Raw genomic sequence first — 144179 nt, 5'->3', positions numbered from 1 at the left:
GGGGTGTTATGATTTTTGGTCATTCAGGACATTTTTAATCCTTTCACCACTGTGGAAGTTGGGTTTGGTTCAAAAATTTCTGGTTGAATTTACTCTGGTGGTAGAGCATTGCACTGTTCTTTCTGGAGGATGAGACTGAGAATATCCTGAAGAGCTGGTTTAGTTATGGCAAATTTCTTCAACATGTGTATGTCATTAAAGTATTTGACTTCTCCATCACAAATGAAACTCAATTGAGCTGGATAAAGTATCCCAGACTGGAAGTTGTTTTGTTTTAGGAGATTGAAGGTTGATGACTAGCATCTTCTGCCTTGAAATGTTTCAGCTGAGAGATCTGAACTCATTCTGAGGTGATTCTTTTCTTACATCTGGCTGCTTGCAGAATTTTCTCCTTCATCTTAACTTTGACAAAGTTAATCACAGTGTGTCTAGGAATGCTTTATTTGGATTGAGTCTTGCTGGAGTTCTGATACTGTCTACTCTCTGAAGTTCTGTATCTCTTGTAATGCTTGGGAAATTCTCCTCCAAGATATCTTGGAGTAGAGCATCTGTACCTTTAGGACAATTCTCTTCTCCTTTGGGAATTCCTATGAGATGAATGTTTTATCTTTGGATCGGATTGATCCCACAACTCTCTCGGGGAATGATTGGTTTTTGCTCTCCATTTGTCTGCCTTTTTGAGTGTTTGGGAATGTTCAAAAGCTTTTTCTTCAGTTTCAGAGATCCTTACTTCTCCTTGGTCAACTCTATTACTGAGGGATTCTACTGTATTGCAGAGCTCCTCAACTACGTTTTTCATTTCCTTGAGCGCTACTATCTCCTTTGTCATTATGTCCATATCTTTGGTGACTTTGTCTTTGAATTTATTAATTTCTTGAGACAGACTTTAGAATTCAATTTCTATCTTTTTTTCCATTCTTTTTATCTTATTTGACATCCATATTTTCAATTCGATTTCTGACATTGCTTCCATTTGTCTTTGCATGGCAACTTTAGTTGTATCTCCTTTGTCATTTCTGGGGGTGGGGGTAGATCTATTCTGGTTATTCATGCTGACAAAGTTTTTCTGTTGGGTCCACACCATGTTTACTTTCCACCATTTGGTTATTAGAACTTGTAGGGTGGTATTGAATTGGGGTTCTCAGGTAGTAGAGATAGCCCCTTACCAAAGTGCTAGGCTTTCTACTTGTGGCTTATCTCCTACAACCTTATAAAGGCTCCTTTCAGAGTTTTGGCTGGAGACTTTGAGGACATACTTTGTGAGAAAGCACAAGTTAACTCTGTTTTGATATCAGCCCACATCTACCCTATCCTAAGAAGCCATGGTATTAGGTTTAAATCTTGGCTGTGAAGAGATACAAACAGCTGTGTTGCCCAGCCCCCATGCTTCAGTTCTTTTCCACTACAGAATTTGAAGGTTAACCTCAGAATGTCTCTGAGTGGACTGCCCCAAACACAAGTTCCAATTAAATTGCCTCAGGCAGTGCAAACCCTGCTCAACAAAGAGGGATTCAAGGATTTCCAACAGCACAATTGGAGCCAGGGATCCATGCCCCCACCTGTCAGACTCTGTCCACACTCTTGTCCACTTCTCTGCTCACAGGCCCGGTTGGCACCATTGGCTATCTCCCCACCCATGGGTCTCAGTCAATATCCAGCAAGCCTCTGCTTGCCACACCAGTTGGAATCAGGGGACCATGCCCTCACCTGCTATGGTGGGAAAATTTTTATTGTTTCTTTGTTCTCAGTGCTTGACATTGGTCTGTTCTGGAGATCTATTTCTTCCCAGCTAAGTCTAGGGAGAGAGTGTGATTCAAAATATTGATCCATTTCCTTCACATTGTCAAATTTCTGGACATGGACTCATGTAATATTCAGAGATAATCTCTTGTATCTCTGTGGCATGTGTTGTTATTTCCCCTTTATCATTTCTGTTTGAGATTATTAAAGATTTTACTTTTCTATTTCTGCTTAGTCTGGCCAATGGTTTATTTATTTAATTTATATTCTGAAAAAGCCAACTCTTCATTTCATTAATTTTCTCAATGATTCTTTTGTTTTAAAATTAATTAATCCCTGATTTAATTTTGGATATTTCTTTTCTTCAGGTGGGTTTAGGATTCAATAGTTCTTCTTTTTCCAATTCCAGAAGATGGTTTGTGAGTTTCTTGATGCTCTCTCTTCTGTTTTTTGGATGTAGGCTTCTAAAGTGATACATTTTCCTCTCAGAACTTCTTTTGCCATATCCCAGAGGTTTTGGTAGCTTGTGTCTTCATTGTTGTTATGTTCAAGGAAGTTAATGATTTCCTCTTTTATTTCTTCCTGTACCCAACTCTAATTTAATATAAGGTTGTTTAATTTACATTCATTGGTGTGGGATTGAATGTTTTTCTTGGGGATGAGTTCTACCCTTAATGCCTTATTGCTAAAGAAGATACAAAGTAAAATTTCAATTATTTTTATTCTCTTAAAGTTTGTTTTGTGTCCTGGGATATAATCAATTTTGGAGAATGTACCATGGGCTGATGAAAAAAACTTATGTTCTTTAGCTTTAGGATGGAGTGTTCCATATACATCTATCAAGCACAATTGTTCTAGAGTTACAATTAAGTCCCCTGTATCCTTGTTCAGTTTCTTTTTAGAGGATGTGTTCAGTTCTATAAAAGGAGTGTTAAAGTCCCCTGCTATTATGGTGTTATGGAATATCATATTGCTCACACTAATTACCATCTGTTTCAGGAATCTGGGAGAATTTAAGTTGGATGCACAAATATTTGGAATTGAAATGTTCTTGGGTTGTATTTTTTTCTTGACCAATATGAAACGTCCATCTTTGTCTTTTTTTTTTAATTTAGTTGCTTTAAATCCAGATGTATCTGAAAATATGATTGCAGCCCCTCTTTTCTTCTGAATTCCATTTGCCTGAAAAATTGCCTTCCATCCCTTAACTCTGAGTTTTAATTTTCCTCAAAGCTAAGTGTGTTACTCCAGACTGCAAATGGATGGCTTGTGTTTAATTTTAATCCAATCAGCCAAACTATGCCTTTTCAGTAGGATATAGAAGCCATTAACATTTACTCAGATAATTGATAATTGTGGTGGAGGGTTATTCATCTTATTTTGTGGAAGTCCATTGCTTAGTTTTATCTTTTGCAGCATTGTGAAAGCTAGGTTTTGTCCCTTATTTTCTGAGTGCTTACTTTGCTAGTGGTCCATTGTGATGGTCAGTGAGTAGAATAGGTCAAAGTATTTCCCATAGAGCTGGTCTTGTTGTGGCAAATTTCCTCAATGTTTGCATACCACTAAAGGATTTGATTTCTCCATCAAATTTAATGCTTAGCTTAGCCGGATATCAGATTCTGGGCTGGAAATTTTGTTTAAGTAGATTAAAGGTAGATGACAATTGTCTTCTGGCTTGAAACGTTTCATTATAGAATTCTGCAGTCAACCTGATGGATTTGCCCATGTTGGTCAATTGGCGCTTATCCTTACAGATTGTGGAATTTTTTCTTCTGTCTTGACTTTGGACAGGTTCATTATAATGTGTCCTTGAGAAGCTGACCTGGGGACTGATATCTCTCTGAAAATAGTGTGCCAGAGTCTTTAGTGATATTTGGGAAATTTTCATTCATAATATTCTTAATATTCTCTAGTAGGCTTCAATTCCTGTGGGGTGTTCTTCTTTCCCTTCTGGGATACCAATAACTCACATGTTTGAATGCTTCATGTATTCCCATAATTCTGTGAATGTTCTGCTTTTTCTCTCTTTATTCTGCCTCTTTGACTATCTGAGTAATCTCAAGAGCTTTGTCCTTTACCTTTGAGATTCTTTCTTCTTCATGGTCTAATCTTTTATTGATACTTTCTACTACATCTTTAAGTTCCCTGATTGCTTCAATTTCTTCAGGTCTGCTGTATCCTTTCTATATTCTTCATATTGTTCATCTCTTATTTAATTCTTGTTTTGGATTTCCTTTTCGTTATTATTCACTTTATTAGCAATTGCCTTCATTGTTTTTATCATCTGTATTTTAAATCCCCCTTCTGTCATTTCTAACATTTATTTATAGGTGGATCCTCTGGAGTAGCTATTTCATGGTCCCTTGGGGACAGAGATGCTCTGGTCTGGTTTTTCATGTTGCCAGGATTTTTCTGCTCTTTCTTCCTTATGAGTGTTTTCTCCTTTTTTCTGTTTACTTACCCTAATTTTCCTTTCATTTCCCCTTGCTCTTTAAGTTACTATGCCTCTGACCTAATGTGTTGATGAGTCCTTTTGGTACAGGACTAAAAGAATGAGCAGATTGAAGAACAAGAAGGGAAAAAAAAAGATTAAAAAAAAGGAAAGAGGGTAAGTAAAAGAGAAGATTGACTATGAGAAGAAAGGCACAGAAAGAAGGAAACTGGAGCAATGAAGGTGTTCATAAGGGTATTTGGACACACTACTTAACACCCTCAACCTCTGAGGGTGCTGGATTGGGTGGTTTCCTTGCAGTATGCAGTTCTTTGCCAGCCTGAGCAGACACACTACCATACATCCACCAAATAGAGAGGAAGAGCAAAAATACTATAAATCAAACCAAAATAAACAAACAGAAAACCTTATAGTATAAAATTTAGGGAAAAAAATCAAATAACAGGGGCAGAAACACTAGCAAAAGTGAAGTGCTTGTTATTAAGGAGGGCAAGGATGAAAAATGATATTTACACTTAGAAAAATGAAGAAAATAAAAGAAACAAGAAGAAAAAGATAAAAAATCTAGGAGGGGAACTGAAATAAAAAGAAAAGGAAAACAAAAATAAAAACAGAAAGCAAGAGATAATACATTTACATCTTGTTTAATATTGCCTGTGCAATAGGTAATCTTCTGGGGTATGAGATACTAATCACAATGCTGATATTACTGTATAAAATGAATATTGGAGGCTTCTGATGTCTTCTTTGCCATCAAACCCCACTGGTTTGAGAGCCTTAATCTCTCCTCAGTTCACTTTTGGCTAAGCAGAGGCTTTCCAAGGCAAGCATGTGTCCCTGGGATTTCTCCAGAAATGGCTGCCCGCTTATCAGGTGCACCAAAACTGGCCTCAGTGTAAGCCCCTGAAGGTTGAGGCTGCACCAAACACTGAAAGCTCTGCTTTTCCAAGGCATCTCAGTCTTGGCTTCTGGGCACTCGAGTTGAAAGTCACTAGATTACTCACCCAAAGTCTCCCAGAACAGGCCTTGCTCTGGGACCCTCAGGGCCAAGACTGTAGGGAAGGTTTCCCACGATGGATGCACAGGGCCCACAACCAAACAATGAAAGCTCTCTTCTGGTGTAGTGCTCACTCCCAAACTCTGAACATCACTCAAATTCACTTACATACTTGTCCACGGTTTCTGTTTTTAATTCAACCAAGTGCCCAAGTCCAATAAAATAAAATAAGTTGCAGGGAAGGCCTTCCCTGTCTGCAATCTCACTGTTCCTATAGGTACAGCCACAGCAGTCACCAGGTCCTCAGACCGAATGCAACGACTCACCACTTCTCCACTGCTTTTGTCCTTCTCCTGAGGTCTAGAAGCTCTTGCTAGCACCACATGTCCCCACAGGGATGTTTCTGGGCAGAGCCCACAAGCCAGAGGGTCCTAGCGTCTTCTCTACCCCATCTCACTGCACCTGGCTGCAAAGACGCTGTTACACTGAGGCCATTTTTCTCTGCCCCCCTACCATGAATTCTTTTTTTTTTTTTTATTGTTGGGGATTCATTGAGGGTACAATAAGCCAGGTTACACTGATTGCAATTGTTAGGTAAAGTCCCCCTTGCAATCATGTCTTGCCCCCATAAAGTGTGACACACACCAAGGCCCCATCCGCCCCTCTGTCCCTCTTTCTGCTTTTTCTCCCCTCCCCCCATAACCCTAATTGTCATTAATTGTCCTCATATCAAAATTGAGTACATAGGATTCATGCTTCTCCATTCTTGTGATGCTTTACTAAGAATAATATCTTCCACTTCCATCCAGGTTAATATGAAGGATGTAAAGACTCCATTTTTTTTAATAGCTGAATAGTATTCCATGGTATACATATACCACAGCTTGTTAGTCCATTAATGGGTTGGTGGGCATTTAGGCTGTTTCCATATTTTGGCGATTGTAAATTGAGCTGCAATAAACAGTCTAGTACAAGTGTCCTAATGACAAAATTTTTTTTTATTCTTCTGGGTAGATGCCCAGTAATGGGATTGCAGGATCAAATGGGAGGTCTAGCTTGAGTGCTTTGAGGTTTCTCCATACTTCCTTCCAGAAAGGTTGTATAGTTTGCAGTCCCACCAGAAGAGTAAAAGTGCCCCCTTCTCTTCACATCCACGCCAGCATCTGTAGTTTTGAGATTTATGTGATGTGGGCAATTCTCACAGGGGTTAGATGATATCTCAGGGTTGTTTTGCTTTGCATTTCTCTAATATATAGAGATCATGAACATTTTTTCATGTGTTTGTTAGCCATTCATCTGTCTTCTTTAGAGAAGGTTGTATTCATGTCTATTGCCCACTGATATATGGGATTGTTGGCTTTTTTCATGTGGATTAATTTGAGTTCTCTATAGATCCTAGTTATCAAGCTTTTGTCTGATTGAAAATATGCAAATATCCTTTCCCATTGTGTAGGTTGTCTCTTTGCTTTGGTTATTGTCTCCTTAGCTGTACAGAAGCTTTTCAGTTTAATGAAGTCCCATTTGTTTATTTTTGTTGTTGTTGCAATTGCCAGAAAGTCTTCTTCATGAAGTCTTTCCCCAGGCCAATATCTTGCAGTGTTTTTCCTATGCTTTCTTGGAGTATTTTTATTGTTTCATACCTTAAATTTAAGTCCTTTATCCATCTTGAATCAATCTTTGTGAGTGGGGAAAGGTGTGGGTTCAGTTTCAGTCTTTTACATGTACACATCCAGTTCTCCCAACACCATTTATTGAATAGGGAGTCTTTCCCCCAAGGTATGTTCTTGTTTGGTTGATCGAAGATTAGGTGGTTGTAAGATGTTAGTTTCGTTTCTTGGTTTTCAATTCGATTCCAAGTGTCTATGTCTCTGTTTTTGTGCCAGTACCATGCTGTCTTGACCACTATGGCTTTGTAGTACAGACTAAAATCTGGTATGCTCATGCCCCCAGCTTTATGTTTATTACTAAGAACTGCCTTAGCTATACAGGGTTTTTTCCAGTTCCATACAAAATGCAGAATCATTTTCTCCAAATCTTGAAAGTACAATGTTGGTATTTTGATAGGAATGGCATTGAAGAGTTAGATTGATTTGGGAAGTATAAACATTTTAACAATGTTGATTCTTCCCATCCATGAGCATGGTATGTTCTTCCATTTGTTGATATCCTCTGCTATTTCCTTTCTGAGGATTTCATAATTTTCTTCATAGGGGTCCTTCACCTCCTTTGTTACGTATATTCCTAGGTATTTCATTTTCTTTGAAACTGTGGTGAAGGGAGTTGTGTCCTTAATTAGCTTCTCATCTTGACTGTTATTGGCGTATACAAAGGCTACTGACTTGTGGACATTGATTTTAAATCCTGAAACATTACTGTATTTTTTGATGACTTCTAGGAGTCTTGTGGTTGAGTCTTAGGGGTTCTCTAAGTATAAGATCATGTTGTCAGCAAAGAGGGAGAGTTTGACCTCCTCTGCTCCCATTTGGATTCCCTTTATTTCCTTGTCTTGCATAATTGTATTGGCTAGAATTTCCAGCACTATGTTGAATACTAAAGGTGACAGAGGACAACCTTGTCTGGTTCCAGTTCTAAGAGGAAAAGTTTTCAGTTTCATTCCATTCACTAAAATATTAGCTGTGGGTTTGTCATAGATAGCTTCTATCAGTTTTAGAAATGTGCCACCTACGCCTATGCTCTTCAGTGTTCTAATTAGAAAAGGATGGTAAATTTTATCAAATGCTTTTTTTGCATCTATTGAGAGGATCATATGATCTTTATATTTGCCTCTCTTAATATGGTGGATATCGTTTATGAACTTGTGTATGTTAAACCAGCCTTGCATTCCTGGGATGAAGCCTACTTGATCATGAAGAATGTATTTTTTGATGATAAACTGTAATCCATTGGCTAGGATTTTGTTGAGAATTTTTGCATCTATATTCATGAGTGAGATTGGTCTGAAATTCTCCTTTTTGTTTGGGTCTTTTCCTGGTTTTGGTATTAGGGTGATGTTTGCTTCTTAGAATGAGTTGGGGAAAATTCCTTCTTCCTCAATTTTTTGGAATAATTTCTGCAGTACAGGAATAAGCTCTTCCTTGAAGGTTTGATAGAATTCTGGAGTGAAGCCATGTGGACCAGGACATTTTTTGGTTGGAAGATTTTTCATTGTTTCTTTGATGTCAGTGCTTGAAATTGGTCTGTTCATGAGCTCTATTTCTTCCTGGCTAAGTCTAGGGAGAGGGTGTGATTCCATATTTGATCCATTTCCTTCACATTGTCAAATTTCTGGGCATAGAGTTTCTGGTAGTATTCAGAGATGATCTCTTGTATCTCTGTGGGATCAGTTGTTATTTCCCCTTTATCATTTCTGATTGAGGTTACTAGAGATTTTACTTTCCTATTTCTCGTTAGTCTGGCCAATGGTTTATCTATTTTATTTATTTTTTCAAAAAGCAACTCCTTGTTTCATTAATTTTCTGAACGATTCTTTTGTTTTCAATTTCATTGATCTCTGATTTGATTTTGGATATTTCTTTTCTTCTACTGAGTTTAGGCTTAGATTGTTCTTCTTTTTCCAATTCTATTAAGATGGCTTGTGAGACTGTTCATGCACTCTCTTTCTGTTTTTCCAATGTAGGCATCTAAAGCGATGAATTTTCCTCTCAAAACTGCTTTTGCTGTATCCCACAGGTTTTGGTAGTTTGTGTCTTCATTGTTGTTATGCTCAAGGAAGTTAATGATTTCCTGTTTGATTTCTTCCTGCACCCATCTGTTATTCAAAAGAAGATTGTTTAATTTCCATGCCTTTGAGTGGGGTTGAGCATTTTTGTTAGCGTTGAGTTCCACCTTTAGTGCCTTATGGTCTGAAAAGACACAAGGTAAAATTTCAGTTCTTTTGATTCTGTTGATATTTGTTTTGTGTCCCAGGATATGATCAATTTTGGAGAATGTTCCATGGGGTGATGAGAAGAATGTATATTCTTTATCTTTGGGATGGAGTGTTCTATATGCGTCTATCAAGCACAGTTGTTCTAGGTTCTCGTTTAAATCTCTTATATCTTTGTTTAATTTGTGTTTAGAGGATCTGTCCAGCTCTGTAAGAGGAGTGTTAAAGTCCCCTGTTATTATGGTATTATCAGATATCATATTGCTCAGGCTGAGTAAGGTCTGTTTCAAGAATCTGGGAGCATTTAAATTGGGTGCATAAATATTTAGAATTGATGCATCTACTTTTTGTGTTTTTCCCTTAACCAATATAAAGTGACCATCTTTGTCTTTTTGGACTTTAGTTGCTTTAAATCCACATGTATCTGAAAATAAGATTGCAACTCCTCTTTTCTTCTGAATTCCATTTGCCTGAAAAATTGTCTTCCAACCCCTGACTCGGAGCTTTAATTTGTCTTTTGAAGCCAGGTGTGTTTCTTGCAGACAGCAAATGGATGGCTTGTGTTTTTTAATCCAGTCAGCCAATCTATGTCTCTTCAGTTGGAATTCAAGCCATTAACCTTTGTTGAGATAATTGATAAGTGTAGTAGTATTCCATTTGTCTTATTTTGTGAGAGTCCATTGCTTAGTTTTATCTTTTGCATCAGTGTGGAGGTTAGGATCTGTCCTTTAATTTCTGAGTTCTTACTTTGCTGCTGATCCATTGTGGTGGTCAGTGTGCAGAACAGGTTGAAGTATTTCCTTTAGAGCTGGTCTTGTTATGGGGAATTTCCTCAATGTTTGTATATCCGTAAATGATTTGATTTCTCGATCAGTTTTTAAGTTTAGCTTAGCAGGTTACAGAATTCTGGGATGGAAATTGTTCTGTTTAAGTAGATTAAAGGTAGATGACCATTGTTTTCTTGCTTGGAAAGTTTCATTAGAGAAGTCTACAGTCACTCTGATGGATTTGCCCCTGTAGGTCAACTGGCGCTTACTCCTGGCAGCTTGCAGAATCTTTTCTTTTGTCTTGACTTTGGACAGGTTCATCACAATGTGTCTTGGAGAAGCTCGGTTGGAGTTGAGGTGACCTGGGTTCCAATATCCCTCTGAAAGCAGTGTGTCAGAATCTTTGGTGATATTTGGGAAATTTTCTTTTATAATATTCCCTAGTATGCCTTCCATTCCTCTGGGGCATTCTTCTTCCCCTTCTGGGATTCCTATAACTCGTATGTTGGAACGCTTCATAAAATCCCATCATTCTGACAGTGAACATTCTGCTTTCTCTCTCTTCTTTTCTGCCTCTTTTACTATGTGACTTATCTCAAGAACTTTGTTTTCTACCTCTGAAATTCTTTCTTCTGCATTGTCTAACCTGTTGCTGATACTTTCCATTGCATCTTAAAGTTCCCTAATTGATTGTTTCAGTTCCTTCAGCTCTGCTATATCCTTTTTCTATTCTTCATAGCGTTCATCTCTTATTTGATTTGTTTTTGGATTTCCTTTTGGTTATTTTCCACTATATTAACAGTTTCCTTCATTGTTTCCATCATTTCTTTCATTGTTTTCATCATGTGTATTCTAAGTTCCCTTTCTGTCATTCCTAACATTTCTTTATAGGTGGAATCCTCTGCAGTAGCTACCTCATGGTCCCTTGGCGGGGTTGTTCTGGACTGGTTCTTTATGTTGCCTGTAGTTTTCTGCTAATTCTTCCTCATGAGTGATTTCTTTTATCTGTTTCCTTGCCCTAATTTTCCTTTCACTTCCTCTCGCTCTTTAAGTTCTCCTGCCTGTGGACTAAGGGTTCAGTGAGTCCTTTTGGTAGAGGAGCAGAAGGGCGAGATGGTTGAAGAGCAATAAAGGGATGAAAGAAAGGATGACTGAGTTAAAAGAAAAAAAAATAGAGAAAGGAGTGGTGGGTAAAAGGAATATTGACAAAAATAATAGAGGCACAGAAAGAGGGAGACAGAGCAATATAGGTGTACAGTAGGGTACTTTGACACAACCTTAAAAAAAAACACCTTCTAGGGGTGCCCAGTTGGGTGGTACCCTTGAGGTCAGCAGCTGTTTGCTAACCTGATCAGACACAGTACCCCACCTCCACCAAGTAGAGAGGAAAGACAAAAATGCTATAAATCAAACCAAAACAAGCAAACAGAAAACTTTACAGGATAAAATTGGGTGAAAAACCAAATAATAGTGGTAGAAACACTAGCAAAAATGAAGTTCTAGTTATTCAAAAAGGCAGCAATGGGAAATTATAATTAAACTAGAAAAATTGAGAAAGAAAAAAGATCTGTATGGAAAAGGTTATAATTAAAAAATAAAACAACATCAAAATAAACAAACAAACAAAAAAAACAACCAAAGTGAAAAAAAAAAAAGGCACAACCAAAAACAAAGCATTATGTATATGTTGTTGAATATTGTCTGGGCAACACGTGGTCTTCTGGGGTAGAAGATGTTATTCACTGTTCTGATATGACTGGAGGCTGCTGATTTCTCAAACCCCAGCAGGTAGACACCCTAAATCTCTCTTTAGCCCACTTAAAAGGCACTTTGAACTTGTAAACTTGCTGAGCAGAAGCTTTCCCAGGAAAGTGCTTGTCGCTGGGATCACTGCTGAAGTGGCTATCCACTTACCCAGTGTGCCAAAACCAGTCTCACTCTGCCTCTGCGGGTAGGTCTGCAAGGAGGCTCAGACCCCACCCTTAGGCTACTCAGTCACTAGGTTACCAGCCCCCACCCAGATTCTAGCTCTGGGACCCTGAGGGCGGAGCTTGCTGAGGCAGATCACTCACAATGGCTCCCTGTGGCCCACAGCCAAACACTATTAGCTCCGTCTGGCTCAGCAACTCAGACTGGGGCCCTAGACAATGGCCAAATTTCTCCACACTCCCTCTCAGGCTCTCCCCAAGGCAGTTCAACTGAGTGCCAAGTCCAAAGACACCAAAACAGTTCACAGGTAAGGCCTTTCCGGTTTGCAGTCTCGCTGCTACTGAACTTACAGTTGCAGGTGGGTTTAGACCGATTGAACACACGTGACCACTTGCCATTTTTCCACTGTTTTAGTCCTCCTTTTGGGGTCTAGAAGTCTCTCACTGACTCCCTGTATCCTCACAGGGGTGATGATAGGCAGATCCCACCAGCGAGAAGTGCCTGGAGTCCTATATCCTCAGACTCACAGTGCTCAGACGCAAGGAAGCTGTTACTCGGCCGCCATCTTGCTCTCTCTCTCCCCACCATGAATTCTTAGAGGTAAAAGTTGACCTTCCATTTGATCCCACAATCTCATTACTAGGTATCTACCCAGAAGAACAAAAATAATTTTACCACAAAGACATTTGCACTAGGATGTTTATTGCAGCCCAATTCATGAGCAAAGGATAACAGGTTGGTTAGGGATTTGGAAGGATCAGCATTGATAAATCAATGACAAATATGTCATGTGGTGATGCATTTGGATGGATCTCTTGGAACTGCCTAAGAATGGGAAGACATTCATTGCCTATACAAATGCCAAACAGAGGGCATATATAGCAGAAAAAGTCTTTCAATAATCAGGTAGATAATATTATCTGTTCTGCTGGTTAATCAACCTCTTTCTACAGTCATCCTGTTGCTTATACAATGAGCTAATGTACACATTGTACTTGATGGCAAAGACAGAGGCTAAGACTGGGATAAGAATACATTATTTCCATTGCCAGAGCTGCTACCACTACTTCTGAATACTCAACTTGCTAATAGCAGAGGCCAGTATCATGACCTTAATATGGTATTGTTATTAATAGGTTAACAGACTATCTGGTGGTATATTGATTATACTGGATCCCCTCCACTTATGAAGGAGACAACACCTTTTCCCTAATGGGATAGACGAATATTTTGGATATGGATTTCCTTTCTTTGCCTGGAGAGATTGTGTCAGAACAATTGTTCTTGCATTTATATTAATAGAATGCCTTTATCCTTTGCCAGAGCACAATACAGTCTCACACAATATTTTCTTTAATCAGGGAATATATATTACAGTAATGGGCTCACATACAGAAGATTCACTGGCATTATGTGTCTAATGTGGCTTACTGAAGATTCATTTGTCATGCCAAATAGGAGAAAACAATCTTCAAGTTTAGAATGTTGTCCTAAAGGATGCAATATGTGGCTTAAACCAGTGGCCAATAATTGGTGTAATTTATCCCATAGCCAGGAACTGGGGGATGAGAAAGGGAGTAGTCCTTCTTACTATTACAGCTTATAAATTGCTTAATCAATTTTGGCTCCATTTACACATGATGGTTTTTGAAAGTTTAGAAATTGTAGTGTACAAAAGAGAAATACTTTCACCAGTAAATGAGGTCATGAGTCTGATGGGTGGGAAGTTGAGACTTCCCCTATGGCCTTCTTCCCCCCACCAAGTTCTTCATGTCACTAAACCAATAAACAAAGAAGAGCGTCACTATATTGGACTGGGTGATTAATTCTAATTTTAAGAAAAAACTGGGTTGTTGCTACTCAATGGGCCAAAAAGGAATGTCTGGAATCCAGATGCTTCACTGGAATATCTCTTCTATTCCCTTGACCAATTGTCTTTATGAACTTAACACTGCAACACCCCAATAGGCAGAACCAGAAGGACTCAACCCACCAGGAATGAAGGTTTGTTATTCTCAATCAGTTAAAAATTCCATCTATCCAAGTGCTCACATAGGGTAAGGGAAATATAGAATGAAAAGGAAAGGTAGCTGTGGTTACCCATATAGCCTCATGAAGTTACAGATGAGGAAAATATATCACTATTTTTTTGCATTCATCTACCTTCCCCACAACTATCTCTATTTCAATGAATAATGTCAGTGGTGGCTAATATTTTAGGATATCTTATGATCGTCGCCCTGAAATGATATAACTTGTGTGATTTCATGCAACTTCTTAGATGAAAACCTCAAATTTTCACTCAGTTAAAAGATATAAGTGAATGAGGAAGTTTAAAAAAGGTGGGGAGTGCTGGGTGTTATCATTTGTTTGCCATTCCAGCTTTACTCTCTACCCTTCTTTAAAGTGCTCTATGCCCCAGGAGGATGACCTATATAGACTACAGTTCCTGATGAGATCTGGTGACTTATGACTTCCAATTTAGTTCAGCTAAAACAAGGGGAACAAGGAAAGATTATAAGAAAGGAGTGACGTAAACTCAGAGTATTTATTCATGAAATGTCACCACAGGTTGACTATGATCATCATAATCTCAAAGTGGCCTTCTATACCTTTGTAGTTCTAGTATCTTTTAGTCCAGAAGTAGTAACAGCTCCGTTTTACCAGTCCTGTGTTGCTACACTATCCATGAGGTTCTTCTATACTCTCACAACCCCCTGGTAAATAGCATTTTTGTAATTAAACCATTTTCAAATTATCTTGAGAATTACATCTGTTATATGACTGGGTCTCCGATTGAAACAATTCTCATGGCAGTGATTAGGTACAGTATATTATCCCAGGCTGGGTGGATATGTGCCAGATATCTATGGGAAGTTTTCTAAAGGGTTACTCTATACATGTTAAAATATGGATATATTGGAGACAATCAAATATTGTCCTAATTGATTTCAGTTGACTTGTAATTTGATAGTTGATCTACAAAGTATTTGAAAGGACCATTGGACTTAAAAACTCATTTATATGACATTTTTGTTTAGATCCAGAAATATACGTATGGATAGCAGGAACAATGACTGCTTAATGGCTATAGTATGTCTTTTTTAAGGTTTTAAATTTGGGGGTTGATATATTTACTTATTTTTATCTTGTTTTATGTACTAGAACATTATTGAGACTGTTGTTTGAGTCATACAAGGTCATAAGTTTTATCTAATGATTTCCTTCTGGTTCATTTATGATAGATGAAATAGCTTCTACTTTAAGGAGATTAAAATGCAGTATTGCTGGGGGATGATATAATAATAATGATGATTATAATGATGAAAAATATATATAATGGTGACAACAGTAGGAGGAAGAAGCAGAATTAACATTTATTAAGCATTTACCTATGTCCTGAGAACTGTGTTAAATACTTGTAATGTTATTTCTTTCTTATACTCTTAATAATCCTAAAAAGTGATACTGTTATTTTTTTTTTCCGATTTTGTGTATGAGGAATCACACAGAGTAGAAATAACTTATTTAGGGTCAGATATTAACTAATGGCAGAATGAAAATTTCAACTGAGTACTTAGTTGATAATCAGTGCGAGAATCCATAAGTATGAAAAATACATATATAAACAAAATCAAGGTAAGTGCCATGAAAAGAGTCAAGAAATAGTGGTAGAGATATTTGATGAAAGAATACACTGTTTGCAGCTCAGGAAGAAATGAGAAAGTTCAGCTCTAAAATACATAAGCATTTTTGAATGTTTGGCTACAATATTCATGAGGCATGAAGTAAGTACAAACCTAGATTAAATATTTCTTTTTGGTAAAATAAATATGATCAAATAGAAATGTCAAAAAGAAATGTCACAATGTTAAATGTATACTTTCTCCTCAAAATGAACTTTGATTCTCAAGAGTTATCACAATGTAAAAAATAAGGACCCCAAATTTTATTCACTCTATCTTCAATCTAAATCTTCATTGCATACTTGGGATATTTCAAATTCTTTCTGTGCTCTCAATTAAATTTCTAATATAGACTGCATTGATTATTCCCATCTTTCATATTTGTGTTGAATTTCCTACTGCTACCCTTTCCTATAGTCAAAGCTAATTGAATGTTATGGCTAAAGCTAGTCTTCTTATTGAATTATGTATTTATTTTATTTTTTTATTAAATCATAGCTGTGTACAATAATGCAATTATGAGGTACAATGTGCTGGTTCTATATACAGTCTGAAATATTTTCACCGAACTGGTTAACATAGCCTGCATGGTATTTTCTTAATTATTGTGTTCAAACCCTTATACTCTACACTTAGTAAACTTCACCTGCACCCTTCCAAGAGGCACCCTAGGTGTGGACCCACCAATCACCCTCCCTTCACCCTACTTCCCCCTCTCTTCCCCTACCTTGCCCCCTTCCCCATATTCTTGTACTGAGATTGGGTTATAGCCTTCGTATGAAAGCTATAAATTAGTTTCATATTAGGGCTGAGTACATTGGGTACTTTTTCTTCTATTCTTGGGATACCTTGCTAAGAAGATTATTTTCCAGCTCCATCCATGTAATCATGAAAGATGTATAGTCTCCATCTTTCTTTAAGTCTGCATAATATTCCATGGTGTACAAATACCACAATTTATTAATCCATTTATGAGTCGATGGGCACTTGAGTTTTTCCATGACTTAGCAATTATGAATTGGGCTGCAATAAACATTCTGGTACAAATATTTTTGTTATAATGTAATTTTTGGTTTTCTGGATATATACCTAGTAGAGGAATTATAGGATCGAATGGCGGATCTATTTTTAGATCTCTAAGTTGTCTCCAAACATCTTTCCAAAGGACCGTATTTGTTTGCATTCCCACCAGCAGTGTAGAAGTGTTCCCTTTTCTGCACATCCAAGCCAACATCTTTGGTTTGGGGATTTTGTGATGTGGGCTAATCTTACCAGAGTTAGAGATATCTAAAAGTAGTTTTGATTTGCCTTTCTCTGATGGTTAAGGATGATGAGCATTTTTTCATGTGTCTGTAGGCCGTGTGCCTGTCTCCTTCAGAGAGGTTTCTCTTCAAGTCCCTTGCCCAGCTCGATATGGGATCACTTGTTCTTTTCTTGCTAATACATTTGAGTTCTTTGTGGATTCTGGTTATTAAACCTTTGTCGGAGACATATCCAGCAAATATCTTCTCCCATTCTGAGGGCTGTCTGCTTGCTCCACTTACTGTGTTTTTGGCTGTGCAGAAGCTTTTTGGTTTCATCAGGTCCCAGTAGTGTATTTTTGATGCAGCTATGATTGTCCGGGGGTCCTCCCTATAAAATATTCACCCAGGCAGATTCCTTTAAGAATTTTCCCTGCGCTTTTTTCTAGTATTTGTATAGTTTCATGTATTAAGTTTAAATCTTTAATCCATTGAAAGTCTATCTTAGTTAAAGGTGAAGGGTGTGGGTCCAGTTTCAGTCTTCTACAGGTCGCCAGTCAGTTCAACCAGCACCATTTGTTAAATAGAGAATCTTTTCCCCATTGAATGTTTTTAATTGGCTTGCCAAATACCAAATAATGGTAAGTAGCTGGGTTCATTTCTTGGTTCTCTATTCTGTTCCATATATCTACCTTTCTGTTTTTGTGCCAGTACCATGCTGTTTTGATCATTATTGATTTATAGTATAGTCTGAGGTCTGGTAGCATTATTCAACCTGCTTTGTTTTTATTTCTGAGTAATGTCTTGGCTATTTGAGGTTTTTTTTTGATTCCTTATAAAACAAAGTATTATTTTCCCTAGATATTTAAAGTATGACAGTGGAGCTTTAATAGGGATTGCATTAAAATTATATATTGCTTTTGGTAGTATGGACATTTTAACAATGTTGATTTTTCCCAGCCATGAGCATGGTGTGTTTTTCCATTTGTTAATATCTTCAACTATTTCTTTTTTTTTCTTTTTTTTTTTTTTTATTGTTGGGGATTCATTGAGGGTACAATAAGCCACGTTACACTGATTGCAATTGTTAGGTAAAGTCCCTCCTGCAATCATGTCTTGCCCCCATAAAGTGTATTCTTTTCTTAGAGTGTCATAATTCTCTTTATAGAGATCTTTCACGTTCTTTGTCCGATAAACACCCAAATATTTCATCTTTTTTGGCGCTACTGTAAATGGAATAGTGACCTTGATTGTTTTTCCAGCTTGGTTATTGTTGGTATATATAAAGGCTACAGATGTATGGGTGTTGATTGTGTATCCTGAGAAATCGCTGTATTCCTTGATCACTTCTAAGAGTTTTGTAATAGAATCCCTGGTGTTTTCCAGATATACAATCATATAATCTGTGAAGAGTGAAAGTTTGATCTCTTCTGAACCTACATGTACACCCTTGATCACCTTTTCTTCTCTAATTGTGATGGCTAAAACTTCCATTACAATGTTAAAAAGCAATGGAGAAAATGGGCAACCTTGCCTGGGTTCCTGATCTGAGTGGAAATGGTTTCGATTTAACTCCATTCAATACGATATTGGCTGTAGGTTTGTTGTAGATGGTCTCTATTAGTTTAAGAAATGTCCCTTCTATACCCATTTTCTTAAGTGTTCTGATCATGAAGGATGCTGGATATTATCAAAAGCTTTTTCTGCATCAATTAAGAGAATCATATGGTCTTTGTTTTTTACTTTGTTTATGTGCTGAATTATATTTATAGAGTTGTATATATTGAACCAGCCTTGAGACCCTGGGATAATACCCACTTGGTCATGGTGTATAATTTGTTTGATGTGTTGCTGGATTCTGTTTGCTAGGATCTTGTTGAAAATTTTTGCATCAATATTCATTAGTGATATTGGTCTATAATTTTCTTTTCTTGTTGTATCTTTTCCTGGTTTGGTGATCAAGGTAATGGTTGCTTCATAGAATGTGTTGGGTAGTATTCCTTCTTTTTCTGTATTTTGGAAAAGCTTGAGTAATATAGGTACCAGTTCCTCTTTAAAAGTTTGATAGAATTCTGATGTGAAGACATCTTGTCCTGGGCTCTTCTTTTTAGGGAGATTTTGTATAGTTGATGCTATTTCAGAACTTGATATAGGCCAGTTCAACACTTCCACCTCCTTCTGGCTAAGTCTTAGGAGGTGGTGTGCTTCCAAGTATTCGTTGATTTCCTTCAAATTTTTGTATTTCTGAGAATATAGTTTCTTGTAGTATTTATTAAGGATTTTTTTTTAATTTCTGAGGAGTCTGTTGTTATTTCGTCTTTACCATTTTTTTTTTTAATTGTTGGGGATTCATTGAGGGTACAATAAGCCAGGTTACACTGATTGCATTTGTTAGGTAAAGAACCCTCTTGCAATCATGTCTTGCCCCAGACCATTTCTGATTGATGAAATTAGAGATTTTACTTTTCTTTTCCTGGTTAGGTCAGCCAAAGGTTTGTCTATTTTATTGACCTTTTCAAAAAAACAACTTTTTGATTTATTGATCTGTTGTATAATTCTTTTGTTTTCAATTTCTTTTAATTCTGCTCTAATTTTGGTTATTTATTTTCTTCTGCTGAGTTTGGGATTAGAATGTTCTTTTTTTTCCAATTGTTTGAGATGTCCCATTAAGTTGTTAACTTCCTCTCTTTCTGTTCTCTTGAGGAAGGCTTGCAGTGCTATAAATTTCCCTTTGTAGGACTGCCTTTGTGGTATCTCAGAGGTTCTGATAATTCGTGTCTTCATTGTGGTTTTGTTCCAAAAATTTGTTTATTTCTTTCTAATCTTGTCTATGACCCAGCTATCATTCAGCATGAAGTTATTCAGTTTCCAGGATCTTGTATGAGTACACAGGTTCTTGTTGTTATTGAGTTCCACTTTTATTCCATGATGGTTCCGGAAGATGCACAGAATAATTTCTATTCTTTTAAATTTGCTGAGGTTAGATTTGTGACCTAAGATGTAATCGATTTTGGAGTATGTTCCATGAGCTGATGAGAAGAACGTGTATTCAGTTTTGTTAAGATAAAATTTTCTGTAAATATCTGTTAAATCCAATTGTTGGATGGATACGTTAAATCTAAAACTTCTTTGCTTAGCTTCTTCTTGGAGCATCTATCCAGCACCGCTACAGGGGTATTAAAATCTCTGACTACTATGGAGCTGGAGGAAATCAAGTTGCTCAGTTCCGTTAGAGTTTCTCTTATAAATTGAGGTGCATTTTGGTTGGGTGCATAAATATTAATGATAGAAATCTCATCATATTGAGTCTTGCCCTTAACAAATATGTAGTGACCCTCCTTATATTTCCTCACTTTTGTTGGTTTAAAGCCTATCGTATCTGCAAATAAAATTGGAACACCTGATTTTTTATGTTTTCCATTTGTCTGCAATATAGATGACCATCCCTTCACCCTGAGTCTATATTTATCTTTTAAAGTAAGATGAGATTCTTGTATGCAGCAGATATCTGGCTTGAGTTTTTGTATCCAATCAGCCAGCCTGTGACTCTTTAGAGGACAATTTAATCCATTCACATTAATTGAGAATATTGAAAGGTATAATTTTAGGTATTGAGTTTTTCGAAAGACCAGTGGACATTTTTAATCCTTCCTCCACCGTGTAATTTGGAATTTGATCAAAAGTTTCAGAGTAAGTTCACTTTTGTGGTGGAGGGTTGTGCTGGCCATTATGGAGGATAGGTCTGAGGATATCCTGGAGAGCTGGTTTAGTTATGGCAAATTTCTTCAAATTGTGAATGTCATTAAAGTATTTAATTTCTCCATCATACATGAAACTTATTTTAGCTGGGTACAGAATTCTGGGTTGAAAGTTATTTTGTTTTAGGAGATTAAAAGTTGATGACCACCCTTTTCTGGCTGGAAAGTTTTCAGCAGAGAGATCTGCAGTCACTCTAATATTCTTCCCCTTGTAGGTTATAGTTTTTTTTTTAGTTTGGCTTCTTTCAGGATTTTCTCCTTCATATTAACTTTAGTGAAGTTAATTATGATGTGCCTGGGGGATGTCTTATTCGGGTTGTGTCATGCTGGGGTTATGAAATATCTGCTATCTGGATTTCAGTATCTCTTGGCATGTCTGGAAAGTTCTCTTTCATAATCTCATGAAGAAGGGCCTCTGTGCCTTGTGAAGCTACTTCATCACCTTCAAGTATCCCTACAAGGTAAATATTGGTTTTCTTTGAATTATCCCAGAGCTCTCTGATAGAATGATCTGTTTTTGCTCTCCATTTCTCTTCATCTTTGAACATTTGGGATCATTCAAAAGCTGACTTCGATGTTGGAAATCCTTTCTTCTGCCGGTTCCATTTTTTTACTGAGGGATTCTACTGTATTTTTCATATCATGTAAGGCTACAACTTCTTTTCTTCATGTGTCTAAATCTTTGGTGATTTTGTCTTTGAATTCATTGAATTATTGAGACATCTTCTGAATTAATCCTACAATTTCTACCTCCATTTTTACTTCTATTCTGTTGATCTTGTTTGCAATCCAAATTCTAAATTCGATTTCAGACATCTCAGCTATCTGTTTGTGAATGGGATCCTCTGGATTGGCTGGTTTGTCATTCCTTGGGGGAGTTGAACTGTTCTGTTCATTCATGTTGCCAGAGTTTTCCCACTGCTTCTGCCCCATGATTGTTTTTCTGTGTTTAGCTACATGAGCAGGTAAGGTGAGATTGGACTGGAAACTTCTACTGTTGTGGTTGACCAGCCTTCCACTTAGGAACTTGGACTGGTGGCTTCAGCTTTTCCTTTACAATTTTGCAAAGGACCTGTACAGTACTACAGTCTGTGACTCTACAGGCCTGCTTGGTGTAGTGGCAGTAGGTGGTTTGGTCTTGTATTCAGCTGATCTCTGTCTAATCCTAGTGAATCAGTAACTCTGAGTTGTAGTCTCAGCTTTGGTGAAATACAAGCAACTAGGACATCCCTTCCCCCACTGGTAATATCTGGAAGAGGGCAATCAAGCCTTCCCACTACAGTAAAACCTTGGTCCTACCTTTTAGGGTCCTTGGGTAATTTGTCCAGTTCAAGTGTTCCAGACCAATTGTCCCAGACAGCCCCCACTCTCTAGCTGGAGAGTTCAAGAGGACTGCAGCAAGTAGATGCTAGGAGTCTATTGGCAGCTCAAGTGTTATTTGAGTGCCTCTGGTGCTCTGAGAGTTCAGAAAGGCCTGTCCAGTAGGAGGTTCTGATGCCTCTTACCCCACCTTGGTCGTCCTTCACCACCAAACTCTGGTCACCCAGTCTCTGGTAGTCCCACCAGCAGTCTCCGTTAACCCTGTCTCTGTGGCCCTGTTCTATCCAATAAGCAAATGTGCCAGGGCTATGTGCCTGCCAGAGTCAAAGTGAGGTCGTTGCCTCCTCCTCGTGGTTACCACAGTCTGCCACCATTCAGCAGGGGAAGCTGAAGTCTGCCTGCCTCAGGTGCTCAATGGCAGCTGAAGAAAGTTCCACCTGAGTTCAGTCCAAACTTGAAAATAGTTTCTTTGGAGTCGAAGCTTGCCTCATCAGGGAAGACAAGCAATTATAGCAATTATCTCTCATCTGTCCGCTTGGTTCCCCTCTTTCAGCTTTGTTGGGTTCTTTCTGGCAGTTATCTCTCACTCTGGACTGGAGCTTCTGTTGAGAGCTGGCTCCAATCAGCTGTCATCCCCCATCCCCCTTGTCCCGGCCAGTCGCCATTATGGGAGTTTCTATAAAAGTTTGTTTCCTAATTGTTGCCCAACTTCAGCTGCTCTGTTCCAGATGGCACTCCTATCCAACCTCCAAACTCGGTGTAGGAGTCCACGCTTCCCAAATATTTCCACTCTACTCCCACTTTTTCCCACCAACTGGCAACTGCAGTCAGCTGTGGGGGAGGGGCTGCCTGCCGCCAGCTCCTGCTATTGCAGTGTGTGACCTTTTCCTCAGCTTCCATGGCTCAGAGTCTCACTTTTGAGTCCAGCACCTGCCAGTTCGCTGCACAGCCTGAACTGTCAGTCCACACCAATATTCTCTGCCAGGAATGGTCCGGTCTATTTAATCACTCCTGTTGTTCTGGGAAAAGGTGTCAGCCATTTCAAACAACTCAAAATGTCTGTTTCCCAGCGGGATCTCCTCCCCTCAATTTTCCATCAGGCTGCCTAACCCCCTGTGGCTCCGAGCGACACCCCTTTGTGGTCGCCAAACTCCGCTCAGGAATCCACACTTCACTGAAATTTTCATCAATTAGTTTTCGCCAGGAACCACAAACTGCTGTTCTCTGTGACGGAGGGGCCGGCTGCCAGCCAGCGGAAATCTCTACAGCAGTGTCTGTGGTTTTGAATTACACCTCAAATACAGCAATCCACCAATTCGCTGTGTGTCTTCAGATGTCTATCCACACCAATAATCCACACAGGGTAAAGACCCAGAGCCCCTTCCCTCTCACCTGATGACTTGGGAGAGATAGGCTACACATCCGTCCCTTCCGCTATCATGCTCCGCCTCCTCAAGCTAGTCTTCTTATTAATTATAAAATAACCACTAAGATTTTTAGTTCTTTTCCCATAGGAACAAATTATTTTGTTTTTAATCTGGAGTCTAATTATTAAATGTTCACCTAAATCAGTTTAATCTATTGTCCTCTACCTATTTTTGTAGTATTTTACTTACATAAGTTTTATATTTAATCTAAAAAATAACCTTCTATTCCTTTATCAAGTTCTCATGAGTGCTTTTTAAATTTATTTCTCAGACCCTATACTGGAACATGGTTTTTAAGAATTGCTTCTAAGACAGCACTGACAATAAGGATGGAGTATTATGGCAGACCATTCTCTTCCTCAGTTATTACCATAAAAATTAATATAAATATAATGAATACTTCCTTTGCTATGGCATAAATTATCACTCCTAGGTCAATGGAAGAAGTTTGCTATTTTATGTATATAATAAACAGATATTCTAGAGGTCTGTATTATCGGTCTGATTAGGTTAGGTGATTCTGTAGTAATAAAGAGTACCCAAATCACAGTGGATTAACACATAACAGTTTATTTCTTACTTTCAAAAAGTTTACTGCAAGTCCATCAGCACTCCAGGGCAGGTCTTTTCTAAAACAATAACTTGGAGTTCTAGGGTTCCATCTTTCAGGTATGTCATCTGAAATACATTTCATTCAAGCCAGCCACTGAATCAGGTTAAATAGAGCTAGAGGGTAATGCAGGACTTTTTACTGCTCCAGTATGGAAACAAGCATCAGTTCTGTTTACAATGCCTCTGTTAGAAGTAATCAAAAATAATTACAAGGGGATGGAAAGTGAATGGGAGCGTACAGATACATGATGAGCTGTAAATGTCTCTGCATTTTTTTGACACAGAGCCTCACTTTGTCACCCTTGGTAGAGTGCTGTGGCATCAAAACTCACAGTAGCTCACAAATCCTTGGGCTCAAGTAATTCTCTTGCCTCTCCAGTGGCCTGGACTACAGGTGCCTGCCACAATGCCAGGCTAATTTTAGAGACGAGAACTGGAAGGCTCAGGCTGGTCTTGAACTCCTGAGGTCAAGCAATCCACCTGCCTTGGACTCCCAGAGTGCTAGGATTATAGGCATGAGCCACAGAGCCTGGCCTGTTTTTCCCATATTCTATAAATAACACAAGCTTTTAAAAACATTTTAATGAATAATAATCTTGAAAAGCTCGGTATGAATACAAAATATCACAAAAATGTAATAACTTTTATCAGCATATACATATAGATATACATTTAGGAAAAAGCTAGTTATGAAGCTCCAAGGTATCTAACATGGCACTACTATAATGTTTCAAGAACCTTTCCAAGAGATTCTGGAATTTCCACTACAAAAAATTGGTGAGCTGATAGATTATCTACCAGATGTTTTCTATCTTTATAATTTTACTTGTGACCCAAGGGAACTGAGACAAAATCACTGATTTAAGAATAATAGCTATTGAGCCTCTCATTATGCCAAAATACTTTGTACATATAACATTACCAACAATATAGCTGTGGTAATAGGTGTTTTGATACATAAATTTAAAATTGATGTTACTCTGATATATACAAATGTAAAGTAAAAATAATATTTTGACTCCTTTTACCATTAATGGCAAAAATGAATCAGCAACAGATACAAAATCTTAGTAAAATATGGACACAAAAGATCAAAGATGACATTATAACCTAAGGTTAACTCCTATGTTAATTCAATATTAATGTTTGAAACAACAAACTTTTAAACATCATACTTACTAAGATTTTGGCAGTAATTTTCTACCAAAATAAGAAGACACATAGCATACTAGAGGTCTGGCACTCAACTCACTTACAGTAAACCAGCTTCAATGTGAAGGCATTAAATAATTTTTTAAAAACCTTCATTTCACATGCTAAGTATTTTGGCAAGTGTGCAATTAAACACTGTAATGAAATTAATATAGCAAGATTAAGAAACAACAAACTTGAAACTTGTATCTTAAGCATAAATCATATTTTAAAAATTGGTTATACAGAATATTGCTGGGTAATTAAAATGTAATAGTATAAAACATGCAAAAAAAAATCCAAGAATCTTTCTTAATCAAAAAATATCAGGGTCTTTTTAAAATGATTGCCTTCCAAATGGTATCAAAGTTAATTCAAATTATGTAATATTCAAATGTGAAATAGTATTCAGCATGGTATAGTGACTAGTGCTTAATTACAGGTAAATTTCATAGTTATGGGGACTTACTTATTCTGTAAACTTCTATCTTTTTTGTTCACTTGAAGAAGCACACAACATCCTAGAATTTCACTAAGTAAGAAAATAATGGCTGCTGCACTAGAAAAATTAGTATATGTAAGGATCAAAGGCACACTATTCAGCTAGCCAAATTGATTAACAAACTCTTTTCCCTCCCACCCCACAAGTCCCTTTCCCCATGTAAACAAAAATTCATTAAGGAAAAATGTAAAATAAGCTAAAATTAAGGATCATCTACAAAAGTAAGGATTTTGAAACATCAATTTTAAGTCCTTGCTTCAAAAATGAGAGCTACAGTCATCTGGAAATGTTTGATTAAACATGTATCAAAATTAGATACATTTAACCATAGAAACATTTTTTGGTCAAAATTATTCATTATCTAAAACATTTTACTTTAACTCCAAACATTTTCACTACTAGTATAACAACAGTTTTAGCTCCCAAAGGAATTAACCACAGACAAACAAACAAATAAATTCATGTATTTAAGCTGTAGGCAACAATTATGACACTTTCTGGCACAGTGGCATTTGACTGGCAACTCAAAGTCCAGGTATAATTCTACTAACACAGGGGAATACGTGCATTTGGTAAATATGCCCTAACTTTCACAGTTGAAGTTTCCATTCCACTTTGTTTTTTTAAAGTATAGAAATCTTGCTTTCTTTTCTTGATGTTATCCTGACTTATGACTAGAAGCAGACTTCTTTTTCTTCTTCTTACTATGTCTCTTGTTTTGTTTCTTCTTCTTCTTCTTCACTTTATCCATTGCTTTTCCTTGCTCGTCATGCCTTCTCTTCTTTTTTATTTGCACTTCCTCTTCATAATCTGACTCTGACGAGGACTCACATGATAAAGGTTTATCTTCAGGATACATTTTCTTTCTTTTTTTGCTGAGGGTTTTAGTATACTTTTCTTTCTCTGTTTCATCATTTGACTTCCTTTTCTTTTTTACAGATTCCTTGCTCTCTGATTCTGACTCATATGTAGAGCTTTGTGATGATTTGTGTGAGCGGTTCTTTTTCTTTCTTTTTTTCCCTTGCTTCTTTTCCTTATCCTCAGAATCTGAAGAACTGCTTGAAGAATCAGAACTTGATGAAGAAGATGATAATCGACAAGATTTCTTCTTTTTCTTTTTCTTTCTTTCTCTTTTTCTGGATGAGCTCTCATTTCCACTTAACAATTTTTCTCTGCTTTTTTCAAGTTCTTTCTTCCAATTCTCATTCATTTTTTCTTCAAATTCAGCTAATGCCTTGGAGCCTTTCTTTTTATTTTCTAACTGTTTCTTCACTTCTTCCCAAGTAGGCCTTGGTCGGTTCAGATAATCTTGGATTGTTGGACCTGCAGATTGAGGTGGGCCTCTCCATCTAGCCATTGCTATAGGATTCATATAGGCCACCCGGTTATCCCGCTTCCCCATGGTGCCTAATGATTCTCAGGGCAGAATCCTAGTTGCCAAGGAGAAGAAAGATACTCTCTTTGTTTCTTCACCAGCTGGTATACCAAGCAGCCTCCATTCTGTGAGAGAAGAAGATGGAGTGATTAAAAAACACCTTTAACATAAGAAAAAATAAACACATAAGTTTAGGTAAAAATCTGTTGCAGGTAGATCTTCTTCAACTTAAGAAATCCAACAGCCTAAATGCCCACCAACCCAGGAATGGATTAACAATCCGTGGTATATGTATAGCATGGAATACTATTCAGCCATTAAAAAAATGGAGACTTTACATCCTTCATATTAACCTGGATGGAAGTGGAAGACATTATTCTTAGTAAAGCATCACAAGAATGGAGAAGCATGAATCTTAATGTACTCAATTTTGATATGAGGACAATTAATGACAATTAAGGTCATGTGGGGGTGGGGGAAGGGGAGAGCAGAGAGAGAAAAAAGGAGGGAGAGGTGGGGAAAGGAAGAGCAGAGATAGGGAAGGAGGGAGTTGGGTGGGGCCTTGGTGTGTGCCACACCTTTTGGGGGCAAGACACATTGCAAGAGGGACTTTACCTAAGAAACGCTATCAGTGTAATAACCTGGCTTATTGTACCCTCAATGAATCCCCAACAATAAAAAAACAAAAACAAAGAAAGTACAGCACAATCCACTCCAATTCTTTTGATAGAAACGTGATAATCACACCTTAAAAATCCTTCTATGTCAACAATCATATCAAATCCATTACTAAATCCTGATGTTTGAACTTCCACAACAGGCCTCATATATGTAAATTCACTTCCTTCCAAATATAGTCATCAATTTAGTCCAGGTCATTATCATCTCTCACTTGGGACTATTAATCTTTAATCACTATTAAGTGTTTATTATCTATCAGGAACTTCTTAGGTTTACAATGAAGTATGTCATTAAATCACCAGACTAAACCTATGTACTTGATTCTATTATTATCCTTATTTCATGGCTAGAGAAATTGAGGTTTAGAAAATATGAGTATAACTCGCATAAGGTAACATGACTAATAAATTAAAGATCCAGAATTTAAATCAAGGCAGCCTAATTCCAAACCTTACACACATAACACTATATTCCCTTCTTATATCAACCTTTTAATTGGTAGCTTCATTCCCACCCTTATTCCCTTCTCTTCTAGTCCCATACTGTAATCAGAGAGAACTTAAAATACTCTAGTTGCTTTATATTTTAATCACAGTAAAATCCAAGCTCATTTAAAAATCCTATATGCTCTTCCCTATTTCTCTCTCTCACTTTCATCTACAGTGTCACTCATCCATTTTCTCAATTCTTTCCTTCAGATTTCTATTTGTTTCTGTAATATTCTAAACTCAATGCTTAGTCAGCATGGACAATTTCAACTCATCTTTCAGGTCTCAGCTTATATGTCAATTGCTCATAAAAGCAAATATTAAACTATATAAAACTGTCAATTTTACAGGACACACACAGTTCAAGTATCATTAAATGTTATGGCTCAGGTAGGTTGCCTCTCTGTCTACTCCTCATCCTCATTTTTTGTATCCTAGTACCTTGTTTCTTTTATGCATAGCACTTACTAAATTGGTAATTATTTATTTGATTGTTTGGTTGTATTTAATGGAAAATGTAAAACCAAGAAATGTAGAGGTCCTATTTGGTCTGTCTTGTTCACCATGGTCTTCCAAGTACCTAACATAGCATCTGACCACTACTAAACACTCAATAAATATATTCTCAGTAAAAAATAAACAAGTAATTACTTGGATGGATGAATGGGTTACTCCAGGAAAGAGAAACATTTAGGGGAAGCCTCCTAGAGTTGGTAATGTCTGTACAAGATTTTAAGAAATGTATAGGTGTCCACCTAGGAAATGGTGAAATAGAAGGGCATTCCAGGCAGAGGAAACAAAATGTGAAAAACACAGGGATGTGAAAGACACAAGGATTTAGTGTTGATGGAGCCTAAAGACCAATAAAGCAAGGGCTAGGAGACAGGATGCATAGATAGGAAGAAGCTTGATTATAGAGGCCTTCTTAGGTCATTTTAAAATCTTGAAATTTTCCCTATAGTTAAGAAGGAGTAAAAAAGTCTTTTAAATAGAATATAAAGAGAACCAGACTTATTATAGATTTTTCTTCCAGTCTCCATCGTCACTTTGACCCTTTAAATCAACCTAACATATCTATCCCATAATAAACTCAATGGTACAAACAGTTCAGTGACTCTTGCTGATAGTTTTCTTGCATTTGATTTGCTGTTCTTGATTTTATTCTCCTTCCCTTTTAGTTCTCTCCAGCTACTCTTACACTTGTCATTTTCTTCTTATTATTACCCTATAAACCTGTCAAACATCATCGTGCTCCTGACTTGGCCTTCAGAAGTTCTTAAGGAGTTTAGTTCATATTTAACTTGCAGATTATTTCTGCTACTTGACACCTAAAATAGCATATTCTATTGTAATTTCAGTTTCTTAATATTTAGTCCTGACCTCAGCTTGTATGAAAAACAAGGCTAGTTCACAAGGGCTTTGTATGCTATGTGAAAGAGGCTGGAATTTATCCCCTAGGACTTACAGTTAAGTTACTAGGGAGATACTATTGTAAGAAGAAAAGTGAGTATTTAAGAGATAAATATTTACAAAGGGAAAGATGAATTGGGTCAGGTTAAGACTGAAATTAATGTGACAACGTAAGTATTCATGCAGACAAGAAACAAAAGAATTTGAACTAAAGAGTGATACTATGAATGAAAAGAAAAGGACACATAAGAGATATGTTGAGATGCTACTGAAATTAGTGACCAATTAGATATAAAAGGTGAGAGATAGAAAGGAATCTAGGGCAAGGCTCTGGCTTGAGGCACCACATAAAAGGCAGTACCAATGACTAGGTAATACAGGAAATGACATCAATTTTGAGAGAAGGTTTTAGGTTTTGTTTGGACTTGTAAAATTTAAATGTTTGAAAGATAAATAAATAAATATGCACATAGGAAATGGGATGAATGGGTGTTGTAAGGTGATCTGAATTACAGGATGGCAGTCACTGAATGATGGTTGAAATCAGGAGAGAAAATTACATTATTACAAAAGAAGATTTCAAATGAATAAAAGTTTGAACACTGGATATAAATGAAAACCAACATGCAAGAGGTTGGACGATTAAAAAAAGCATGTAAAGAATACTTTAGGAAATTAGCCAGTTTGTTAAGAGCTAGACTGGTATCAAAAAGAAAAAAAAAAGAGAGAGAGAGAGAGACATGAAAGGAAACATAGGGAGAAAAAAGTTTCATGGGGAGGGTGATAATCCTCCTGACTCTATAATATTTATATTTTCTACAATAAGTAGGAGCTAGACTGGTATCAGAAAACAAAGTAGGACTCACAGAAACATGGGGAAAATAAAGTTCCAAAGTGATGGCAATAATCCTCAGTACTGTATAATTCTCTGTAATGTTTACTTTTTTACTTACCTTTACCTTTGATAAATTCATTTAAAAAAGAAAACATGTCATGGACAACAATATTAAATGCAACAGATTAGTCAAGTATAATAAGATCAGAAAATATCCAGTATCCTTAGCTATTAAGAAGTATAGCACTGCTAATGCAATTTCAATGAGTGAGTGCAGAAGCCAGATAACAGTGTGTTAAAGACTAAATGGAAGTAAGAAAGTAAAGACATGGAGGATACAGATTCAGTTGAGAAGGAAAGTAAAGAGATAAGAAAAAAATTACAATAAGGAATACAGTGTTAAATAAAATTATTTTTTGTGTTTTTTTTACTATGGAAGAATCTTGAGAATATACATGGGGTATCTAGAAGGATAAAGCACAAAGAAAAAAGTTTTTGTTTTATTTTTTGCAGTTTTTGGCTGGGGCTGGGTTTGAACCCACCACCTCCAGCATATGGGGCCAGTGCCCTACTCCTTTGAGCCACAGGCGCTGCCCAAGAGAAAAGTTTTTTTAAGATAAGTAAAAGAGGGAGCACCTGATGTGGCAAGACCAAAGAAGCAGCAGAAAGCAATCGAATTAAACTGAGAGCCTCTACCTCCAAGAGCAGAGGTAATGAATAAAGGGTATGGATATAGGGTTTTTTATTTTCTTTCAAAGGTGGTAGAAGGTGAAAGGGAGAAAGTTGAAGTATTTATCACATAATAGCCTTTGTTTACACACAATGGTAGGTGCCAGGGTCATGATCTAGTTTAAGACAGCAGAGGAGTTTTGTGATCTCTAGTTAAAACTTGGAATAAGAACAGAGGAGACAAGTTCTATGGGAAGCCTTTGGAACTGAAGAATCTGTGTGTTACTTTCCTAGAAAAAAAAAAAAAAACTCAGAAAAGAGAAAACTAACACTAACAAAGTCTCCTGCTCAGACATTATTTGTTTTAAAAGTATTGTGGTTTATTTTCTGTTTCTATTATAGAAAAAAGAGAAACTCGATACTCTGTATCCACTTATTTGTATGAAATTAAAATCTTGTATAAATGTGACAACCATGTTGATAATCAGATGTTATAATAATATTTGTTCATCGATTCTTACAACAATTCCCTTTTGATTATGTATTGTATGTCAGACACTGTATTATATGCCATGGAGATTAGGGTAATAGTAATAAAGTTTAGTAATCATTCCACAAATAACAAACACATTAGTATAGACTCATGATTGGAAAGATGAAGAAAAAGTATGGGATTATTTAAAAGGTATAACGATGGGGCTAATTAAGAAGGTACAGTCAAGCCTGACAAGCTAACATAACCTGAGACATGATGAATAAAACAGAGCTAGCTAACCACATGAAGGGGTTAAACAGGATGGTAGTAATAAAAGAGCCAAATTTGAATGAATTTTCCAAGCATAAGGAATATCATATGCTAAGGACTTGGGGTAAGAAAGAAAATCTGAATACAATGCAAAATATTCACAATATGCTTTTATAAACTCATCATAATCTTAATTTCTCCTTCTTGAAAGTGATTAATTAGGAGGGGGAGAGACAAGATGGCAGACTGAAGCCAGCTTTCAACAGAGGCTCCCGTCCAGAAGGAGAGTTAAGGGACAGGAATTTAGTAAGTATCCTGGTAGATTTGAGCCGCACCAAGAGAGAAGGTTGAAGAACGCACATCAACACCACTGAGGCAAGCTGTTATCACAAGGACGCAAACAAAAGGTACAAAATCCACGACCAAGAGGACGGGAGTCCCCCTCCCCCATGAGACCGGCTCAAGAGCCCCACAATTAAACAAACGGGCAGAAATTAAAGGCCCTCCCACTACACTCCACGGGAGAGACCTTCTAAAAACTGGACCTACCTCCCGTAATAGGGTGCCATGGCGTACTCCTGCCAGGCATAAAACTGTATAAAACTTTAAAAATCCTTTGCCAACAACCCTGAATCCCCAACACTCCCCTCCCGCTCACTGAGGTCTGGAGGCCTGTCCCCCAGGAGTTCGGATTCTTGGGTGATTTTTCAAGGGGAGTGGACAGTCCCCAAGCTGCAACTGGTCAGCGCTGACTCTGAGGCACGCGAGTGTGGAGAGAGCACCAGGCTGAGGGGGAGTCACGACTTGGCGGCACTTCCCTGCGGTGCAGTGCAGCAGCCCTCCCCGTGCATCAATACGGCCAGGCATAAAACTGAATGAAGCTCTAGCTTCCCCGCTGAGCTCTCAGCACTCCCTCCCACTCTCACTTGGGGTCTGGGGGCCTGTCCCTCAGGAGTTCGGATCCTTGGGTGATTTCTCAAGGGAAGTGCACAGTGCCCGAGCCGTGACTGGCCAGCACTGACTCTGAGACACGCAAGTGAGGAGAGGGCACTCGAGTAGAGGGCATTCGGCTGAGGGAGAGTCACGCCTTGGCGGCACTTCCCTGCAGTGCGGTGCAGCAGCCCTCCCTGGGCAACAATACGGCCAGGCATAAAACTGAATGAAACTCTAGCTCCCCCTCACTCTCACTCGGGAGTCTGGGGGCCTGCCCCCCAGGAGTCTGGATTCTTGGGAGATCTCTCGAGGGGTGTGGACAGAGCATAAACTGCGGACACTCAGCGCTGACTCTGGGGCACGAGACAGAGGAGAAAAGGGTCGTCTGGGTGCCCATACCAGAGCGGCACTTCCTGGAGGCAAATCAACAGCCGTTTTTTTTTTTAACAGCAAAATGGCTCACTTCTGGATATTCTGAAGCCACACACACTGTCTCCCTGGGCAACCAGTGGAGGCCACCAGTGAGCAAAGGATTTGCCTGACACTGCTCACACAGCCGGGAAGCTTCCAGGGCAGGGCCGACACAGAGAGGTAATCGGACACAAACCTCCAGCAGCAAAGACATTTGAACTCAGAACAGCCCGTCTTCTGTAGGCGATTTTAGCAGAAACAGAGACGAACCCCACAAAGTTTTCTGCTCTGTTCTGTTCACAAACCTCCAGAAGCAAAGACATTTGAACTCAGAACAGCCCGTCTTCTGTAGGCGATTTTAGCAGAAACAGAGACGAACCCCACAAAGTTTTCTGCTCTGTTCTGTTCTGTTAGCAACATCAATCAGGGACGGGGCTAAGCCTGAGTGAACACCTCCCTCCCACCACCTGCATCAAGCACTCAAAGATGTCAGGGCCCATCTCCTCCTGCTAGATAGCGGCAGAAGGCAGGGGCCTGGCAGACTTCCTTGCAGACTTCCTTGCAATTCAGGCAGGTGCAAACCCCTGGAGTATCTGTTCACTACAGGCAACTGGGTTAGCCATCTGAAGAGATACCAGTGACTGGGTCCGATGGAGGGGCAAAGTGGGGAAGGAGACATCAACCTTCCCAGACTGATCTATTTGCTAGGTGGCACGTCCTGACTCCACGCAGCACTGGAGTAAGCCATATTAGAGGAATAACCAGACCCCTGTGATCCAGTTCCCAGAGATCCAGTTCCCCACCCGAGAAAGGTGCCGATTGAGACAATCGATTTGGACCTTTTGAACTGAACTAATAGACTGAGGACTTTTCAGGCGATGCCCTGGGTATGCGGTTGTAGGAAGGTTTGCTTTTCCTTTTCCAAATGGTGCCAGTGATGGGCGGGCAGGGTGACTTAATTGCAGGTTTTTCCACATAGCTGAGACTTCAAGCCAGAGTAAACATTACAATAGGATTGAACAGAAACCAGCTGAAAACAAGACAGAACCACTTAGCCCCACCACACAAGAAAGGGCCCTAGTTTCTCAGGCCACAACAGTGTACAGGCCCTGGATAAAGCCCCCGGGGAAAAATCAAAGGGAGTAAAATAACCATGGGGCGGAATCAGCGGAAAAACTCTGGTAACATGAATAACCAGAATAGATCAACCCCCCCCCAAGAAAAGATACGGCAGATGTGATTGAAGATCCCATTCATAAACAACTGTCTGAGATGTCAGAAATCGAATTCAGAATTAGGATTGCAGACAAGATTAATAAAATGGAATTAGGAATTCGTGGAGAAATTCAAAAGTTGTCTCAAGAATTTAACGCATTTAAAGACAAAACCACCAAAGACTTAGACACACTGAAGCAAGAATTTATAGCCCTCAAAGATACGACAAATACAGTAGAATCCCTCAGCAACAGAATGGAGCAAGCAGAAGAAAGGATTTCTGACTTTGAAGATAAAGTCTTCGAACGCTCCCAATCTCTCAAAGAGGAAGAGAAATGGAGAGCAAAAACGGACCACTCACTCAGAGAACTCTCAGATATTTCGAAGAAAAGCAATATACGAATAACTGGGATTTCTGAGAATGATGAAGTGGCCTCGAAGGGCACAGAGGCCCTTCTGCATGAAATTATGAAAGAAAATTTTCCAGACATGCCTAGAGAATCTGAAATTCAGATAGCAGACAGCTTCACAACCCCAGCACGATTCAACCCCAATAAGTCACCCCCCAGGCATATCATAATTAGCTTCACTAAACTTAACAAGAAAGAGAAGATTCTCAAAGCAGCCCAGCAAAAGAAAAATATTACGTACAAAGGAAAGAATATTAGAATAACTGCAGATCGCTCTGCTGAAACTTTTAAAGCCAGAAGAGGGTGGTTATCGACTTTTAATCTCTTAAAGCAAAATAACTTTCAACCCAGGATCTTGTATCCAGCTAAACTGAGTTTCATTTATGATGGAGAAATTAAATACTTCAATGACATTCATATGTTGAAAAAATTTGCATAAGTAAACCAGCTCTTCAGGATATTCTCAGACCTATCCTCCACAATGACCAACCCAATCCTATACCACAAAAGTAAACTCACTCAGAAACTTCGGATCAAACTCCAACTTCCACAGTGGTGAAAGGATTAAAAATGTCCACTGGACCTTTGAAAAACTCCATACCCAAAATTCCACCAGACTTATCAATACTCTCCATTAATGTGAATGGCTTAAACTGTCCTCTAAAGAGGCATAGGTTAGCTGACTGGATACAAAAACTCAATCCAGATATTTGTTGCATAAAAGAGTCACATCTTAACTTAAAAGACAAATACAGACTCAGGGTGAAAGGATGGTCATCCATATTTCGGGCAAATGGTAATCAGAAAAAAGCAGGTGTTGCAAATTTATTTGCAGATACAGTAGGCTTTAAACCATCAAAAGTAAGGAAGGACAAGAATGGTCACTTCATATTTGCTAAGGGTAATACTCAATATGATGAGATCTCAATTATTAATATCTATGCACCCAAGCAGAATGCACCTCAATTTATAAGGGAAACTCTAACAGACATGAGTAACTTTTGATTTCCTCCAGCTCCTTAATCGTCAGAGATTTCAACACTCCTTTGGCAGTATTGGATCGATCCTCAGCAAGAAGCTGAGCAAATAAATCTTAGATTTAAACCTAACCATCCAATATTTAGATTTAGCAGACATCTACAGAACATTTCATCCCAAGAAAACTGAATACGCATACTTCTCATCAACCCATGGAACTTACTCCAAAATTGACCACATTTTAGGTCACAAGTCTAACCTCAGTAAATTTAAAGGAATAGAAATTATTCCTTGCATCTTCTCGGACCACCATGGAATAAAACTTGAATTGAGTAACAACAGGAGTCTGCATACTCATACAAAAACATGGAAGTTAAATAACCTTATGCTGAATGATAGCTGGGTCAGAGATGAGATTAAGAAAGAAATCACCAATTTTTTGGAACAAAACGACAATGAAGACACAAATTATCAGAACCTCTGGGACACCGCAAAGGCAGTTCTAAGAGGGACACTTATAGCACTGCAAGCCTTCCTCAAGAGAATGGAGAGGAAGTTAACAACTTAATGGGACATCTCAAGCAACTGGAAAAGGAAGAACACTCCAACCCCAAAGCCAGTAGAAGAAAAGAAATAACCAAAATTAGAGCAGAATTAAATGAAATTGAAAACAAAAGAATAATACAACAGATCAATAAATCAAAAAGCTGGTTTTTTGAAAAGGTCAACAAAATAGATAAACCTCTGGCCAACCAAATCACAAAAAAAAAGAGTAAAATCTCTAATATCATCAATCAGAAACAACAAAGACAAAATAACAACAGACTCATCAGAAATCAAAAAAATCCTTAATGAATATTACAAGAAACTTTATTCTCAGAAATATGAAAATCTGAAGGAAACTGACCGATACTGGGAAGCACGTCACCTTCCAAGACTTAGCCAGAATCAAGTGGAAATGTTGAACAGACCCTTATCAAGTTCTGAAATAGCATCAATTATACAAAACCTCCCTAAAAAGCAAAGCCCAGGACCAGATGGTTTTACGTCAGAATTCTACCAAACCTTTAAAGAGGAATTAGTACCTATATTACTCAACCTGTTCCAAAAGGTAGAAAAAGAAGGAAGACTACCCAACACGTTCTATGAAGCAAACATCACCCAAACCAGGAAAAGACCCAACAAGAAAAGAAAATTATAGACCAATATCACTAATGAATATACATCCAAAAATATTCAACAAGATCCTAACAAACAGAATCCAGCAACACATCAAACAAATTATACATCATGACCAAGTGGGTTTTATCCCAGGGTCTCAAGCCTGGTTCAATATATGTAAATCTATAAATGTAATTCAGCACATAAACAAATTAAAAAACAAACACCATATGATTCTCTCAATTGATGCAGAAAAAGCTTTTTATAATATCCAACATCCTTCATGATCAGAACACTCAAGAAAATTGGTCTAGAAGGGACATTTTTTAAACTGATAGAGGCCATCTACAGCAAACCCACAGCCAATATCATATTGAATGGAGTTAAATTGGAATCATTTCCACTCAGATCAGGAACCAGACAAAGCTGCCCATTGTCTCCATTGCTTTTCAACATTGTAATGGAAGTTTTAGCCACTGCAATTAGGGAAGAAAAGGCTATCAAGGGTATCCATATAGGGTCAGAAGAGATCAAACTTTCGCTCTTTGCAGATGATATGATTGTGTATCTGGAAAACACTAGGGACTGTACTACAGAACTCCTAGAAGTGATGAAGGAATACAGCAGCATCTCAGGTTACAAAATCAACATCCATATATCGGTAGCCTTTATATACACCAACAACAGTCAAGTTGAAAAAGCAGTCAAGGACTCTATCCCATTCACAGTAGTGCCAAAGAAAATGAAATATTTGGGAATTTACCTAACAAAAGACGTGAAAGATCTCTATAAAGAGAACCATGAAACTCTAAGAAAAGAAATAGCTGAAAATGTTAACAAATGGAAAAATGTACCATGCTCATGGCTGGGAAGAATCAATATTATCAAAATGTCCATACTACCCAAAGCAATATATAATTTCAACGCACTCCCTATTAAAACTCCACTGTCTTATTTTAAAGATTTTGAAAAAACAATGTTCGTTTTATATGGAATCAGAAAAAACCTCGAATAGCCAAGACATTACTCAGAAATAAAAACAAAACAGGAGGAATCACACTACCAGACCTCAGACTTTACTACAAATCGATAGTGATCAAAACAGCATGGTACTGGCACAAAAACAGAGAAGTAGATATCTGGAGCAGAATAGAGAACCAAGAGATGAATCCAGCTACTTACCGCTATCTGATCTTTGACAAGCCAATTAAAAACATTCAGTGGGGAAAAGATTCCCTATTTAACAAATGGTGCTGGGTGAACTAGCTGGCAACCTGCAGAAGACTGAAATTGGACCCACACCTTTCACCATTAACTAAGATAGACTCTCATTGGATTAAAGATTTAAACTTAAGACATGAAACTATAAAAGTACCAGAGGAGAGTGCAGGGAAAACCCTTGAAGAAATTGGTCTGGGCGAGTATTTTATGAGGAGCACCCCCCGGGCAATTGAAGCAGCTTCAAGAATACACTACTGGGACTTGATCAAACTAAAAAGCTTCTGCACAGCCAAGAACACAGTACGTAAAGCAAACAAACATTCCTCAGAATGGGAGAAGATATTTGCAGGGTATATCTCTGACAAAAGTTTAATAACCAGAATCCACAGAGAACTCAAACGCATCAGCAAGAAAAAAAACAAGGGATCCCATCGCAGGCTGGGCAAGGGATTTGAAGAGAAACTTCTCTGAAGAAGACAGGCGCACGGCCTTCAGACATATGAAAAAATGCTCATCATCTTTAATCATCAGAGAAATGCAAATCAAAACTACTTTGAGATATCTAACTCCAGTGAGACTAGCCTATATCACAAAATCTCAAGACCAGAGATGTTGGCGTGGATGTGGAGAAAAGGGAACACTTCTGCACTGCTGGTGGGAATGCAAATTAATACATTCCTTTTGGAAAGAGATATGGAGAACACTCAGAGATCTAAAAATAGATCTGCCATTCAATCCTGTAATCCCTCTTCTGGGCATATACCCAGAAGACCAAAAATCACAACATAACAAAGATATTTGTACCAGAATGTTTATTGCAGCCCAATTCATAATTGCTAAGTCATGGAAAAAGCCCAAGTGCCCATCGATCCACGAATGGATTAATAAATTGTGGTATATGTACACCATGGAATATTATGCAGCCTTAAAGAAAGATGGAGACTTTACCTCTTTCATGTTTACATGGATGGAGCTGGAACATCTTCTTCTTAGTAAAGTATCTCAAGAATGGAAGAAAAAATACACAATGTACTCAGCCCTACTATGAAACTAATTTGGGGCCCTCACATGAAAGCTATAACCCAGTTACAACCTAACAAAGGGGGAAGTAGGAAAGGAAGGGGAGGGAGGGGGTGGTGGGTAGAGGGAGGGGGATCGGTGGGATCATACCTGTGGTGCATCTTACAGGGGTATTTGCGAAACTTGGTAAATGTAGAATGTAAATGTTTTGGCACAGTAACTGAGATAATGCCAGGAAGGCTATGTTAACCATTGTGATGAAAATGGTCAAATGGTCTATGAAGCGAATGTATTATGCCCCATGATCATATCAATGTATACAGTTATGATTTAATAAAAAAATAAAGTCATTAATTACACCATTTGTTCTTGAATGTGCTCAATTAAAAGTCATTATGAACTCATTTAATTGAAAAATATAGTTTGCTGTTTCACAGTGTAATTTATTTTTTATGTCAGAATATTACTAGCATATACAAGTTTTGGTTACATAATTTGTTTTTGTACATTTTAAGTCAAAGTTATAAGTGTGCTCTTTACCCGGAATGCATACATTATGTGAATTATATCTCAACTTAGCCAACTTCTCCTCCCTCCTCCCACCTACTTGATTCTCATTGAGATATACTTCCATATGTACACATTAGTGTTCATGGACTACTTCAAATTTAGTTTGAGTACACGTGGTGTTTTTCCATTCCTGTGATATTTATTTAGAAGAATGCTCTCTGTTTCCACCCAGGTTGTTACAAAAGATACTAAATCACCATTTCTTTTATGGCTGCTTATTAGTCCATGGTATACATACAAGATCTGACAATTAAATTCATGAGTCCATCCTAGAAAAAGTGCTACATCCCTCATTGCTGAGTCTCACTATGGTCACCAAATGGCCAGTGGGAGTACTTTCAAGGCAACCATGGTGATATTCAGCAATGAAGTATGTACCACTTTTTCTAGAATGAGTCCATGATGTCAAAATTGTATGATGATAGATCTGATGACCATTACAGAAAAAGAGTTCCAAAATTGTTTTGAAGGCAGGGCTAGGTGCTGGCATTGGTACATATGTTCCCAAGGGGAGTATTTTGAAGGTAACTATGATGCTATTTAGTAATAAGGTATGGAACATTTTTTCTAGGATGAGTTTGTGAACTTAATTATCTAACCTCATATACTCCATTCCATTTTATTAATCCACTCATGTATTGATCGGCATTTGGATTGTTTCCACATTTTTGTTATTGTGAATTGTGTTGTTATAAACATTCAAGTATAAGTGCCTTTTGATCCAGCAATCCTACTACTAAGTATTTGCCCAAAGGATAAGGAGGACATTTTATCATAAGTGTGCAAATTACACTTGTACAGTGAATTTCTATCATAAATATCACCAAAACTAATTATTTAAGAGACATTCTCTTATTTAACAGATCATTTCATTGAGATGTATAATTGTAGATAATTCTCACAGTGTAGAGTGCGAGCTATGAGGTGGCAGGGCCTCTGAAGCTTGGGAGAATGTCCAGGGGATGAACTCCCCTCTACTGATCCTCCTCAACAGATAACAACATATTTTCTCTAAGCTTCAACTTTTAACCCAGCAGAAGAAAAAGCATGTTTTCCTTAAAACTTTTGCTTTTGACTTTACAGCTGAACTTCAAAACAGTCACGTACTTTTTCCAGCTAATCTTGTAGATGTAGTATTGCCCATATTTTAGAAGTCACACAGTAATAATAGATTGTGTTCACGTGGGAATTTGCACCTGTTTCTCTTCTCATAATTAAGTTAAAAATGTGTCTTACTTCCTTGAAAAACAACTTTGTACCGACTCCTTAAAAATAAAGTTGTTTGGGCACTCAGGTACTGGTGATAGAGAATAATATCCCCGACCTCTCAATCTCATCTTTGCCTCTCAATTCCATCTCTGTCTTTCATGTCTTTTTTTTGTCTTTCATGTTTTATTTCGCCATTTCCCACTGATCCCACTCTGGTTCATTTACTTTTTTCACGCGTTCACGATACACACACATGCTCTTGAGTAGAAAATATTTTTAAAAATAGTTGGCAATTCCTCTGAGGCTGAATCTGAAACATATAACTCTGACATAAATGTCTAGGCATTTAGATGAGGTCCTTATTAAAAAAAAAAAAGCAAAACAAAAACTTTAAGGCTCTGTGTTCCTACTAGTTCATGAAAGGTTAAGTACCATGCTACTGAAAGAAACGTTTCCTGAAAAGCTACTGAAAGCATTTAAGATAGCGATGGTTCTATTAAATTATAAAATGATAATAAATGCACACATATACCAATGATATCTTTAATTATCATAATATGTCTTGCCATTTCACAACAGATGATAATATACAGAACGACCGTAGTGCAACCTAATTTCGTATTAATTTTATATTCCCAGTAAGAGATAGGGTTTATTTCTCTAATTTTAATGGTATTATACAATTTTCTAGAAAAACTTAGCTCTATCAAGGTTATATAATATGAAAAAAAAGCATGAACATGTCCTATTCTAGCACATGTTATTCTAGTTGTAAACCTGAGTCTTATGAAGGAGAAATGAAAACTTTCCTGTTGAACCATTCATTCTTTTCATGTGAATTCCCTCCAGCACAGTTGTGTCATGATGCATTCATCATTCCAGGGAAACTGTATAGAATTTAAAATACTGATTCTTTTTTTTCTTTCCTCTGCAGAATCATCAAATGATAAAAAAAAGAACACTCTTTACCATCTTAAGGATGATACCAGCAAGCTTACAGCAGCAATAAAATATTGTAGGAGCAAATGATAGAGACAGAAGAAGCTCCAAATATAAATTTTAGTGAATTTTTCTGTTTTAAATAAATAAGCACTTCACCCTCTTATTTATCTTAATATAGTAATACATTTTGGGTTTTACATTCAGAAAAACAAATCATCACTATTGTTTAGCTTTTATGCTAAAGAAGTAAAATGTATTTTTTTAAAACAAACTTTGGATTAAAAATAGTTTTAGATTTACAGAAAAGTTGCATACAGACAATTCCGGTATCCCCTGCATCCAGTTTCTCTTATGATTAATTCTGTACACTGATATGAAACATCTGCCACAACTAATGAAACAATATTGAAACCAAACTATTACTAACTAAAGTGCATTTTTTTTCAAAGTTTGTTAGCTTTTACCTAATGTCCTTTTTCTGTCCTGAAACTCCATTTAGGATACATTTAGTCATCGTGTTTCCTAGGTTCCTCTAGTCTGCTGCAGTTCATGATAATTTGTTTTTGATGACCGTGACAGTTTATAGATTAATTATCTGGAATTTATTGTATATAATTTTCTTCAATTTGGGTTTGGCTGATAATCTAGCTAGACTTAGACTATAAGTTTTGGAGAGAAAGAACATAGAGGTAAAATACTACTTACGAAACTTATCACTAAGATTGTTAACTTTGATCACCTGAGGTTGTGTTTATCAGTTTTCTTCACTCTAAGATTACTCTCCCCACCTTTGCATATTATCCTCTTTGGAAGGAAGTCACTATGTACAGCTGTCCACACTTAAGGAATGGGGAGTTATGCTCCAGTTATGCTCCAGTGCCTATATAGATTATTTGGAATTCATTTGTACAAGAGCTTTGTCTATTTACAGTAATTGATTTATTAAATCATTTATTTATATCAGCATGGATTTGTGAGTAGTAATTTTATACTTATGTGATACTCCAATACTATTTTATACTATTGCTTAAATTGTGCCAACTTTGATCATTGGAAGCTCTTTTAATTAGTTCCTGTGTCCCTCTGGCATAACTCCATCATTTTCTTTAATTACTTCTTTACTTTCTGCATTTTATAAGATGCTCCAAGGTCATTTTGCATATTTCCTAAACTAGCCCTAGAATCAGTCATTTCTACAAAGAGCCACAGTTCCTTTTACTGTAGAATGATAACAGAAAACAAGACCTGTATACTGGTCTGTGCTGACTGATATTAGGATATTGTTGTTTCTAACCTCTCAGGAGACGGAGCTAGGAAGTTCACTAAATGCTTTTAATTCATTCAACCACATATTAAGTTTGAACTAAGTATTTGAAACTTGTACTACAGGTATGAATTATTTAGAGACAGCATGAAGAACACTGTGTTTACCAAAATGTGACATGACTGATTCATTATCAGCAAAGTGCATGCTATGGCTATTTCTCAAGTAGTTGAAACAGATCTCTCCTGAATATATTTCTGAAGTTAAAAGGCTGAATACAGTCTAAAGGAAAGAACAAAAGCCCTCATAAGTACTAAATTCATAAGCTTTTTCTCTTTAAAATTTTGTCCTAGGCAAGAAGGCATGAACAAAGTAACAGTAGTGTCTATAGTGCCTGTGTCAATTCTTTAGGAATTCCTCTGTAGAAATCCATGCATGAAATGCAAATAAACACTTGCCAGCAAGGTTCTTATTTTGTCAGTGTATTTGAGATGCTTTGGATACTCACTACTAAATGTCTTGAATCTTCCTTGACAATATATTTTGCCCTAGAATGGTGTGTTTAGACGTGGTGAGAAATGACTTTACATGATATAACCAAATATCACAGAGCCCTGAAAAATGCTAGTCTCTGCACTTGAGGAATCATCTTACATGAACCAAAGCTAATTAAATATTAGCTTCTTTCCATTTGTGCATGATATGACAACTCTTATAAAAATACACCCCAAAGCAATATTATTTGCTCCATACCATCTCCTGGTTGTCCCAGTTTTTATCTAACTAATGTCTCAAAACCTAAATTTTGTAGAAATCCTTGGCAAGAGACCTCAAATCACTAAGTTTAAGTTAGTATTTTGTTCAGCCTGAACATCTAAAATCAATTTCATTCACATTTGACCAGTATGCAAATGGAATATATTTCAAGCTTTCAGACTATGATAAAACTGGACCTTCTTTATAATTTCACGTACATTGTAGTATTAAATGAGAGAGAGAGAGATTTTATAGTACAGGACCATGATATGCCCTTTGAGGCAATGCACTGTGCGTACAAATATATTTGTAGTCTAAAATCCATCAACATTTCTCTAGGATCTAGTTGTCTAGATACACTTGTCGTCTCTCCCAACAACTTATAAAAGACTTTAAGCATAGGAATAAAAATACCAGGGGAGCCCGTTATTTTCCCAGAGAACACAGTTCAAAACAAATCTATTTACGCATGTCTTAAAAAGGGCTTCACTTCATTTTACATATGCTATGTATCAATCCCTCTATTAGTAACTTCTGCAACCTTCTACACCACATGAATTTTTAAATTTCTTTCTGAAAATATAGAAGAGAAAATTTGATGTGAATATATTGGTTATGAAATAGCTAAATGTATCACCATTATTTATGGAAGCTGGGTACACTTCAAGAATTACATATGTTCTTACATTATAAATGACTACATAGGCACATTTCCTTAAAATTCAAAGGCCAGAACATATAAATTCATTTTTTTAATTTCAAAATACTAAGTGGATACAAATGTTTTAGTTTACATGGATTGCTTTTGTGATGTTTAAGACCCAGATATACGTGGGTCTCCCATCACCCAAATAGTACCCAGTATACTCACTAGGTAGATTCTTGTCTCTCTCGTTCTTCCCCTTAGTTGAGTGCCACTAATTGGAGATCATTCTTTAAGGTAAGTGTCTCAAGAATAAAAAAATAAACGCCACATACAGTCTTACTTTTTTTATAGTAACTTACAGATGGCCACTGAAAATAATAGCTGGGAATGCTCATAAACATCACAAACTGTGAAAATTTGTATTAACATTACTTAATTATGCTGGAAACAAAAGGGACTACATTTCCATGACTGGCCTTATTTGAAAAAATGTGTGGAGATATTGCTCAATATTCATCCTCGGGGGTGGGGGGGAGGGCGTGTAGAATAAATAGATCCCAATTCTAGGAATGGAAGAGTTGGCTGAATGAGGGAGAGAAAGCATTTTAAGAAAATTCACTAGGCAGGCAATATTAACTTGAAAACACAGAAACTGATCATTAGAGTTGAAGGCTCAGCTCTCCTATTTGTTTCCTGAGTGTTCTAGGGCAAATCATATAACCTAACTGTGTCTCAGTTCTAATATATGTAAATGGAGTGGATATATGACCATTTTATTTTACAACCCTCATCCCCTGCCTCCAAATGGAAATGAAATACTCTTTGGGGATTGTTTGCAAACTGAAAAAGTCAATATAAATGTAAAGAGTTGTTATTCCTTTGACTACTATCATTAATCATACAATAATGATTACAGCTATTCAACACTTAACATGAACAGGTACTGCTCTGAGCCATTTGCATGGATTCTCTCAATTAATTCTCAACAACTCTATTAAGTTGGTACTATTATTTTTTCCTCTTTGACAAAGAAGCAAACCCAAACTCAGAGAGATTAATTTCTGAGATCTCACAGTTAGTAGATGTTAAAGTCAAAATTGGAATTGTAGCAGCCTGATTTAAAGTATATACTTTTAAACAATGTCATAATAGGAAAGTTGGCTGTCAATTCTATAGTTGAGGACTATGATGAAAACACAAAAGTTATTTGTATCTGTACACCTCATGTTCAGAGAAGGCCCAAAGCCAAATACTTCCCATGAAACCTGAAGGGGTGGAAGAGTCTAATGTTAATAAAATTTAAATTGGTTGATAAGAAAATAACATTTAAGCTATTATCTTCAACTCCTTTCTTTACTTAACCTAATTATCAGAGTTGTTCAAATGAGCTAAAGTTTTTTTTTTTTGGTTCCTTCTTCACACCTACCAGTATGGGAATGCCAAAGAAACAGTGGTATCCTATAATCAGCAAAAATAAAATGGAAACACCCCAAATCAGCCTAGGTAATCTATAGTCTACTAATAATTTCTTTCTCTTATATTACAGATTGTTTACTAGCTACTCATATTCCTTTCGATGGTGATATATGTTTCTGCCATTTTATATTTGTAGATTATCATTTATAATTTTCTTTCCCCTCATTAGACCTCTGCTCCCTAAAAAATATACTCTAAAGGGTAATCCCTGGCATTGACCATACTACCCCAGTGTGTCCATGACTTTCACAGATATTCTAAGTTACAGAATTTGCTAACTTGAAATTTAACACCATGCCATATAGATATAGCTTATCAATTATTTTTACTGATTTATCATATCACTGCCAGTAGCATTTGTCATGTTGTAATAAGTAAAATAAAAAGATTCCACACTGGGAAATCATCTGTTTTCACCTAAACTCCTCCGAACATTTTCATCCTTTAATTGACATTTAATTAATTTGCTCATATAATTACCCGAATCAGGAATCTGAAGATCCCAGTGCATTTACTTGATTTACTTCAAACTGAGTAACTCCAGCAAACTTTTTCTTCCTCCACTGAAGAGGTTAATTCTAGCCTCAAATTTCTCAACATTTCTGAATTTCATTAGCACACAGATTACCTATGTAATTCCTTAAATCTTCTGATAAACAGCCCTATCAAAATCTTGTAATCTATTTGCTGTAACCAGTTCCAAAATGTTTGAGCATGAAATTCTTTACTGCAGAAATAAATTGGTTGTCCTAAGTGCTAGAGAAATATTTAATGTTTATGACATGCTAACATAAAAGAACTTGCTTTTTATCAATCTGAATTACTGGCTTAGAAAATAAATCATAGTTTTATAACTATTTCAACTATTACAAACTTTAAAATGGAAAAACATCTTAAACTGAAGTTGAATCTGTATGGCAAAAATATACATGCATAATCTGAATTTAGATGAGTCACTTATTCATTCAACAAATATTTATTGAGATCCAACTACGAGTCAGATGCTGGCATTAGACAATGACAGATAAAGTTCCATGGCTTTCCGGGGCTTACAGTTTAAAAAATGAAAATAATTAGCAAATTGGGATTTTATTCCAAATATGTAAGAATGAATCAGACCAGAACATCAATAGTAAATATTGGGCATGGAGGTGGGGAGTGGAAAGAGAAAAAAATTAAATGACATAAAGAGGAAATAGGCAGAAAAATCCAGGATGTGGTAGAGTTCCTAAAACAAACAGATAGTTTCAATTATATTAAAACATACTGTTTTAGGTAAAAAATATTTAAAGAGACATAATTAAATACCATATATGAACCTTGATTTAATCCTGGTACAGTATAAAACATGGATATGAGGTTTCCTCTGAGAGTCATGGAATGTTCTAAAATTAGGTTTTAATGATGACTATACAAATTTTGTAAATTTTTAGTAGACCATCAAACTGTACATTTAAAATTAATAATTTTTCATGATGTGAAAATTATACCCCAATAAAGCTGTTAAAAAAATTGCAGGGAGGCACCTAAAATATCAAATGTTGATTAGATATTAGATAATAGGGAAATGTTTTTAAGAAGTTTAAACATGATAGCATTGAGATTATGAAGAATGCACTTATTTTTAAGCAATGCATGCTAAAATATTTGCATATGAAGCATCATGAAGTCTGCAACTTACCTTCAGATTATGCAGCAAAACCAAGAAGCAAACACAACAAAATGATTGTGAGGATATTAAGTATCCACTATAATGTTCTTTCAAGTTTTCCAAGTGCTGAAAATTTTCATAATAAATAATTGGAAAATGCACTATTTTTAAGGTAAAAAGAGTTATTGGAGGATATCTGGTATCATCTGTTGTTCTTGGCCATCTTAAAAAATTGGAACTGCTTTCTATATGATTTGATCAATTATAGAGAAGTATCTCAATTGCCAAAAACTGAATAAATTTTAGTATTCTGTAAAATAATTAATTATGAAGCTACGAGTAAATGTAGCCTAATGCCATGTTTGCAGTAATACTAATAGTGGTAATGTAATTCACCTTTCTATTCTGTTTCCTATCTGTTCCACCTTTTATCTTTCAATTTTGGTAGGTAGGTTCACTTTTGCTGTGTCCAACACGCAAAGTCAAGGATCCTTAATGCCATTGCCATAAAAACCAAAGACCTTAACTGAGTCTTTGGGTTCCAACCTAAATAATTTGTTCTTTGATTACCTCTTCTACCTTGCCTTCTGCCACACTCAACCTTTCCCGTCTGTGTACTTCAAACTCAATGACCTCTTTTCTTTCAATGTCCCTGATATGTCATATTCCCTCTGCCCAGGGCCTTTGTATAAACCATATTCCCTCCCTAAGTGTGACATGAATGCCATTTATTTAGAGAAGTCTTTCTTGATATCCTTGAAAAAGTTAGGTCTGATAATTATACTCTGATAGGACCGTGTACTTTTTACTTTAGTATGCCTTACAATTACAATATTCTAATTATTTGTATAATCTGTTAATACAATTTCCCTACACTAGATTATGGTTTCTATAAAGAAAGGATTCATGTGTATTATCTATTGAGAGGTCATCACTAAAGCTCTCAAAAAAAAAAAAAAAAAAACAGCAGGGTGGTGCCTGTGGCTCAAGGAGTAGGGCGCTGACCCCATATGCCGTGGGTAGTCGGTTCAAGCCCAGCACCGGCCAAAAACCTCAAAAAAAAAAAAAAAAACAGCAAACCAACTTGCTATTATTTTTTTCATTTAAAAATGAACAGAAACCTTCTCTCTTAATCCCATTTTCACATCATCTACTGCTCCACTTCTCTGCTTCCTTTTTTAGCAAAAGTTCTGCAAAGAGCTGTTAATACAGAGTTTCCAGCTCCTCTCATTCCAGTTTCTCTTGAATTCACACCAATGGGACTTTCACCTCAACCACTCAATGGTAATTTTTCTTGTCTTGGTCATTAATGATCACCATGTCACTAAATTTAATAACGATAAATGAGAATTTTTCATTTTAATCTCTTCAGTAAGCATTGACACAGTGGATCACTTCCTACTCCTTGGAACACTTACCACAACTGGCTTCCAGGATAACACACACTCTTTCCCTCTCTCCTTTCCAACTGTTTCTTTTCAGTTTCTTTTTCAAGTGTTTCCACTTTGACTATAGATAAATGAGATGATGCTTGTTAAAGTTTTTGCACTAACTTGGAAGTAATTTTTAGGTTACAGAACTAACACTTAAAGTAACAAAACATGTAACCAAATTTGAGGAGATATGCTGACCAGAACAAAAGGTTCTTTTATTCAGGCAAACTAATCTCCCTTCTCAGAAGTTTATGATTAGTACTTTCTCACCATTATAGTTGTGTATTCAATTGTAAGTAATTATCTACTATGAATAAATACAGATTGCTGCCTGCTCTCTTTTTCTACCAATAATTGTTTACCTAATAATGTATTCCTTCCTAATTGCCTATTGAAACCTCTCCTCCCTCGACCTAATCACTATTCTAAAATTTTATCTTTTTTTAAAAAAAAGTGTCTCCCATCACCTATACTTCTATTTTGTATTTCAATAGTGCTTTAAACTTAACAAAGCAAAGTAATGAAAAAAAATATTTGGGTGATTTGTAATATCAATTACAAATGATTTTCCCACCCTAAACAATCCAAGAAGTACTCATTTTCTATTTTCCTTAGTGTTTCTACACTTTGATAGTCAGCATAGATTGATCAATTACAGAACCTTCTCATAGAAATAACAGCTATTCTAAAACAGGATGCAAAGTATGATCCCAGGACCAAGGGGGTCTCTGAAATTCTTTCAGGGAAAGAAGGGGCTCCAAAAGGTTCTCCTTTTTGTAACTACATTATTGTTGCGAGGCCTTATTTTCTTCATATACTTCAACCAAAACATCCTATCACAGAAAACTGCTTATAGAAGCAAATATTATAATTAACTCAGGCATTAAATAGTTTGAAAAATGTATCTTTCGTCACTAAATATTTTTAATTGGGAAAAAAGTTTTTCTAATAAAATATTTTCTTGTAATGGGTTTATTCTTGGCACATTCATATCAGTTAAATACTTTAAACTTTTCTCTGTTTTAGTTTTAATACCATAAATGCCAATAAGTATTATACATCAGGTATCATTTACCACATGCTTTTTAAGATTGTTAGTAATTTGTAATAGTGTGTAGGAATCCTGAGACCAAAAAGTTTGAGAACAATCTCTCTGAAGAGAAAAAAAAAAAAAAAAAGTTTCTCAAATAATGTCGACCATCAGGATCATCTGGGGTACTTGTTAGCATTATAGATTTTTGACTCCACAGAAGACCTACTACATTATAATGTTGTAGGGACTGGTCACGAACATAGGTCTCCTGGTGATTCATCTGTACACTACAGTTAGAAAAATCAAAAGGAGAGGTATAAAAAGTTGAGAGTCTGATGGATTAAAACCTCAGTTCTGCCACTTTATAACTGTAACCCTAGCCTATATGATCCTTAAACAACTGCCCACTTCCCCTCCTGCTATCTCCTGAGTCCTCTTTTAACTGCATATCCTCAATTAAATAATTGCTCATTTCTGGAGGACACTGAAGTTTTTACAGCAGGGATGTTTCAGGAATAACTATCTGGGTCTTGGAGACAAGCATGTAAACGTTGTACTTCCAAAGGAAACACACTGCTTTTACTTAGATTGTCGTATTTGAGGTGGCTACAGGGAAATGATGGCAATTCTAGGGGGATAGTGGGATAGTATCGCCCAAGCTTCTCTTCGGCATTGCCACTTACCTATTTGTATCTGCTACTGAACAATGAAGGAAAGGATTGTATTTTCTGTTCTTTACGTTGAAGCACACGGCGCCTTCAATCCGGCAACTATTTTGTCTTCCCCTAGACTGGCCCCCAATCCGTTATCCTTATAAAACTGCCGTTCCTTCCTCAACTCCGCTATTGTTTGAATACGTAGTTCTGACCAATCAGAGGCCTGGAACTGGTTATGACGTTATCAATTTAGCCAGTTAACAGAAACTTAACAGAAACGCAGGAAATGGGCGGCGCCTGTGGCTCAAAGGAGTAGTAGGGGGCCGGCCCCATATGCCGGAGGTGGTGGTTCAAACCCAGCCCTGGCCAAAAACTGAAGAAACACATGAAATGTTGTCCAGTATTGCACTAACTCGTCAAAAATCACAGGATTATTTAAAGATAGCAAAATTATCTGTATAACAGTGTTTCTCAAAGTTATAGTTCCCTAACCCTCAGGTTCAGAATCATATATCCCTGCACTCTAACTGAGACCAAGTGTATTATAATCTATTAGAGTTAAGAGCTAGGAATTTTTTATTTTTTTTTATTTTTTAGAGCTAGGAATTTTTTAAACGTCCTAAGATTATTGTAGAAATTAAAGTCTGAAAACCATTGCCATAGGAAATAGTTAATCAAAAACAATAAGAGAATAGAAAAAATATACATATTTTCTATCATCACCTAGTTACTTCTTTTATTGATGGCAAATGAATGGATGATGTCACCTACATGCCCTTCTATAAAGACTTAATATTCACTTTTTTTCCATGTAGACACTATCTATTAGTTTTTTAATGTGCCAGCAGTTTCAGGATTAGTGAGGGTAATTCACACTAGCTAAAGTCACAAGATAGCCAAAAATGCCTATATATATTTAGTTTATATATATTAGTTTATAATGGGAAATATTATAAACACATGACTGTTGAATTTGATAACCAGCATATTCAGTGTATATTACAGAATACACATACAAAACCAAGGTATAATCAACAGATTTCATTGCCGAACCTGAAATCATTAAAAAGAAATTCAGAAGTAGTTAATGATTACTGCTTCAAGGTTTAATTGACATGCTGACCCATCTTCACCATTGAGAATATTTCAATCTGCTAACCAGGGCACTCTCTTTCTTAGGAGTGCTGGAAAACTACAACTAGTTTGTGATTTTCCCTAATGTAATAATTTTTTTCTGATAATTCAGTTTCCAGTTAAATGATTAGATTTTACTTTTTCAATTTGTAATCATGCATGCCTCCCTGAGATACAACCAACATTCTTGGTGTTTCAAAATAAAATCACCTACTCGCAAACTATCTCTTGGATTAATTTTTCAAGGTGTTTACCTTACTGGTGATTTTAATTTTTCCTAAATTCACTTTGAATTTCTGCCCTCTGTGTATTGATTTTACAAGACACTTGAGATTTTTAAAAGATAAGCAGTAAACTTTCTTTGGAGGGGTATAGATTCTCACTCTGTTGCCAAGGCCATGGTCCCTTTGTGTCAGCCTCCTTGGTTCAAGCCATCCTCCCGCCTCAGCCTCACAAATAGCTGTGACTACAGGCACCCACCACATAACCCAGCTATTTTTTCTATTTTTAGTAGAGATGGGTTCTGGATCTTGTTCAGGCTGGTCTCAAAGGCTGGTCCTGAGCCTAAGTGATCCTCTTGCCTTGGCCTCCCAGAGTGCTAAGATTACAGGTGAGAGCTGCTATGCCTGGGCAGCAATAAACTTTGAAGTGTTCATAAGAATGGTCACAATACTGCCTACCTTTATATCCTAATGGTAGTATTATGGCATAAGTTTTGCACTATTTGCACTATAAGTGTTACATTAATTTAAGGATATTTTCAAAATGTTTTATCTATTTAAAAGATAATTCCAAATGAAATTATTATAAACGACAAGCATGCCTTACCTTTTCTCCCCAAAGATGTTTAAACTTATGGGATTTTCTTTTTCTTTTTTTTTTTTTCATTTTAACTCCAGCTTCTCTTGATCTTACTCTCACCTTCTAGACACTCTTTAGCCAACCCCATATTATTCTTCTCAGTAGTCACTAACTCTTTTTCTTTTAAAAATAGCCCATGGTTATAAAAGGTCAAAAATATAGGTGTTTTTATTGTACTGGATACCAATTAACACTTGGATTTTAATTACGATTGCATTCCAAATCCACTTATCTAGGCAATTCTTTGCTCAGTATTTCTTCAGTCCTTTTATATTTTGGAACTACTTCAAAAGAGCAACCTGAGGAAGCGAGGATTAAACTTGATGTTACTTATGTTACTTCAAAGTTATAAAACTTTATTATGATACTTCTATAAGAAGTATGAGTTGTAAAAGTAATAACATGCATAGATGTACACTGAATTAAGAAGGGCTGTATACTTTTAAAAAAGGGTTCTAATCAATCTTGTAATAAAATGGACAAAAAGATGTAAACAGAAGATTTTCAAAAGAAGATAGGCAATAAGTGGGAATGCTGAACAGGCCTATAACAAGTTCTAAAATAGCATCAACTATACAAAATCTCCCTAAAAAGAAAAGCCTGGGACCAGATGCCTTCATATCAGCATTCTACCAAACTTTAAACAGGAACTAGTACCTACATTACTCAACCTTTTCCAAAATACAGATAAAGAAGGAATACTAACCAACACATTCTATGAAGCAAACATCACTTTGATCCCCAAACCAGGAAAAGACCCAACAAGAAAAGAAAATTATAGACCAATATCACTAAAGAATATTGATGCAAAAATATTCAACAAGGTCCTAGCAAACAGAATCCAGCAACACATCAAAAACATTATACACTACAACCAAGTGGGTTTTATCCCAGGGGCTCAAGGCTGGTTCAATATAAGTAAATCTGTAAATATAATTCATCACATAAACAAATTAAAAAACAATGACCATATGATTCTCTCAATTGATGCAGAAAAAGCTTTTGACAATATATAGTGTTCTTTCATGATCAGAAGACTTAGGTATAGAAGGGACATTTCCTAAACTGATAGAGGCCACCTACAGCAAACCCACAGCCAATATCTTATTGAATGGAGTTAAATCGAAACCATTTTCAGGCAAGGTTGCCCATTGTCTCCACTGATTTTAAAATTAAATGGAAGTCTTAGCTATTGCAGTTAGGGAAGAAAAGGTGATCAAGGGTATCCTATAGGGTCAGAAGAGATCAAATTTTCACTCTTTACAGATGATATGATTGTATATCTGGAAAACACCAGAGATTCTAATACAAAATTCTTAGAAGTGATCAAGGAATACAGCAGTGTCTCAGGTTACAAAATCAACACTCATAAATCTGTAGCCTTTATATATACCAACAATAGCCAAGCTGAAAAAACAGTCAAAGACTCTATTCCATTCACAGTAGTGCCAAGTAAGTTGAACTATTTGGGAGTGTATCTAACAAAGGATGTTAAAGATCTCTATAAAGAGAACTATGACACTCTAAGAAAAGAAATAGTTGAAGATGTTAACAAATGGAAAAACACACCATGCTCATGGCTGGGAAGAATCAACACTGTTAAAATGTCCATACTCCCAAAAGTAATATATAATTTTAATGCAATCCCTATTAAAGCTCCACTGTCATACTTTAAATATCTAGGGAAATAATACTTTGTTTTATAAGGAATCAGAAAAAACCTCAAGTAGCCAAGACATTACTCAGAAATAAAAACAAAGCAAGAGGAATAATGCTACCAGACCTCAGACTATACTATAAGTCAATAGTGATCAAAACAGCATGGTACTGGCACAAAAACAGAGAGGTAGATGTCTGGAAAAGAATAGAGAACCAAGAGATGAACCCAGCTACTTGCCATAATTTGATCTTTGACAAGCCAATTAAAAACATTCAGTGGGGAGAAGATTCCCTATTTAACAAATGGTGCTGGATGAACTGGATGGTGACCTGTAGAAGACTGAAACTGGACCCACATCTTTCACCATTAATAAGATAGACTTTCACTGGATTAAAGATTTAAACTTAAGACATGAAACTATAAAAATACCAGAAGAACGTGCAAGGCAAACACTTGAAGAAATCGGCCTCGGTGAATACTTTATGAGGAGTACCCCCAGACAATTGAAGCAACACCAAAAATATTTTCCTGGGACCTGATCAAACTAAAAAGCTTCTGCACAGCCAAGAACACAGTAAGTAAAGCAAGTAGACAGCCCTTAGAATTGGACAAGATATTTGCAGGTTATGTCTTCAACAAAGGTTTAATAACCAGAATCCATAGAGAACTCAAACATGTTAGCAAGAAAAGAAGTGATCCCATCTCAGGGTGGGCCAAGGACTTGAAGAGAAACTTCTCTGAAGAAGACAGGTGCATGGCCTACAGACATATGAAAAAATGCTCATCACCTTTAATCATCAGAGAAATGCAAATCAAAAGTACTTTGAGATATCATTTAACTCCAGTAAGATTAGCCCACAACACAAAATCCCCAAACCAGAGATGTTGGCGTGGATGTGGAGAAAAGGGAATATTTCTACACTGCTGGTGGGAATGCTAACTAATACGTTCCTTTTGGAACAATGTTTGCAGAACACTTAGGGACCTAAAAATAGACCTGCCATTCAATCCTACAATTCCTCTACTAGGTATATACCCAGAAGACCAAAAATCACATTATAACAAAGATATTTGTACCAGAATGTTTATTGCAGTCCAATTCATAATTGCTAAGTCATGGAAGAAGCCCGAGCGCCCAATGACACATGAATGGATTAATAAATTGTGGCATATGTACACTATGGAATATTATGCAGCCTTAAAAAAGATGGGGACTTTACCTCTTTCATGTTTACATGGATGGAGCAGGAACATATTCTTCTTAGCAAAGTATCTCAAGAATGCAATAAAAAGTATCCAATGTACTCAGCCCTACGATGAAACCAATTTATAGCTTTTATATGAAAGCTATAACCCAATTATAGCCCAAGAAGACGGGGGAAGGGCAGAGGGAAGGGGGGAGGATGGGTGGATGGAGGGTAATTGGTGGGACCACACCTACAGTGCATCTTACAAGGGTACATGTGAAATTTACTAATTGTAGAATATAAATGTCTTAACACAATAACAAAGAAAATGCCGTGAAGGCTATGTTAACCAGTTTGAGGAAAATATTTCAAATTGTATATAAAACCAGAACATTGTACCCAGTGATTGCATTAACGTACACAGCTATGATTTAATAAAAAAAGAAAAAGAAGATAGACAAATGGCCAAAAATCATATGAAGAAATGTTCAAAATCATACTCTGGATTCTCCTCAAATCATTTAAATATTTCGCCTTTTACTAAAAATTTCTGCGGAGAGGAACAATTCTTAGTCTTTGACCAATTTTTTGAGGCCTTGCATTTGCAGGGCTAAGGAGGAAAAAAAAAAATAAATGTCGAAAATCATTAATCATCAAGAAAACGCAAATTAAAAGCACAACGAGATATCACCTTACCCCTGTCAGAATGGCCATTATGTGAGGTTAAAAAAAAAAATACATACTTGGTATAGATGCAGAGGGAAAGTAAAGCTTATACACAGTAGGTGGGACTGCATATTAGTACAACCTCTACTATAAACAGTATGGAAATTCCTTAAAGAAATAAATGTAGAGTTATCATTCAAACCAGCAATCCCGCTACTGAGTATCTACGCAAAGGAAAAGAAGTCATTGTATCAAAAAGACACCTGCACTTGGATGTTTATTGCAGCACAATTCACAATGGCAAAGATCATCCTAAGTGACTACCAATTCATGAGTGGATTAAGAAAATATAGTTTACATATACTACTGAGTACTATTCAGCCATAAAAAGGAATGAAATAATGTCATTTACAGCAACTTGGATGAAACTGAAGACCATTATCCTAAGTGAAGTATCTCAAGAATGGAAAAATAAACACCATGTCCACTGACTAAAAAGAGGGAGCTAATTAATGGGCACACAAAAGGTACATGGATATGTAAAAGTCATAGGAAATAAGAAAGGGGGAAAGAGGAGGAAGGTAGTGGTAAAAGGTACAATGAACACTATTTAGGTGATGGGCATATTAAAAGTCTCACCTTAATAAATATAAAAGTTTTAAATGTAACAAAAACATTGTACCCCATCAACATTTTGAAATTAAAAGGCAGTGTTTTTTGTTTTTTTTTTTTTTTTCATTGCTGGGGATTCATTTAGGGTACACAGAAGCAGGTTACATTAATTGTTTTTGTTAGATAAGACCATCTTATATTTGTGTCTCTCCCTCAAAAGTTGTACCACATCCCTTGATCTCCCACCCCCTCCTTCCTTCTCTTTCTCATCTCTTCCCATCCCCAACCCCCACTGTGTACTAAGACCTTAATTGACCTGATATCAGAACTGAGTACATACCCCGTTTTCCCGAAAATAAGACATCCTCCGAAAATAAGACCTACTTACAGGAAAGATAAGACGTCCCCTGAAAATAAGACCTAGCGCATCTTTGGGAGCACACCTTAAAATAAGATACTGTCTTATTTTCAGGGAACAGGGTAGAATTCTTATTTATCCATTCTTGTGATGCTTTACTAAATAATACTGCATCTCATATATACTGGTTATCTAACCCTATGCTAGTCTTTTAGCCTCTATTAATACAGTCTTCAAATTGATAAAATGAGAAAAGTTGCCTCTATTTTATATGTTTTTGTGAAAACCAATATGGTACTATATGTGAATACACTTAACAAAGATAAATGTGCCATACTGATGTAATCTCACATTTTTGCAATTGTTACTGTTAAGAATTATCACAATGTCATGGAGATATAAAGGAAGAACCATATGACTCTATTTAACAAAAAATTGAAAGCAAATTTTGAAATTAAAGAATATCTCAGTAATATTTCTCTCTCGCTTTCTCTCTCTCATAGATAAGCTTTTAGGAGAGTCTTGTAAATAATATAAACTGCTATGCAAGTGCTATGCACTGAGTAGCCCTGGATTGAATGTATATTATTCTTAACTCTTTTCTCTGTCCCATCCATCTTCCACACTGCCAACTCTACTTACCTACCATTTTTAATTTTTTATTTTTTTTTTGAGACAGAGTTTCACTCTTGTTTCCCAGGCTACAGTAATTTCATGTCAAAGCTCACAGCAACCTCAACTTCTGGACTCAAGAGATACTCTTGCCTCTGCCTCCCAAGTAGCTGGGACTATAGCGCACCAGGCTAGCTTTTTTATTTTTAGTAGAGATGGGGTCTCATTCTTGCTCAGGCTGGTCTTCAAATCTTTAGTTCAAGCAATCCTCCTACTTCGGCCCCACAGAATGCTAGGATTACAGGTGTGAGCCACCACACTCAGTATCTAGTTACCATTTTTTTTTTTTAAAGCACTGATTCGATCAGTCCCTGATGTTGATTTAATTAAATTAAAATTCATTAGTTTGGCAGAAAAAGCCTGGTCTCAACCTACTTCTCCAAACACATCTTCCCCAACTCTTTTTCCTTTATTTTCTTTTATTTGTTTATCTATAACCTTGAGCTCTATGCTACAGCCACAGAAAATAAATTACTATTCCTAAAATATTGAAATCTTAACTGTTTAACTTTTTTTTTATTAAATCATAACTGTATACATTGATATGATCCTGGGGCATCATACACTCGCTTCATAAACCATTTGACACATTTTTATCACAGTGGTTAACATAGCCTTTCTGGCGTTATCTCAGTTACTGTGCCAAAACATTTACATTCTACGTTTACCAAGTTTCGCAAATACCCCTGTAAGATGCACCACAGGTGTGATCCCACCGATCCCCCTCCCTCTACCCACCCCCCCATTTCCCACTTCCCCCTATTGTTAAGTTGTAGCTGGGTTATAGCTTTCATGTGAGAGTCCCAAATTAGTTTCATAGTAGGGCTGTGTACATTGGGTACTTTTTCTTCCATTCTTGGGATACTTTACTAAGAAGAATATTTTCCAGCTCCATCCATGTAAACATGAAAGAGGTAAAGTCTCCATCTTTCTTTAAGGCTGCATAGTATTCCATGGTATACATATACCACAATTTATTAATCCATTCGTGGATCGATGGGCACTTGGGCTTTTTCCATGACTTAGCTATTATGAATTGGGCTGCAATAAACATTCTGGTACAAATATCTTTGTTATGTTGTGATTTTTGGTCTTCTGGGTATATGCCCAGCAGAGGAATTACAGGATTGAATGGCAGATCTATTTTTAGATCTCTGAGTGTTCTCCATATATCTTTCCAAAAGGAATGTATTAATTTGCATTCCCACCAGCAGTGCAGAAGTGTTCCCTTTTCTCCGCATCCACGCCAACATCTCTGGTCTTGAGATTTTGTGATATAGGCTAGTCTCATTGGAGTTAGATGATATCTCAAAGTAGTTTTGATTTGCATTTCTCTGATGATTAAAGATGATGAGCATTTTTTCATATGTCTGAAGGCCTTGTGCCTGACTTCAGAATGGGAGAAGATATTTGCAGGGTATATCTCTGACAAAGGTTTAATAACCAGAATCCACAGAGAACTCAAACGCATCAGCAAGAAAAAAACAAGGGATCCCATCGCAGGCTGGGCAAGGGATTTGAAGAGAAACTTCTCTGAAGAAAACTGTTTAACTTTTAACAAACATGTTGTACAAGTTAGAAAGTGTTCCTTTAATCTCTAACCTTCCAGATATGCCTAAAAAGAAATAATTTCTTTCTACCCTATATTTCCATGGCATGTTGTTCATTCATTCGTTCTTCCAATATTTACTGACTATCTATTATGTTCCCAGCACTGTGCTAAGATATACTAGTGACATATTAGTTAATAATACAATTATGGTCTCTAATCTCATAGATTTTATGGATGCTCATATTAAATAAATAAACTAAAAATAACTACATAATTAAGATGGTGATAGTGTCATAAAGAAAATGTATAAGGTTCAATAACAGCACATAACCAGCACCTAATCTATGGGACCCTTAGGGCATCAATAACGATTTACTCATCTATTATTTTCCATGGCATCAAACACAAGAGTAGTAATAAATATAGCTGTTGTTTATTCATATTTAATTATATAGTCAATTTCAGCAACTATTTCATCACAACTCTAAGCATATAATCAGTTCAAAAAGAAACCAAAAGTATATAATCAATTCAAAGCAAAAACCAAAAACCTATTCAATAAACTGTTTTGCCTTTATAAAACAAGTGGTAATGCAACATGTTTTTTGACTGAATTGGCACTGTTGATACTTATTATGTCACTGAGCTTTTGGAGTTAAAATTCTCATAAAAATACACAGCTGAATAAAATTTCAGCTATGGGGGAGAAAATCAGGAAATCCTTTCTACAAAAAGCACTACAGGTCGAATATCACTAATCTGAAAATCAGAAATCCTAAATACTCCAAAATGTGAAACTTTTTGAATGACACTCATAGGAAATGCTCATTAGAGCATTTTGGATTTCATATATTTGGATTAGGGATACTGAACCAGTAAGTATAATGCAAATATTTCATAATCTGGAAACATTGGAAATCCAAAACATTTCTAGTCTCAAGTAATTCAGATAAGGGGTATTCAAACTGTACAAACCTACAAAAAAAAAAAAAATAACAAAAGCAACCATCTCAGAACTCTGGAAATTGACCAGAAAATACATTTGTCTGAGAAACAATTATCCTTAGGAATTTGCTGACCCTGGGATAAGCTCCTGTACACAGCACACCCATCTCACTTGGATCTGAGGTTCTGTCAGGATTTACCTGAAAACTGCAAAATACTGCTGACTGAAATTAAAAAAAATATCTAAATAAATGAAGAGACATTTCATGTTCTTGAGTTGGAAAATTCAATATTGTCAAGACGCCAATTCTCCCAAAATTGATCAAAAGATTGATTGTTGTTCCCACCTCCAGCTTAACAAACACTCTTGCTTTTGAGGTTCATCCACTTTGTAGCATGGATCAATAATTTATTCATTTTAAGTGATGAATAGCATTCCATTACATGTCTAAATTACATTTATTCATGCATTTACTAGGTGATGGACATTTGGATGGTTTTCACATTTGCTACTATTGGTAATGCCACTATGAATATTTATGTACATATCTTTGTGTGTACATACATTTTTATTTATCGTGAATATATTCCAGGAGAAATAAAAGCTTTAAAAACTATGCTCAGTGAAAGAAGCACAATGGGCTACATATTGTATGATCCCATTTATATGAAAAGAACAGAAGAGGTAAATATGAAAACCAAGAATATATGCTTAAGCCTGGATGTGGAAAAAAGGATTAACTGCTGAGAGGACCCAGAAAACGTTTTTAGGTGAAAAAATTCTTAAACTTAATTATAGTGACAGTGGTACAACACTGTAATTTTACTAAAATCATTGAATTATACAGTAGTAATAAATGAATTTTATGGTGTATAATTGTATTTCATAAAGCTGTTTTTTTTTGGGGGGGGGATTTTTTGTTCGTTTTTTCTTAGAGACAAGGTGATATTCATGTTATTCTGTTGCCCAGACTGGAGTTCAGAGTGGTGTCACCATAGGTTACTGTAGCCTTGAACTCCTTGGCTCAAGTGAAGCTCCTATCTCAGCCTTCTGAATAGATGGGACTACAAGAATGTGCCACTGTGCCTGGCTAATGTTTCTTATTTTTTGTACAGAAAGGGATTGCTGAGGCTGGTCTCTAACTCCTGGCCTCAAGCAATCCTCACCCCTCAACCTCCCATAATGTGGGGATCACAGGAGTAAACTACCATATGTGGCTCTACTTTGAGATATGTTAATGCATATTTATAAATTTTATCTAAAAATAATATTATATACGTAATATTTTGTAACCTACTTGCATGACCAAATACTATGATTATTTTTCTAAGTCAATAAATATTTATCATTTCTTATATAGACAATTAGTATTACTTTATGTACATGGACTTTATTTTATTTAATAAAAGTATTGCTTTTATCATAGTATTTTTTTTTTTTTATCATTGGGGATTCATTGAGGGTACAATAAGCCAGGTTACACTGATTGCAATTGTTAGGTAAGTCCCTCTTGCAATCATGTCTTGCCCCAAGAAAGTGTGACACACACCAAGGCCCCACCCCCTCCCTCCATCCCTCTTTCTGCTTCCCCCCCATAACCTTAATTGTCATTAATTGTCCTCATATCAAAATTGAGTACATAGGATTCATGCTTCTCCATTCTTGTGATGCTTTTTTTTAAAAGCTTAAAAGACCATTACTATTCCCTATGATAATGAATCTAAATTTATAACATTCTCTTTGGAAGTCTTTCCCAACCCTTATGTTCCCCAATATCATCTCAATATTTTGCAACTTAAACTCTTTATTTCCAAATACAGATTTGAAGTAAAAATCTGCCTGTACTTCATATATATCAAGTTAAGTCCTGCATTTTACATCTTTGTATGTGACTAGCACTGATAATATATATATATATTTTTTCTTTTTTTTGCTTTAGCCAAAATAATTTATTTATTTTTTTATTAAATGATAAAGAGGTAGATCATGTATACATTAATGCATTTATAGGGTACAATGTGCTGATTTCATATACAATTTGCAATTGTATTATCTAATTGCTTATGATAGTTATCTCATATTATGGAATTGCTTATGATACTTTTTGCTTATTTATATAATTGCTCCAGGGGTGCTTCATGCTTTTATTTTTGTTTTTCTCTCCTAAATTAGATTGTGAGCTACTCCTACAGCAACTTTCAAGTTTGTTTGATTTTTCTGTACCCTCAAAGCAGCTGCTAGAGTACGGAGTATACAGTAGGTGATCCTTAAATTAGTGTTGATTTAAAATAATGATGTACATTCTTGCATTCACTTACCGAAAGTTTATGAGCACCTACTATGCACTTAACACTGGGTTAAGTGCTGTTAAGAAAAGAAAGAAAGAAATGAGGCATGATCTTTCAAGGACTTTATGATGTACCTGAGAGCAGTAAAGCATACGAATTGTGAGACAACAATACAAGACTACCATCAAAAGTTACCCAAAAGTAATCCATGATTAAGAGAAAATGTGGAAACAAAATTAGTTATCTGGGAATCAGAAAAAGGAGAGCTAACCTGAACTTTAGAAGAGGTAAGCTGAATATCAAAAGTGACATATGTGGAGAGAAGGAAACCCTTATACACTGCTGGTGGGAATGTAAATTAGTATATGAATTTTGGAAAAGCAGTATTGAGTTTCCTCAAAATATTAAAAATAAAACTACTGTATGATACAGTAACTCCATTCCAGGGTATATATATGCAAAAGAAATCATTATCTCAAAGAGATATTTTTACTCTTGTCTTCATTCCAGCATTATTCACAATAGCCAAGATATGGAATCAACCAGAGTGTACATCAATAGACGAAAGGATAAAGAGGAAAAAAGGATAAAGAGGGTGAAAAGATAATGATGCACATTCTTGCATACATTTACTGAAAGTTTATGAGCACCTATTATGCACATAACACTGGGCTCATCGTTAAAAAAATAGAGCAACATGAATGAACCTGGAGGTCTTATGTCAAACAAAATAAGCTAGAGATAGATAGATACCACATGAACTCACTCATTTGTAGAATTTCAAAAGTTGTTTTCATAGCAGTAGAGAATAGTATTTACAAGAGATGCTAATTTCACAGTAGCATGTAAACAGTAGAGAATAGCAATTACAAGAGATGGGGAGGGTAGGAGGAAGGAGAAGGATGAGAAAAGACTGGTCACGGGTACAAAGTTACAGTTAAATAGGAGATTAAGTTCTGGTGTTCTACTGCATAGAAGTATGACTAGAGTTAAGAACAAGGTGTTGTATATTTTAAAATATCTAGAAGACAGGATATTGAATATTCTCATCACGAATAAATGGTAAATGTTTAAGGTGATGGATATCCTAATTACTCTGGTTTGATCATTACACGGTGTATACACATACCAAAACATCACATCATAGTCCACAATTATGTATAAGTATTATGTGGTAATCATATTCTTTTAAATAATATGAGAGAGGGTGAGAGCATTTTAGGCAGGTGAAATAGACTGAATGAGAAGAGCAAACATGAGAATTCAGGATATATACAGAGGATTGGAGAGAAGGTTGATTCTGAAAACATAGGCTGAGGCCAGAAAGTTGATGGTAATGAATGCCTGATAAAGGAGTCTAGGCTTGTTAAATTAGCCATTTACTGAATACCTATTATGTGGCTGGTGGTTCACATGCATAGTGTGCATCTGTTGTGTTTTGGACATTGGGAATCTATTTCCTCTGTCTCATGGAATTCTATTTTCTCTAGAAAACAATCCAGAAGGACAACTACCAGAGACCTTGTCATCCTGTAGCCAAGCAGTATGCAATTAAATTGAAAATAACTGAACTTCAAGTTTATCACAGCCTGAACATCATGTTTAGACTATTCTGGCTATATTTCCTGTTTCTTTTGTGCAAGAGTTACTTCAGTTTTTGCCTGTTTCCAGGCCTGACTCACTAGCCTCCCATAGATTCTATGAGACCTTGATGGTTTTTCAATGAATTAAATTTTATGTAAGTTAGCCAGAGTTTATTTCTCTGGCTTGAAACTAAAAAGCCCTAATTGATATAAGTATGTATCATTTTAAACATTTCACTCATAAGAAGAATGTGGACTACTGAGATAAATTAAATTTCCAAGTTCACAGTTAGCAAGTGGCAAATTGTGTGAATGTTTGACTCTGAAATATAAGTTCTACAAAATTATTCACTAGAGGCAGGGCTGTGTGTGAAGCCAAGATTTAAATTTTAGATCAAACCTTGAAAGCTGGTGTTCTTTTCCTTAGACTATGCTGCCTTTTGATGTGAAGTCACTACAAATTTTGAGAAGGGTATGACATGAAGAAAGTGACATATTAGGAAGGCTAATTTCATAGTGAAATTAAGCTAAATTATGTGAATATCATTTGCAGAAAAAGTACAATTTGCCTAGTGATTTTATAATCAACCAACACATTTTTTTCCTTGAATGTTTTCGAAATCACCACAATACCACGTGGAAGAAAAGTATATCACAAACTTTAGAATTGGCTCAAGTTATTCCTGCAAGAATATAAATAAAAATCAACATTTGAGAAGAATAATTGGCCCACTTATCATCTTCATTTTCCAGGCAAATGTAAGCTAGAAGGGAAGCAAGTGAGCTTGAGGGGAGATAATGAAGATGAGGTAAATAATCCAGATGAGAAATGACAAGAGTTATAATAGTGAAATTACAGAAAATAAGAGAATGAAGAAGCAAACAGTTAGTTACTAGAATACTCTTATCAGTTTTCATGGCTATCTCTCTGAAATGTACATCCCATTATTTTTTTTCACTATGTTATAATAGCTTCAATCCAGTGACTTCAAATGCCAGTCCAGTAAGCATAAATCTTACTGAATTAAGCAGAATCTCTTAGTAAGCATATTATAAACTTATAAGGAAGCACACATCATTTGCAGCTAAATTATGTGCATATCATTTGCAGAAAAAGTACAATTTGCCTAGTGATTTTATGATCAAGCAACATTTTTTTTCTTGAAATTTTTTCAAATCACCACAATACCACATGGAATAAAAGTATATCACAAAATTTATAACTGGCTCAAGTTATTTCTGCAAGCATAAAAATAAAAATCAACATTTGAGAAGAATGATGGGCCCACTTATCATATTCATTTTCTAGGTAACAAAAGCCTATAAAGTAAGAATCATTTTGTACATTAAAAATAGCTGTATAACGTAATGGGGAAAAACATATTAGCTTCAAAATAAGAAGAAAGGAAACACTTCAAATAAAACAAATTTTACAGTACTTAAACTATGATGATACTGGAGAGAAGGATGGAAGTGATTCCTCTGATAACCTTGTATTCATTACAACAAAATACTATGTTTTGGAAAGAATAATTGTATACAGGCTTAAAATACCAATAAGTATAGACCATAAACTTGCTGAGAGATAGTGCAATTTGCATGGCTTCTGTGTGTGATGATACCTCAGAAGAGCTTTATGAGTGCTCCTCAAATGTAAGATAGTATGTACCATGCAGAAGTGGTCATTGATTTCAGCTCTCTAAATAAATAACAACGCAAACTTTGTTCCATGTTATTCACCGTTGTCTTAAATTTTGGATCTTTTAAATATAAAAATGATACATTCCCATTATTTTGAAAAGTTCTAAAAATGGTTCAAGAGGAGGTCCATGATGGCAAAGTAGATGTCTCTTGATGACACACCAGCTGCACTTGATTGGGGCAAGTGGACTCCATCTACCCTTGACTGGATTGTACCATCAAGAAATATCATCTTTACCTCTTTCATGTTTACATGGATGGAGCTGGAACATATTCTTCTTAGTAAAGTATCTCAAGAATGGAAGAGAAGGTACCCAATGTACTCAGCCCTACTATGAGACTAATTTAGGGTTTTCACATGAAAGCTATAACCCAGTTACAACCTAAGAATAGGGGGAAGGGGGACAGGGAGGGGAGGGAGGGGGGAGGTGGGTAGAGGGAAGGGGATTGGTGGGATTACACCAGCGGTGCATCTTTCAAGGGTATATGTGAAACTTGGTAAACAGTCTGTGAAGCTAGTGAATGATGCCCCATGATCACATCAATGTACACAGCTATGATTTAATAATAATAAAAAAAAGAAATATCATTCCAGGGGCACAGTGAGACAATGGAGGGACTCCAGAAGTCAAGGAGGAGTTCAAAAAGAGTGGAAGACCAGCACAGTGGGCACCTGGGCCACTCTAATACCCAAGCATAGAGACGTGGAAAATTAAGGAGAAGGAGGAAAAAAGAGGAGAACTTAGGGGAAGGAAGTGAACAAGAAGAAAATACACATGAGGAGGAACAAAACAATTCTGGCAACATGAAAAACCAGAAAAGATTACCACCCAAGGGATCATGAGGTAGATACCACAGAGGATCCCACATATAAAGAAATTATGGAAATGATAGAAAGGGAATTTAGATTATGGATGGCAAAAACAATCAAGAGAATTGAAGGGAAAGTGGAAAACAAACAAAGGAAATTAAAAAAAAAATTGACCCAAGAAATGATGAAATTAGAAAGAATCTATCAGAACTTAAGGAATTGAAGAAGTCCATCAGGGAACTTAAAGATGGAGTATAAACTATCAATAATAGATTATACCATGGATAAGAAAGAATCTCAGAGCTAGAGAATAAAACTCTTGAGCTAACTCAGGCTTTAAAGAGGCAGAAAAGAAGATAGTAAAAGGTGAGGCTTCTGACTGTGGCTTTTCCCCTACAGTCTTGTAAAGGTCCTTTTCAAAGCTGCAGCCAGAGACACTGAGGACCTGCTTGGTTAAATAGCACACTCTAGCTCTGTCTTGATGTCAGCCTGCCTCTACCCAATCCTAATGAGTTCTGGTATTAGGCTGGAATCTCAGCGGGGGAAAGATACAAACACCTGTGGTGCTTTGCCCCCCGCCAGTGACACGAATACTTTAAAGAACTGGAAAAAAATAGTATTTCATTTTATATAGAATCAGAATAAAACCAGAATAGACACTTTACTAAGAAGAGTAAGTTCCAGCTCCATCCAGGTAAAAATAAACAATGTGAAGTATCCCTACACAACTATAGTCAAGAAAGAAGAAGGGAAGAGGAGGTGGGGAGGGGAGAGGGGAGACTGAGAGGAGGGAGGGTATTTGGTGGGACCTCACCTAATGTGCACAATGCAATAGCACATTTCAAAACTATTAAGAGAATAAATGTCTTACCACAACAAATAAGTAAGTGAGGTGATGGTTATGTTAACCAGTTTGATGTAATCTTTCCACATTGTATATCAAATAAGCACATTGTACTCCATAAATGCATATGCAGTTATGATTTTAATTAAAAATTAATATTAAAAAGTAAAAAAAAAAGAGTAAAAGTTTAAGAAGCTCTTAGACAATTATGGGACTTCACTAAGCATTAAAACATACAAATTATTGGTATATTAAGAAGGGAAGAAGAATGACCCAAAGGAGTGGAAACCTTACTGGAGGATATCATAACTGAAAATTTCCCAAGCACTACCATTGTTAAAATGTATATGCTAACAAAAGCAGATTTAATGCAATCCCCAACACAATACCAAATCAGACTTTCAAGAACTCAAAAAAAAAAGGAAAGAAAGAAAGAAATAGCTGATAATTTTGTATGAAACCAGAAAAAAAAAAAAAAACATAAATCCAAGGCAATTATTAGTAATAAAAACAAAGCTGGAGGCATTATAATTCTGGTTATATTTCAAGTCCAAAGTGATCAAAACAGTATGGTATTGGCACAAAAATAGAGACATACACTGGTATTGGCACAAAAATAGAGACATAGTCTGGTATTGGCACAAAAATAGAGACATACACAAATGAAACAGAATGGAAAACCTGGGGATCAATCCAGACTCTATTACCATCTGATCTTCAATAAACCAAACCAAATCATGCACTGGGGGAAAGTGCCTATTGAATAAATAGTGCTGGGAGTACTGGATAACCACATGTAAAAGACTGAAACTGCTCTCACACCTTCCACCACTTACAAAAATTGACTCACAATGGATAAAAGTTTAAAATCTAAGACATGAAATGATAAAAATCCTATAAGCAAGCATAGGAAAAACTTGTAATAATATCTGTCTGGGGAAAGATTCTATGAAGTAGACTCCATGGGCAATTATAACAATAACAAAAATAAATAAATGGGATTTAATTAAGCTAAAAAGCTTCTACACAGCTAAGGACACAACAGTTAAAGCAAACAGACAACCTTCAGAATAAGAAAAATATTTCTATGTAATGAATCTGACAAAGGGCTGGTAAATAGTATCTATAGAGAACCCTAATTGATCAACAAAAAAGAGCAAACAATCCCATCTATCACTGGACGTGAACAGAACATTCTCTGAACACCACAGAAGAATGGCTGACAAACATGAAAAATGCTCCTTTCTCCTAATCATTGGAGAAATGCAAGTCAAAACCACTCTGAGCTATCACCTACCCCCAGGGAGAATGACCAACACCACAAAGTCTCAAAGCTGCAGATACTGGTGTGGATGTGAAAAGAAGGGATCACTTTTTCATTGTTGGTGATTGCAAACTTATATGGTCTCTTTGGAAAGAGGTACGGAGAATCCTCAAAAAACTCAAGATAGACTTTCCATCTGATCCTACCATCCCATTACCGGGTACCAACCGGAAGAAAAAAAATCATTGTATCACAAGGTTAATTGCAATAGATTGCTTATCACAGTTCAATTTACAATGGCCAGTATGTGGAAACAACCCAAATGCATCAACCCATGAACGGATATGATCTTTGGTATATGTATGCCATAGAATGCTATTCAGCCATAAAAAAGATGGAGCCTTTACATCTTTTATATTAACCAGGATAGAGTTGGAGAACATTTTCTTTAGTAAAGTATCACAAGAATGGAAAAGCGAGTATCCAATATACTCAATACTAGTATGAATCCATTAAATAAACTAATGCATGCCCACACAAGAGAAAATCTCAATTTAATTCAAGTTGGGGAGAGGAGGAGGAATGAGTGGGAGAGGGGAAGTGGGAGGAGGATTGGTGTGCTCTCATGTCATGGGCACAATGCAAAAGTATATGGCACACCTCCTGGGTGTGGGGCACAACTGCAACAGGGATCTTACCCAACAAAGAAAACACTGTAACTCAGTCATTTATACCTTCATATTAGTCTGAAATTTTAAAAATATGTAAAATAAAATGGTAAAACATTTATTTAAAAACAAATTCTTCATGTTCAGAAAAAAAGGTGATGCTTCAAATAGAAAGCAACAAGTTAAAGCTTTTCCTTCAATCTAATTACATTAGTTTGATACATATCGTCAGACCCTTTTCTATGTATGTGAAATCAAGCACACATGAACATACAACATATACAAGGCTGGACAATTAAGTTCACTAACTCATCCTAGAAAAAGTGCTACATCCATCATTGCTGAATATCACTACGGTCACCTTGGAAGTACTCCCCTCAGAAAGCTATGCACCAATGCCACCACCTTGTCCACCCTTTAAAGATTTTTTATAGGATGACTTTGTGAACATAATTGTCAGAACTCATAGGACAACAGCTCTGATGACCATTCCAGAAAAGCAGTTCCAAAATTGCCATGAAGGGTCAACTAGATGCTGGCATCAGTACATAGCTTCACAAGGGGACTACTTCAAAGGTGACCCTAGTGATATTCAGCAATGAGGTAGGTAGCACTTTTTCTAGGATGGATTTACCAACTTGATTATCCAAAATCATACATCTATAAGTTTTAATTAAATAGGATCATACAGCAGATACTGTTTCACATGTTGTCTTTTTCATTTGACAACAATTTATTATGGACATCTTTTGTACATATTGAAAACTATGTCTTTTGTTTTAATTTACCAAAACAAATGTGTTCTTAAGCTTTGATTTCTAATATTTTCCCCAGCACATAAATGCTTTAATAACTACTTTTTGTGTTTTTTTGAGGACTTGACTTCCCAAGGGAAATTATCTTTTGAACAATAAAACATTGGAAGAAGCCGTTTTTAATAGTCCATGTAGATGATAGTGGTATGTAGATGATGCTTAATTCAAACAACAGGTTCTGGTAACCAAAAGAAAGTAATCTTGTCCCCATAGTAGCCATTTTTATGTGATATACAGAGTACAATTTATTAAAATTAGAAGCCTTTGCATTTTAATATGCACTTTCCTTTAAATACCAATTGCATGTAAAGCAATTTTTCAGATAATTATTCTCTCTAAATCTTGTCCTCTAAAAGAAAATGCTTATGAAATAGAAGGGTTAAAAGATAGAAATTTTAATGTAATATTAAATATCAATCCTCATTAGATTCCAGAATTTTTCTTCTGAAGACTCTGTATGATCTCCTATCTATTAATAGTGTGTGAAGTAAAAAAAAAAAAAAATAGTGTGAGAAGTGTTCTCAATTAAATTTTAATTGCTAAAACACAATTCTTTATGATCTGAAAGTTTAATAAATTGATATGATTTATTATGTGGCAGTTATACATCAGTAGATGTGGCACATTAAGGACCAATTATTAAGTAAAATTATAACATAATTAAAAGGTAGTTTGTTTTTTTATTTGAGTGGCAAGTGAAAAAATCATCCTGCTGTCAGGAAGCCAGTTCATTCGTTAAAGAATTTAATTAGTACAGTACTAAGTGCATTCTTGTGCATAGAAATACTCGGTGCAAAGATAGGGGATTGATTACACAGAAGAAAATGCCTTGGTTCCCACCGTAGGTAACTAGGGGGGTGGGGCCTTGGTGTGTGTCACACTTTATGGGGGCAAGACATGATTGCAAGAGGGACTTTACCTAACATTTGCAATCAGTGTAACCTGGTTTATTGTACCCTCAATGAATCCCCAACAATAAAAAAAAAAGAAAAAAATATATATATACTTAGGTAAAGAGCATGTGTGTATACACATAAGAAATGACATATGTTGCTCTGTTATAGTGATTGCTATAAAGCATACAAAATGAAATGCATCCTCAGTAAATAAGCCCTGAAGGAAATTAAGAGTTGGGTAAACATTTCCTGGAGAAGATAAGTTTAGTAAAGATTGATTGAACACTCACTATGTTATAAGAGTTTTACATGTATTATGTCATTGAAATCTCACCAGGACTCTATGAGATCCATAATATTATTATCTTCATTTTACAGATGAGAAAACTGAGGCAGAAAGTTTATAAATATGCCTAAGATCACAAGAGAGTAAAAGACACAGCTTATACTTACACAGAAGTATGATTCCAGACTGTAAAGTATCAATAAAAGTTTGGGATTAGAGCAGGAATATGGTAAATATTTACAGGAAGATTTTTCAAACTATATACAGCATATATAAGAAAGTAGGGAACAGCTTAAAGGCTGCAACAAGCAGAATTTGGAAATAGCTATTGTAGTAACATATACATGAACATTGTTCACTATTCAATGCCTTTGGATTTTTCCTTCCTTTTTAGTAATACTAAATGAAATACTTCCAAACTTAAAATAAGAAAGTTTGCTTTATTTAAATTTTAGTGATGAAATATTTCAGATGAGTACTATAAGCAAAAGATTCTTGATTACCCTTGTAAAAGTATTATTCTGTGATATGGTTTTACATTTTTTAAACAATGTATGTTATTTTTAAGTTTGAAAACTAGCATTACTAACAAAAGAAAAACTAGACAATGGCATTACATTAAACTAAAAAACTACACAGCAAAGGAAATAATCAATAGAGTGAAGAGGCAACCTATAAAATAGAATATATTTGCAAACCATGTATCTGGTAAGAAGTTCATATGCAAAATGCATATGCAAGGAACTCAAACAATTCAGTAATGATAAAAAATAACCTGATTAAAAAGTGGGTAAAGAATTTGAATAGACATTTTTGTTTTGTTTTGTTTTGGCTGGGGCTGGGTTCAAACCCGCCACCCTTGGTATATGGGGCTTGCACCCCACTCCTTGAGCCACAGGTGCCACTCTGAAAAGACATTTTTCAAAATAAAACACACAAATGGCCAAAATGTATATGAAACAATGGTCATGTAACTAATCCCAAGGGAAATGCAAATTAAAACCACAATAAGGTATTATCTCAAATTAGTTAGAATAGCTATTATCAAAAACACAAAACGTAACAAGTGTTAATGAGGACGTGGAGAAAAGGAAACCCTTTTATACTGTTGGTGAGAATGTAAATTAGCAGTCATTATGAAAAACAGTATTATTGTTCCTTGAATCAATAAAAATGGAACTATCATATTATCCAGCAACCCCACTACTTAATATATACACAAATGATAGAAAATCAGCACACTCCTATGTTCATTGCATCTTTATTCGTAATATCCAAGAAATGGATTAAACCTAAGTATCCATCAATGGGATAAAGAAGATGTAGTACATATACACAATGGAATACTAATCAGCCTTTAAAAGAATGAAATCCTGTAATTTGCAGCAACATTAATGAAACTGGACAACTTTAGACTAAGAAAAGTAAAGTAGACATAGAAAGACAAATACGGTATCATCTCACTTATACGTGGAGCACACAAAAATCAAACACATAGAAACAAAGAGTAAAATGCTGGCTACCAAAAGATGGGGAGTGGGGAGAATGGGGAGATGTTGGTCAAAAGACACAAAATTTCAGTTAGACAGGAGGAATAAGTTCAAGAGTTCTATTGTACATCATGTTGACTACAGTTAAAAACAATGTATTGTATACTTGAAAATTACTAAGAAACTAGATTTTAAGTGTTTTCATCACAAAAATAAGTATGTGAGGTAATGCATATGCTAAAGAGTTTGTATTAGCCATTGAATAATGTATACATAAATCAAAACATGTTATATATCATATATATAATGTTCCTTATAAATTAAAATTTAAAAAAATAGCATTACATCAAATGTCCAAATTAGTCAATGATTTTTCTTATCCGCCTTTGCATTAAATACAACTGCCTTTTTAAACTCCATGCATTTAAGGCTATAGTGCCAGAAATCTAGTTCACAAATCTTTCCTTTCAAAAATCAAAATCTATAGCAACACAACATATTTCATTTATTTAGGTGTATCTTTACTATAAGAATGAGTATGGAGCTGGAACATATTCTTCTTAGTAAAGTGTCTCAAGAATGGAAGAAAAAGTACCCAATGTACTCACCCTTATTATGAAACTAATGTAGGACCTTCACATGAAAGCTATATCCCAGTTATAACCTAAGAATAGGGAGAAAGGGGAAAGGGAGGGGAGGGAGGGGGGAGGGAGGGGGAAGGAGGGGGATTAATGGGATTACACCTGCGGTGCATCTTACAAGGGTATATGTGAATCCTAGTAAATGTGGAATGTAAAGGTCTTAGCAAAATAACTAAGAAAATACTACAAAAGCTCTGTTAACTAATGTGATGAAAATGTGTCAAACGATCTATGAACCAAGTGTATGGTGCCCCACGATCATACTAATGTGCACAGCTATGGTTTAATAAAAATAAATTTAAAAAAAAGAATGAGTATGAAATGAAATATTTTTACTCTGCAAATGACAATGTGAAATAATCAACATTTTATTACTATTCTTTTTTGAACCATAATTTATTAACAGCTTGAAAATATTTCCCATTTTAGTGAACAGATCTCTCTTATCACATGTGAGAAAAACAAAGTCATTATTTGTGCTCCTGAATAATGCTAACTACCACTCAAATGGTTGGGCTGTAGATAGCTACACACAGGCAACTGCACAAAATAGAAAAAAAAATATTTATGTTTCTTATCCCATTATTTGTTTTCTAGGTTTTTACTGCTGTTATCCCTTTATCTCAGATATTTGGGAAGAGAGGTGAAAGATCAAGGAAGATCCAGCTGCTGTAACTGTGTTCACTGTCATGAAATTCTTTTATCCCACAATTTGGTTCTCTTTCCCTGCCAAACATATCTAACAAATGGATAGTTACCAATTAGGTGATTAAAATCAGTACACAATGGAACACTATAGTCTAACCACACATAATTTGTACAACTCATTTTTGAGAACATGCAAAGGCAATTCAGTGGAGAAAGGACAGTCTGTTCAACAAATAGCGCTGGAACGATTTATCCGTATGTCCAAAAAAACTTCAATCCATACCTTGTAACTTTTTCAAGAATGAACCAGACCTACTGTGATACCTAAAAGTATAAAACATCTAGGAAAAAAACATAAAAGACAACCTTTGTAACCTTGGGGTGGTCAAAGATTTCTTTGCAATGACATCAAAATTATGATTTATAGAAGAAAAAATATATAAATTGGACTTCATAAACATAACAAACTTCTTCTCCCAGTTACCCTGATATGGTATCACACATTGTATGCACATATCAAAATACTACATGTGCCTTAAATATTTGTACAAATATTATTATCAATTGAAAAGATACAAACTTATGCTCTTCAAAAACAGTGAATGGCAATGTTAAGAGAATGCAAAGAAAATTCACAGACTGGGAAAATATTTTCAGAGGTTACAGTTGAAAAAGGACTTGTATCCAGAGTATATAAAGAACAGATAAAGAACTTTCAAAACTTAATAGAAAAACAACTAACAGGGTGGCGCCTGTGGCTCAAGGAGTAGGGCGCCAGTCCCATATGCCGGAGGTGGCGGGTTCAAACCCAGCCCCAGCCAAAAAAAAAAAAAAAAAAAGAAAAACAACTAACAAACTTATTTTTTAAAAAATGAGCAAAATATGAATAGTCACTGCGTAGCTAGTGAATCAGTTTGTGAAAAGAAGCTCATCATCATTAGTCATTAGGGAAATGTACATTAAAACTACAAAGAGATACTACTACATACCTATTAGACTGGCTAAATTTTAAAACACTGACCATATCAAGAGGTTGTCATTGCTGATGTAAATGTAGATCAACTGCTTTGTAAAGCAGATAATTTCTTTAAAAGTTAAACATAAACTACCATGTGATCTAGCCATTTCATTCCTAGGTATTTTTATAAAATAAATAAAAGCATATGTCCATATAAAGACTTGTATGTAAATGACCATATTATCTTTATTTGTAGTACCCCAGAACTCAAAACAACACAAATGCTCATCAACCATTGTAGTACACATGTATGTATTACTCAGTCATTCATTACTCAGTAATAGGAAGAAAAATTCCTGATACACACAACATGGATGAATCTCAAAATTACTATGATAGTGAAAAGAGACAGGCAAAAAGAAAGGTATACTATATTATGCCACTTACATGAAAGTTTAGAAAACTCAAATTAGCACATAGGAACAAAAAACAGATCAGTGATTACCTGGGGGAAAGGGGAGGGATTCAAAGGAACATGAAATTTTGGGGAGGGTTATAAAAATTTTCATTACCTTAATTTTGGTGATGCTTTCACAGGCATATATACTTTTATCAAAACTTATAAAATTGCTTATTTTGTGTGTTATTATGTGCTTATTGTACTTCAATTTTTTAAAAAAAAGAATTAGTGTGTATATTCAGATAAAACTTGTCTAGATGGAAGGAAAAGGAGGAGGAAGAAAAAAGTTAAAAAATGGATGAACTTGAAATGCTTTCTTTCTTAGATAGCTACAATAAAAGATAATGCTGTTATACTAGTTATTGTGTTCTTTACAGGTGTATTCTTGTGTGTCACAGTATTCAGTAGTGGAAGGAATTGTGTTATGTTCATACTAGGAAAGATAAACCGATGTCAAAGAACTATATTCTTCTGAATATACTAACAGATTCTGTGCCATACATCTTACGCATAAGCAGGAACATTTAGCCCCCCAAAATAGCATAAAATAATGGAATAGAGAATATATCACTATGCAAGTAACTTATTTGTAACCTTATGAAGAAAAATAAGCATATGATATGCTGGAATACTCACATTCAAAGTAGAAAATACATGATACAAAGCATAAATTAAATAGATGATATGAAGAAAAATATGCTCTTTCAGAGAAATAAAATAAATTTAAGACAGAGAAAAAAAGTGTGTCATAATTACCTAAGGCACTGTATACACAACAAAATTAGAGTATTTGTGATTAGGAAAAGTCAGCTACTTTTAACCATTTTCATAGCATGGCAAGGGAAAAATACTTCCAAATTGAAAATCACAATAGTTGATGATTATATATATATATATATATATATATTTTATTTTTCTTTTTTTGTAGAGACAGAGTCTCACTGTACCGCCCTCAGTAGAGTGCCGTGGCGTCACACGGCTCACAGCAACCTCTAACCCTTGGGCTTACGCGATTCTCTTGCCTCAGCCTCCCAAGCAGCTGGGACTACAGGCGCCCGCCACAACGCCCGGCTATTTTTTGGTTGCAGTTTGGCCAGGGCCGGGTTTGAACCCGCCACCCTCGGCATATGGGGCCAGCGCCCTACTCACTGAGCCACAGGTGCCGCCCGATGATTATATTATTTTTACATAGTATTTTATATGCTTTTAAAATCTTTTTCTTCTCCATGTTCCATTCCAAACATTTCTAGTATCAGTGTGAATGATTAAGTAGTAATTCTTGAAAAGCATCCCAGAAAACCTCCAAGTAGATAATTTTAGAATGAAAGCTATAATTGAGTTGGATTTGCCAATGATCATGAACAGAAGTGCTTTTTACAGAAGTTATAGTTGCTTTAAATTAAGCTTCAAATCATTTACCTTTAGCATTTTGTCACCAATTAATTTATTTTTTAATTCAGGGGAAAATAAGTAAAAGACATGAACAGATAATTCTCAAATAAACATAAACATATGAAAAGACATTCAACCTTACCACTAATCTAATAAACGCACATATATAATATTGAGAAATTACTTTGTAGATATTCATTAAAAATGCAAATAGTGACTACGTCTCCATATATTTTGGGTTACTTTTAATTTCTTCTTTGTATTTCAATTTATTCCCTGACTTTTTTTTTTTTTTTTTTTTTTGTAGAGACAAAGTTTTACTTTATCGCCCTCAGTAGAGTGCCTGGCGTCACACTGCTACTGCTCACAGCAACCTGTAGCTCTTGGGCTTAGGTGCTTCCCTTGCTTCAGGCTCCCAAGTAGCTGGGACTACAGGCGCCTGCCACAGCGCCCGGCTATTTTTTTGTTGCAGTTTGGCCAGGGCCGGGTTTGAACCTGCCACCCTCAGTATATGGGGCCAGCGCCCTACTCACTAAGCCACAGGTGCCGCCTTATTCCCTGACCTTTTCAATGAACATATATCATTCTCTCAAAATAAAGTATTTTAAAACTGCCTTATTAGTTGTTTTCAGAAAAAGTCTCGATAATGGGTCAGAAAAAAATAATTTAGAAACAGACTGAAGTAATTTAGTTAATGTGATAAAGGTGATATTTCATGTATATGGGTCAGAAACATCTTCAAATAAATGTTAGTAGGAAAATTAGCTAGCTAATAAAAATAATTCAAAAATATGGATCCTTAACTCAGCACTAACTCTAAAAATACCAGTTCCAGATGATACAAAATTTAATATGTATATGAAAACATTAAAGTGCCCTAAAACATAAAAGCACCGATTAAAAGTCCATCATTTAAAATAAAAATAATAAATTTCAGAACAATATTTACAGTATAATCCCATTTATTTAAATGTTTTCTATAGTACATGTTTTAATTAAAATTATGCAATGAAAGGATAGGCAGACTCAGTAAGTTTTATTCACCATTACAGTACCATCCTCTCTTACTCATGACTGGTGCATGACAGTCACAAAAACATAAAATTAGTTGGATGACCAATAAATGAAGTCACATGTATTGTTGGTGGGCCTATAAATTGTCATAACCTTTCTTGAGAGAGTTGTAAATATGTATAAAAACATAATTTCATAGTATAAAAAGATAATTTTCATTTCTAGAAATTTATCTTATGACTAATTTTCACATGTGCACAGAAATGCATACTTTATATATCCAGGACCAGCATTTTATATAAAAGGAAAAACGTGTGTAGTTAAGGGGACAGATGATACAGAAATAGGTATACTGCAACAGGAATATGGCTAAATTAAGGCAATTATGTCCACAGCATATACATTTATTCAAAAATGTTCATCATTTGCTATGAATATATAGCCATAATTAGTTGATTAATTAAATTATCGGATTACAAACAGTAATACACAAGTAGGCAGGTGTGTATATGCACAAGGAAATTTCTGGAAGGAAATACATCAAAATGCTAACAATGGTTATTATTTGGTTGTTAAGACTGCTTTTACTAACACTAATTTTCTGTATTGGAGTTTTAGATTTACAATGTTCATATACTTGGACAGTATGAGAAAAACAATAAAAGTAAATTCATTTACAAAATAGAAAAGCATTTCCTAACTTTTAAAAAATATTTGACTAAATGACAAAACACAAATCCCATAATAAAAAAGGCAACATAAAGGTTAATCTAACTTTAATATCTTTCCTCATTGGAAATGAATAATTCATCATATTTTATATTTCAATTTACTGCTTGTATTCTATGACCAGATTGAGATGGTGAATGTGGTTAAGTAGGTTATTTTCTACACTAGTATGCCAAATCCCTTCTGTCGATTTTTCTGCTTCCATAGAAATATCAAGGTATCGTCCAATTAAATCTCTAAAAGATATCTCCCGTAAATTTGTATTCAAATACAGATGAGTAATTTCTGTCATTCATAAAAATGGGCTAAATATGCTCCTTACCTTTCAATGAAAAGTAAATACTGGTCTTTTTGACTGTACCAAGGGAGTTGTTCTGTAGCAGAAAGGACTCCTGTAAATAAAAATAACAAAATCTGTTTTTAAAGTTCATTTTGCAAATGTTTATCAACATATTACTGGAATTGTAAATCATACCTTAGTACGGCTAGAATTTTACAATAGTAGAAGGAAATGGGTAACAGAGAATATCCCATATACACTGAGAGGATGCACTTTCATTAGCACAAATTCCCCCTCCCACCCTGTTGTTTGTGGAATCAAAACATGCTGCACAGAAGTATAAAACAAACCATCTGCTTTTTAATAATAATACTTAATATTTGAATACCCCTTTGTTTTATCTGCAAGGTTGTTGCAAGCATTTCTGAGGACTACGTGGCAAGTCAGCAGCAAGGTTGGGATATATTATAGACCGGTTTAAAAAGAGAAATATAATAAAAATGTTGTAACTGACTCACGGCAACATGGGTTCGCAAACCTTGTAGATGAATACAAACCAGGCTTGCCAAACATCACAGACTGCACTTACTAAATCTGCTACGTGGACTGCAATATGCCTGTCTAGCCCCTCCCCCTCTGCCAATAAAAGACTCCCCCCCTTTTTTTTTCCAGTGTGAAAATACAAGCTTATAGAATATTCAGAGAAAATTTCAGGTTTTTAATCGTCCGTAGTCACACTACCCAATGACGCCATTTAATCCATTTTCTTCCAATTTTTAAAAATATATTTTTGTGAAGAGGCTCGTGACAAACCAAAAGGGAGTTCAGGATGGACGGATGGGAGAAGACATTCTCCTTCTTCCCTTGTTAGGAACTATGGCTGGTATTTTTACCTCATGTCTACGCTTTTTTTTTTTTAATTATAAAACTATAAAGACGTAATTTTGAGGGGGTAGAAAAACGCCATTCAGGAGTATGCGCCTCAGTCACCACGCAGCGTCCAGTAAGATGACTGGAGAAGGGGGGTGGCGGGCCAGGGGTAGCGTTTGGCCATTCATTGGGCATAAAGTTTGTCAATCAAGGTTGTTCAGCAAATGAGCCTACTAAAGGTACACTGGGAACGAAATTAGCGGGAGGTCTGACTGCAAGGGGCGGGGGCTTACGATCTAAAAAAACGAGAAGAGATCACAGGGTCTCTTAATGCGCCATTAGGCTGAGGCACTTCTCGGTAGGCTGCAACGGAAGTTGTGAGAGACAACTTGTAGCCGCTATTCTCGCCGGTGCCTCCACTGCCGCTGTCACCTCAGCGCCGGCGGCTCCAGCCCCAGCCCTGCCCTGCGCTACTGCTGCTATCGGCTGTTGCTGCCTCCACAGTCCGAGTCTCCGCTGCTGCCACCACAGCATCCGTGAGTCATTTACTGCTCATCTCTGAGCGCGCGGTCTCTGCGGTAGTCACCACCTAAAAGAGATTTGCAGGCTTGCAAGACAGCAGAAGCTGATCTTAAAATGGTCTTGGAACCTGCCGTCCAGGGTGTTGCTGAAGAGGAGATGGCTAGCTCGGCTAGTGGTCCTGGGGAAGAATCTGACAGCAGTAGCTCTAGCGGCAGCAGTAGTTGTAATAGCAGCAGGAGCAGCAGCAGTAGCAGCTGCTATAGAAAGAAGAGGGTACCTGAGCCATTCAAAAGGGCGGGGCGGGATCCTTTTGGTACAAATTTTGTGAATAGGCTGCCTGAGGCAGTTAGAAATCGTGTGCAGGCACTCAGAAATATTCAAGATGAATGTGACAAGGTAGACTTCCTGTTCTTAAAGGCAATTCATGATCTTGAAAGACAATATGCAGAACTCAACAAGCCTTTGTAAGATAGGCGATTTCAAATCATCAATGCAGAGTATGAGCCTACAGAAGAAGAATGTGAATGGAATTCAGAGGATGAGGAGTTCAGCAGTGATGAGGAGGTGCAGGATGACACCCCTAGTGAAATGCCTCCCTTAAAGGGTGAGGAAGAGGAAGACCTTAAAGAAACATCTGAGGTGAAGGCTGAAGAGAAGGAAGTTCCTAAAGAAATTTCTGAAGTAAAATCTGAAGAGAAGGAAGTTCCTAAAGAAATTGCTGAGGTAAAAGCTAAAGAGAGAGAAGTTCCTAAAGAAATTCCTGAAGTAAAGGCTGAAGATAAAGCAGATTCTAAAGATTGTATGGAGGTGACAGCTGAAGTAAAAGAAGATCCTAAAGGAGTTCCCCAGGCAAAGGCAGAAGATAAACAACCTAAAGCAACAGAGGTTTAGGCAAAGGCTAGAATAAGGGAAGCTCATAAAAGAGTTCCTGAGGAAAGGCTTAAGGAAAGAGTGAATCTTAAAAGAGCAAGGAAGGGAAAGACAAAAAGAGAACATCCTCCGAAAGGTGTTCCTTACGAATTTAAATTCCTACCTAACCCATACTTCAGAAATGAAATGCTGATGAAGACATATAATAAAGTCAAAACCAGATCACAATGATCCTTTCTTTTCTTGGAGATGGGAAATTGAAGATTGTAAAGGCTGCAAGATAGACTGGAGAAGAGGAAAGGATGTTACTGTGACAACCGCACAGAGTCACACAACTGCTACTGGAGAAATTGAAATCCAGACGAGAGTGGTTCCTAATGTATCATTCTTCAATTTCTTTAGTTCCTGAGATTCCTAAGATTGGAAAGCTGGAACCACGAGAAGATGCTATCCTTGATGAGGACTTTGAAATAGGTCAAATTTTACATGATAATGTCATCCTGAAATCAATCTATTACTATACAGGTGAAGTCAATAGCATCTACTATTAAGATGGCAGAGATTATGGAAATAGAAAATATTGAAAACAAAAAAGATGTTGACAGATTTTTCAAGAATTATAAATTTCAGGAAGTGAAGAAAGTTGAGATAGGCTTGGAAAACAAGTCTGCCATCTGATAACCTGAATGCTGTTATTCCTCACAGTCCTGTGTTTTCCTGTTTTCTTGTCAGTCTGTTTAAAATATTGTCCTTAAAAGTGTCTAAGTATCAGTTTATTCCAACTAGCCTATTGTAGTGTAATGTTGAAAATATGTAAGCTATTGTCAATAATCTAAAGCATGTTAGTTTGGTGCTAGAGTGTTGATTTTTGTGAAGTCATGTTTCCTTTTATCATGTTCCTATCAGACTGTATTTATGAAAACTGTCAAAATTGTTAACTGAGACAAATATTTGCTTGAAAAAAAACAAAGCTTATAAAGTACAGTTGCAATTTTTTTTTCCTTTTTCTAGCCAGAAGACTAGCTTAAATCAGCTTGCACTGGCTGTGCCTTCATTATTTTGCCATAAAAATATGATATTTATACTAACTAGAACAATGTATTGTGAAATTTGCTTGAAAAAAGATTAGCATACATTTAAGAATGTCAAAACTACATTTGATAAGACTATAAGCTTGTTTATGTGATTTAATGTATAAATTAATCACAATAGTGTTACTGTTTACCACTGAGGTATTACTATGATACAGTATTTTAAAAGAGTTTCCTTATATTGTGTAATTTTAAGGATAGCACATTTTCTTTTTTTTATTATTTTTTTTTTTGGTGGTTTTTTTTTTGGCCGGGGCTGGGTTTGAACCCGCCACCTCCGGCATATGGGACCGGCGCCCTACTCCTTGAGCCACAGGCGCCGCCAAAGCACATTTTCTTTGTAGTATGTTGTACTTTGTCTTTCATGAATATCACTTTGCATCATTTGATACTGTTTATTCATGTTATTTTATTGTAACCTAAAATAAAATGTCAAATGAAGCGTGTCATGCTATTCAAATCTAGCATTGGTTCCTAATTATAAAAATATGTGTTACATATAACAAAGGTATAAAATCCTGAGGTAAAGGAAAATTTGACAGTACAACTATTGTTAACATTCTGTTTCCCACACCTGAGTTCTTGTACTGGAGGATACACATTGAAGTTATTGGAGAAAAATGAGACTGGAAGGAGAAAGACAAGGAGGAGAGAGAGGAAGGGAAGAGAATGAAGAAGGGAAAGGGAGGAAAGTGGAAATAGAGACCAAAGGAGGGTTGGGAGGAGGGAATGGAGATGGGTGGGAAATGGAAGGAATGGGATGGGGGAGGATAGGGGTAACTAAAGAGGGAAAAGGAAGGAGGGCGGATGAACCTCACCCAGAAAAACCATTTATGTAAGACATGCCTGGGACTCACTGTCCACCTTGACTTGAGGTCACACAATACCATGGTTCATTTTTTTTTTTTTTTTTACAGTGTCATCAGGCTTTCACCTCTTATGCACCATGCGGCTGGTCATAGAGTAATTAGATCCTGACATTTTGGTTTGAGACTAATATGAAGGGGAAGCCCCCAAAACTCAGTTTACCAGAAAGGTTTGCACTGGCCATAAAGGCACAAACACAGCAAATAATAAAATGGTATCTTCACATTTGCCATTTCCTGGTCCACATTTATTTTCCCTGAAGATATTACAAGAAAGAGACTGGAGGAAGACAGGATTTGAGAATTCAGTGTCTATATCCATAAAATTAGCTAATTGTCTTCCCAAATCCCACAATATATAATTGAATATCTTGCTTTTATCTCTACTTAACAAGTTTTCCTCTATGTTTATTAATGTAAAAGTATTAAACTCATTACATATTACAATTAAACAGACACATGTATTTGAATATCTATTTTGTTTATGATGTATATAACAATCAGGAAGCAAATTATTGCATCTGGCAATCCCACTGCATTTTTGAGAGATCCTTTGTTTTGTTTCTGATATTTTTTGCATCCATGAAGAATGGATATGGTAGATTTTACCTGCATGCCAGAACCAAAATGAGGACTATAATAAATGTGGCACACCTGGTTCGTGGCTACATAGGTTCCTGTATTGGATATGGACTGTGCTTGCTAGATGTAAAACACTTAAAACTACTAAATGGGGCAGGGCATAGTGGCTCATACCTGTAATCCTAGCAATTTGGGAAGCAGAGACAAGAGGATCCTTTGCCTGGGCAACATAAGGAGACCTCCCTCTCTAAAAATTAAAAAAATAATAATAATAAGAGAAATTAGCCCAGTATGGTGGCACACTCCTGAAGTTCCAGATACTTGAGAGACTAAGGTGGGAGAATTGCTTGAGCACAGGAGTTTGAGCCTGCAATGAGTTATGATAGTGCCAGTGCACTCCAGCCTGGGTGTCAAAGTGAGACCCACCTAAATAAATAAATGCAATTCAACATTCTTTATCACCTTAGAACTCTTAACCAGAGTATTTTAGCACCTCCTCACTCTGAATTTTCCATATTAAAGAAACATGCATTGTTACAGAATATTTACAGAAAATGAAATTCATCTCAGAAGTACACTACAATAAGGTATACTTAGTTTGTGGATTTCTGTATTTTCTCATAGTCCCTCTCTTGTTAAGATTTTATCACAAGTTGTCTGGCTTGTATAAAAAGGTGAATTCAAGTCGTGTGAGTGTAAGAGAAGCTAATTGGAAATGAAGCATAGTGCTATTTTTAACTTTAAAATTTAAATGGGGAGGAGGATGCAGGGATGGGGGTGCCAAGGATTTATCCATAAGTAAAGTTGGAATTCCTGCAAAGCTAGTGATCTGTAGTGAATGTGTAAACCACCTCTGGAGATTAAAGAAGGTGGACAGAGCCAGGAAACCCGTTGGGCTGCCACATTTATTGGACTGTATGTTTGTCCATCCTACTTGCTCAGCCGGTGAGTGACATAAGAAAGGTAAGTTGGCTGAGAAAGAAGCTAAAAGACAGGACAGGGGGATTGGGGTTTGAGATAAGTTTAACGGAGTTAAACTTTCTCTGCACCTTCCTTCTGATGTGCTGTTTATTTTTGCTGAGACCCAAAGCTGAGGCCAGACCTTTGCTGTCGTCAATTCAGAGGAGATGGTCTCATATCTTTTTCTCTCCCTTCCTCTTCTTGCTCCGCAGTCTCCACCATCTGCCACCTCCTCCTCAAAAAGTTCATGTCCTGAGTTGGGCACTAAGAATCCACAGTAGTCACTCAACATTTGCTCTTTTCCTTTAATGTGGTAGGCTCACATAAGAAGGTACTTTGGTAAGCAGCAAAAGAGGCTGCTGAAAAGGTAATGGGAGGAACTTAAGCTTAATGAAGAAAATAATAACATAGTCAAGTAATGTAAATGCTGATTCTGCAGCCTAGATTAAGCCAAGCCTGGAACTGCCCCTCTGGCGACACTGCTGCTGCGTTTGTTCTGAAAAAGCTTCAGGGGGGATGTGGTAAGATAGAAGTTGAATTTGATCAGAGTTGCAAGCTGTTGAGAAAAAGTATACACCTTCATTTGATGAGGTGTTTGAGCCTACTGGCGTGTGTATGAAGACGCTGTAGAGTTGTACCTGCAGATTACAAACCGAATATTGTAAAAGTGATGAAGTTTTTAATGGCCTGGATCCAGATTCTGAGGCTACTTGTAAAGCTGAAAAAGGGAAGGGGGGCAAAGATGGAAAAGAAAGAAAAGCAATTAGAAAATAAAATCATTAAAGTACTGAGTGTGTGCTGTCTTTTAAAGTTACATACTTATATTTCATTTTAACAAAATGAATATTCCAAAACTAAAGTGTTGAAGAAGCTAGGTAAGAGCTGATGTCAAAATGAAATTTCTACATCTCTTCCTCTTTGAACATTGAGAAAAGGAGGTTTGCAAAGTAAGTCAGGTAGACCAGGGAAATTTAAAAAAAATGTCCCTCTAAAATTAAGGTAATCATATTTTAAATAGGTCACACTAATCCAAACTGAACAAGTTCCCAAAACCTATGTATTTTCCATAGTTCTTTATTTAAGTTCTCTTGAAATGTTACAGTACCTGAAAGTGGAACCGATGGAGATAAAGTTATGTTTATTTATGACTTTGTGATTACTGGAACTTAATTAAAATACTTTTCTAATTAAGAAATGAGATTTACCCTAAATGGGAGACTGTGTGAACCTAGGATGAGAGCAAACTGAAAAGCTGACTGAGGTCCTGACCCAACTATTTATGAGATGGGAAAGCTGAATTTTCAAGTTCTGGAAAGTACTTTGAACATCTGAGTTTAGAAAACAGTATGATTTGGTGAACCAGTGTGCATAACTTTCTCTAAAATAATTTCAACACAGTTATGCATTACTTAAAATTTTACATTTTGTATTTTTGTAGAGTATATTTTCAAAATGTCAAAAAATGAAATGCTTAAGTATCAAAAGCACATAGCGTTTAGAAGTATACAAGTATACCTTTCTTCAAGATATATAGAACCTAGCAAATTCTCTAAAGTGTTTTAATTCATTGTTATCTAATTATTTCTTGTAATTTGTTTTTTGTCATAGAGCTATTAAAGACCAGTGGTGAAAATGATCAAAACTCTTCACTGAAGCTAATATTTAATTGAAAAAAAATATGCTTGAAGAACCAATCCAAGTGTGTATTGTCTCCAGCTCAGAAACAAGGAAGAATTTAAGTCAACTTGCACTAGGTGTGCCTTAATTATTTTGCTATTAAAAAATGTTATTTATTTATCATGCAATGGTATATTACAAAATTTTACCACTTGAAAAAATAACAGAGTTAATAATTTTCAATAATACATTAATATAATTTCTAGATAGCTCATAGTTTTGAATTTTGCATGATACAGGGATTTATGAAGAAAAAATATAATCATAATGAAGCTATTACTTCTTACAGCGGTGTTAAAGTTAGTGTTTACAAGTGTTTCCTTTCATATTTTAGTTTTCAATTATGTAAAATAAGTTGATAAGCATATTTTCTTTGTACTATGCTTCACTGAAAGTTGTCATCTTGTTGCTTTATTATAACTTCTTATTATAAAGTGTGTTGACTGTAGAAAATTTGAAAAATACACTGAAAAGAATAAAAATAATTTAAAACAACTTCACATTTAGAGATAATCACATTTTATATGAAAAATAAATATACCATAGATATTTTTAACATACAATGGCTATTCTATATCTTTCATTTTCCCTTTATCATATTTTTAAACACTGTATCAGTGCATGTAAGTCATCATTTTTAAATTTATAATTGACACAAATATTATATGTATTTATAGGGTGCAGTGTGATATTTCATGTATATAGTGTGTAACATACATTAAATGAATATGCCATAATTTATTTTATGAGTTCCTTATAATGGAAATTTGGGCTCTAGTTATTTTTTCTATTTGATTAGTAAATATAGGAGTGTCTTTGAACTATGAAAATATGCTTCATATATTGCAAACTTTTTTTCACTTTTTTTTTTCTTTTTCTGTACATAAGACTTTTAATTTTAATATAATCACTTTTACTTTTTTGGCCCATTATGGATATTTTGGATGTTTGGGTTAGAAAGATCTTTCAATACCAAGATCAAGTTTTTTAATTGCTCATGTGTCTTCTGATACTCCTATAGTTTCATTTAAGACTTACTCTTTTTTTTTTTTTTTTTATTAAACCATAGCTGTGTACATTAGTATGATCGTGGGGCACCATACACTTGGTTCATAGATCGTTTGACACATTTTCATCACATTAGTTAACATAGCTTTTGTAGCATTTTCTTAGTTATTTTGCTAAGACCTTTACATTCCACATTTACTAGGATTCACATATACCCTTGTAAGATGCACCACAGGTGTAATCCCATTAATCCCCCTTAGTAAAGTGTCTCAAGAATGGACGAAAAAGTACCCAATGTACTCACCCTTATTATGAAACTAATGTAGGACCTTGACATAAAAGCTATAACCCAGTTAAGACTTACTCTTTCTGGAATAATTTTGATGAAAAGATCAAGATAGCCCTCCCACTTTCTTTTTTCCTCCCAACACAACTAATGAGTTGTTTCAGCACCATTTAATGAATATTGAATATCCAACATGACTAACTGCTGCCTTTATTGTCTAATAAATTATTTTATATGTTCAGGCCCATTTCCGGACTACTCAGAGGTGTTATTCTTGTGCCAATATAAATATTTTTAAATGTAAGTAAAGTCCCTGTTGTAGTTGTGTCCTTCACCCAAGAGGTATGCCATATACCCTTATATCATGCTCATTAAGTGGGAGCACACCAATTCCCCTCCCCCTTCCCTCATTCTCCCTTCCTTTTCCCTTATTCCCCCTCTCCCTGACTTGAATTGAATTTTTTCTCTCTCTTCTTTTCTGCCTATTTAACTGCCTGGGTTAGCTCAAGAGCTTTATCCTCTAGCTCTGAGATTCTTTCTTCTCCATGGTCTAATCTGTTATTGACACTTTCTACTTCATCTTTAAGTTCCCTGATTGACACCTTCATTTCTTTAAGCACTGGTATATTATTTCTTTTCTTATATATTCATAGTAAAATGTTTAATTTAAAAAGAGCAGGACACAAATATGTTTTGCTCTACATATATCTTAAATTAGTTGTTTTGTTTTTTATTTTTATTTCAGGTTAATGTGAGGGTATAAACAAGCAAATCAAAATATTTGAATTTGTTAGGTAGAATCCCTCTTGTAGTTATGTCCTTCACCAAAAAGGTGTGCTATACACCTTCCCATTGTGCCCATTCAGTGGCAGAACCCCAAACACCCCCTTCCCTCCCTCATTCCTCCTTCACCCAACTTGAATTGAAATGAGATTTTCTCCTATGTGGGTGTGAATTAGATTGTCTACTGGCTTTATATTTGTATTAAGTACATTGGATATTTGCTTTTCCATTTTTGTGATACTTTACTGAGAAGAATGTATTTTAACTCCATCTGGGTTAATGCAAAAAATGTGAAGTCACCATCTTTTCATGTCTGAATAGTATTTCATGGTATGCATATACCACAGTTTGTTAATTCATTCCTGAGTTGATGAGCATTTAGGTTGTTTCTACATCTTGGTAATTAGAAATTGAACTGTGGGGCGGCTCCTGTGGGTCAAGGAGTAGGGCACCGGTCCCATATGCCGGAGGTGGCAGGTTCAAACCTAGCCCCGGCCAAAATAAAAAAAAAAAAAAGAAAAGAAATTGAACTGTGATAAACAATCCAGTGCATATGCCCTTATGATAAAATGCTTTTGTTTCTTTTGGGTAGATAATTAGTAGTGGGATAATAGGGGTCAAATTGGACATCTACTTTGAGTTCTTTGAGGATTCTCCACACTTCTTTCCAAAGAGGCTGTCTTAGTGTGCAGTCTCACCAACAGTGAAAAAGTGTTCCCCTCTCTCCACACTCACACCAGCATCTGCAACTTTGAGATTTTGTGATGTGAGCTAATCTTACTGTGGTTAGATGATATCTTGGGGTGATTTTGATTTGTATTTCTATAATTATTAAAGACTATGAGCATTTTGTCATGTTTGTTAGCCATTCATCTGTTTTCCTCAAAGAAGTTTCTGTTCATGTCTCTTGCCCAGTGATAAACGGGCTTGTTAGCTCTTTCCCTGTTAAGTTAATCAACAGTTCACTATAGATTCTATTGATCAACCCTTTGTCAGATCCATAATATATGCAAATATCTTTTCTCATTCTGAAGGTTGTCTATTTGCTTAGATTGTTATGTCCTTAGTTGTGCAGAAACTTTTCAGTTTAATTAAGTCACATTCGTTTGCTTTAGTTGGTTTTGCAATTGCCACCAAAGTCTTCTTCTAAAAAAATCACATCTTCAAGAGTTTTTCATACACTTTCTTTCAGGATTTTTGTTGTTTCGTGCCTTATATTTAAATCTTTTAGCCATCCTGAATCAATTTTTGTAAGTGATGAAAGGTATAGGTTTCAGTCTTTTACATGTAGTGATCCAGTTCTCTCAGTACCTTTTATTGAATAGGGATTCTTTTCCCCAGTGTCTGCTTTTGATTGTTTTATCAAAGATCAGATGGATATAAGAGATTGGTTTCATCTCTGGGTTTTCTATTCAGTTCCAAATGTTTATATCTCTATTTTTATGCGAGTACCATATTGCTGTTATTATTGTGGACTTGTACTATAGCCACAAGTCTGGGAGGGTGATGCCTCCAGCTTTGTTTTCATTAATAAGAATTGGGTTGGCCATATGTTCTTTTTTTTTTTATTCTATACAAAATTAAGAACTGTTTTTTTTTTGTTGTTGTTTTTTTTTTTCCAAATCTTCAAAGTTTGATTTTGGTATTTCAACAGGGATTGCATTAAATCTGTAGATTGCTTTGGGAAGTATAGACATTTTAACAATGTTGATATTTCCCAGCCAGAAGCATAGTATGCTCTTCAATTTGTTAATGTGTTCTACTATTTTTTTTCTTTAGGGTTCCATAATTCTCTCTGTAGAGGTCCTTCACCTCTTTTGTTAGGTATATTCCTAGGTATTTAATTTTATTTTAAGCTAATGTAAAGGAAATTGTGCCTCTGATTAGTTTCTCAACTTGGCTATTTTCAGCATATACAAAGGCTACTGATTTGTGGACATGAACTTTACACCCTGAGACATTACTATATTTCTTGATTACTTCCAGGAGTCTTGTGGTTAAGTCTTTGACATTCTCTAAGTATAAGATCTTATCATCAGCAAAGAGTGTTTGAGTTCCTCTGCTCCCATTTGAATGCCATTTGTATCCTTTTCTTGTCTGATTGCATTGGCTAGAACTTCCAGAACTATGTCAAATAGTAGTAGCAATAGGGGACAACCTTGTCTGGTTATAGTTGTAAGTGGAAAAGCATTCATTTTTACTCTATTCATTATGATATTAGCTTTGAGGAATAGATCATATCCTAGAATACAAATCAAACATCAACAAAAATAAAAGAATTGAAATTATACCTTGTATCCTCTCAGAACACAAGGCAATAAAGATGGAACTCAACTCCAAAAAAAAAATGTCATTCTTACACAAAGGCATGGAAACCAAACAACCTTAAGCTGAATGACAGTTGGGTCAAGGAAGAGATAAAGGAGGAAATTGTTAAATTCCTTGTACATAACAAAAATGAAGCTACAAGTTACTAAAACCTGTGGCATACTGCAAAAGCAGTTTTAAGAGGGAAATTTTTTATATTAGATGACTACATTAAAAAAAAGAGAGCACATCAATAAACTAATGAATTATCTGAATGAAATAGAAACGGAAGAAGAATCTAAACCCAAACTATGAAGAAGAGAAGAAATAACCAAAATTAAGTCAGAAATTAATGAGATTTAAAACAAAAGAATCTTTTGGTATTTTATTTCTGTATTCCTCATATCTTTCATCCATTATTTGCATCTGTTGTTGTATTTCCTTTTGGTTATTTTCCACTTTCTTGTCAATTCCCTTCATTGCTTTTGCTATCCATATTTTAAATTCCCTGTCCTTCATTTACATTATTTCTTTATAGGTGGAATCTTCTGCAGTACATACCTCATGATCCTTTGGCAGGAGGGTTATTCTGTTCTGGTTTTACATGTTGCCAGAAAATTTTTTTTTTCCTCCTCATGTGTGTTTTCTTCTTGTTCACTTCCTTCCCCTACTTTTTCTCTCACTACCTCCATTGCTTTAAATTACTTTTTCTCCATGCCTGAGTATTGAAGTGGTCTTTTGCTCTAAGACCAAAAAGAAGAGAAGAGTAAAGAGGGAGTAGGGAGAAAGGAAATAAAAATATGAAAAAAGGGGGATCAAAAGAAAAAATTGAAAAAAAAAAAAGGAGATAAGAAGTATAGAAAGAAAGAAGAACACAGACAGAAGATATGGTTGTATTCACCATGGTGCTTTGACCCACACCCACAACTCCAGAATTATTTTAAGCCAGGCTGGTTGGTTCCCTTGAAGTCAGCATCTCCTTACCAGCCTGGGCAAAAGCAGGACCCCACTTCTGCCAAATACAGGATAAAATCAGCAGTATGTCACAGTGGAGACTTGTTTCCACCAGAAAAGGGGTGACCTTGTAGTCCACACTGCCTCAGAATCTCTTCTCAATGCCCACTAATACTTGAGTCTCACTATGTTTCCCTGTTCTTAGGAAGTCATCCAGACTCTCCCAACCCCAGAGTCTCGGCAAAGGTTCTTTGACCAGCAGCTCTCACATGGCCTCCATCCACATCCTCAGGTAAATGGTCTCAGGGTTGGTTTGGAAGGTTGGCCTATGTTCTCAGGGCTCAGAATAAAGAAGGGAGACAGCACCCACACCTTGTTCCCCTGGGACACTGGGGTGAGGGTGGGAGCCTCAGCCAATAGCTGAATATTTTTAAGAATCCTGTCTTTAGTTCCACCCCCTTGTCTACCTTTTGCTTATACTATTTATTTTATTTTATTTTTCAGTTGTCTATGCTTAAGTGTTGTGTCTTTTTTTGCCAGCTTTGAATGAGGGAAACTATTTCCTGAAGTGTAATGTGTGACCATATGGGAGGAAATAAGCTTGGGCATTTCAGAAGCTTCAATTCAGTTTTGTCTCATTATTATTTAATCTCGAAATTATGTCTTTTGCCAGAAACCATTCTACCCTCAATTTATGGTGTTCTCTTCTTCTGCTGTATCACAAGTTAGAATGAGCTGTAGGGCAGCATAATTCAGTGAAATACCTTGAGCTACAGTTGTTTGTGGTGATCTTGTACAGTTAATTTCTGTTCATGTCAGTGGCCAAAATCTACAGAAATACCTCTTGGGTCTCTCTTCATGTCAAAGCAGCCTCTAGAGGCTCTCAGCAAATAAAGATGATATGCTGATATGCTGGTCTAATTTCTCCTTTAATTTATCTGCCCTTCCATGTATTGAGCTGTTTCCCTTTGGGGTCATTCCTTGTTTCTTTCACTGTCTGCCACAGCCCTGAATCAAATGATTGGGCCTTGAACACAAGGAAATTTGTGACCTGTCTGATATCTATAGAAGCAAGCATTGGCTAAGGGTCTTGTACTGTTTTAGTCCAAATTGCATGGTTTCAGGAAGATACTCTTTTCAGTACGTGGCTTAAGGTTGTGACTATTACCTTGATTCAGTGAAGATCATTTATTCCTTTTTTTTTTCTTTTTTTTTTTTTTTGTTCAGATGAATTTGATGCATAGTCAGGAATAACCTTAGAGCAATATAGAGAGGAATTTCCTAGAAGGGGGTATGCAGTGCTTTTTAAATGTATTAACCCAATAAAACTTTTCTTTTTGCGGCACAGTTATTAATAACTCTCCTAAATGAATAGCATTTTAAAAATATCAGCTTAATGGACACTGAGTTTTGCAAAATAAGTAAATTAGCCTAGATTTACCTATAAGTAAAGACATCCTTAATCACTAATTTTTAAATATTTAATTTGAGATGATTAAGTAGCACAACAATGACAAAATCGTACAGATTATTATATAAATGGAATTATATAGTATGTAACTTTTTGAAATTATACTGTTTACTCTCAGTATAATATTCTTGATATCCATCCAAGTTGTACCTGTATTAAAAATTATTTTTAATTTATTAAATTAAAAATTTATTGGATTTATTTTCTTGGTGACTAGAATATTCCATTGTATTAACCGTTAATCTGTGATTATTCTGTAGGAAATAAAACCAAGTGAAAAAGATGTAGTAGTACTGCTAATAGCTAAAACTTACCATAGATAAAAATAATGAATTACAAGGATCTTTTTTCTAAAGCATGAAAAAAGTGTCAAAAGAAAATGGTTGTATAATGTTTGTTTTATGACAGGTATGCACATATTATTACTCAGGTAATCCATACTACAGCCCTATTAAGTACGAATAATTATTATCTTTGTTTAACAGATAGAGAAACTTAAGTACAGTGTGATCGAGTAACTTGTCAAGCTTTCACAATGGGTAAGTGGCAAGCAAAGCAGTATTTAAATCCAGCAGTCTGTCTAGAGCCCATGTTCTTAACTACTGTATTATACCACCTCTCTACCACCTAGAAAAGTACCTTTCTTGTCTCCTTCCCTAGATAGGACCAAGGGAAGCAGCAAGGAAGTAATAAGCACAACCTGCAGGCAAAGGAAATACCTATCTATAGAAGAAAATGAAGAAGTCCATCTTAACTAGCATTGTATCCCCCCAAGTCCACCTATGGCTCATATCTGAGTAACATTCTCAACGTTTATAGCTTAGTGAGACTACTGAGTAGGGGTTACTATCTGGATTATATGTATCATACCTAGGAATATGATAAAAACTGGCTTATTAAATTTATATTTAATTTTTTTTGAGACAGGGTCTCACTTTACCACCCTAAATAGAGCGCCATGGCATCATAGCTCACAGTAATCTCAAACTCTTGAGGACAAGTGATTATCTTGCCCTATCCTTCCATGTAGCTGGTACTACAGGCACCTGCCACAGTGCCTGGTTATTTTTTAGAAATGGGATTTGGGAGTCTCGCTCTTGCTCAGGCTGGTTTATGACTCCTGAGCTAAGGCAATCCATCTGCCTTGGCCTCCCAAAATCCTAGGATTACAGGGATGAACCACTATGCTAAATTTACATTTCAATTAAATTCAAGGTAAACCATAACCCTTGAAGATGTCTTTTAACTTCCAACTTCATATATTTTTCTTATTTCCTGTTTTTCTATAGTTAGTAGCATTAAATAGCCTTTAAAATCAATGGATGCCAGAAAAGAAAAAGGGAAAAAAAAATGAGAAAGTGATTCACTACTCAGAATCTTTGAGAAGAACCCAAAAGTGGAACATAGAGCACACCAACTGCAGTTGTGGCTCCAAAGTGTCATGTCAATAGTTACATGAGTTCTTAAGCAGGTTACATCACCAGTGTCCATGGTACCCAAATTCAGGAATATTGAAATTAGAAGACTGGGGGAAGATAGGACTCTGGTAGCATCAATCCCTAGGACCTGGCTTGGTGCCTGTGGCTCAAGCAGCTAAGGTACCATCCACATACACCTGAGCTGGCGTGTTCAAATCCAGCCCAGGCCCGCCAAACAACAATGACAGCTGCAACCAAAAAATAGCCAAGCGTTGGGGTGGGTGCCTGCAGTCCAAGCTTTTGGGAGTTGGAGGCAGGAGAATCACTTGAGCCTAGGAGTTGGAGGTTGCTGTGAGCTGTGATGCCACAGCACTCTACCCAGGGTGACAGCTTGAGGCTCTGTCTCAAAACAAACAAAAAAAAATCTCTAGGACCTGTGACTACCCATAATTTGGTAATATGAAACTAATGCTGTTTAGCCATTCATACCATACAGGTATAAAATAACCTGAAGGACAGGCTGCCAGCTCAAAACCCCAAATCTTCCCTTTCTCCCTCCTCAGGCACTTCTATTCCCACCCCACTGGTTGAGGAATCCATCCCTTCTGCCCTCCCTTCTGAATTGGTCCCATAACATTCAGCACCTCACACACACCTACCAATACAGCCCTTTCAGCCATATAAAGCTGTGATCAAAAGATGCATAATGGAAGGTATAGAGAAGAACAGAGAGCATATCCAAGCCTTTCCTGTCATCCAAGAGTCAGAGAAGGGACTCGGACACCAACACTTCCCATATTCTTTATATAAAGAATTAAAGACAAGTGTAAAGGATAATGAGATACAAAGCAATTTTACTAAAAATTACATACAATCAGGAGAATATTCATGATTTGTTATACATCATAACACTATGAGTTTATAATTATTTCCAAATAAAAATTCATTATATAAAAAAGTTACATACAATCTATTATAGACAGTTATGAGATAATACTTTGGGACCAGAAGTCCCTAGTAAGATATGCATTGACTCCAGGCCAGTACAGAGTGTGACATCAAGAATTCTATGATCATTGCAATGCTGCTTCACTACCCAATGTGTTAACAGGTGGAAATTCCTTATGACATGATTACTGAAAAGGAAAATTATTCCAATCTACAAAACCAAGTTTCAAAGTCTGGATTATCCTGGTTTGGGGAGCAGGGTGATATTTGTTTCATAGAATGTGTTGGGATTTTCAAACCAGGAAAAGACCCATCAAAGAAAGAAAACTATAGACCAATATCATTAATTAATATTACAGCAAAAATATTCAATAAGATCCTAGGAAATAGAATTCAACAACACATCAAAAAAATTATATACCATGATCAAGTTGGTTTTATCCCATGGTTACAAGGTTGGTTCAAAATAAGTAAATCCATAAATTTAATACATCACATAAATAAAATAAAAAATAAGGACCATATGATTCTCTCCATTGATGCAGAAAAAGCTTTTGATAATATCCAGCACTCTTTCATGATCAGAACACTTAAAAAACAGTCTAAGAAGGGTCATTTATGAAACTGATAGACGCCATCTACAGCAAACCCACAGCCAATAAAATATTGAATGGACTAAAATTGAAAACATTTCCACTCAGATATTGAAGTAGGCAAGGATGTCTATTGTCTCCACTACTATTCAACATAGTAATGGAATTCATAGCCATCACAATCAGGCAACAGAAGGGGATCATGGGTATTCAAGTAGGGTCAGAGGAGATTAAACACTCACTCTTTATGGATGATAGGATCCTATATCTGGAAAACCCCAGGTACTCAACTACAAAACTCTAAGAAGTAATCAAGAAATAGAGCAGTGTCTCAGGAAAAAAAAAAAATCAATACTTACAAATCAGTAGCTTTTATATATGTCAAACATAGTCAAACTGAAAAAATTTTCAAGGACTCTATTCCTTATACAGTAGTGCCCAAGAAGATGAAATATCTGGGAATTTGCCTAACAAAGGACATGAAAGATCACTAACAAAAGAATTCTGAAACTCTGAGAAAAGAAATAGCTGAAGATATTAATAAATGAAAAAACATACCATGTTCATGGAGGGGAAGTCTCAACATTGTTAAAATGCCCATACTATCCAAAGAAATATACAGATTTAATGCAATCCCTATTAAAGTACCTCAGTCATACTTTAGAGACCTGGAGGGGCGACGCCTGTGGCTCAAGGAGTAGGGCACGGGCCCCACATACCAGTTGTGGCAGGTTCAAACACAGTCCTGTCCAAAATAAATAAATAAATAATAATAATAAATAAATAAAAATTAAAATAAATAAATAAAAATAAAGACCTGGAAAAATAATACTTCAGTTTATATGGAATCAGAAAAAAATCTCAAATAGCTAAGACATCACTCAGAAGTAAAAACAAATCAGGAGGAATCACACTACCAGACTTTAGAGTATACTATAAATGTATGGAAATCAAAATAGCCTTGTACTGGCACAAAAACAGAGAGATATATTTATGGAACAGAATAGAGTTCCAAGAGATGAAACCAGCAACTTATAATCATGTGATCTTTGATAAGGCTATCAGAAACACTCATTGTGGGAAAGATCTCCTATTTAACAAATGGTGCTGGGTAAACTGGCTGGCGACCTGTAGAAGACTGAAACTGGACTTTAACCTTTCACCATTAACAAAAATTGATTCTCACTGGATAAACGATTTAAACTTAAGACATGAAACTATAAAAATACTAAAAGAGAGTGCAGGGAAAATGCTTGAAGAAATTGGCTTGGGAGAATATTTTATGAGGATGACTGCCTCCCCATCCCCACAACTGAAGCAACACCAAAAATATATTACTGGGATCTGATCAAACTAAAAACCTTCTGCACGGCCAAGAGCACAATAAGTAAAGCAAACAGATAGCCTTCAGAATGGGAGAAGATATTTGCAGGTTATGCTTCCGACAAAGGTCTTATACGTAAAATCCATAGAAAACTCAAACTAATCAATCAGAAAAGAACAAATAACCCCATTTCTTTGTGGGTGAGGTACTTGAACAGAAGCTTCTCTGTTGAAGACAGGTGGATGGCTTATAAACACATGAAAAAATGCTCATCTGACTTGCCTAATTGTATTGGCTAGAACTTCCAGCACTATGTTGAATAGTAATGGCCACAGAGGAAAACCTTGCCTGGTTCAAGTTCTAAGTGGAAAAGTTTTCAGTTTAACTTCATCCAGTAAAATATCAGCTGTGGGTTTATCATAGATAGCTTTAATCAGTTTTAGAAATGTGCCACCTATGCCTAAACTCTTCAGTGTTCTAATTAGAAAAGGATGCTGGATTTTATCAAATGCTTTTTCTGCATCTATTGAGAGGATCACATACGCTTTGTTTTTGCTTCTGCTGATATGGTTAATATCATTTATGGATTTACATATATTAAACCAGCCTTGCATCCCTGGGATGAAACCTACTTGATCATGATGTATGACTTTTTTGATGATAAACTGTAATCTATTGGCTAGGATTTTGTTGCGAATTTTTGCATCTATATACATTAGTGAAATTGGTCTAAAGTTCTCCTTTTTGTTGAGTATTTTTCTGCTTTTGGTATCAGGGTAATGTTTGCTTCTCAGAACATGTTGGGGAAGATTTCTTCCTCCTCAATTTTTTGGAATAATTTCTGCAATATAGGAATAAGCTCTTCTTTGAATATTTGATAGAATTCTTGTGTGAAGCCATCCAGACCAGGGCATTTTTTTTGTTGGGAGATTTTTTTTTTATTGTTTCTTTGATCACAGTGTTTGAAATTGGTCTGTTCAGGAGATTTATTTCATCTGGGCTAAGTCTAGGGAGAGGGTGTGATAATGTGATTCCTTTCCTTCACATTATCAAATTTCTGGGCATAGACTTGCTAGTAGTATTCAGAGATACACGGTTGTATCTCTGTGGCATCAGTTGTTACTTTCCCTTTATCATTTCTGATTGAGGTCACTAGAGATATTAATTTTCTATTTCTAGTTAGTCTGGCCAAAGGTTCATCTATTTTATTTATTTTTTCAGAAAACCAACTGCTTGTTTCATAATTTTCTGAATGATTCTTTGTTTTCAATTTCATTAATCTCTGATTAAATTTTGGATATTTCTTTTCTTCTGCTGAGTTTAGGCTTAGATTGTTCTTTGTTTTCCAGTTCCATCAGATGCCTTGTAAGTTTGTTGATGCACCGCCTTTCTGATTTTTGAATGTAGGCTTCTAAAGCAATAAATTTTTCTCTTGGGACTGCTTTTGCTGTATCCCACAGGTTTTGGTAGCTTTTGTCTTCATTGTTGTTATACTCAAGGAAGTTAATGATTTCCTTTTTATTTCTTCCTGCACTCAACTGTCATTCAGCATAAGCTTGTTTAACTTCCATGCCTTTGTGTGAAATTGAATGTTTTTGTTGGAGTTGAGTTCCACTTTTGGTGCAAAAAAAATTTTTAGTGCAAAAAATCAATTCTTTTGATTTTTTGAGGTTTATTTTGTGTCCTAGAATATGATCAATTTTGGAGAATGTTCCTGGGACGATGAGTAGAACGTATATTCTTTATCTTTGGGATGGAGTGTTCTATATACATCATTAAGCACAGTTGTTCTAGGGTATCATTTAAATCTCTTACATTTTTGTTTCATTTCTAGTTATAGGATCTGTCCAGCACTGAGAGAGGGGTATTAAAGTCCCCTGTTATCATTGTGTTATAGGATATCATATTGCTCTGACTAAGCAAGATCTGTTTCAATAATCTGGGAGCATTTAAACTGGGTGCATAAATATTTAGAATTGAAATGTCATCTTGTTGTATTTTTCTCTTGACCAATATGAAGTGACCTTCATTCCTTTTTTTTTTACTTTGGTTGCTTTAAGTCCACATGTATCTGAAAATAATATTGCAACTCCTTTTTTTTTTTTAATGAATTCTGTTTGCCTGAAAAAATTGACTTCCATCCCTTAACTCTGAGTTTTAATTTGTCTTTTGATGTGAGGTGTGTTTCCTGCAGACAGCAAATGTATGGCTTGTGTTTTTTAATCCAATGAGCTGGTCTATGCCTCTTTAGTGGGGAATTCAAGCCATTAACATTTATTGAGATAATTGAGAAGTGTGGGAGTATTCTATTCATCTTATTTTGTGAGAGTCCTTTGCTTAGTTTTATCTTTTGCAGCATTGTGGAAGCTAGAATTCTGTCCTTTAATTTCTGGCTGTTTACTTTGCTGAAGTTCCATTGTGATGGTCAGTGTGTAGAACAGGTTGAAGTATTTCCTGTAAGGCTGGTCTTGTTGTGTCCAATTTCCTCAATGTTTGCATATCAGTAGAAGATTTGATTTCTCTGTCAGTTATAAAGTTTAGCTTAGCTGGATATAGAATTCTGGGCTGGAAATTGTTCTGTTGAAGAAGATTAAAGGTAGATGGCCATTGTCTTCTGGCTTGAAAATTTTCATTACGGTGGCACTTGTGGCTCAGTAGGTAGGGTGCTGGCCCCATATATGGTGGGTAATGGGTTCAAACCTGTCCCCGGCCAAATTGCAACAAAAAAATAGCCAGGAGTTGTGGTGGGCTCCTGTAGTTTCTGCTACTCAGAAGCCTGAGGCAAGAGAATAGCCTGAGCCGAGGAGTTGGAGGTTGCTGTGAGCAATTTGATGCCACAGCACTCTACTGAGGGCAATAAAGTGAGACACTGTCTCTACGGTAAAAAAAAAAAAAAAAGAATGTTTCATTACAGAAGTCCATGGTCACCCTGATAGATTTGCCCCTGTAGGCCAGTTGGCACTTACTCCTGGCAGCTTGAAATTTTTTTCTTTGTCTTAACTTCAGGCAGGTTCATCATAATGTATCTTAGAGAAGCTCTATTTGAGTTGAGACAACCAGGTGTTCGATATCTCTCTGAAAGGAGTATGTCAGAATCTTTGGTAATATTTGGGAAATTTTCATTTATAATATTCTCTAGATTGGCTTCCATTCCTCTGGAGCATTCTTCTTCCCCTTCTGGGATACCTATAACTCGTATGTTTGAATGCTTCATAAAGTCCCATAATTATGTCAATGAACATTCTGCTTTCTCTCTCTTCATTTTTGCCTCTTTAACTATCTGAGTTATCTCAAGAGCTTTATCCTCTACATCTGAGATTCTTTCTTCTGCATGATCTAATCTGTTGTTGATACTTTCTATTGCATCCTTAAGTTCCCTAATTGACTGCTTCAGTTCCTTCAGCTCTACTATATCCTTTCTATATTCTTCATATCATTTATATCTTATTTGATTCTGTTTTTGGATTTCCTTTTGGCTATTTTCCACTTTCTCAGCAATTTACTCCATTGTTTTCATCATCTGTAATTTAATTTTTCCTTCTGTCATTTCTAAGATTTCTTTACAGGTGGAGTCCTCTTCTGTAACTACATCATGGTCCCTTAAAGGGGTTGCTCTGGACTGGTATTTCATGTTGCCAGAATTTTTCTGCTTATTCTTCTTCATGAGTATTTACTTGTGTACGTTTTCTTCCCCTAATTTTCCTTTCATTTCCTCTTCCTCTTTAAATTTCTGTGCCTCTGGCCTAATGTTTTAATGAGTCTTTTTGGTATGGGACCAGAAAAATGAGAAGATTGAAGAGCAAGAAGGGAAAAAATATTTTAAAAAGAAAAAAAGAGAGAGAGAAAGAAGAGGGGGTGAGTAAAATGAAATATTGAAAAAAAGAAGAGTGGCCCGAAGGAAGGAGACAGGAGTAATATAGATATATAGTAGGGTACTTTGACCCAACCTTAAAAACTCCCAACCTCTGGGGTTTCTGTGTTGGTTGGTTCCCTTGAGGTCAACAGCTCTTTGCTAGCCTTATCAGACACAGTACCACACCTCCACCAGTTAGAGAGGAAAAAGAAAAATACTATAAATTAAACTAAAACAAACAAACAAAAACCCTAATGTGATAAAATTGGGGATAAAAAATCAAATAATAGGGAAAAAAACACTGGCAAAAATGAAATTCTAATTGTTAAAGAAAATAAATGGCATCCAAATGGGAGCAGAGGAGGTCAAAATCTCCCTATTTGCTGATGATATGATCCTACACTTAGAGAACTCCAAAAGCTCAACCACAAGACTCTTGGAAGTCATCAAAAAATACAGTAATGTCTCAGGATACAAAATCAGTGTCCACAAGTCAATTGCTTTTGTATATGCCAACAACAGCCAAGATAAGGGGATAATTAAGGACACAACTCCTTTTACCATAGCCCCAAATAAAATGAAATACCAAGGAATACCTAACAAAGAGGTGAAGTACCCCTATAAATAAAATTATGAAACCCTAAGAAAGGAAACAGCAGAGGATAGTAACAAATGGAAGAACATACCATGCTCATGGCTGGGAAGAATCAACATTGTTAAAATGTCTATATTTACCAGAGGAATCTACCAATTACACTCCATCCCTAATAAAATACAAACATCCTATTTTCAAGACTTGGAAAAAATTATTCTGCATTTTGTGTGGAACCAGAAGAAAAAATGTATAGCTAAGGCAGTTTTAGTAATAAAAAAAAGAAGAGGTGGGGATATCACCATACCAGAACTTAGGCTGTATTACAAGGCCATAGTTGTCAAGACAGTATGATACTGGCATAAAAATAGAGACATAGACATTTGGAATCGAATAGAAAAGCAGGAAATGAAACCAACAACTTACAGCCACCTAAACTTCAATAAACCAAACAAGAACATCCACTGGGGGAAAGACTCTCTATTCAATAAATGATTCTTGGAGGACTGGATATCCACATGTAAAAAGTGAAACTGGACCTGTACTTTCTCCACTCACAAAAATTGATGCAAGATGAATAAAGGACTTACATATAAGGCATGAAACAATTAAAATCCTCAAAGAAAGAATAGGAAAAACACCAGAAGATATTGGCCTGGGGAACGACTTTATGAAGAAGACTGCCATGGTAATAGCAAAAACAGCAATAATAAACAAATGGGATTTCATTAAACTGAAAAGCTTCTGCACAGCTAAGGAAACAGCGATCAAACAAATAGACAACCTACCCAATGGGAAAGGATATTTGCATATTTTGAATCAGACGAAAGCTTAATAACTAGGATCTATACAGAACTTAAATTAATACACAAGAAAAAATACAATAATCCCATACATCAATGGGGAATAGAGATGAACAGAATCTTCTCTAAAGAAGACAGACGAATGGCTAGCAAACATATAAAAAAAAATTCATCATCCCTAATTATTAGAGAAATGCAAATAAATTAAAACCACCCTGAGATATTATCTAACCCCAGTGAGAATGGCCCATATCACAAAATCTCAAAACTGAAGATGCTGGCATGGATATGGAGAGAAAGGAACACTTATACACTGCTGGTGGGACTGCAAACTAATACAAACTTTTTGGAAGGAAGTATGGAGAAACCTCTAAGAACTCAACATAGATTTCCCATTTGATCCTGCAATCCCATTACTGGGCATCTATCCAGAAAGGAAAAAAAAAAAAAAAAAAACTTTTATTACAAAGACATTGTACTAGACTGTTTATCGCAGATCAGTTTACAATAGCCAAAATGTGGAAACAGTCTAAATGTCCCTTAACCCAGGAATGGATTGGCAAGCTGTGGTATATGTATACCATGGAATACTATTCAGCTACTTAAAAAAAAAAAAAAAAAACGGAGATTTTGCAGCATTTTATTTACCTGGATGTGGTTGGAACACATTATATATTAGTGAAGCATCACAGGAATGGAGAAGCATGAATCCTATGTATTCAAATTTGATATGAGGACAATTAATGACAATTAATGACACGGCGGGGCATGGGGGAAGGGGAGAGCAGACAGAGAAGGAGGGAAGGGTGAGGGAAAGGAAAAGAAAAAAAGAAAAGTAAATAGTCACTTATTCTAACATAAATTGGATTTAATTTTGACCAAAGTACATTATTTTAACATTAATTTTTAATTCAACTCGTTAATATGTTGTTTAGGATATTGCATCCTCATTTATAAGTGAAATATGTTTGTAACTTCCCTTTATAATAATACATTTTTCCAATTTTAGTATCAGGTATATCCAGATGAAGTAGAATGATTTTGAAGTATTGCTTCTTTTTCTATTGTCTATAAGATCTAGCATACTCTGTTTTTCTTAAATTATCTTCTACTTTTATTTATAAATATTAGTTGTCCATTTTTTTGAGACTTTGGAAAAAAAGAAGTTAACTATGACTCGAGACTGAACATCAGAGTGAAAGCATTCTATAATAGACATACTTTTATCTGACAATGTGAATGTTACTTTTTGCATTATTATTATTATTGCTCAATATTTTGTTGCAGCAATCGTCTGATTTCTTTTCTGAATGTATTTATCTTCGTTCTTTATGAGGTTTTTGTTTCTAGTCCTTATCTTAAACATTGTTATTGTTATTAAAATTTAAGCCTTTTTAATTTTGTGAAGGCAAAAAGTGGAAATCAAATAAACACATGTATGTGTATAGAGAAAATTTAAAAAAAAAAAAGCTCATCTGAGAAACAAGCGGGCACACTTTCAAAGGGATAGTGGCATTTTCGCTTGCCTGTAAGTGGCAGCTCACAGACCTCTCCTCTCCTCCCTACCCGCCTCTCTCAAACTGCAGGCTCAGCTGCTGATTTCCATTAGAGCGAGCTCCTAATCCAATTACTTTTCTCTAGGATGTGGAATACCCGGTCTGACTGCCACTAGAGGAGCTGGGGTCGGAGAGCCGCCAAGACCGCCAGCTCCACCAATCCCCACTACCCCCACTGGGCCGGCCTGGGCCGCCTGGGAGAGGCGAGCAGGGCGGTGGTAGGGTGCATGATGCCTCCACCGGGACTATTTGTCCTTCTGTGCGTGGCCCGACCTGGTGCGGCGAGATGCCCGGGCACTGCACCCTGGCGCCGATGTTGCAGCACTGAGTGGCAGGAAATTATCCCAGGGCTTCTCCCACCGTGCACCGGGGCCAATGGTCTCCACAAGCCGTGCTCAAGAGATGTGCACACGCACGTTCGCAGGCAGTCCACACCTCATGCAGACAGCCTCGGGCCCGCGGCGGCACGCGTGGTTGTTTTCTTGGGCCAACCTGGGTGTGGCCCGGGACCTGTACTCTGGGCCCCACGAGGCTGCTCTTGAAAGTGAAGTGAGGCACGAAGACCCTTTATTCCCTAGAAGAAAAGGAATTACCATCTTTACACAAATGTTCTGCTATGGTATTCTCTTTCTTAACAGACTGTAGGATAAAGCCAAGGGGATGTACCTTTGAGGAGGATAAATGAGGATTTCCCCCAAGTTCTTTAGAGACTGGGTGAACTCTGTCAATACCTTACACTAGTGGATCTCTCACTTGCTGTAAGCTATGGGTAGGGCGCTTGATATCCCCTTTCCTTTCTTCCACTGGGAGATGGGGAAGGGGGCAGCAACACTTTCCTGTACACTTGGTCAGACTTTTGAGGGCACAACAGATGTCAGCTTAAAGGAGAAAATGCTGTGTTGTGCCTTGTTTTCTATTTTGAATAGCTTTCTCTTGAGACTGTGGCTGACCCTTAGGCCCTTGGTGTTCCTATATGTGATTGACATGTGTGATTAGTAGGCTAATGAGAGAGAACCAGGAAAATTGCTAGCAAAACAATTATATACGAAGACATCAGAGCAAAGACTAGAGACTCTGGGGACTTACGGGCCATCCCAGCTCTGCCACAGATGCTCTCTGGCATGGTGGCCAAGTCAGATCATCTTTTTGTGTCTTGTCCCTTTCTGGAAAATTAAATAAAACTATTCTTACCACTTCCTAAAAAAAAAAAAAAAAGAAAAAATGCTCATCATCTTTAATCATCAGAGAAATACAAATCAAAACAACTTTGACATATCACATAATTCCAGTAAGATTAACCCACATCATAAAATCCAAAAATTACAGATGTTGGCATGGATGTGGAGACAAAGTAAGTCTTCTACACTGCTGGTGGGAATGCAAAGTAATACATCCCTTTTGGAAAGAAGTTTTGGGAACACTCAAGGAATTAAATGTAGACCTACCATTCAATCCTGCAATTCTTCTACTACATATATACCCAGATGATCAAAACTAATTTTACACCAAAGACATTTGCACCAGAATGTTTCTTGCAGCCCGATTTATAATTGCCAAATCATGGAAGCAGCCCAAGTGCCCATCGACCCAGGAATGGATTAACAAACAGTGGTATATGTATACCATCAAATACTATATAGCTTTAAAAAAGATGGAGACTTTACATATTTTATGTTTACCATGATGGAGCTGGAACATACTCTTAGTAAAGTATCTCAAGAATAGGAAAAAAATGTATCCAATGTACTTAATACTACTATGAAATCAATATATCATCACCTCCGCATTCATATGAATGATAAAACATAACTATAGTCCAGAAAGAAGGAGGGAACAGGGTATTTCATAGGACCTCACCAATGTGCATAATGCATTGGTACACATTATAACTATTAAGAATAGAGTATAAACATCTTACTACAGCAATTAAGTAAGTGAGGAGATAGTTATGTTAATCAGTTTGATGTAAGCATTTAAAATTTTATATGAAATCAGCACATTGGACCTCATAAGTGTATTAATGTACAGTTATGATTTAATGAAGGAAATAAAAAAAAAAGGTCTGGATTAAAATCCCTGAGACTAATAAGCCACTGTACTCCTTTTCAACCATCCACAAAGGAGCTTCTGAACTTTATTTAGATTTCACGGACTGGCTTCAAATGACCACAAACAAGCAGGTGGATTGCCCAGATGCACCTGAAATTTTAATCCTCCAAATGGCCTTAGAAAATGCAAATTGATGATTGTAAAAATATGCTGACTCCTTTAATAGTCCAACCCCCCTCCTGAATTATCAGCAATGATCATAATTTGCCAAAAAATTGGGACAGAAAAATCACAGAACCCAGGTTACGGCCTCAGCCCAAGCTGAAGTTTTAGATGCTGTTCTAAAGGTCCCATGCCCATGCTATAATTGCAGTCAAGAAGGACTTTTTTGAACCAGCCTTGAGACCCTGGGATAAATCCGACTTGGTCATGGTGTATAATTTTTTTGATGTGTTGTTGGATTCTGTTTGTTAGGATCTTATTGAGTATTTTAGCATCTATATTCATTAGTGATATTGGTCTATAATTTTCTTTTCTTGTTGGGTCTTTCCCTGGTTTGAGGATCAAGGTGATGTTTGCTTTGTAGAATGTGCTGGGTAATATTCCTTCTTTTTCTATATTTTGGAAGAGGTTTAGTAGTATAGGTACTAGTTCTTCTTTAAATGTTTGGTAGAATTCTGACGTAAAGCCATCTGGTCCTGGGCTTTTCTTTTTAGGGATATTTTGTACAGTTGATGCTATTTCAGAACTTGATATAGGCCTGTTCAACATTTCCACTTCGTTCTGGCTAAGTCTTGGTAGGTGGCGTGCTTCCAGGTGATAGGAACTTGATATAGGCCTGTTCAACATTTCCACTTAGTTCTGGCTAAGTCTTGGTAGGTGGCGTGCTTTCAGATTTTTATATTTCTGAGAGTAGAGTTTCTTGTAGTATTCATTAAGGATTTTTTGAATTTCTGAGGGGTCTGTTGTTATTTCATCATTACCATTTCTGATTGATGAAATTAGAGATTTTACTCTTTTTTTCCTGGTTAGGTTGGCCAATTGTTTATCTATTTTATTGATCTTTTCAAAAAAACAGCTTTTGGATTTATTGATCTGTTGTATAATTCTTTTGTTTTCAATTTCATTTAATTCTGCTCTGATTTTGGTTATTTCTTTTCTTCTGCTGCATTTGGGGTTGAAGTGTTCTTCTTTCTCCAGTTGCTTGAGAAGTTCCATTAAGTTATTGACTTCCTCTCTTTCCGTTTTCTTGAGGAAGGCTTGCAGTGCTATAAATTTCCCTCTTAGGACTGCGTTTGCAGTATCCCAGAGGTTCTGGTAATTCGTGTCTTGATTGTTGTTTTGTTCCAAAAATATGGTGATTTCCTTCTTAATCTCGTCTATAACCCATCTATCCTTCAGAATAAGGGTGTCTAGCTTCCATCTTTTTGTGTGGGTATGCAGGTTCCTGTTGTTATTTAGTTCAACTTTTATTCCATGATGGTCTGAGAAGTTGCTAGGAATAATTTCTATTTTTTTAAATTTGCTGATGTTAGATTTGTGGCCTAGGATGTGGTCCATTTTGGAGTATGTTCTGTGGGCTGATGAGAATAATGTGTATTCAGTTTTTTGGGGGATAAAATGTTCTGTTGATGTCTGTTAAGTCCAGATGTTGAATGATTGCATTTAAATCTAAGATTTCTTTGCTTAGCTTCTTTTTGGAAGATATATCCAGGACTGCTAAAGGGGTGTTAAAATATCCAACTACTATGGAAGTGGAGGAAATTGAGTCGCTCATGTCTGTTAGAGTTTATCTTATAAATTGAGGTGCGTTGTGGTTGGGTGCATAAATATTAATGATTGAGATCTCATCATATTGAGTATTACCTTTAACAAATATGAAGTGTACATCTTATCCTTAATTATTTTGGTTGGTTTAAAGCCTATTGCATCTGTGAACAGGATTGCAACACCTGCTTTTTTCTGCTTTCCATTTGCCTGGAATATAGATGACCATCCCTTCACCTTGAGTCTATATCTGTCTTTTAATGTAAGAGGTGATTCTTGGATGCAGCAGATATCTGGCTAGAGTTTTTGTATCCAGTCTGCCAACCTGTGCCTCTTTAGAGGACAATTTAAAACATTCACATTAATTGAGAGTATTGATAAGCCTTTCGAGAGACCGGTGGGCATTTTTAATCCTTTTGCAACTGTGGAAGTTGGAATTTGATCAAAAATTTTTTGGGTGGGTTTACTTTTGTGGTGGAGAATTATGCTGGTCTTTATGGAGGATAGGTCTAAGAATGTCCTGGAGAGCTGGTTTAGTTGTGGCAAATTTCTTCAACATGTGAATGTCGTTAAAGTATTTAATTTCTCCGTCATAAATAAAGCTCAGTTTAGCTGGGTACAGGATCCTGGGTTGAAAGTTATTTTGTTTTAGGAGATTAAAACTCGATGACCATCCTCTTCTAGCTTGAAAGGTTTCAGCAGAGAGATCTGCAGTTATTCTGATATTCTTCCCCTTGTAGGTAATGGTTTCCTTTCATCTGGCAGCTTTCAGAATTTTCTCCTTCATATTAACTTTAGTGAAATTGATTATCATGTGTCTGGGGGATATATTATTTGGATTGAGTTGTGCTGGAGTTCTGAAACTGTCTGCTATCTGAATTTCGGAATCTCTTGTCATGTCTGGAAAGTTCTCTTTCATAATCTCATGGAGAGGAGACTCTATGCCTTGTGAAGCCACTTCGTCACTTTCGGGGATCCCTATAAGACGAATATTGGTTTTCTTCAAATTATCTGAGAGCTCTCTGAGAGAGTGGTCTGTTTTTGCTCTCCGTTTCTTTTCTTCTTTGAGGGTTTGGGAGCGTTCGAGAGCTTTGTCTTCAATGTCAGAAATCCTTTCTTCTGCTTGCTCCATTCTGTTACTGAGGGATTCTACTGTGTTTCTCAGATCTTTGAGGGATGCAACTTCTTGTCTCAATGTGTCAAAATCTTTGGTCATTTGGTCTTTGAATCTGTTGATTTCTTGAGATAACTTTTGGAATTCTAATTCAATCTTATTTGCTATCCAGATCCTGAATTCAATTTCTGACATCTCAGCTATTTGTTTGGGCATGTGGTCCTGTGCTGTTTCTGCCCCATTGATACTTGTGGGAGTTGATCTACTCTGATTATTCATATTGCCAGAGTTTTTATGTTGATTTCGCCTCATGATTGTTTTTCACCATTGCCTCTGGCTGTCCTCAGAGTTGGGGAGGTGTCTCTCCAAGATTAGACCCCAGCAGGATCACTCCATTGTTGCTGGATCTTTGTAGGGAGTGACCCTGAATAGTTCCTCTGGGGCTGCTCTAGCTAGGGAGTTCTAGTTGTGGAAGCAGCTCTGGTGTGTGACACACCCGGATCCAGCAACAGGGCTGGGGGTGGTGCGCACAGTTCTGGGAGTGCCAGGTGCCCAGTGACTTTGGCACAGAGTGCCCAAGGCTCCTGCAGTCTCTGGCCAGGAGAAGAGCTCTGCACAGATGCAGGGAGGGCTCCAAAGGGCACGCAGCTACCAGAGTCCCTGTCCAGATGAACGGGCTAGTGTGGAAGCTGGGAGGACACAGGAGGGAGGACGCAGGGTTGCGTGGCTCCCGCAGTTCCTGGTCAGGGAATGTGGAGGCCCAGTGGGTGTGGGTCACAGGTTGGGCATCGCTGCACAGCTCTTATGGAGGTCTGGCGGTGCCAAGCCCAGGAGTTTGAGGTTGCTATGAGCTGTGACATCACGGCACTCTACCCAGGGCAACAGCCCAAGGCTCCAGTGTGCCAAAACCATCTCACTCTGCCCCTAAGGATTAAGGCTGTAAGGCAGCTCAGCCCCTGCCTTTAGGCTGCTCAGTCAGTAGGTTACAGTGACCCGCCCAATCCTTGCTATGAGACCCTGAGGGCGGAGCTTGCCGGGGCAGTTCTTTTGCAATGGCTTCCTGCACCCAGCTCAGTGGCTCAGTCTGGGGCCCAAGACAATGCCCAAAGTTCTCCACACTCCTGCTCAAGCTCTCCCCAAGTTAGTTCAACTGAGTGCCAAGTCTAAGAACACCAAAACAGTTCACAGGTAAGTCCTTTCCGGTTTGCAGTCTCACTGCTGCTTGTACTTATGGTTGCCGGCGTGATTAGGTCGATCGAACAAACACAACCACTTGCCAGTTTTCCACTGTTTTTGTCGTCCTCTTGGGGTCCAGAAGTCCCTTGCTGGCTCCCTGTATCCTCAAAGGGATGATTATAGGCAGATCCCACCGGCCAGAGATGCCCGGAGTCTTGTCTCCCCAGACTCGCTGTTCCCAGTTGCAAGGAAGCTGTTATTCGGCCGCCATCTTTAATCTCTCCTATGAAAATATAAAAATAAATAAAAAATACTTCCATAAAATTTTATTTTAGAAGTTTATTGATAAAATCATAAAATCCTAGAATTTTTTTTCTGGTTTCTAAATGTTACGGGCAGCGTGGGGGGGAGGGTAAGCTTAATATAGCTTTCACTGCACATTGTTAGTTGTCTTTTATTTATTTATTTTTATTAAATCATAGTTGCATACATTAATGTATTTGTGGGGTACAATGTGCTGATTTTATTTACAATTTGGAATTATTACATCAAACTAGTTAACATAGCCTTCACTTCACTTTCTTTCTTTTTTTTTTTATTGTAGAGACAGAGTCTCACTGTACTGCCCTCAGGTAGAGTGCCGTGGCATCACACGGCTCACAGCAACCTCTAACTCTTGGGCTTATGCGATTCTCTTGCCTCAGCCTCCCGAGCAGCTGGGACTACAGGCGCCCGCCACAACGCCTGGCTAATTTTTGTTGTTGTTGTTGTAGTTTGGCTGGGGCTGGGTTTGTACCCGCCACTCTCGGCATATGGGGCCGGCGCCCTATTCACTGAGCCACAGGCGCCGCCCTCACTTTCTTAATTATTGTGTTAATATATTTATACTTTACACTTAATAGTTTTGACATGTACCCTTGCAAAATACACCATAGGTGTGGTTCCACCAATTACCCTCCCACCATCCACCCTCCAAGTTGTCTTTTATTTTACCCTTAGAAATAAAGACGTCTTTAGTATTTTTGACATTTTGAGACCCCAGTTTTACCACTGAATTATTTAAACAACAAGATAGGTTGAGAGCTTATGCTCAAAAGACATTAAAAATGTTGCTTTGAATTGTAAAAGTTGATAATAGCCAGTTAGAGTAGTCTTCCTTTATTTTTTAAAAACTTATTTGTTACAAATAATCAGAAAATGTTAAAATATTTTTACAGACAAGCCAAAATGACTTATATTGCCAATTGAATAAATAATGAATATAAAATATCACCTGGAAAAGTGATTTATGAATCTTCTAAAAGCCCCTATCTATAAATATTCTGTAGTTAATACTGATTTCCAGCTTCTGACATGATAGTAGATAGGTTTTCTGTTAACTAATTTTTCTTTTTTTATTATTAAATCATAGCTGTGTACATTAATGCGATCATGGGGCACCATACACTGGTTTTATAAACAGTTTGACAAGTCAAACGATGTTAACTAATTTTTCATCTTTCTGGGTAATTCCATGTGAATCTCTCCACATATTGACCAAAATAAAATCAGAACCTCAAATGGTAATTCACTTAAAGGTTCTGGACAAATAGTTCAACAACACTATTTACTTCAAAATATAGCATGGTTGGTTAAATAAGAGAAAATCCTACTCCTGGGTGTAAAGTATTAGTAAGCATATTAATCATTAGGTAGAGTGAGATGGTAAATACCTAAATAGCTATACAGCAGTTCTGTTTTACAATGTTATGGTGGATATCATAGTTTATTTTAGAGATCAAGTGGCAGATGTAAGAATCTCAGAAAAAAAAAATAATGACACCAAATAAGTGTGAGTAGCATCCTTTGCCCTATTACAAAGTCAGGGATTGGAAGGAATCGAGTTTCAGAAACCAGGAAGGCACCTCAGTATCTGACTGCCCACCTTCCTTCATACATTTGTGTGACAGTGAGCACTCACAGGCATGTCTAGCTCCTTAGCACCGGGAAAATGAATTAGCCTGGAGTGGACTCCATGGGGCCTTTCTTCTGCTGGATTTGCTTTTGTCTTTTTACTCCATTCAGGTGGTAGAAATGTAAGTTCTAAACACTTTTGCAAAATACAAGGAAATTGAGAATTCTAAGAAAACTGCTTCTTTTCCCATTGTCTCAAAAAAGTGGCATTTAAAAACAATTGTTATTAAATATTTTAATTTTTTAAAGTTGCAATAGTAGCAATTTTATCCATATTAAAGGATAATTCTGAAAACCAAAATGTGTGAAATTAAACATAAAAATTATTCAGATAATGAACTTATAGTAAATAACACAAGCCTCTATTTTTTTTAAAAAAGAACAAACCATTGTTTTATGTTCTCCAAATCATCTTTCTATCACCTTTAAAAGGTAATCCACAAGTATATTCCTTTATTGATAGAGTAAACAGTATTATAAGTTTAAACAGGTAAGCTATACAGACATTTACCATTTTTCCATATCTTTTCTCTCCATCAGAAAATAAATCCTATTAAAACACTTAATTAAATGGCAGGTTCAGACATTTGATATATGTTCTTGGTTGAGGTGCAAATGGGGAGAAGTTATCATCTATGGGATTCTTTATGAACGCCTCTAAGTCAGAGCCCACCCAGGTAGGATATGCAACACTGTGGAACCTCAGTTGGTCTTGGATAGCCAGTCCCCTATTGTTCTCTTATGGCTGGCCATAACGTGCCCCCACAAGCACTGGTGGCCCCCTGGTGTGGGCTATAGACCTGGGTCTGTTGTAGAGCACCCTTTAGCCTAGGGAATGGGGTCTGGCCAGAAAGGCAGTCTTACCCTCACCTGTTGGGCAACACATGTCCATGGGGAACCTGGTGCTAAATCATTATAGACAAACTTTCTGAGTGAAGTTTCTTATGTAGCAGAGTAACTCACACACTGTGATCTATTGAAAATCATCCCTCAACACAAGAGTTTGAAAAAAAAATGTAATTAATAAAAGACAAGCAACTGAAATATACAAATAGGACTATAATAAACTAAAAATCTTTTGCATAGCAAATAAAACAATCAACAAAAGGAAGGAAAAACTTTTTGATATGGAGAAAACATTTCTGAACTATTCATGTGTTAGGGAACTAATATTCAAAAAATACTAGGTACTCAACAGTGGAAAAAAACAATAATTTCATTTAAACTAGGCAAAGCATTTGAAGAGACATTTCTCAAATGAAGATATATAAATTTCATGGTATGTAAATAAGAATAGCTCAACATTACTAATCAGCAGACAAATGCAAATTAAAGTCACAATGAGATATCATCTCACCCTGGTTAGAATGGCTATCATCACAAAGACAAAGAAAAAATGAAGGTAAGGATATGGAGAAAAGGGAACTCTCATACACTGTCTTTAGAAATGCAAATGAATACAGCCATTATGGAAAACAGTATAGAAATTTCTCAAAAAAGTAAACCTAAAAATAAAGGCACAAAATGATCTAGCAATCTCACTACATGGTATTCATCCAAAAGAAAGGAAATCAATATATGAAAGAGATATCTGGACACCCATGTTTATTGAAGTACTATTTACAATATCTAAGATATGAGATCAAACAAGTATCTATTAATGAATGAATGAAGAAATGTGGTATATATACACACAATGGAATACTATTTAGTCATTAAAAAAGAATGAAATTCTGTCATTTTCAACATTATGATGAAACTAGAAGTCATTATAATAAGTGAAATAAGTAAAGCACAGAAAGATAAATATCACATATTCTCTAATGCGGGACATAAATAAGTGGATTTCATGGAGATATTGGGTAGAATGATAGTTACCAGAGGCTAGAGTTGGTGAAAAAAGGTTTGATAACAAGTAGAAACATACATTTATGTAGAAGGAATAAGTTATAGTGTTCAATAACAGGTTAAGGTGACTATAGTTAATAAGAATTTATTATATATTTTAAAATAGAAGATTTGAATTGTTCACAACACAAGGAAATTATAAATGTACTCTTGTCTGCTCATTATATATTGCATGCCTGTATCAAAATATCATGTTTAATAGTATAGATACACTATTATATCAATAATAAATGTCCTGATTTAAAAAAAGTCACGTGTCTCATATAAATGTGTACAATTATGGTGTATGAACCAAAATTTTAAAACTTAACAGAAGTTAATAGTTTTAATGTTGGAAACATATAACTGATAAAGTTGCTGATATTTGATTTTATCAGAAAACTTGCCTTATTATAAATAGTTTATAGGTTCATAGAATGCTATTGTTAGAAAAGTAGTAGTACACTAGAATTTCCAAGACCCTGAGGATAAGAGTGAAACACTTTAGGAAATTAAGATATTTAAGCATAGCTGTGTTTATGGGGAAAACAAAAAAGTCACAATTAGGTACAAGCAAAGGTTATAGGCAAAAAGTTTCCTACTTAGGACTAGTTGAAGTTTATAACTAAGGTTTAGTTAATCAGTGTAAATCTTCCCAGGCACAGATTCAGTTTGAAAAGAGTGGGAGTGGTGGCTGTTTTTTCAAAAGCCAAAATTTCATCTACAACAAAATCACACAGTATACAAAAGAACAAAAAGTATGTATCCTTCGAAATAAGAAAATGAGATGAAAGAAACATTGAAGAAATATGAACATCAGAATTATGAGATTTTCACTAAATGTATTTAAAACGGCCATTTTAAATACTCTCAGAGAGTTAAAGGAAATCAAAAAATATCTGGGAAAAAATTAGTATCAACAAAGAGAAATTAAAAACAAAGCCGAGTGCAGTGTCTCATGCCTATAATCCCAGCACTTGGGAGGCCAATGCAGTTGGATTGCCTGAGCTCACAAGTTTGAGACCATCCTGATCAAGAATGAGATACCATCTCTAAAAAATAGCCAGGGATTGTGGTGGGCGCCTACAATCCCAGCTACTTGGAAGGGCAAGAGGATCATTTCAACCCAAGAGTTTGAGTTTGCTGTGAGATAAGATGACACGGCACTCTACTGAGGGTGACCAAGTGAGACTCTGTCACAAAAAAATAATGAATTGATTATTAAATAAAAAGGAGCCAAAGGGAATTTTTTTTTTTAGAGACAGAGTCTCACTGTATTGCCCTTAGTAGAGTGCTGTAGCATCACAGCTCACAGTAACCCAACTCCTGATCTTAGGCAATTCTCTTGCTTCAGCCTCCTGAGTAGCTGGGACTACAGGTGCCCACCACAACACCCAGCTATTTTGTTGTTGTTGTTGTTGCAGTTTGGCCGGGGCCCGTTCAAACCTTCCAACCTCAGTAAATGGTGCTTGCACCCTACCCACTGAGCTACAGGCACCACCCCAAAGGGAAATTCTTAAAATATAAAATAGAATAACTGAAAACTCAACTAGATGTATGCAATAAAAGACTTCAGCCTGCAGAAGAAAGAATCAGCAAACTTAAATTTAGACATTTTATATTATCATGTCTGAGGAGCAGGGAAAAATTAAAAGACCCAAGGAGACATATGAAACACTGTCACATGGATCACTATATGCTCAATGAAAGTTTGGAAAGAAAAGAGGAAGAGAAACTGACAGAGAGACTAATGTCAAAAAATAATGACCCTGGGGGATGGATTAGAGACATCTCTGCACCAGCCACTGTCAGTGATATTGGGGATAGGGGACTCCAGCCACCTCTTCCTGGATTTTCCTTTTCAGAAGCATCATTCCAAAAGCACAGTGATACAACAGAGGAGTACAGAAGCTGAGGAGAAGATCAAGAACAGTTAAAGACCAGTATAGAAGGTGAGTGTGTTATCACATGCAGAGGCTGGCTGGCCCTTAAGTGAAGGGGTAAAGACAGAAATAGCCTGTCCTGTAGTTTTTCTGGACTTAGGTGCTTTACAGAGCTGCCCTGGGAGGGCTGAAACAACAATGTGAACTTCACTGGCACTTGATGGCTGGGATTGAGCCCCCGGGTGGAGAGGAACACCAATCAGCTCAGCTGCCAGCAGGGTGCCACCATTGTGGAAGGGCTGCTGAAGGAACAGCCCAAAGGGTCCCAGAACATGTCAGCTCTAGATTGTCTGCTGAGCTCAAGTAGCCACCCTTGGGGTCAATTAGGTGGTTCGCACAACCCTGGGCAGGTCCCTTTGCATCCAAGGGGTACAGTTTGTAAGGTTGAATCAGGTGTTCTAAGAAGTCTGGTGAGAGCTTCAAGGTTCCAACTCTGGAGGAATTTAATGCTAGCAAAGTGACCATGGCCTGACATAGGAGAATAAACCAGAAGACGGGATCAGGTATTCATGGCAACTAGATAGTGGCTCCTCACACCCTTCACACACAGCAAAAACTGTGCATGTTTTCTGTCTCTTAACCCTAGAGACCCAACTGGAGTCTAGGCAATATATTTTAACATATATACTTACTTATTTTTTATGAATTTTTTCTTCAATATTTTGGGAGTAGAAGAGTTTGTTATGTTTTCATTTTTCATTTTTACTTTCTTCAATAATAAGTGTTCCAACTTTGTTATGGTTTTTATGACTGTTTTCTTTCTTTTCTATTTTTCCCCTAATTATTTTTGTAGATATTTTTGTACTTTTCTCATCTTTCCCTCATAAATCTCTCAAATGGAAACAAAGATATCCACCCTTTTTCATTTTTTATACTTTTGTTTTCTTTCTTTTTATTAATATTATTATTATTTCTGGTCTTTTTTGCTATTGTATTGTGCATATTATTTATGCAATAGAGCTTTGTCTGAATTCTGGGATGGGGTACCCAGAATAGGCCTGACTCAAGGAGCCCTTGATCCCCTGGGCTAGGGTGTATTTCCAAATTAGGCTTTAAAAAAGATTGTATTAGTAGGGTCCCACCACAGCACACTGCTAATTTTCTTCTATATTTGGCAGTAGTAGGGTTTCACTTTTCCTCAGGCTGGTAAGGAGCTCTTAACTTCAGGGGACCCACCTGTCCCAGTTTCCTAGAGTCCTGAAATTGCAGGAGTGGGCCAATGTGTTTGCAAAACACTACTATTACTCTTGTATTTCTCTTTCCACCCGTTTTCCCTACTTTATTTTTCATTTTTTATCATTTTTTCCTTTTTCTTTATTTTCTTTCTTCTCACTGTTCACTCTTCTTTTCCTTTTTTTCCTTAAAAAAAATCCACTCGAACATCCAACCGTATAGACAATGAAATTTAAGAAGAAGGAAATGAGAGGGAAAAGTATGGGGGGAAAGTCAACAAGATGAAAGAACACATGAGGAGGAACTAACAAAAAAAAAAAAAAGAAAGGCAACATGAAAAGACAGAAGAGCCAACCTCTTTTTTTTTTTTTTTTTTTTTTTACCGACAAGCGTCACAAGATCATTTACTCCAATCTTCTGTTAACACATTATCAGGGGAGAGCGCGAACGCAGTCCCCCACTACCACAAATTATGCAGTCGAGTTTCCCACATTTGGGGAAATCGCAGGGGTCAGCACATCCGGAGTGCAATGGATAAGCCTCGCCCTGGGAAAACCACCTTCGTGATCATGGTATCTCCCCTGCCAGGTAAGTATTGAGCCAACCTCTTACCTACCATGGATCACAAGGCAGCTACAACAGAGTATCTCATCTATAAAAAAAATTATATAAATACTGGAAAGGGAATTTAGATTAGGAAAAACAAAAACAATGACGGCAATTGAAGGAAAAGTGGAAAACCTCTGAAAGGAAATCCAAAATTGACCCAAGAAATTAATGAAAGACATGATGAAACTAGAAAGGATATATTGAGCTTAAAGAATGGAAGGGGTAATGCAGAAAATCTGAAGATGCAGTAGAAAGTATCAATCACAAATTGCACCATACAGAAGAAAGTATATAAAGAGCTAGAGGATAAGGCTCTTGAGCTAACTAAGGCATTCAAAGAGACACAAAAGAAGAGAAGAAAAGCAAACCAATTGCTACAGAATTATAGGACTTCACAAAACATTTAAACATATGAACTATGAGTATCTCTGAAGGGGAAGAACAACCCAAAGGAATTGAAAACCTACTGGAGGATATCATAAATAAAAATTTCCCAAGAATTACAAAAGATTCTGACACACTACTTTCAGATGGATATCAAAGACCTATTCATCTCAACACAAACAGAACATCTCCCAGACACATTGTAATGAATCTGATATGGGTAAAAATGAAAGAGAATCAAACGAGAGGTCTAGTTTGAGTTCTTTGTGGGTTATCCATAATTCCTTCAAAAAACATTGTATTAGTTTGCAGTCCCATCAGCAATGTAAAAGTGTTCCCTTCTCTCCACATCCATGCCAGCATGTGCAGTTTTGAGACTTGGTGATAGGGCTTATTCTCATTGGAGTAAGGTGATATCACAGGGAGGTTTTGATTTAAATTTCTGTGAGGGAAGAGAGTTACAGGGAGAGGCAGGGAGTGGGTGTGGGTTCACAGAGTGTGACACAACTTGTGGGAATGGAACACAATTTTAAGGGGGATTTTACCTAAAAAATTCAATCAGTGTAACCTAGTTATTTGTACCCTCAGTGAATCCCCAGCAATAAAAAAAAGAGAGAGAGAAAATTCTGGGCAGCACTTGAGGCTCAAAGGAGTAGGACACTGGCTCCATATGCCATAGGTACCACGTTCAAACCTAGTCCCGGTCAAAAAACTGCAAAAAAAAAATAATAATAATAATAAAAATAAAGTAAAATACATTCTAAAAAAAAAAAAAAAAGGCTTGGCGCCTGTAGCTCAAGTGGCTAAGGGGTCAGCCACATACAACAGGGTTCAAATCCAGCCTGGGCCTGACAAAAACAACAATGCCAACTACAAAAAAAATAGCCAGGCATTGTGGCGGGTGTGTATGGTCACAGATACTTGGGAGACTGAGGCAAGAGAATCGCTTAAGCCCAGGAATTGGAGTTTTCTGTGAGCTGTGATGCCATGGCACTCTACCGAGGATGACAGCTTGAGGCCCTGTCTCAAAAAAAAAAAAGAGAAATTCTGTTCACAGCCAGGAGTAAACACCAACTGAACTCCAGCAGCAGATTCATAAGGGTGAAAGTGGACATTTTAGCTGAAACATTTCAAGCCAAAAAAGTATAGTCATCTATGTTTAACTTTCTTAAACAAAACAGTCTCATCCCAAGATTTTGTATCTCGCTAAACTAAGCTTCAAGTCTTTTCCAGACATGCAAACATTAAGGACATTCAACACATGACCAGTAATGAAGGAAGTACTCAGTCAGGTTCTCCACGTTGACCATTATAATGGACCTCCAGAAAAGTACACATGATTGCAAGAGGGACTTTACCTAACAATTGCAATCAGTGTAACCTGGCTTATTGTACCCTCAATGAATCCCCAACAATAAAAATAAATAAATAAATAAAATAAATGTAATGCAATATGTAAAAAAAAAAAAAAGTAAAGAAAAGTACACACTCAGAAATTAAAGGAGAAAACAGCTTCTCCAATGGCACAAGGGATAAAACTAAGCAATAGACCTTCACAAAATAGGATGAATAGAACTCCAAAATACTTATCAATTCTCTCAACTAATAGAATGGATTGAATTCCCCACTGAAGAGGCACAGGCTGGTGGACTGAATAATACATCATGAGTCATATATTTGCTGCTTCCTAAAATAAAAAGCCTCACATTGAAGGACAAAACAAGGCTCAAGGTAAAGAGTTAGGAAAAAAATTTAGACCAATGGAAATCAGAAGAAAGGAGGAGTTGCAATTTTTATTTTCAGATACCAGTGGTATAAAAACAAGAAAATTAAAAAACCACAAAGATGAGTCCTATATACTGCTTAGGTAACAAACAATATAGCAAGTTGATTTTTCAATTCTAAATATATATGCACCCAACTTAAATGCTCCCATATTTAAGTAACAAACCCTAATGGTTCTGAACAATAGTATATCCTACAGCACTATAATACCTGGGTACTTTAATACTCCTGGGACATAACTGTATAGATCCTCTAAACCAGTGGTTCTCAACCTTCCTAGTTCCACAACCCTTTAATATAGTTCCTGTGGGTCATGACCCCCAAGTTGAGAACCACTGCTCTAAACAGAAACTAAACAAATACACAAGGGATTTAAATGTGGCCCTAGAAAAATTAATCTTAATAGAAACATAAAAGCATGTCATTTCGAAGTTATTGAGTATGGATTCTTCCTGTCAGTCCATGAATTATACTCCAAAACTGATCATAACCCAGGGCACAAATCAAACCTCAACAAAATTAAAATAAGTGAAATTACACCTTGTAAGGGAATAAAGGTGGAACTGACTCCAACAAAAACATTCATCTCCACACAAAGGCACAAAACAACCTTATGCTGAATGACAGTTGATTGAAGGATGATATAAAGAAGGAAATTATTAGATTCCTGAAACATGACAACAATGAAGCCAGAAGCCACCAAACCTGCGAGACACTCCAAAACTCCTCTTAGAGGGAAATATATAGCATTAGATGACCAATCCAAAAAATAGAGTGTATTAACAGCCTAATGAATCATGTAAAAGAAATGGAAAAAGAAGAGCTATCCAAACCCAAACCTAGCAGAAGAAAATAAATAACCAAAATTAAATGAGAAATAAATGAAATTGAAAACAGAAGAAGACAGATAATTAATAAAACAAGGAGTTGCTTCTTTGAAAAAATAACCAAAATTGATAAACCTTTGGGCAGATTAACTAGAAACAAAAAAGTGAAATATCTAATAACCTCAACCAGAAATGAAAAAGGATAAATAACAACAGATATAACAGATATAAGAGATTATCCCTGATTACTACAAAAAGCTCTATGCTCAGAAACTTGACAACATGGAGGAAATGAAACAATACATGCAATCACACAATGTACCTAGACGTAACCAGGAAAATAATTAAATCTCTTGAAAAAATGAATATCAAGCACTGAAATTAAATAAACAATAAAAAACTTTCAACAACCACAAGAAAAATAAGGTCTGGACTAAACAGCTTCACATGAGAATTTTTTTTTATAGTTAATTATATTTTATTTATTTATTTATTCTTTATATACCATTTGACATATTTTCATCACACTGGTTAATATAGCCTTCCTGGCATTTTCTTAGTTATTGTGTTAAGACATTTATATTCTACATTCACTAAGTTTCACATGCATCCTTGTAAGATGCAGCGTAGGTGTGATCCTACCAATTACACTCCCTCCGCCAATCCTCCCCCCTCCCGTCCTTCCCTCCCCCCTTCCCCATATTCTTAGGTTATAACTGGGTTATAGCTTTCATATAAAAGCCATGAATTAGTTTCATAGTAGGGCTGAGTACATTGGATACTTTTTCTTCCATTCTTGAGACACTTTATTATGAAGAATATGTTCAAACTCCATCCATGTAAACATAAAAGAGATAAAGTCTCCATCTTTCTATAAGGCTGCATAATATTCCATGGTGTACATATACCACAATTTATTAATCCATTCGTGTGTTGATGGCACTTGGGCTTTTTCCATGATTTAGCAATTATGAATTGGGCTGCAATAAACATTCTGGTACAAATATCTTTGTTATAATGTGATTTTTAGTCTTCTGGGTATATACCTAGTAGATGAATTATAGGATTGACTAGCAGGTCTATTTTTAGATCTCTAAGTGTTCTCCAAACATTTTTCCAAAAGGAATTGCATTAATTTGCATTTCCACCAGCAGTATAGAAGTGATCCCTTTTCTCCACATCCATGCCAACATCTCTGGTCTTCGGATTTGTGATATGGGCTAATCTTACTGGAGTTAGATGATGTCTCAAAGTAGTTTTGATTTGAATTTCTCTGATAATTAAGAATGATGAGCATTTTTTCATATGTCTGTGGGCCATGCACCAGTCTTCTTCAGAGAAGTTTCTCTTCAAGTCCCTTGCCCACACTGAGATGGGATCACTTGTTCTTTTCTTGCTAATATGTTTGAGTTCTCTGTGGATTTTGGTTATTAAACCTTTGTTGGGAGACATAACCTACAAATATCTTCTCCCACTCTGAGGGCTGTCTGCTTCTCTACTTACTGTGTTCTTGGCTGTGCAGAAACTTTTTAGTTTGATCAGGTCCCACTAGTTTATTTTTGAAGTTGCTTTAATTGCCCAAGGGGATCCTCCTCATAAAATATTCACCCAGACTAATTTCTTCTAGAGTTTTCTTGCAATTTATTCTAATATTTTTATAGTTTCATGTATTTAAGTTTAAATATTTAATCTAGTGAGAGTCTATTTTAGTTAATGGTGAAAGTTGTGGGTCCAGTTTCAGTCTTCTACAGGTCACCAGCCAGTTCACCCAGCACCATTTGTTAAATAGGGAATCTTTTCCCCACTGAATGTTTTTAATTGGCTTGTCAAAGATCAAATAATGGTAAGTAGCTGGGTTCATCTCTTGGTTCTCTATTCTGTTCTATACATCTACCTCTCTGTTTTTGTGCCAGTATCATGCTGTTTTGATCACTATTGATTTATAGTACAGTCTGAGGTCTGGTAGTGTGATTCCTCCTGCTTTGTTTTTATTTCTGAGTAATGTCTTGTGTTGCTGTCCACTAGCCCAATCAATGACACAGAGATATCACTGCAGAAAAAAGGATTATTTATTAATTAAGGGAAGACTGAGGCTCGTTCAGGCCTACAGTGTTTGTATATCTTTACTCACTGTATTACACATCTAAACTCATCAGATAAGAATAAGCAAGAATAAAGAACAAAAGCATTAATTGAGACTGCCATAAAAGTTTCTCCTTAGAATAAATGTTACAAAGCATGTACATGTCATTTCTAAGTCCGGAGCATACAGCTTACAGATAAACTACAAGGACACCAGGCTGTCTCTTCTGTTCGCCCACCTCCCTAAAGGTTAAATGAAACTTTTGTGTAATTTGAAGTGAGGGAATAAAGAGCAACAGTTTAGCCTCAGACAGGTGCTAAATCTCCAGCTATGATTTGGTGGGGACCTCAGGGAATCATTTCTCAAGGCCTTTTCAGCAAGCAGGGAAGAATTACCCCCTGCTGTTTTAGCAAGCAGGGAGAAATTAACCCTCAAGTCTCGCTTTTAACTGAGAATGGAATTTTCCCATCTTAAGTTCTCGTATCACAAGGAGCACATATGAGACAAACCCACCTTTCTGGGTGCTGAAAACCATGCAGCTTCACTTCCCCCTTTCTAATTAATGAACATTGACTTGTACTTCTATCATAGCCAAGAAGACAGCAGCGTTATGGTCACTGGTTCTTTTAATCTGCTAAATCTTTTTACACATTATGTAAAGTAACAGTAGTATGAGGCAAAACAAAACAGAGAGCCCACAGAAGTTGCAAATAAAGTATGAATTTTGTCTAATGGTTAAGTTGAGCAATTCCTTCAGATATTTCTTTTAATATCTCATCTCCATTTATTTGTTCTTTAAAGGTACTATAAACTTGATGTTGTAGTTCAATAATATCAGCAATTGAATTTTCATGGTTTAACAAATGTTTTCTAACTTTGCTCCAAGGAAATAAAGTCTCATTGTAAAACACAGGAGTAACACAATAAGAAGAAACATTCCAATCACATTTCAATTTCATTCATTTTTCTAAACTATACAATTGATTCCTAATAACATTACTGTTTGTTCTAAATTAGAAATTTTATTATAAATTTCAGTGTTAATTTGTTTGGGGGCAGTCCATAATTGTTCAGAGTTCTTATGCCAGTTGGCAACAAAGGCCTCAGTTTTTATTTCCTAAGTAAGGGCCACACTGTCTGTTGCAGCAATTGCAGTTACCACAGTGATCTCCAAGATAGTAGTTTTCAACAGTTCAATAAAGTGCTTGCTTCTTCTCAAGATTTTTATCAGCCAATAATTGTAGAATTGAGAGCACTGGGGACTCTTCCTACAGACGGGTCAGGTTGATTGGGAACCAGACTCCGGTGAATGCTCTTAACAAGTACAGTTGTTCCTTAGATGGATTAAAACTCACAGAATTGTTAATGCAAGTGTACATTTAACAAGTTGAACAAAACAATTCACCTGTTGCTTTGTTCTAGACAACATTGTCCTTTAACCACACAAAAGGTAGTTGTCAATAGGCTTAAATATATTTAGTTTTGTTTTTTTTTACTTTAATCTCCTTATATATAATCTTATTTTTATATAATCCACCAGTCCAAGCCTTTAAAGGCTATAAAGCTACAGCCATTTTTCACAGATGTATTTGTTTAGGATAAGCAGCTATTCTAGGAGATGGTGGTGAAAACCCACTGTTCTTCCAGTGTATAGGAGAATTGTTATGCTTGTTTTATTTTTATTCACTGGAATATCAAGTGGTAATGGAGCTTTAAAGGAAATCTTTATATAAGGAATTTGTGCCCAATTAATTATCTCACCACCAGTAGTATTGATAAGCATATAAGACATTATTTTTTTATATTTAGTTTAGTGTATTCATTTATGAGATTCATTAAAGGAATGCATAGTAAAAAGTGGTAATTTAAAAAGTTAGAAAAAGTATGATTATGTCTAAACTTATTCAGAGAATAAGTACTCAATACAAATACTTCATTTATTGTATTTGACTTTTCTAGTTTATTTTTATGCAAGCTGACCCAAGGTTGCATTGTCATATTAAGACAATGAGGCTGATTTTCAAAACAAATTGGAGGGTCAGTTACTCTAGTTATATCATTAAAAATAGTGGTGCTTTCTTCCTCAGGCTTAAACTGTTCTTTAGTGTTATAAGGACCTGAGAGCCAAGCTGAATCATTAATATAAATAAGTACCATTTGTTGTAACCAATTTATACCTCTTAAGAAAGAAGGGTTGGGAACATAAGTCCAATATTCATATTTCTGGCCCTCAGCTAGAACAGACAACGATGTAATCATTGCCAGAAACAAATTAGTAGCATTTATTTCTTGTTGAGTATGACGTACCAAACTTTGAGTCTTATGACAGTTTTTTTCTTTCTTTATTTGTCCCCAATTTTTCATAAATGGTTTTGTTTAGGACATTTTGATAGACCAGGAGAAAGAGGAGGAAATCTTTTATCTTTCTACATAATTTGACTGAATATTGTAGTGGAGATGAATATATGATTTTATTTTTATATTAAAAGATTTACTCAGCCCTACTATGAAACTAATTTATGGCTTTCATATGAAAGCTATAACCCAGTTATAACCTAAGAATATGGGGAAGGGGGAGAGAGAGGGGAGGGAGGGGGAGGATGGGCGTGGGGAGGGTGATTGGTGCGATTACACCTGTGGTGCATCTTACAAGGTACATGTGAAACTTAGTAAATGTAGACTATAAATGTCTTAATGCAATAACTAAGAAAATGCCAGAAAGGCTATGTTAACCAGTGTGATGAAAATGTGTCAAATTGTTTATAAAACCAGTGTATGGTGCCCCATGATCTCATTAATGTACACAGCTATGATTTAATAATAAAAAAGAGGATGTCAAATATATTACATTTAGAAATGCAAAAAAAATTAAAAGTTTTAAAAAATTCTGATAGTGCATGAAACCCTTGGGGCTTTAATATATGATGCTTCCATGGGAAGTATTAAGAATGCACTTCTATCTCTACATTTTGTCCAATGTACTAATTCACTTACTTGTGAAAGGTTGTGCATTTGACAAAGAGGTAACTCAGAAGGAGCCAGAGTATTATTAAGTTTTGTTCCTTTAATAGAAAGGGCTGCTAAAAGATATCTTTTCTGTGGAGAGTCACTGGAATGATGGTCTATACTTGTCCAACCTTAATACTGAAAAGTTAAATAATGGGGCTAATTACTAAAACAAATGGGTGGTCCACTGACACCAGTACAGTTATTAAAAATGTCATTTCTTTCTTATTAGGTTTTAAAAGATCACGAATATCACAAGGCCTAGGAAGACAGTTGGATTTATTAACATGAATTAGTACACTAGGTTTAAACCAATTGAATTTTCTCAATAGAGGATGATTTGGGATATATGTCTAATATTTATATTATTGAACACTTACCTAAGTAGTGAAGAGTGAGATCATAGTCAAGAACAAAGTGGATGTGGTCAGGAGTTTTTATTGTGAGCTTGGGGGTGTGGTCTTTTCTGTGCCATCTCTCAGTCTCAAAGTCTTGTCAAGGATTTAAAAGTTTGATGAACCTGTTGAGATATAAGCATATCTTCTTCCCCAACGTATAATTTCAGCTGATACCCAAGCATTTGTTAAGGTGTTTTTATAATACATTGGTTGATTTAATGGAGAGGAAGTAACAGTGACCCAGTGTTTGTATGCTGAAGTTTTATCTCTTTCATTCATATTTTAAAAAATTTTAAGTAAAAATAGCTGATGATATTTTAGTTTTAGGAGTAACATTATACTGCATTCCACCCTTTTTTCTGTTTAAGAAGGATTATTTTTAGTGGACGATTTTGTTTTTTAATTATTGTTTGTTTTGTGCTATTACTAGGTATACTAGTAATATATTTAATATTATATAATTAGAAAAGGTTTGGCATTTATTAGAAATATAAATAGATCCATTATCTATTTTAATAGTAAGTAGAAGGTTTATTCATAACTGAAAAGCCTTCTAATAAATGAGAAATTACAGCATCAGCTTTTTCAGATGATACAGCTGAAGCCCATAAAAAATGAGAATAAATATTAAATAGAATTATGAATATATTTAAGCTTTCTAAATTCTCAAAATTGAGTGATAGTTATTTGCCACAATTAATTACACAGTAACCTTCTAGGGTTAACTCCTTCAGATAAATGAAGAGCTATTAAAGGTTATTATGTAGGGCAGGAGGGTACTACTATCACTCATGCTGTATGCTAAGAAATATCATGTTTTCTTTTTTTTAAAGCCTGAGCATTAGTGTGATGTACAGTATGCTCATGTTGAGCTGTTGAAACTGATTTTATTAATTGATCAACTGCCTGATTTCCCATAGAAATAGCTTTAGGTAAATTAGAATGAGTTTGAACATGATTAATATAAATTGGAAATTTTCTATTTTAATTAATTGCTGAAGAGATAAGAATAATAAAGTGAACTTTTCGGTATTAGTAGGTAGAGTTACTGTTTTAATATTTTTTACTGTATGAGTCAAATAAAAAAATTACTGATGATATTTAAACCTTGATTAGGATAATCTGTTAATAATAAAACAATAGCAAGCAATTTTGCTTTTTGTACAGAGTTATAAGTAGACTGTTGTACTTTATGAGAATGAGAACTTATGTTACCAGAAATCTTTAATTTATTAGTATCAGTATAAAATATTTGTGTATTAGGAATCGGTTCTAACTTTACTATTTTAGGTAAAATCTAATTATTATTTTTATGAAATTAAATTATTTTTTTATCTTGAGGAAAATCATTATCTATAATTTTAATATGATCAGATAATGCAATTTGCCATTCTGTATTTAAAATAAATAAATTAGAAACTTGACCATTACATAAAGTGACAATAATTTTTTTCAGAATCCCTTCTTACTAATTGCCTTAAATGTTGTTTTATGTGGAAAAAAATAAAATAATTAACATATGCCATTTCCTGGATACTTTATTAAATAAACCTTGTTTTAGTAAAAATGGCTGTGCCTTTGAGAGCAACTGTTAATAAATTAGCTTAAAAAATGCTAAATTCTACTTCTCTATATATCCTAATATAGTGATCTAATGTAACATTATTTTGAATTTGAACACTGACAAAGGTCTTTTTTATTAAAAACTGTTCTTACTCTGGTATCTGGAAAAAGAGGAGGAAGCTGTTACAAAATTGAAATTGTTGGAGGAAGTGCTGGAGCAAAAGACAAAAGGGATTGAAAAACAATTAAGAAAATGCCAGGAAAGCTATGTTAACTAGTGTGATGAAAATGTGTCAAACGGTCTATGAACCAAGTGTATGGTGCCCTATGATCATACTAATGTACACAGCTATGATTTAATAAAATAAATAAATAAATAAATAAATAAAAAAGAAAAACAATTATTAATAACTTTACAATAATGAGTGAAAAGTTTTTTAAGTTTATCAGAGTCACTATCCTCTGTTTTACCTTTTTCTAAGTAACTTTTGACAGGAATTTCATTTACAGGTCTCTTTATATTCTGTTTCCCTGTCGGCAGTGGAACAACATCATGTTCTGCATTAAAACCAGATTGTAAAGTTTTTTAAAGTCACAGTTACCAAGTGATAAGCACTCCGAATATCTTTGCTTATAAATTCCTATCTCTGGTGCATTTGTCTTAGCACTTTTCTTATGTTCTTTTACACTTTTAAATTTGGCTGATTCTTTTTTTCAGCTTTAAACCAGTAGCAGTGCTTAGCCACTACTTAAACAACTCAGGCAGAGGAGGAGGACTAGGAGGTTTCTGCTTAATACTATCAGTAAGTTAATTACATTCCTGTAAAAAAAACCTTCAAATTAGTCATTTTGTCTTGCAAAGGCTGAGTAGAGGAAGAAAGGCATTTCTCTTTATCATGTTAATCTGAAAAACAATCATTATTAACAACTGAATTTTTAACTACTCTTTAACTACTCAGTAACTGTAAGCTTACTAATATCAGGTTCAGATTCGTCAGAAACATGAGAAGGATGACACACTCGTCCTTTTGCATCATTGAAAAAAGTTTGCAAAGCCATAGTAATTAAATTATACACAGCCCAAATATCTTTATCAATAATATTCCCTTGCTGATAAAATCTTTTCATACCCTGCCTAATATCTTTCTAAACAGACAAAGTTAACTGAGTTTTAGAGTCAGGAGAAAACCAATAGCAAAATTTCTGAATGATATCAAAAAGACAGCAAAAAGACTGAGTTTTAACTGTCACTCTGATTGAGTCCAATAAAGACTGTAATAACTGCATATATTCATCCTCAGTACATACTGAGTTTCCCATTTTGTTCCCTTAATTATACCTTTTTTGTTCCCTTAAGTTTTCCTTTTTGTTCCCTTAATTTCCCTTTTGCTGGGAGTCCTGGGAACCCTCAGCCCAGTCGCATCCACCTGGTTCTGCTTGTTCCCAGTTTATTTACCTTAAGATCAATGACCAGAAATCCAGTGTACCTTGGACCAGTTTCGGTCCAGCCATACCCTGCTTGCTGCACCAGCAAGCAGGGTATGGCTGGACCGAAACTGGTCCGAAACTAGCCCAAGCAAAGACACAGAGATATGACTGCAGACAAAATGAATTATTTATTAATTAAGGGAAGACTGAGGCTTGTTCACACCTACAGTGATTGTACATCTTTACTCACTGTATGATACATCTAATGATACATCTAAACTCATCAGATAAGAATAAGCAAGAATAAAGAACAAAAGCATTAATTGAGACTGCCATAAAAATTTATCCTTAGTATAAATGTTACAAAGCATGTACATGTCATTTCTAAGTCTGGAGCATATAACTTACAGATAAACTATAAGGACACCAGGCTGTCTGTTCTGTTCGCCCACCTCCCTAAAAGGTTAAATGAAACTTTTGTGTAATTTGAAGTTAAGGAATGAAGAGCAACAGTTTAGCCTCAGACAGGTGCTAAATCTCCAGCTACAACTTGTTGGGGACCTCAGGGAATCATTTCTCAAGGCCTTTTCAGCAAGCAGGGAAGAATTAACCCCCAAGTCTCGCTTACAGCCAAGAATGAAATGTTTCCATCTTAGCTTCTTGTACCACAAGGAGCACATATGAGACAAAGCCAACTTTCTGGAGTGCTAAAAACCATGCACCTTCAGTCTTGGCTATTTGAGTTTTTTTTTTTATGATTTCAAATAAAATGAAGTATTATTTTTTAAAGATCTTTAAAGTATGACAGTAGAGCTTTAATAGGGATTGCATTAAAATTGTATATTGCTTTGGGTAGTATGGCCATTTTAATAATGTTGATTCTTCCCAGCCATGAGCATGGTAGGATTTTTCCATTTGTTAACATTTTCAGTTATTTCTTTTCTTAGAGTTTCATTGTTATCTTTATAGAGATCTTTCACGTCCTTTGTTAGATAAACCTCCAAATATTTCATCTTCTTTGGCACTACTATGAATGGAATAGAGTCCTTGAATATTTTTTTCAGCTTGACTGTTTTTGGTATATATAAAGGCTATCGATTTATGAATGTTGATTTTGTAACCTGAGATGTTGCTGTTTTCCTTGATCACTTCTAAAAGTTTTGTAGTGAATCCCTGCTATTTTCCAGATACACAATCATATCATCTTTGAATAGTGAAAGTTTTTTATTTCTTCTGACCCTATATGGATACCCTTGATTGCCTTTTCTTCCCTAATTGTGATGGCTAAAACTTCCATTACAATGTTAAAGAGCAGTGGAGACAATGGGCAACCTTGTCTGGTTCCTGATCTGAGTGGAAATGATTTCAATTTAACTCCATTTAATAAGATATTGGCTGTGGGTTTGCTGTAGATGGCCTCTATCAGTTTAAGAAATGTCCCTTCTATACCAATTTTCTTAAGTGTTCTTATCATGAAGGGATGCTGGGTGATTGCCTCAGTTCAAGAAGTCCAAATCAATTGTCTCAGTCAGCATCTGTCTCAGGTGGGACAGTTTCAAAGATCTCTGACAACTAGATCTCAGGGGTCTGCTGATGACTCAAATATGACTTGCTCTGGTGCCCATGCGGTCAGGAGGACCCACCCAGCAAATAGACTAGTCTGGAAAGTTTGATGCTTCCTTCCCCACCTTGCACCTCTGTCACACCCAGTCACTGATAACCCCGCAGGGCTGTGACCCAGTTGCCTCCAATAAGCAGATATTCCAGGGGGTTGCACCTGCCTGAATCACAAGGAGATCTATGTCTCCTCAGCCAGGCTACTGCTCTATGCCACTATCCAGCATGGGGAGGTGAGGCCTGACAACCTCATGTGCTTAATGGAGGCTGGGGCTATTCACTCAGTTCCAGCCTCGCCCCTGATTGATGTTACCAACAGAACAATTTTGCGGAATTTGTTTCTGTTCCAGCTAAATTCTCCTGCAGAAGAGAAGCTGTTGTGAGTTCACAGAACCTGTGCCTCAGGCCCTGTCTGTGCTGCTGCCTGTCTCACCTGTAGTTTGTATTTGCAGCACAGTTACCTGTTTGTTCCAGCCTCTGCCTGCCTTCCTTTGTCTAGGCTGATGATCCCCTGAGGGCCAGGTGCATCTTAGACTCAGTAAAGCAGTCCTCTGGGTCAGCCCCATCCTGGGAATCTGCCCATTCTGCACTCCACCCAGGCTGGTACTGCCTCACGCAAACCCTTTACTCACGGGGCCTGTATTTCCATCCCAGATCTGTTCCGCCAGTGGCTGCCACCTGAGAAGATCCCCAGCCTCCTCTGGTTGCCCAGAGAGACAGGGGGTGTGACTCTGGAATATCCAGGATTGAGCCCTCTTGTTGCCAAAAATGGCTGCTGCTCTGCATCTTGGGGCACCGCTGCTCCTGTGTGGTTCCCTCTCAGCCAACCATCCTCTCCTCAATCCTGTGCCACAGAATCAGCACTGACCAGCAGCAGTCTATGCCCTGTCCACACCTCTTGAGAAAATACCCAAGAATCTAGACTCCTGGGGGACAGGCTTCCAGACCTCAGAGTGAGAGTGGAGGGGAATGCTGGGAGTTCAAAATTGCAGTTAGAGAGTATGTATAGTTTTATACAGTTTTATGCCTGGCAGGAGAGCACCATGCCACCCTAGTAATGTAAGTAGGTCCAGTATTTAGAGGGTCTCTCCCATGGGATATAACGGGAGGACTTTTGCACTCTGTTCTTTTGTTTATGAGATACTCTGAGCCATTCTCATTGGGGAGGGGACTCCCATCTGCCTGGCAATGGGTTTTATACCTTTTGTTTTTATACTCGGGGTTGCAACTCGCCTCAGCAGGGTTGATGTGTGTTCTTCAACCTTCTCTCTTGCTGCAGCTCTAATCCGCCAGGTTACTTGCTAAATTTCTGTCATTTAACTCTCCTTCTGGATGGGACCCTCTGTGGAAAGCTGGCTTCTGTCAGCCATGTTGTCTCTGTCCCCTCTCACATGAGAATTCTATCAAACATTAAAAGAAATTGTACCTGTGCCACAGAACCTATTCCAAAACAATAAGAAGGAAAGAGCCTTCCCCAGTAATTTCTACAAAGCAAATTTTGTTGCAGGACTGGCAAATTGAAACCAACAGAATCTCACACCAAGAGTATAGGGGGAGTAATTTTATTAGCTGGCAGGTAACTCAGCAGGCCATGAGCCTTAAAAGCACTAAGCCCCCTCCCCAAGTCATTCCTACAAAGCTCTTTTATACTATTCCATCAAGTCATATACAGAGATACAGTTACAAATGTTAGTTCAAGGGAAAATTTCAGGTAGCAGGCAAAAAAATTATAAAAGTTAATGATTACATTTCTCAAGAAACAGTGATATTATATGTTACATAGCCTTTCAAGGATATTCCTATTTAGTGTATCTCTTAAAAGTTCTTTTTTACCTTTGGAGGCTAAGTTCTTCTGCAGTTGTTCTGCTGCATTCTCAGGACCACTCAGAAGTATAAGATTTATTTCTCCTTCCTCAATATCACTTTGATATCAAAACCAGGAAAGGACCCTACTAAAAAGCAGAACTAGAGACCAATTTCACTAATGAATATTGATGCAAAAAAACTCAATAAAATAATAGTCATACATATATACACATTAAAAATATACATAATTTAATGTGTGTACATATATACACATTAACAATATGCATCATTATAATGTAGCCTTATTCCAGGAATTCAAAGTTAGTTTAACATGTGAAAATCCATAAATGTAATTTACTACAAAAATAGAAGCAAAGGCAAAGACCATATGATCCTCTCAATAGATACAGAAAAAGCATTCAATAAAATTGAGCATTATTCTCTAACAAGAACACTTAAGAAATGGGCATAGATGACATATTTCTTAAGCTTACTGAAGCCATCTGTGACAAACCCAAAGCAAATATAATACCAATTTGAGTAAAACTGAAAGCATTTCCACTTAGAACCAGATCCAGACAAGAATGTCCACTATGCCCACTACTATTCAACATAGTTCTGCATGTTCTAGCCAATGAAATCAGGCATGAAAAGAACATTAAGGGCATCCAAAGAAGGGAAGAGGTGGTCAAACTCTCTCTTTGCCAATGATAGGAACTTATACTTAGAAAACCCCAGAGACTTACACCCAGGACATCTGGAAGTGATAATGAAATGAAGTAACATCTCAGGGTATAAAATCAATACCCACAAATCAGTGACATTTGTAAATGCCATTAACAATCAAGGTGAAGAACAAATCAAGGACACAATACCCTTCACAATAGCTTCAAAGAAAATGAAATACCTGGGAATATGCCTAATAAATTAGATTAAGAATCTTTACAAAGAAAATAAAACCCTAACAAAAGAAACAGAAGAAGACTATAATAAATGAGGTAATGTATCATGCTCTTGGTTTGGAAGAATGAATACTGTTAAAAATGCCTATTCTATCCAAAGCAATCTATAGATTGAATGCAATTACCGTTAGAATACCAACTCATCCTTGGAAGAACTGGAAAATTCTCATTTAGAAGAACCAGAATAAAGCCTGTGTAGCCAAAGCAGTTCTTAATAATAAAAAAAAGAGCTAGAGGCATCACTCCTCCAGACTTCAGGTTTATTAAAAGTCCACAGCGATCATAAGAGCATGGTATTAGCACAAAAATAGAGACATAGACAATGGAAATGAATAGAAATCTTAGGAACGAAACAAGCCTTTTATCCCCATCCAGTCTTCAATAAACCAAACAAAAGTGTACACTGTGGAAAAGAATCCCAATCCGATAAATGGTATTGGGAAAAGTGGATAACCACATGTTGAAGATTGAAACTCGACCTGCACTTTTCACTACTTAAAAAAATTGACTCAAGGTATAGAAAAGATTTAAATCTAAGGCAGGAAATGGTAAAATCCTAAAAGACAGTGTGGGGAAGACCCTTATGGATATTTTCCTGTGGAAATATTTTATGAAGAAGATTGAATTGGCAATTGCAACAGTAACAAAAATAAACAAATGGGAATTAATTATGCTGCAAACCTTCTACACAGCTAAGGATACAACAATGAAAGCAAATAGACCACCTTCTGAATGGGAAAAAATATTTGCATGTTACAAATATGACACAGGTTTGATTACTAGATACTAAAGAGAACTCAGATTAATCAACAAAAAAATGAGCAAATTATCCAATTATCACTGGGCAAGAGACATGAACAGAACCTTCTCTGAAGAAGACAGATGAATGGCCAATAAACCTATGAAAAACTGCTCATTGTCCTTAATCATCATAAAAATGCAAAGTAAGACCTCCTTGCAATATCACCTAACTTTAGTGAGAATAGACAACATCACGAAGTTCCAAAGTTGCAGATTCTGGCATGGATGTGAAGAGAAGGGAACACCTTTACACTGTTGGTGGCATTACAACAAACTAATACAACCTCTTTGGAAGAAAGTATAGAGAATCCTCAAAGAACTCAAACAGTCCTTCCATTTTATTCCATAGTCACATTACTAGACATCTACCCAGAAGGAAAAATATTTTTATCATAAATACATTTGTACTAGATTGTTTAGCACAGATAATTTATAGTTGCTCATATGTGGAAACAAATTAAACGCCAATTAACCTAGGAATGAATTAATAGACTCTGTTATATGCATACCATGGAATGCTATTCATCCCTGGAAAAGATGGTGACTTTCAATTTTTTATATTTATCTGGATAGATTGGAGAAAATTTTATTTAATAAAACATAACAAGAATGCAAAAACAAGTACCCAATATATTCAATCTTAATACCAACCCAGTAGAGGAACTAAAATGCACTTCCACACAAGAGAAAAACTCAATTTAAGTCAGGTTCTGAGCAGAGAGGTGGGAGACGAGAAGAGGGAGGAAGATTGGTACATTCCCACCTAATGGGCACTATTTTAGGGTATATGGCACACCTCCTGTGTATGGGACAAAACTACAATGGGGGCCTTTCCTAACAAACACATACTTTATAACCTAATTGTTTGTACCCTCATATTAATCTTAAATATTAAAAAACAATAAATAATGACTTCAAACTTTCCAAATCTAAGTAAAACATAGATCTACAAATCCAAGAAGCTCAACAAATTCCAAGTAGTTTAAAGCCAAAGATACCAATCCTAGGACACGTTATAATATTAAAAAAAAAAGAGAGAGAGCGAGAGAGAGAGATCTTGAAAGTAGACCAGATAAAGTGAATTGTCACATACAAGAGATCCCAGAAAATTTTATCTGGCAGTTTCACAGCAGAAATCCTGAAGATCAAAAAAATAGTAGGATGATATATTTATCAGGATGAAGCAGAAATTGTCAACCAAGAATTCTATAGCTAAGAAAATTCTTTTCAATAGTGATGGAGAAATTCAGACATCCTCAGGTTAAAACAAAAATCCTTAGAGGATTCCTTTCCACTAGATCAGCATGTCAAGAAATAAAAAATGGAGCCATTCATGTTAAGATAAAATGATGCTAAACAGTAACTCAAAGTCAAAACCATCTTTGCCTGGGTAAAGATAAAAACCAGTATTATCATAATTTTTTGTTTGTAAAGCCAGTTATTATTTCATACAGTATTTGAAAGAGAAATGCATAAATATAATCTTATATCTATTTTAGGGTTACACAATTGATAAAGATGTGATTTGTGACATTAGTAATAATGTTGTCACATAGAATCGTAAATAGACTTTTTGTATAAAGTTTAAGATAAATTGGTATTAAGTCATAAAGTGAATGTTTTAACTGTAAAATTTTATATGGATTTTTCCATGGAAAACACAAAGAAAATATTCATAGGATATGCAAAAAAGTAAATAAGAAGATAAACAAAATTTGTCACAAAGTCAATTAAAATAAACTAAGTGGGAGGCACCTGTAGCTCAGTGAGCAGGGCGCCAGCCCCATATACCGAGGGTGGCGGGTTCAAACCCAGCCCCGACCAAACTGCAACAGAAAAATAGCTGGGCGTTGTGGCCCGCGCCTGTAGTCCCAGCTGCTCGGGAGGCTGAGGCAAAAGAATCGCGTAAGCCCAAGAGTTAGAGGTTTCTGTGAGCCATGTGACGCCAGGGCACTCTACTCGAGGGCGGTACAGTGAGACTCTGTCTCTACAAAATAAATAAATAAATAAATAAAAATAAAAACAAACTAAGTTACAAATAGAAGAAATGTGGAAAAAAGAAGCTATAAGAAAAAAAAATGGCATAACTGTTTACCTGTAGTTGAACTCTCCATACAAAAAAAACAGAGATTGGATGACAGTATAAGAAAACACAATCCAAGTATAAGCTGTCTACAGAATTCTCAATCTAGATCTTGGACGTCATATAAATTGAAAGTGAAAGAATGAAAAAAAATACTACATTCAAATAGTAAACAAAAAAGAACTGGGATGGCTATACTAATATCAGCAATAATAACCTCTATGTTACAGGTTGTTACACAAAGTAAAGAAAAACAATATATATTGATAAAAGTGTCAAGCCATCAGGAAGATATAAAAACTAAAAAAAATTGTGAACCAAATGTTAGATCTTCAAAGTACCATATTTTTGCCATTATATAAGGTGTACTTTTAGTCCAAATCTTTGAGGAAATATAATGATGCCCATTATACATGGATAATACTAATTCTGTACCTATATACATGTTTTAAATTCTTTTGTTTATCTTTATTCACTAAAAGTTTAACTCTTCCTTATACCATAAGTTGTTAAAAATAAATTAAGAAGATGAATGAAACCAAAAGTTGGATCTTAAAAAGTTCAACAAAGATGACAAAACTTTAGTTACATTGACGAAAGAAAAAAGAAAGAGAAGAAAACTTACCAAAATTAAAACTGAAATTGAGAAATGCTAAAAAAAAATTATAGGATAGAAAATAAATTGTTCACCAAAATATTAGTTAACCTAAATGAAACAAAAGTAACTATCAAAATATAAACAAATAAATATTTGAATTAAAAAAATTGAATGGAAGATTCTTTTTTTCCTGATGTACTAAATTTTTTTCCTGAAAGTTTTGCCCCAAAATATGGGTGCACATTGTATATGGGAGCACATTATAAATCATAAAATATGGTATATGGAGCAAACATACAAGAAATCAACACCCTAGTTTCAATGATGGATGGAACATGAGGCAGAAAATCATTAAGGAAGAAGAGGACTACCCTACAGTCAATTACATGTAACAGACTATAGAATATTCCACTCAATGACAACAGAATACACATTTTTTTCAAAGTGCAAAGGGAACATTCTCTAGGTCAAATCATATATTAGGCAAAAAAAACTCATTTTAGTAAGTTTTAAAATGTTGAAATCTTACAAAATATCTTTTATTCGAAATGAAATAAAATTAGATATCACCAGCAGAAATAAAACTGGTAAAACTCACAAAAATGTGAAAGTTAAACAACAGATTTTTAAATAGCCAATAAGTAAAAATTATAAGTAAATGAGAAAATGTCTTGAGACAAATGAAATTATAAACAAAGCATGCCAAAGATTTTTGAGATGTAGTGAAAGCAGTGCTACAAAGGACATGTATACCTCTAAACACATTTAAAAAGAAGAAAGTGCTCAAGTAAAAGTTATACCTTAGGTAAACAGAGAAAATATATATATATATATAAAACCAAAGCTTCCAGAAGGAAGGAAACAGTAAAGATTAAACAAGAGGTAAATAAAATAAAGAATAGAAATATAATTAATAAGATTAATGAAACTAAAAGTTGGATCTTTTAAAAGTTCAACAAAGTTAGCAAAACTTTAACTACATTCACAAATGAAAAAGAGAAAGAAAGAGATAAGAGATAGAGAGAGCAAAAGGTAGAAAGAGAGAGAAAAGCAAAAGTACCAAAATTAAAAATGAAATTAGGAAACACCAAAAAATTATAGAAATAAAAAAAGATTGTTCACCAAAATATTAGATAACCTGAATGAAACAAATTCATAGAAACCCACAACCTACAAATAATGAATCAAGAAGAAATGGAAACTTTAAATGGATCTACAGCTAGTGAGGGCACTGAATGAGTGAAAAACTCCAACAAAGAAAAGTGCTGGAACATACTGCTTCAAAGCAAAATCTACCAAACACTTGAAGAACTCACATAAATATTTCTCAAACTTTTCCAGAAAAATAGAGAGGAGAAAATACTGCATAACGCCTATGGGGCCAGCACTACCACATGTGAAAGCCAAAAACTTCACAATAAAAGAACACTACAGACCAATATATTTTACGAATATTGATTTGAAAATTCTCAACAAAATACTAGCAAACCAAATTGAACAGTGTGTTATGTGTAAAAGTATTATAAACGCAGTCATTATAAAAGGGATTTGTTTTTGCAATGTAAGGAAGGCAAGTCAATGTAATATAACAGGCAAACAGAATGAAAATGGAAAAAGGATCATCCTATTTAATGCAGAAAACACAATTAATAAAATTCAACACCTTTCATGATAAAGACATTCAACAAATGAGAAATAGAAACAAACTACCTGAACATAATAAATGTCATGTGAGAAAAAGCCATAGTCAACATTATACTCAATGGTGAAATCCTGAGAGTTTTTTTTTTTTTTTGAAAATCAAGAACATGACAAGAATGCCTGAACCATCACTTCTTTTCAACATAGTAGTAGAAATCCTAGACAGACTGTCGTCCAATCTCTGTCTTTTGTATGAAGTGTTTAATCCATGTACATTTTAAGTAACTACAGATAAACACTTATGCCATTTTCTTGTTTTGTTTTTTTTATTTTCTTATAGCTTCTTTTTTCCACATTTCTTATATTTCTACCTTAGTTTGGGTTTAATTGACTTTGTGACAAATTTTGTTTATCTTCTTATTTACTTTTGTGCATATCCTATGAATATTTTCTTCATGTTTTCCATGGAACAATCCATATAAAATCTTACAATTAAAACATTCACTTTATGACTTACTATTAATTTATCTTAAATTTCACACAAAAAGTCTATTTATTTACCATTCTATGTGACATTGTTATTAATGTCACAAATCACATCTTTATCAATTGTGTAACCCTAAAATAGATATAAGATTATATTTATGCATTTCTCTTTTAAATACTGTATAAAATAAAAACTGGCTTTACAAAAAAAGAAAATAAATAAATATATATATATATATAGTAATACTGGTTTTTATCTTTACCCAGGCAGACATGGTACTGACTTTGAGTTACTGTTTAGCATCATTTTATCTCAACATGAATGGCTCCATTTTTTATTTCTTGACATACTGATCTAGTGGAAAGGAATCCTCTGAGGATTTTTGTTTTAATCTGAGGATGTCTGAATTCAAAGCAGTAGCAGCCTATCAGAAATATAAATTTGAAGTCTCATAGTTTAAGTAAAAATAAAACATTTTTGTATTTGTACACATTCATGTACATATACATCTATTAACATAAATGTGTGTTATGATATTTCATAACATGAGAAGAAAGACATTTATTTGAGGAATTTGCAAATATTTTAAATTTGTTCAGAAAACATATTGGGAATTCACAGTGTGCAAAGCTTTGTAGCTTCTTCTCCCAATAAAAATGTTCAACTATCCTAGACAGGAAGTGAGATTGAGAGTGATGGAAGAATTATTTCTTCCTGTTCCCGGTTATCTTAGCACTTTCCTAAGAAGTCACTTGCTAGGAAGAGGGATACAATCATTATGAAAATTTTGGATCATAATGACAGCTTTAGACAAGGTTGAAATAAAGAAAGAGTATATAGAATCTGATCTCTTATCCAAGCCCAAGAAAATAATTATTTAAACTCTTCTTAGAGGGGGAATGTAAGATTGCCAACTAGAGTCAGCTTGCAAAAGAGGCTCCCATCCACAGGGATAGATAATGGTCAGAATGAACTCAGTGAAGGTGAAGGTTGGGGGCTGAGCTGAAATAGAAGATTGATGAGTGTACATCATCCCTGCTGAGGCAAGTTGTGACTCCAAAGAAGCAAACTTCATGCACAAAACCCATCGCCAAGGGGAAAGCAAGAGAAACACCCAAGAGAAGCAAGCAGTGAACAGAAGTCCTCTTATTTTATGCTACAGGAGAGAGCCACTGAATGCAGGGACTCATTCTCCAGGGAGGTCCCACCTGTGAGCCTAGGCATTCTCTTGCTCAGCATCAAGTTGAACAAATATTTTCCCCACAGTTCTGAGGTACTGGTCCACCCTTCCTCCCTGACCATGGACGTCTGGAAGCTTGCCCCCCGCGGAGCCCAGAGTGTCTGGCAATTCCTTATGAGGGCTGGGGATGGCATGGGATGTGGTGCTTGTGTGCTGAAACTGTGACCTAAGCAAAGTTGGGGGTGCAGGAGGAGGGGAACTTGTGTGGCACTGAGAAAGTACATGGGGATGGTGGTGTGGAAACTGGCGTGGCAACCAAAATTGTGACAATGTGGCAGTAGTGGCAGCACTCCTACCCAGGTCAGATTTTGGAGAAACACTTCCCTAATTCTCTGGACCACCTGAGGGAACCAGACCATAACCCCACAGGGATGTCAGAGGTGGAGCGCAGCTGTGGCAGAGGTGTAGACTCTGTGGGAGAGAAATTAGCACTCAAAGGTAACCTCTGGCTTGGGACAGACTCTAGTGGAACACCCCCCAGTTTACATTTAACACCTGAGGGAGCCAGGCTTGAGTCCCTCCAGGTTGCCAGCTGGTAGCAAGTTGCAGTGGCTTAGGAGGCACTGACTCCTCTTTGACTCTGGCAAGCATATATTCCTGGTGCATTTGCTCATTGGAGGGAACTGAGCCACAGACCCATGGGGTTACTGGTGCTGGCATGTGACTGTGCTATAAGGCAGAGAAGTAGGTAATGACCCCCCTGGACTGACTCCTTGGCAGGGCAGACCTTCCTGATGCTATTGAGTCCCAGAGGGAGCCACACTCCAGCCTCTCAGGTTGCTGGGTGGACCTACCTTTGGATCCCTGCTATCAGGTTGCTGGAGTCCTTTTGAACTCTCCCAGTTGAGCAGTGATTGTGCTGCCTGGTAGAATTAGTTTGGAATTCTTGACCTAGGCTGGCTATCCAGGGACCTCCAAGTTTGAGCCATATTTTTTTGTTGTTGTTGTTGTGGGAGGGACTGATTCTCCTCTTCCAATTGTCACTGGTGGGGTTCAGGGTGTCTTAGTTGCTTGTATCCCACCCCAGCTGAGATTTCAGCCTAAATCCACTGACTCAAAAGGATTGGATAGAGGCTATTTGAATATAAGACAAACTTAGCTTGCCTAATCATACCAATCAGGTCCTCAGAGTCTCTGACTACAGGACTGAAAGGAACCTTTGTAAAGCTGGAGGGGAAAAGCCACAGTCACCAGTCCCAGCTCTTTTGTAAAGGACTGCTTAACTGTAATACCTGGAGCTCTCAATCCAATGTCACCCTACCACCTTCGCTAGCCAAACTGTGGGAAATAATCATGGGGTGGAACCAGCAGAAAAACTCTGGCAGCATGAATAATCGGAGTAGATCAACTCCATCAAGGAACAACAAAGGAGATAACACCAAAAAATGCCATTCATACAGAAATAGCTGAAATGTGAGAAATAGAATTCAGAATATGAATGGGAAATAAAATGAATAGAATGGAGAAAAAGATGGAAGTAGAATTGCATAAAGGTGTGCAAAAGTCATCTAAAGAAATTAATGAATTTCAAAGATTTGCACCAGAATGTTTATTGTAACCCAATTTATAATTGCTAAGTCATGGAAGAACCCAAGTGTCCATCAACCCATGAATGGATTAATAAATAGTGGTATGTATATACCATGGAATATTATGCAACTTTAAAAAAGATGGGGATTTTAACTCTTTTATGTTTACATGGATGGAGCTGGATCATATTCTTCTTAGTAAAGCATCTCAAGAATGGGAGAGAAAGTATCAAATGTACTCAGCGCTACTATGAAACCAATATATAATCACCCACACTTCCATTTGAAAGCTATAACCCAACTACAGGAAAGGGGATAAGTATGGGGACAGGAGGGGGGAAGATGCATGGAGGGAGGGTAATTGGTCAGACCACACCTATGTTGCTTTTTAAAAGGGTACATGTCAAATCTATTAAGTGTAGAGGCTAAATGTCTTAAAACAATAACTAAGAAAATGCGGTAAAGGCATGAACGATAACCAGTTTGTTGTAGGTATTCCAAATTGTATATAAAGCCAGCACATTGTATCCCATAAATGCATTAATGTACATAGCTATTATTTAATAATAATATTAATAATACCAATGAATTCAAAGACAAAATCACCAGGTATATGGACATAATGAGAAAAGAGATTGCAGAGCTCAAGGAAATTAAAAAGCTCTTCGAGGAGTTCCAAAATATGGTAGAATCCCTCAGTAATGAGTTGAGCAGGCAGAAGAAAGGATCTCTGAACCTGAAGACAAAACATTTGAAAACTCCCAAACACTCAAAGAGGCAGAGAGATGGAGAGCAAAAGCCAATCATTCCATGAGAGAGCAGTGGGACCACTCCAAAAGATCAAACATTCACCTTATAGGAATTTTTGAAAGAGAGGAGGATGGTCCTAAAGGCACAAATATTCTACTTCAAGATATCATGGAGGAGAATTTTCCAAACAATGCAAGACATACAGAAATTCAGATAGCAGACAGTTTAAGAACCCCAACAAGACTCAATCCAAATAAAGTATCTCCTAGACACATCGTAATCAACTTTGCCAAAGTTAATATGAAGGAGAAACTTCTGCAAGCATCCTGATATAAGAAAAATATAACCTACAAGGGGAAGAATATTAGAATGACTGGGGATCTCTCAACTGAAACTTTTCAAACCAGAAGAGGATGGTCATTGACATTAAATCACTTAAAACAAAGGAACTTTCAGTCCAGGATCATTTATACAGCTAAATTGATTTTCTTTTGTGCTGGAGAAATCAAATACTTTACTAACTTACACATGTTGAAGAAATTTGCCATAACTAAACCAGTTCTATCCTCCATTATGGATATTCTCAGACCCATCCTCCATTATGACCAGCACAATGGCATAATAGCAAAGTAAACTCACCCAGAAAGCCTTGAACAAAACCTAACTTCCACTGGATATTTGAAAAGCATGACGACCAAAACAGTACCATGCTTATCAATTCTCTCAATTAATGTGAATGGCATAAATAGTCTACTAAAGAAGCACAGGTTGGCTGACTGGATTCAAAAACTCAAGGCAGATACCTGTTGCATATAAGAGTCTCATCTTACCTTAAAGGATAAAAAACTCAAGGTGAAGGGTTGGACATCTATAATGTAGGCAAGTGGAAATCAGAAAAAAGCAGGGATGCAAATGTATTTGGTTTGATACTATTTTATTTGATACGATTGGTAATAAACCAATAAAGATCAGGAAAGATAAGGATGGACACTACATATTTGTCAAAGAAAACACCCAACATGAAGAGATTTTGATAACTAACATTTATGTGCCCTATCAAAATGCTCCTCAATT

General features: G+C 36.1%; 2 protein-coding genes, 1 long non-coding RNA gene and 2 other non-coding genes across 5 annotated transcripts; 3 read left to right on the top strand and 2 right to left on the bottom strand.

The window, feature by feature from the left end:
• Positions 1-25902: 25902 nt before the first annotated feature.
• Positions 25903-80084, bottom strand: FAM133A (family with sequence similarity 133 member A). Its single transcript, XM_053580139.1, has 3 exons — positions 80006-80084; positions 79155-79224; positions 25903-27008 (listed from the first exon to the last, which is right to left on the bottom strand). The coding sequence occupies exon 3, from the start codon at positions 26908-26910 to the stop codon at positions 26167-26169; it is 744 nt and encodes a 247-aa protein (XP_053436114.1). The 5' UTR covers positions 26911-27008; positions 79155-79224; positions 80006-80084; the 3' UTR covers positions 25903-26166.
• LOC128578613 (U5 spliceosomal RNA) lies at positions 56035-56150 on the top strand. The gene has a single exon (XR_008377753.1). It is a non-coding gene; the product is annotated as a U5 spliceosomal RNA (small nuclear RNA).
• Positions 80085-80335: 251 nt separating the features above from the next.
• On the top strand, positions 80336-94240 carry LOC128577577 (uncharacterized). Its single transcript, XR_008377591.1, has 5 exons — positions 80336-80518; positions 86482-86627; positions 92094-92180; positions 93845-93898; positions 94020-94240. It is a non-coding gene; the product is annotated as an uncharacterized LOC128577577 (long non-coding RNA).
• On the top strand, positions 80497-81958 carry NAP1L3 (nucleosome assembly protein 1 like 3). Its single transcript, XM_053579832.1, is given in 3 exon segments — positions 80497-81577; positions 81579-81776; positions 81778-81958. Coding segments are annotated over 3 exon segments (864 nt in total). The 5' UTR covers positions 80497-81092.
• A 23700-nt stretch (positions 94241-117940) lies between the features above and the next one.
• LOC128578764 (U1 spliceosomal RNA) lies at positions 117941-118104 on the bottom strand. Its single transcript, XR_008377895.1, has one exon. It is a non-coding gene; the product is annotated as a U1 spliceosomal RNA (small nuclear RNA).
• Positions 118105-144179: the final 26075 nt, after the last annotated feature.

This window comes from Nycticebus coucang, chromosome X (assembly GCF_027406575.1).
Source record: "Nycticebus coucang isolate mNycCou1 chromosome X, mNycCou1.pri, whole genome shotgun sequence".
Lineage (NCBI taxonomy): Eukaryota > Metazoa > Chordata > Mammalia > Primates > Lorisidae > Nycticebus > Nycticebus coucang.
This window is presented reverse-complemented; position numbering and strand designations above follow the sequence as displayed.

Bases quoted from the DNA above. Each gene is read 5' to 3' on its own strand.
- FAM133A (XM_053580139.1), bottom strand. From the start codon at position 26,910: ATGGGGAAGCGGGATAACCGGGTGGCCTATATGAATCCTATAGCAATG.